Here is a 144179-nt window from a genome sequence, read left to right as displayed (position 1 = left end):
CGGGCAATGGCGCTGGCCGGCCCACCTTTTAGGCCATGGCGGGGACAAACATGGCGCCCGTCACGTGCACAGCGGGGGGCTTCCCTGACAACCATCACTTAGTCACGTGACCATCGCATCAAGCAGGGAAAGCGAGAGGGGGAGCACGACACACACATGCACACACATATATATACACAATCACACGCACACATGTACACACACACACACATGCACACACACACATATACACAATCACACGCACACATGTACAACACACACATGCACACCACATATATATATATACACAATCACACATACACATGTATACACACACACACACATGCACACACACATATACACAATCACACGCACACCATGTACACACACACACATGCACACACACATATATATATATACACAATCACACATACACATGTATACACACACATACACATGCACGCATATATATATATACACAATCACACACACACATGCACACACATATATATACACAATCACACGCACATATATATATACACAATCACACACATATATATACAATCACACGCACATATATATATACACAATCACACGCACATATATATATATATACACAATCACACGCACATATATATATATATACACAATCACACACATATATATATACACAATCACACGCACATATATATATATACACAATCACACGCACATATATATATATATACACAATCACACACATATATATATATACACAATCACACGCACATATATATATATATACACAATCACACACACATGCACACACATATATATACACAATCACACACACACATGCACACCATATATATATATACAATCACACGCACATATATATATATACACAATCACACACACACATGCACACACATATATATACACAATCACACGCACATATATATATACACAATCACACGCACATATATATATACACAATCACACACACATATATATATACACAATCACACACACATATATATATACACAATCACACGCACATATATATATATATACAATCACACGCACACATATATATATATATACACAATCACACACACACATGCACACACATATATATATACACAATCACACACACACATGCACACACATATATATATATACAATCACACACACATATATATATACACAATCACACACACACATGCACACACATATATATATACACAATCACACACACACACGTAACACAAATGTGACCCTCCACGACGAATTGAGTCTGAAGTCGGAAATTTAGAATTTCCAAAATTGCGTATTTTTAAAATGTAGAGGTTCCGAACTTTCTGTTGATACACAAGTTGTTCTAGTGCTGACATCGAGTGAGTTATCAACGTTTGAAGTGTGACAGTACGGTGGCGGCCATTTTGAGAGACGCGGGTTCAAAGGTTAGCGTCAAGATGGCCGACCGGGTTTGTTTACTCCTAAACTTTTGCAGACAAATCTTTTAATTGGTTAATATTTGAATCGTTGTTTAGAGAAGTTGAACATAGAGACTGCGGGCTGTGTGTCAAGGTACAACACGATGGGTTGTGACAGGAAACAGTAGACACAGCGTTTGAATGGCGTCTGAAGGCGGCGCGGATCGCAGTGGGGTACCTGGAGTAAAACGTGTTTTAAGTCCATTTCTAACTTTTATTCTAACATCGCAGTGTATTTTCCTGATAGTTTAATAACCAAGGAATCCATGTTTAAAGAAAAGTCAAGCTGTACAAAACTGACCCTATCACCTTTCGGGGCCTCGAGCTGACAACTGCTCCGCGCGACTTGAGACTCAGTTCGTCGTCGAGGACAAATATATACTCAAGAATGTACACACATATCACACACACACAAGAATGTATGTACACACACACACTCACACACACGTACATATATATACACACACACAAGAATGTATGTTATATATACACACACACAAGAATGTATGCACACACACACACACACTCACACACACCAAAAGACCTGCTTACAAACTCATCAGACCATTTTGTTTACGCCAACTTATGCTGCTGTGGCACAGTAAACAGCATATGTCACATGCGTGTGAGGCACAACAGTCAGCAGGATGTACACACGACAGTCAGCACGATATACACACAACAGTCAGCAGGATGTACACACGACAGTCAGCACGATATACACACAACAGTCAGCAGGATGTACACAGGACAGTCAGCACGATATACACAGGACAGTCAGCAGGATGTACACACGACAGTCAGGGACTCATCCTGTCAAGACGGTTGTCTCGGGTGGCGTTGCTGAAGTCGACTCGCAGGAGTGGGAGGGAAGGAGAGGGACTAGCGGGAGGTTGGGTGGGAGCGTGTGCGGGTGGTGTTGCTAGGGTGGGTGGGACCGCCTGCGGGTGGAGTCTGCCACCACACGTGCCAGGGGTGGGCGGGTGCCCGCTGATACGAGGGGAACGACTTGAATGAAAGGTAAGACAAGAGGTGGACGTGCTACCACAGACACGACTGCCTGACTATCAGCTCACCGCGGATCTGCCGGCGCTCACAGGGTTTGTGTAGGGTCATGTAGGGTCATGATCACCACCCTCTCCTCGTCGTCAAACACTAGGGGTGGCGGGTGCACTGATGGCGGCCATGGTGTGGAGTAAGAACGGGAGTCTGTGTCACGTGCAGTTTTTGGGCATGCGTACGTCACGCGAGTTGGCCACTGATGTGCACGTGTCGTCAAATAAACCTAGTGACCTCACTAACCGATCATGAGCGTTTTATACATTGCAGACAAGAGGTCCTGGCAGGAGGGTGTGGCCTGGAGGGGATTGCCGTACCACCATTCTCATCACACGAGGAGCATATATACACACATATATATACACACAGACAGGGCCGTGCTTAGGGGCAGGCGGACGAGGCATCTGCCTAGGGCCCCGCGCTTCAAGGGGCCCCGCGCTTTTAAATTAATCGTAGGCTTATGTTGTAATGTGTATCAGCGTGCTGTCAATGATAAAAGACAAGATATCCCTGAGGAAAAAAGTGACTTTAGATCCCAACTAAAACCGTGTGATCGTGGCGTGAGGGCCCCGCACATGCCCTTTGCCTCGGGCCCCGCGGGGGCTAAGAACGGGCCTGCACACAGACATGCGCACACACATACACACATATATACACATAATATTGTTGTGTCTGTGATGGCGGTCGGTTAAGCATAAAGCACGTCTAGTCAGTCTGTCTGTCTGTCTGTCTGTCTGTCTGTCTGTCTGTCTGTGAGACAACATAGTATAGGAGCAGGTAGACAGCATGCTATAGAAACTCAGCGCCAGCAAGAGATCTCTGTCTTCCTGAGAGACAAGCGCCACATGTAGACACGCCCAGCCTCGGCATAGACACAAGAAGCGCTGTGCTTAGACACGCCCACCATGGTGCTAGCCACGCCCACAGCCAGGTAAGGACTGCCAGTGTAGCAATATGAATCGTGGAAGAGAGGCATACGAAGAGAATGTACTGAACCTAACAAGAAATAAAATACTATAAAGTTAAATTTAACAGTTGAGAAACAAATGAAACTTTTAGGTTCAAATTATTATAGCTTGCAAGTGATGTGGACAGTGAACTATTTTTGTTTGATATCACTGCGCGAGTGGGTGTTTGATCGTCTGCTAAAGAGTAAATACACGTCAAATTTAAATAAAAACAACATGAAAAAGCTAAACACATACAACTCACGCTTTATTATTGGTTTTGATTTAGTAAAATACCACGAAAATGTCTGGTAGTCCATTCAACAACACTAGAAGATCCATAGTTTCCACGCATGAGCAGACCTCGCTTCAACGATTCATATTGCTACACCAGCAGACTCGTGTTGTGTTCCGACTTCATTCGGCGTTTGATTAGCGCTTGAAATTCAAACTTGTCAGGAAAAGCGGTTTTGCAGTAAGTGAAGGCGGCGGCTGGCCTGTCAGCAGATGACGAGACACAAAACATTTTGTAGAGAAAAAACATTTTGTAGAGACACCCGCGTGCTGCAGACCAGTCACCTGCAATCCGCACAATGGCGGAGTGAACACAAATCTGATGTAGAGTTTGTAGACAAATACCTAGAACATCACAGACTTTTGCAAGTGGTTTTACACGCTGCTGGTCAGAGCAGTTTTGTGTCTAGTCGCTGACCCTTGACCCTTTTCTGTTCCCAATTTCCACTGGTCAGCTGACAGCGGGCGTGCTGACGTCACCTAGCTATGTTTGCCTCCTATGCAAGCCCGCAGTTTGTTGGATCCGAACCCAGTGTTTGCAGTCCTCCTTGTACACCACAGTCGCAGACAGCTTGCTTTGTGACGTTTGCTGGCAAGCATCCTTATTGCATCTACGTTACCCATAATACTTAATACACGTCACTGACATCAACACAAGTGCACAGGGCAACCCAGAGAGAGAGAGAGAGAGACAGAGACAGATGGGATGAGGGTGGAGAGGAGCACCTGTATGTAAAGTATGTGGGTAAACATGCATCACCTGTACTTTGCTACCTGAGCAGTCCACTCGGTACTCCGTGTACGTCACCTTTATCTCATTATCCCACGCGACTCGTGCTAATCATGTTAATTTGTAATTTATATCACGTTAATTACTAATGTAAACCGTGTTATTCACTAATTTAAATCGTATTATTTACTAATTTAAATGGTTAATAATTACTTCTTTCAATCCTGTTAATTTCTAAATTATATCACGTTAATTACTCGTGTAAATCCTGTTAATTACTAATTAAAATCGTGTTATTTACTAATTTAAATCGTGTTGATTACTAATTTGAATGAGCTTGATGTAAAGCAGCAGACAAAAGGTGACAAGATGGCTGCTAGAGATGTCAACTCAAGGGACAGAGAGACACTAGGAGTAAACATCAGATGATGATTGACAGCCGTGTGTGTTTACTTGTGAGCGAAGTTTGTTGTGGTTTACAAACACGTTTACCTGTTTACAAGTGTAAAGACTTTGCCTGGTGTCTCTAGTCACACCTTTCATGTGGGGAAGGAAAGATGTCGGTTGTCCGATGGGATCTCATCGCGCGACAACAAACAACGGCCACAGCGGGCGCCATGACACTACAGTGACGTCAGTCCACGTCCCCGCACTCCCGCGGCATTATGGGCCACGCGCTGATTACAGGTGCAAAATCCTACTTTGCAAAGCTGTCTTCCACAAACAGCTACAGACGCTATATTTACACAATAGGTATACTCCGCTAGTACCCATGGATATCTGTTGATGTCGTCACATCTTGAAGCCTCGCCCCCCCCCCCCCCGCTGTACAGAGACACGCCCACCGCGGTAAGACACGCCCACCGCTGTGCCAAGATCCTCTCACCTGCAGGCATAAACACACTGGGTATCCTTCGCCCACACAGACACACATCGGGGTGCAGATGTACCCGTGTGGTCACTACTCCCATATTTACAGACCTCAGTCTTGCACGACGACGCAAAGTACGTCCACGTCGACACTACGGCCGCCATGACAGACACCTCGGTGCTGGTCAGCCAGGGCGGGGCTACAGGCATCTGTCAAGAGCGGAGGAGAGTGACAGGACGAGGGAGGTGTCAGTCTTTATCTACTGGCCAAAGGCAACCGTCCACCGCCACGTCAGCATATGTCACATTGTCACTGCCACTGCCACCGGGGACATGACCATAGCACACACCACAAATGTCATGACAAATCTGCTGCTTGATGTTTTCCCCACCGACACTGCCAGTGCCACAAGATTTGCGAGCTGTGGCGGGGGTCAGGGGTCGGCCCCAGGCCTAAAAGCAGCGACTGTCATGGCGGCAGGTCAAAGCAGGACAAACGGGCGGCTTGTGTTTTGACTTCGATTTGTGGTGTAATTGCCTGTCCCACATTCCGCACAGTCCGCCCGGAGATGCGCGTGCGGCGACAGCATTAGGGGCTGCTGCAGACGTCAGGGAACTAATTGGATAAAAGTGTTTGAAATGCGCAGGCGCGCGGCCCCGAGCTTTATTGAGAGCCGCTCACTTCCGAGGTGCCCCCCCGCGCGCTGATTGCCGCTATAGTGCCCGGGCACAGGCTCCAGATACATCATGGCCGCTGTCACGTGACGTTTTCTTCCCTAGCTCGGCGCGTGCGTAATGCGGTGTACTGTGTGGGCACTGGGGCAGCCGTTCCGTCCAAGTGTTACTCATTACTGTTACTGTTACCACCCCCCCCCCACTCCTCAAGTCTTCACTGACGTGGGCTGGTGACGAGACCCAAGTCCTTTACATAACACAAATACAGACAGCAACTAACAGTGCCTAGCAGCGAGTTGACATGTGACGTCACGTTTAGCGAACATCTACAAACACATTCCTGTGATGTTCCATGTCAACACCAGGCAACTGTGTATTTATTGTGTCAATGAAAGGCTGTTGTTTATGTTTGTGTGTACGTAGAAATGAGACAGTGGGGCCTGTTACATCTGTTCTCTCGTGTTGGTCCTTGTAATGACTGCTACGTCACGTGCCACGTGCACTAATGGCTCGTGTGCCAAACAGTTCTGCGGCAGGCATACCCAGAGATTACACACACCCCTCCCAGGCTTTGCCCACCCGCCCCATGCGAGTGTCTGTCCTTGTCCCTGCCATCAGACAGTGCCACCTGAGGCCCAGCTGCAGTCCGTTTGACAACCAACTAATCAATAATCAATTAATCAATCAAACAAAAAATCAATCAATCAACCAACCAACCAACTAATCAATCAATCCATGTGATATAATTCTGATTGTTCAATCTGCCCCTTCCTTACATGGCCGACTGAAGTAGTTCCACCTTGTCTATGTTTGTTTACCCCGGAGTCATCTCCATGTTTTTTTAATCCAATCCGACTCCAAACGACTCCGGAATGTAAGTTCATATCAGAATTTTGTATAATGAAAGTACTATCATTAGTGGATAATTATACAGATAATTTATAAACTGCAGGAATTGTTTCTTATCGAAGATTTAAATCCCGCCTTGATGTTTTGTAGAGAAGAGGTTTCCTGCTACAAGACACCGAAGCGCCCGTCAATAACAACAGCAATGGCTGCCTACAACAAACAATGTTTGTTTACAATGGCTGCTTACAACAAACAATGTTTGTTTACAATGGCTGCCTACAACAAACAATGTTTGCTTACAATGGCTGCCTACAACAAACAATGTTTGCTTACAATGGCTGCCTACAACAAATGTTTGCTTACAATGGCTGCTTACAACAAACAATGGCTGCTTACAACATACAATGTTTGTTTACAATGGCTGCCTACAACAAACAATGTTTGTTTACAATGGCTGCTTACAACAAAAGCTGTGGAAGTGTGAGGAAAGGAGGTAAATGAACGCGATCCGACCGCCCTCCCCAATGTGAATGTATTCCCAAGAAGTTTATTCCCACCACTGCATTTCTATGCACCCAGGGAGATTTGTAGAAGACAGGTGAGACTAGACCCGTAGGTCAGGTGTAGACAGACATAATAAGTCTGGTGACTAAAATTATGAAATGAAAATACAGGAAACCATAACAAACAGGTTGGCGATGAGAGAAGACTAATGGAGGACAGCAGCAAGCCGGCACTAATCTCGCCATTTTGTAACAAACAACAACAAAATAAACACAAAGCCTCCGCCATCAAGCTTCTCCGTGTGCGCGAGGTCCGGTGGTCTCCTCCAAACACCTACGGCCACACCACAAAAGAGAGATAAAGGAAAAGAATAAAGGGGAAGTAAGGAGAAGGGTGAGGACGAGCTGAAGATCAACAAATGATTGAACGACACGTCGCCCGCCGCGGAAGCTGCGCGCGCATCTGGCGTCACGTGGTGCGGCCCAGTGTTCCAGGCGCCATGACGATGTTTGCCTCACCATTGCCTCGGCCCGGCCAGAGAGGAAACCGTTGATTCAGTCAGCAAACTTTAATTCCTCCATTGGCGGATATGACGGGAGGGATAATGCGCTTCCAAATTGTTTAATACTGCCCGGCTTTGTCAGCCCGCGAGACTAATATGTGCGCGAGACACGAGCGATGGCGTCGCTTAATTGATTAAGTGGCCGCCTGCACACAACAGCCCGGCCACGAGTGATCTGCCCATAATTACCGCGAGGGGCAGCTACTCAGGCGAGCAGGGAACATTCTAGCATCGTGGTCCAGCCAGGGCCTCAGTGCAGCTCGCTTTTAATATTCTCTCCGGAGCTAACGGGTGGAAATAGACAGAAGGTAAGTGGGGCGGGGTGGGGGCCCTGACTGTTATTGCAAGGGGTGGGGGTGGACGATAGAGGGGTGAGTGGAGTGGGCGGGGCTTAACGAGCGAGGGAGGTGTCGGTGATGTCCCCGTGTGGCTGTGATTACATGTGGCGAGCACATCGATAATACTGCAGGCATCCTAGGCATCCTCCCTCTCTCTGTCTCTCTCCTCTGTCTCTCTGTCACATTCACTGCTCCTGGCGCCTGTGTGTGTGTGTGCTGTATTTACACGTGTTCACATTGACCGTGACTGTGACCAGCTTTATTAGAATAACTTTATTAATTGCAGTGGACAGTTTTATTCGGGAAGTATGCTCAGATACAAAAACAAAACATAAAAATAAAATAAATAATTACACTACGAGGATGACGTAGTGGATTAGAGACAACAAAACAAAAATGCAATCTTACCTCTAAACCATTCTTAAGACACGCCTTCATCATCATCATCATCATCATCATCATCATCGTCATTGTCACCACACACACCTCTGACATTTCATCTGTGGTTGACCACCAGGACCACTGAGGGAGCAAATGATGTTTGGTGACCACAAAGGGAGCTGTCCTGGCTTAAGCCTGTGTGACATCTGTTACTCACTGACAACACACAAGGACAGTGACCTCCTCTTCGTATCCTGCACAGACTGCGGAAGCAACACACAGAATAAAAGACTGAACGAATGACTGATAAAAGCGGCTCCACGTGACCTCAGTGTCTGGAAAAGTGTTGGGCGTCGTGTCCGTAATCACGTCATGCATGCAAACTAGACTAGCATAAACTCACTCTCACACACGCGCGCGCGCCATGAGAAAAGATGCTAGTGAAGCGCCAGAGAGAGAGAGAGGATGGAGTGAAAGATGACATGTGATGAAGGAAGCGATGACAAGCATGACGACAGTGTCGTGCCGTGCTGCACTGCTATCAGAAAGAACCCGCATGTCAGGAGGATCTGCCAAGCAGAAAGGCCGAGTGCGACAAACACGCATGACGTGGGCCGCTTGTCCCAGTGAGCCACTGCCGCCTCCTGTGTGCTGCAGGCCTTGTCGCCGTAAGCTCCTTGTTTGTAACCGGAAGTCGGCCAGTGTACACCCAACATCAACATCCCCCATCACTCTAGTCACGCGCACGTGCTCCATGGCGGGGGTCTGGGCGCAGCACGTGCAGGCTCCTTGCCGCAGCCTCGTCCGTCCCTCAAAGCTTTTTAACGACATCCGGGTCTCTTAGCGTGGTGCTGGTGTGGGACTGACGGACAGTCAGCCAGTCACCTGACTCAATGGTGTCCATGAAACAAGTCTGAGCGGAGGACAGCATGCAGACAGGTAGACAAGGGAGGACAACTCATAATGGAGGACAAGATTGTCGTTGATAAATTGAATGTTGTTGATGTGGCGAGCGAGTCGTTGACACCACGAACAGCTCACGACAGTGAGAGCAAGTTACTCTGTGCACGTGCATTCTTTGTGACATTGCTGTCACATAGTTGTTGATAGTGTGGAGGTACAATGTACTTGGTGAATCACATCAGTTTTATTATCACTTTATCAGTTGATAACTGGCACTGCTACTCACTGTCAAGAACTTGGGGTCACAGCTCACTCACTACAGTGGCGCCCTCTCTCTGCACACAACACCATTGCCTCTGCCTGATCGGTCACAACAACAGCACACGACAACAAAGACAACATCCAGGTGTGACTACGGTAGGTGCAAACATCTCGGGGTAGGTGGAGAAATACCAGGTGCTAACACCCTCAACCGGGTAACCCCAACAGCCAAAATCATTTACACTAGTCAATTAAATTAATCAGTTCAAAGTTGAAAAAAAGCGACAATCGTTAATTGTGTCACAATACAGTGTCGACAGTGTTTACGACAACAATCACACCTTGATGTTGTTTACCAAGCAAACAGTTGTGTCCGTGTGGCACCTGTGGCTCCCCCCACACTCAGTGTCGCAGGTAGGACACAGGAAGCACTGACACAGTGTCATCAAAGATGATGTGGCATGACGACCGTTCACTCACTCGATGTTCATTAAACAGTCAAGTGGCAGGGCTGTTATACTCCCTTAGCTACTGTAAACTCCATAGCTGCCCACACATAGTTCCCGTATGAGGATGACTGGTGTTGTTACATTACTACATGCTACATAGCTACATAGCTACATAGCCCACACTAGTCCCTACAGGAGTTTATGTTACTGTAAACATTGGTGTTGTTGTTTAGGTTACTACAGTTGTTGTTTGATGTAGTTTGACAGTTGCCTACACAACTGTTTTCCCTGGTTCACGTATTGAAATGACTTCAGACACACTTTAAAATTCTAGTTTTGTTCGGTTTTATTTTCTGTTTACATTTCTTCTTGTGAGCTTAAAATATTTTTTATATTTGTTCACTGCAAGACACAGAAAAGCAGATAAAGACGAGGAATTGAAAGGACCACACACACACAGGGGGAAATCAGAAAACAAACATGAATTTGCTGAGGTATGAATGTAGTAGGAAAATAGCAAGGAGAGAATGTCCAGCAATCTGTTTAAATTATACAAATATTTCACAAAAATCCCATGCAAAGGGTCCATGGACTTCATGCATCGAGTATAATACGGTGTACACACATAAATACTGACACAAAAAGAGAAAAAATAAATACAGAAAAAAACGTTCACAAGAGGCAAAGTAAATTTCAAGGGAAAATGAGAAAAACATTGTAAGTATTAATTTAGCAAGTATCAAAAGTAAGCAAACTTGGTGGTTAAATAAATCTGTAGCTGTATTTTGATAATTGCAATTCGTAGTTAGCTCCGGTGAGCTCCTGTCAGGCAGGTTAGAGACACTGGGTTGGTGATGGATGTCCTCACAGGTGTGCGATTTCTGTGAAGATTGACTCATCAGGTAACAGAACAAGACCTCATCAGCCTGATGTTTATTAAAATCTACATGTGAACAAAATTACGAGTTTTTACATTTTGTTTTGGCGCTTCTCTACAAATGACTGAGAACTTATTTTCGCGGAATTATGAATGTTTAGTTACAAACGAGTGATCTCACAAGAAGTTAGTTTTACACACCAGAGAGTTGTTTCCAACTGTCGGCACACAAGCAGACTAGTGGACTTCACACTTTGTCTACATTCACATTGTCTACATTCACATATTTTGTCTATATTCACATATTTCAAAATGTTCTGGCAAAATGCACATTCCATAATATGTCCATCCTGGAACAAATTTAATATCGTTGTAGACCTCTGTCTGCTCTTCGACACACAACCAATTGTTTTGAAATCATTTACACATTTTTTATTGCAGTAATCAGCTTACTGAAAAAAATTGCACGAAAGGTGAATCAAATAAATATTCAGACAACTGGGAGAATCTTTGATCAGTGGATTAGAAACACCAAAGAGGGCAGGAGCAGTATTCCACACTTTTCTTTCCTTGGGGCATTGAATTGTTTGCTACACAGATAATAACCCCCAACAGAAAACACCTTGACACTTTTATTATTAGTCAGAACCCAAAATTTTCATCTGAGATAATGATAATCATTGACTTAAACCAGCATGAAACCATCTCAACATGATTATCAACACAGCTTCTTCTATATCACAGACCTTAACATGCATGATTACAAACTGAATTTATTTTACTGCTGCTGTCCTGTAATATTCCTGAAGCAAAGAAGATATAAACAACAACAATAATAATAATAATAAATGCTAAATGTGTAAAGGCGCATACTCACACTCCTAATGAGCAAGCTTTTAGCGCTTAAGAACAAAAACGAAAGATGGACAGCATGCGATGGACAGGAAAACAAACAAATAACATGTGAGCTATACAAGAATAAACAACCGTACGAAACGAAAAATAAAACCAAACACAGAAAACACAAAGAGGAACCAAACAACAAGAACAAGAGCTGGGAGTTACATGTTACAAAAGGAAGGTGTGACAAAGGACTGGCATCATGGCAAAGAATCAGCAAAGCGTTTCCATGGTGTCGGTCTAAACTGTCACCACAGACAGCCCTTAAAAAGAAAAGAAAAAACAAAACAAAAAAGAAATACAAAAGGAAATATAAACATTATGTGTGCTGTCTTTACTCTCCTACCATAAAGTTCTGACATGTGTTTACTTATTTAGTTTATATCCTCGAGCACCAATGCACCTCCCGGACCGCTGATGTCAAGTGGCGAAGACATCCTCAGGTGCTAGTCTCAGCGAGGAGACAAAGATGAAAGCTCAGGTAGTTCCTATCAAGCTTGCGATGCTGAAATCATCTACCTGTCCACAGACACAAGCTGTACATTTGAACTGTGCTACTACTGCAGTAGCATCTTGACATTGCTCACCCCATCATCTCACCAATGTCTTATGCTCGCGTTTCCACACAACAATTAAACGGAAATATTGCATTGTTGAAATCTGTAAATAAAAGATTGTTTACCTTTCCTACTCATGTGGAAATGTGAAAAATGTAGTTCTGTGCAGGTTTCTTTCCTTCACCCGGGTGGTCTTACTGTACTTAGTGCTGCCTCTACCATGCCAAGGCCCGCTACTCGTCCCTGCAGAAAGAAGAAAACGACGGAAGGTGGGGGAGGTAACTGGGCCCCTCCCAACCCCACCTACTCGGTACACGGGTATCGCGAGGGTTAGAGGCACAGAGGCCATACGGGGAAGAAAACAACTTTCTCTTGACGATGAAGCCGCTGGACCACGTGACGACGGGGAAAGTAACTCTTCTGTAGTCTCACACGGGCAGATGACTCGTGGCTGGGGCCGCAGCAGGCGCGGGGTCAAAGGTGGTAAAGATACAAATACAAACAAAAACACCAATAGAATCGCACGACACAGCGGGACACGAAGAACCTCTGTCGTCAGCATTCAGGGGACGAGTGCAAACAATCTGTATTTCTTACCTGCTTGTGTACCTGTCACTTGTGTCCTACTCCACCACACCTGATGTCTGTGGTCATCACAATGCTCTCAATGTCATCTACCTCTTCAATCAACCAGGGTGGTCACAATAACTTGATTACATGGAGAAAAGTAGGTCAATACATCATCACAATTATCACAAATGTGTCAATCTGTAGACATGTCATCATAATTATCAAAAGATTTACATCGTATAAATACCTAGATACGTCATCAACATTGTAAACAGTTTGACATGTAAACATGTATACAATTGTTTTACTTCAAGTGGAGGCGAGACGTTTTGCAAAAAAACTATTTTGCCCTTTCTGTCTGTGCAATGAATAAACATAATCCCACGTGTTTCAAGCACCTGGGAAATCGTCTTTGTCGCCAGAAAAATGACATCATCATCGTCGTCGTCGTCATCGTCGTCGTCGTCGTCGTCGTCGTCATCATCATCATCAGTATCAGCCAGTCCCCAAAAGCAAGCAGGCCCACCCGTGGGGTTGGCCCTCTGGTGTTTGTCGTCAGGGTAACGAGATAAGATGTAACCAGGCAGGTGGGCTTATGTGGGCCAGGAGTGGGCAGCGGTGAGCAGTTCCTGTAATGAGCGCCGCTTCATTTCCTCCCGTTCGCCATCTTCTGTCCACTTCGGCGGTGTCCGCCCTCCACGGATGCCTGGAAGGCCGTTGTGGGGAGTGAGTCGTGGCGGTCGACATGACCGAGCCTGACCAATTCGCCCCGTTTCACTGTCAGTGACTGTGGTCTCCTCCAGCAGTTGGCTTCAAATGGCTGCATCCGTCTCTCCCTGTCGGTGAGCAAGAGTCCACATCTCACAGCCCCACAGCATGATGGGAAGGATGAGGGACAGCAGCCCATACCTAGTGTCCAGGTTGGTGCAGTGTGTGTCCATACTTTGTGCTGTATATATGTGTGTGTGTGTCCCATACTTTGTGCTGTATATATATATAGTGTGTGTGTGTGTCCCATACTTTGTGCTGTATATATGTGTGTGTCCCATACTTTGTGTCGTATGTCACACATTATGTCACACATTCTAGCCTTAGTCCTGTCGCATATTCTATTCACCCAATCCGTCTCAGCTATCGCGGTTGTAACCTGATACAAATGTCATCCGCGCAGCTGCCATCTTGAGAAGAGCAGTCGTCCTCCAGCTGCACTCCGCCCTTGTACATCTGTGAGCATGTACTTCTGCGCTCTGTCAATCCCGGAGATGTTGACCTTGACTTTCTTCTTGTCGGTGCTGGTCTCCATCCCATCTGTCTGTCTGTCTGTCGTCTATCTGTCTGTCTGTCTGTCTGTCTGTCTGTCTGTGAGGATCTACAGCTCACTGTTGCTGCCCACCATCAGGTCAGTGTCTTCTGCAAATCGTGGGTAGAACTGCTGCTAGAAGAGAACGACTCTAGCCGATATCTAGCCGATAGAGATGGAAGGGAAGTAATGTGACTGTGGAACTTGAGTTGTCTCTCGTGATGTTCTCTAGAAGGTGTAGCCCCCGTGAACGCTCACCATCCTGTTGAGAAGATCGTTCTTCGGATTGTTGCAGCACTGAGCTCCTCGAGCCTTTTACAGCGCTTCGATAGTTTGAACGAGACCTTCCTCCATATTGAATTCACACATCACGTGCAATGCCCCTCATGCCACACTCGGCCAGCCTCCATCTTGAATTCACACATCACGTGTCAATGCCCCTCATGCCACACTCTGTCAGGAGCCTTTTTGAAATCGATGAAGTCAAGGTGAAGCTCTCTGTCGTGCTGCACGTGCTTTATAACAAGAGGCAACTGTGGAGGACCTGTACAGCTGTCCGCTCGCTCCTCCACTAACAGCGCCTCAGCCATGGAGCGGTTGTGAATCCCCTTCAACAGGACCATGCTTGGGTGGCTGAGCAGGTCAACGGGCCTCTGGTTGTAGCAATGTTGCCTTTGGAGAGGCATGACAAGTGATTCGTCACCCTGAGGCCGCCATTTGCTTTCCCAGACACTCTGACACCCTTGCTGCCTCCTCCCCACCATGTGTCAGCAGCTCTGCTGGATGCTGTCGACCCCGGTTACCCCGGGCTACTTCTCTCCCTTCTGACAACATCGCAAGAATTACAATCATATTCAGGGCTTCCTTCGTGCTCGAGGTTGTTTTGGATTAGTCTTCAGGGAAGTTTGCACATCATTCAAAATCAGTCCATCCAGCTTCCTCCTTCTCATCTTCAAGCCTTATTCGGTGACACTGGTGGAGAACCTTTCTCTACCCGATATTTCCTTCTATCGACGTTCTAACACTTCTCTTGCCGTGCAGTAGCATCTCTTTGCTTGTTTCCACGAGGCATGTTACATCCCATCGACCATGTTGAGGGCGCGAATAATGTGCTACCTCCGTGGGTGTCCAGCTGTCAAGTAATGGCACTTCCCCTGAGGACCAGGAAGGCCTGGGTACTGCCTCGTTGCTGCTCTTTGATCGCTGTGGCTTGAAGTCTCGGCAGAGAGGAAGTCTCGAGGATTCACGCACAAAGCATCTGGAGAAGGCCAGGTAACCGTCCTTGATTATTGTTGTGATGTTGAGAGCTTGGCGGGGCATTTCAACACCTGATTGTCCTGTCCCCCGCTCCATGAGCTTGATCGCAAATAGAAAGGGTAGTACGGTCAGTTCAGAAACTATCTTGTATCAATAAGTACCTTGCAAGCTAATAAGCAGCTTGCTGTGAACTCATCCTCTTCACTACACGAGGTCGTGAAATATTTCCAATGTTTATTTTACATTTTTTTGGTCAGTCTGTCATTGTTTTGATGTTCACATGATTGTCGCTCAGAAAGAGTTGTTATTGTTGTCACTGTTACAATAATCATATGACTGGTTGATAAAATCTTGTCATTGCTGTGATGTTCATACTCGTGCTACTCGTGTCCGTCTGTCTCCCTCCTGTCTCCTCCCTTCTCTCTGTCTCCTTTGTGTGGTAAGGGCAGATAATGTAGTGAACAGGAAAGTTTCCAGATAATGATGTTGTTTGTGTTTTGCTGGCCGCGCTCATTACCTCAGGCGAGCGATCTCATTTCCAGTCTCATCCGATGTGGAATGAAGCTGGCTTCTGCCGTCACCTGGCGTCAAGCATGAGAAGAGATGAAACGAGATGAGATGCTAATTGCGGCTGAGCCTCCACCACCATCTCCACCCGATCTCCACCCACGTGTGCTCGGCAACAGTGGCCGGCAGTGACAATGGTGTGGCTGTCGCGGAGCTGTGCCGGAAGTGGCATTGTGCCTCCAAAGCTGCTCAGCACGGCGCCAGACCCCTGTCTACAGCCCCGGGGGTCGCCAGGCACTGCGCTTCCGTCCCTGTGTGTGCATGACTGCGCATGCGTGCTGGCGGACACACACACACACCCAGAAGTCACGTGATCTACGCAGGCAGTGTGTGTGGACAGTACATCTGTAACTAGACAGTGCAACTGTTTTATGTACAGGCAGAGTGCACTGTCTGTATCCATGTTGCGTGTACTTTCTGGGAGTAGCTGCTATCATCGGGACTTCCTCCGACCCCGGGAATAGTTTTACCTTCACTGTCATTTGCCGTCTAAATATGTGAGGTAGACCATATAGATATGTGCTATAGTATTCTCTCTATATGCATCTGATATTCACTGATTGATATCTTATGTACACCTATCTACGTATCTTATGTACACCCTTAACACCTGGAAGCCGCTGGACCTGACAAACCAATGACATAAGGTATGTTGTGTCCGTTTTGGACTAGTTTCTATCTACATTATCTACATGGTCTCTATATGGTTATCTGCATAATGTCTCTATATAGTTACCTGCATAATGTCTCTATATGGTTATGTGCATTTTATAACTTATCTGCATTGTCTTTACATACTTATCTACATAGTCTCAACAAACATTACCTACAATAACTCATACTTTTCCTGCAGTGATGGTATGAGACCTGCCCCAGGAGGTCGCGTTCCTTAGTCAGGAGAGGTGGCAGGTCACGTGTTTGTGTAAGGAGGGGGACTGACCCTGCATGTTGATGGCCGTTAGTCAAGGCAGAGCGCGGCGACTGTTGGCTCTTCAAGGTTGTGCTGGTCAGTGACTCACGTTCACGTCCCCTTGTTGTACTGTAGTTGTCTTCCCCTGTCGTTCACCTACTGTCTACACCACCTAGCCAGTCCTAGCCATGTCCTACCCATGGTGTCGTGCACTAGTCACAATCATCTCCACTTGAGTTTTTCACGGCAATGTGTTCTCTCGCTGAGCAACTCTAACCCCTGACCCAGCAAACTGTTGTTTACCACAACAAGGTGAAGTGTGTACACAACAAAGTGTAGTTCATTACAGTAATTACTTGCCTGACACTCTCGCCTGTGGCGCCCTCGCAAGGAGCAGACATGTAACCGATGAACCTCTCGCTAAAAGCAAAAGCAATGAAAACACTCCGTGGGTGATGTCCCTTCATGCAAGTGACACTGGACTTCCGCAAGGGCCATAATCAGGGTGGAAAGACAAAAAACGCTGCTGCAGGTGTGTGGTGGAGGTTGTCAATGATGATCGGTTGGCGCTGACGGGCTGCACGTGCAGGCTGCCTGTGACGCCGCCTGCCGGAGAGCAGGCGAGGTTAATTGAAGGCCGTGGGTTTGTTTCCTTGAGTCGGAGTGATATTGGTGGCCGGCACTCTTCCGGCGACCGACGCTCGTGCGGGGGGTGGGGGGGGAGGGGGATGAGTGAGGAGGCGAGTCGTCACAACCCACACCGAGGCTTGAGGCCGGAAATGGAGGAACCGGTCAGTCGTTTGACCGGGTTTCATGTCCGTCTGTTGGCCCCATTGGACGACGTTTATTGAAGTTTTTCACGCAAGCAGGGCGGCCACCTAGCGACTAAAACAGGAAGTTGTAGTCGCCTCGCTCGTTGCACGTGCAAGCCATTAGATGAGATGCCAGGTGTCACATGATCACACTATCTAGTGAGGCCTGCATTTGTGACCCAGCTGACCACATCAATGGCTATAGTGTGACCTAATAACGCACCTGTCACTAGGTATCATTTGACCGGATAATGCACCTATGATTACCTATAATTTGATAATATACCTATCAGCAGTTGTTAGTTGACCTGATAGCTCACCTTTGAATGTAATGTGACCTGATAACACACCTATCCCGAGTTATAATGTGACCTAGTAATTCACACCTGTTAATGACTGTATGTGTGACCTGATTTCTACATTGTCCACATATCCTTCCGCTACAGTGACCACGTGATGCACTTTCCGCTATCTTAATTGTCTTCTTCCGCAACAGTGATCCCTACATCCCCGTGATAGCGATGGTCACCCTGAAAATAAAGGTAATCAAGAGGTTGAAATGATGCTTGAAAGTGGAGTAGAGTGTAATTAATATATTTTACATTAAGAGACTACAATGTGAATACAAACACTGTAATAACATCTTGTACATCAAACAGACCGCCATGTGGCTCTACACACTGTAGTAATGTGTCACCATGTGAGTATATGCACTGACCAGCTGTCCACTGTAGTTAAACGTCTGTCACCATGTGAGTATATGCACTGACCAGCTGTCCACTGTAGTTAAACGTCTGTCACCATGCTAGCATGCGTGCACACAATTCGTAAGTCCGTGATTTTCACAAATCTGAATATTTATTGATAGTAAGGCACAGTACACAAGAAATATAGTAGACAGCCAACAGTAGGAGTTATTCAAACAGTAACAACACCCAGGTGGCGCACCTTACCAAGGCTGACACAGATCACAATATAAAGATGAATGATGATGACCCTCGCTCTAGTCAAACAGGACCGCCACTACTTTCTCCACAGAAAGCTGTAGATGCGGGCATTGTCAGTAAGATATTGCTATATATATATGTGTGTGCAGTGAACTGTTGGAAAATTAGGTCACACCACAAACAATGTCAGACTGAACTTTATTGCCTAAACACATTAAAACACAATGGAAACATGGTTTACAATGTATCTACCTTTTGTATTTCTCCCCAGCAATATGTTGGAGATCAAAGAGGTCAAAGTATACATTGCAAAGGGTCAAAACATATTCTCACAGAGATCAGTGTATTGCAGATATTGTCATACATTACAGACATCAAGTACATTACAGACATCAAATGTTACATTACAGACATCAAATGTTACATTACAGGTGTCAGCTTGTGCAGGGCACAGGTGTAATTATCACCTGTACACTCGCAGAAGGTGTCGGTAAGGTACACTGGGACCTGTGGTCTCGACGAGTGAAACTTCTTATCTTTGTTTATGATTTGCTTGGAGATCATTATAATTCACTGTCTTGTTACAAGATGAGGATAATTTTATTATGCTGTTACAAGGTAATGATAATTCGTTGTGCAGTTACCATGTAATGATAATGCATTGCGTTGTTACAAGGTAGTGATAGTTTACTATGTTGTTACAATGTAGTAATTTACTGTGTTCTTGAAGGTAATGATAATTTATTGTGTTACTACAAGGTAATGAGAATTTACTGTGTTGTTACGTTGCAATTATAATATTTACTTTGTTGTTACGAGATAAGTGGTAATTCATTGTGCTGCTACAAGGAAGTAATAGTTTACTGTATCGTTGCAAGGTACTGATAATGCACAGAGTTCTTACAAGGTAATGATACGGTAATGATTGGTACTGTGTAGCTAGTGACCCTTTTCTCATTCCCATCTTTATTTTCCTGCTTCTATTTTTAGCATAACAGCGCATCCATTACTTGGTACCTGATTCTGTGACAACCCACTATACATTATTTATTACCTGATGTACTCAAGAGGATTTGTGCATTACTTTACATCTGATTGACTCAAAACATGTTATTAAGCATTAATTATTACCTGATTTGTTCCAGAGACCATAAACATTGTATATTACTTATTACAACAGCGAATCAACACACTATATACATTAGATATTACGACGGATTGAACAAAGACACCATAAACATCGTCTATTACTACCAAGACAGCATAAACATTGTCTATTACTACCAAGACACCATAAACATTGTCTATTACTAACAAGACAGTATAAACATCGTCTATTACTACCAAGACACCATAAACATTGTCTATTACTACCAAGACAGCATAAACATCGTCTATTACTACCAAGACACCATAAACATTGTCTATTACTACCAAGACAGTATAAACATCGTCTATTACTTCCAAGCATATAACAGCATCAAACATCGTCTATTAAACTAACACCAAACAGGCAAGACACTCTAAACATTAACACAACAGTCTATTACTACCAAGACACACCTAAAACAGCTATCACCAAAAACCCAAACATCGTCTATTACACCAACAGCATAAACATGTCTATTACTACCCAGACCACTCTAAACATGTCTATTACTACCAAGACACTCTAAAACATTGTCTATTACTACCCAGACACTCTAAAATGTCTATTCTACCAAGACACTCTAAACATTGTCTATTACTACCAAGACACCTAACCATTGTCTTCGTCACCAAGAACAGCATAACATCGCTATTACTTACCCAGACAAACATTGTCTATCACTACAAGACATCATAAACACGTCTATTCATACAAGACCATATTACTCCTAAGACACGTATATCGTCTATTAGCTACCAAAGAACACCAAGAAGTATAAACATGTCTATTACTACCAAGACACCATAAACATCGTCCTCTTACTACCCAAAGACACTCGCTAAACATGCTATTACTACCAACACTCTATAACATTTCGCTACCAAGACACCTAAACATACTTACTACCAAACACTCAATTACTAACAAGACCCTCAAAACATTGTCTATTACGCCAAGAACAGCATAAAATAGTCTAAAAAAAGACAACAGTAAAACAATTACTACCAAGACACATTTGTCAAAAAAAACACCAAGAAATAAACATCGTCTAATTACTAACCATAAACAGACAAATAAACACTCTAACATTCCACAAGCAGACACTCTAAACATTCAAAACACCAGCAAACATCGTCTATTACTACCAAGTGACAGCATAAACATCGTCTAATTACTACCAAGACACTCTAAACATGTCTATTACTACACAAGAGCATAAACATCGTCTATTACTATCATTGCTACCCCATCGAAACATCTATATACTACCAACCACAAACACTAAACATTCGTCTATTACTAAACAGACTATAAACACATCGTCTATTATAAACAGTGTCTATTACTACAAGACCTCATAAACATCGTCTTTACTACCAAGAGGGCTATTACACCAAGACGCTTAACACATATTACACCAACAGCATAAACATGTCTATACACTCTAAACATTGTCTCATACTACGTCAAGACAGCATAAACATCGCATTACTACCCATGTCCAGGACACCTAAACATTGTCTATTACTACCGACAGCATACATTCTATTAATAAACGTCTATTACTACCAAGAATAAACCGTCACTAACCCCAGATTACTACCAAGACAGCATAAACATTGTTATTACTACCAAGACACTCTAAACATGTCTATTACTACCAAGACACATAAACATTGTCTATTACTACAAACAGCATAAACATTGTCGCTATTACTACAAGACAGCATAAACATTGTCTATTACTACCAAGACACCTAAACATTGTCTATTACTACCAGACAGCATAAACATCGTCTATTACTACCAAGACAGATAAACATTGTCTATTACTACCAAGACACACTCTAAACATTGTCTATTACTACAAGACAGCATAAACATTCGTCTATTACTACCAAGACACTCTAAACATTGTCTATTACTACCAAGACACACTAAACATTGTCTATTACTACCAAGACAGCATAAACATCGTCTATTACTACCAAACCTAAAATTGTTATTACTACACAGCCATAAAACATTGTCTATTACTACCAAGACACTCTAAACATTGTCTTACTACCCATCGTTCTATTACTACCAAGACGCATAAACATTGTCTATTACTACAAGACACTCTAAACATAACATGTCTATTACTACCAAACATACTATTACTACCAAGACAGCATAAACATCGTCTATTACTACCAAGACACTCTAAACATTGTCTATTACTCCAAGACACTCTAAACATTCGCTATTACTACCAAGACATAAACATTGTCTATTACTACCAGACACTCTAAACATGTCTATTCACTACCAAGAACTCATAACATTGTCTATTACTACCCATCATAAACATTCGTCTATTACTACCCAAGACACTCTAAACATTGTCTATTACTACCAAGACACCATAAACATTGTCTATTACTACCAAGACACTCTAAACATTGTCTATTACTACCAAGACAGCACTGTAACAATTTGTCTATTACTACAAGACAGCATAAATTTGTCTATTACTACCAAACACTCTAACATTGTCTATTACTACCAAGACAGCATAAACATCGTCTAATACTACCAAGACACTCTAAACATTGTCTATTACTACCAAGACAGCATAAACATTCGTCTATTACTACCAAAGACAGCAAACATTGTCCTACCCAACACCATAAACATTGTCTATTACTACCAAGACACATAAAACACTAAACATTGTCTATTATATACAAGACAGCATAATCTTATACCCACATTCTATTACTACCATAAACATTGTCTATTACTACCAAACACACATTGTCCTACCGAAGACATTGTCTATTACTACCAAGACACCATAAACATTGTCTTTACTACCAAGACACCTAAACATTGTCTTACTACCAAGACACATAAACATTGTCTATTTCATAACATTGTCTATTCTACCAAGACACTAAACATCGTCTATTACTACCAAGACACCATAAACATTGTCTATTACTACCAAACATAAACATTGTCTATTACTACCAAGACACCATAAACATTGTCTATTACTACCAAGACAGTTTTACTATCAAAACATCGTCTATACAACACCATACTACCAAACACTAAACATTGTCTATTACTACCAAGACACCATAACATGTCTATTACTACCCAAACAGTCTATTACTATCCATAAACATCGTCTATTACTACCAAGACACCATAAACATGTCTATTACTACCAAGACAGCTAAACATGTCTATTACTACCATAAACATTAACACATTCTATTACTACCAAAGACAGCATAAACATTGTCTATTACTACCAAGACACTCTAAACATTGTCTATTACTACCAATACACCATACTCCAACATAAACATTGTCTATTACTACCAAGACAGCATAAACATTGTCTATTACTACCAGCCACCAACGACATCTCTCTAAACATTGTCACTATACTACTACAAGACAAGCCTTAAAACTTATTAACTATTACCAGAAGACACTCACTACTACCAAAACATTTGTCTATTACTACCAAAACAGACATAAACATCGTCTATACTACCAAGACACTCTAAACACTTAACTGTCTATTACTACCAAGACACCATAAAACATTGTCTATTACTACACCAAGACCGCACTCTAAACATGTCTATTACTACTACCAAGACACACTCTAAACATTGTCTATTACTACCAAAAGACAGCATAAAACATTGTCTATTACTACCAAGACACTCTAAACATTGGTCTATTACATAAACATTGCACAAGACACTCTAACATTGTCACTACCATAAACATCGTCTATTACTACCAAGACAGCATCTAAACATTGTCTATTACTACCAGACACCATAAACATTGTCTATTACTACCAAGACACTCTAACATTGTCTATTACTACCAAGACAGCATAAACATGTCTATTACTACCAAGACACCATAAACACTATACTCGTCTATACTACCAAGACGCATAAACATTGTCTATTACTACCAAGACACCATAAACATCGTCTATTACTACCAAGACACCATAAACATTGTCTATTACTACCAAGACACTCTAAACATTGTCTATTACTACCAAGACACCATAAACATTGTCTATTACTACCAAGACACTCTAAACATTGTCTATTACTACCAAGACAGCATAAACATCGTCTATTACTACCAAGACACCATAAACATTGTCTATTACTACCAAGACACCATAAACATTGTCTATGCTTGTTGTCTACCAAGACACCATAAACATCGTGTTATCTCCGTCATACCAAGAAACAATAGGCATTACATGATGAAGTGGTTGAGTCCAGACATTACTTATAGCTTTATGATGACACCATAAACATTACATTATTATTTCATGGACTCTACACACCCTATACATTACACTATTGACGTCTCTCAGTGATATTACTTGCATTACTTGTATAAACGGATTGAGGTATCGCGCGTTTGTACAAGTGTTTAGTCACTTCTCCATGAAATAAAGTTTGCTTATATTCACAACATCATTTCTGACAAAAAAGAACTCTTGTGAATGTGAGAAGAGTGCGATGTACAGAAACTGTGGACGTTGAAGTATCGGTGAGACAGCGGGGTGACATTACGGGTGGGCTACCCGCGGACTACCAGGCCGTAGCTCAAGGCAGGGTGTCGCGCGCTGTGGCCACGTGCCAACCGATCGATGGAGGGAGGGTGGAAGGGACCACGAGCCCTTTTCCCTTCCCTGTGTCCGGTCTGCCAGCCGGCCACCCGCCCAGCACTGGCCCCAGCCCCCCCGACTCTCCACGGGCCGGCCCCTCCCGCCAACAACACGCCGCCATGACAATGCGCAGGACGGAAGTCGGGTTTTTGCTTTCTGTGGAGGCCGCTTCATTTCCGACAGTTGAAACCTTGCGCCGGGGCCGGGGCTTTGTATCGTCTGCCCCCCCTCCGAGCCTGATTGTCCCCCCTCCGAGCCTGATTGCCTGCAGAGGTGCTGCAGTGCTGCATTTCCTCCCCTGCCTCTGCCAATCCATCTCCATCGCCCACAATAGATGGCTGGTCGTCTGCGCCACTCTCTCCCGCCCCACCCCCTTAGTCCCACCCACACCCTCCACCCCAGTGTCACGTGTGTACAGACTCTCGGTCGACTAACATATAGTCTAACCCTGATTTTTATTTCTTTGTTGTTGTTTTTTTCTAGTATGGCTCTCTCACACACTCACACAATTTTCGTGTGTAGAAGCTGGGGAAATTTAAAATTTACTGTTATTACAAGAAAAAGTAAACTAACAAGTTTAAAAATAAAAACGCAACTTGCTGAGATGTCGCTCGAAGCTGTGCTGACTGTTTGTTACCTCCAAACAGCCGAGTGTGTACATTCTCTGGTGATTGTAACCGCGAGCGGATTGTGGTGATAAGTGTATAGTAGTATACTGATACGTCAGCACGTGTACAGTAGTATACTGATACGTCAGCACGTGTATAGTACAATACTAGTACGTCAGCACGTGTATAGTACAATACTAGTACGTCAGCACGTGTATAGTACAATACTAGTACGTCAGCACGTGTATAGTACAATACTAGTACGTCAGCACGTGTATAGTACAATACTAGTACGTCAGCACGTGTATAGTACAATACTAGTACGTCAGCACGTGTGTATAGTACAATACTAGTACGTCAGCACGTGTATAGTACAATACTAGTACGTCAGCACGTGTATAGTACAATACTAGTACGTCAGCACGTGTATAGTACAATACTAGTACGTCAGCACGTGTATAGTACAATACTAGTACGTCAGCACGTGTATAGTACAATACTAGTACGTCAGCACGTGTATAGTACAATACTAGTACGTCAGCACGTGTATAGTACAATACTAGTACGTCAGCACGTGTACAGTAGTATACTGATACGTCAGCACGTGTATAGTACAATACTAGTACGTCAGCACGTGTACAGTAGTATACTGATACGTCAGCACGTGTATAGTACAATACTAGTACGTCAGCACGTGTACAATAGTATACTGATACGTCAGCACGTGTATAGTACAATACTAGTACGTCAGCACGTGTATAGTACAATACTGATACGTCAGTAAGTGAGGCTAGCGGACAGCAAATGTTGAGAGAAGCGTGCGTCCACCTGTAGGCAGCAATAACAGTAACACCATGCACACAATTACACACTTGATATATCGGTACACAATCGACAAATATTATATAGTGTCACACAGTCGACAGACGACACACAGTCGATACATGTCACACAGTCGACAGACGACACACAGTCGATACATGTCACACAGTCGACAGACGACACACAGTCGATACATGTCACACAGTCAATAGATGACACACAGTCGACAGACGACACAATCGTACAAATAAACGGTGACACCGGTAGAAGCGATCGTCACAGACAGAGAAGGAAAATAATCATGGACGAAGTAAACGACGGAGGGAGATACAATAAATAGCGTGTGTCGATCAACAAGACAGAGAGAAGAGTTCTAGTCGTACAAATAAATAAATAGAGTATGCAGGTAGAGAAGAAGACAGAAAGGTTCTAGTCATACAACGAAAAGTAACTGAACGCCGAGCGATTCTTGAGCGGAGCCGAAGGAAATACTTCCGGTGGCGAGGGGTCGAATCCGAACAGCTGGAAGTCGAGGAAGAGGAGCTTCTGTACTTCCAGCTTGTCCTCGATGGGCACGGTGTAGAAAGCTTCCTGTAGAGCCTCCAGCTTCTGTCGCTGCCTCACCTTCCTGTCCGCAGATGTAGCTATGGCCGCTATGGCCGCACGTGCAAAGTCGTCCACGGACATGTTGGTCATCTGCGCCGCACTGAGGGGAAACAACTGCGATTTGCTGATGATGCCACGAATGTGCCACTTTTTCCACAGTCGCCTCCCTGCCTCCTCCAGCGACATGCACTTGAGCACGCCAGCACGCATGCCCCGCAGCACCATGTCGGAGTTATTGGTGATGGTGCCGTTGACAAAGTTCTTGGTGTAGTTGACGGGTGACTTCATCACCTTGAGGAGGTAGGGCAGGTCGTCGCTGATGGTCTCCAAGTGGCCCACGTACTTGTACGGGAACTTACACACGTGGCAATGGTCGTGGACCGGAGTGAAGTGGCCGTCACGGTGCTTGCCCGTCGTTTGCGCGTGGATGAAGTACTTGATGAACTCTGAGAACGTGACGTCATGTCCGCATGCGCGGCTCTTCTCTGAAGCGTTCTGGCGGAAGTTGGAGACGATGTACCTGCCTGTCGCCGCCCAGAACAAGGTATTGGGAGAAAACAGTTTGTCGACGTATGCTGACAGTAGTCGTGAGTACGGGTTGCGCACAAACACGAACATGAGAATCTCGTCCACACGCTGGCTCCACTCCACCTGCGACTGGGCAGCGGGCAGACGACTCCTCATCGTTGAGAAGAGCTCCTTCCAGGTGGTGGAGCTACACTTGGCGATGGGACAGAAAGACACGTTGAGTGACTCCACGTGCAAGAACTTGGCTTCGTGATCGGAGAACAGAGAGGAGTTGCCATACAGCGCGCATGCGCGCTGCAGAATCGCTCTTCGGAGTGCGAACCTGTCTTCCACCTGTTCATCCGTCAGGTGCTGATCACTCATATCACTGGTCGCATGAAGGTCGACTTTAAACGCTGACCTCTTTTCTGTGTCAGTCCAAATGAGGTTCTGAGGACACACAAGGGAGAGTAATCTAAAGGAAGAGAAATGAGCTCAGTTGCAAGGGGAGATAACCTTTTAGATAGGCAAAGTACAGAAGAGTTTCTATAGCAACCACCCATGTCTCGTGATTGCTTTTGACAGGAGGCACATGTATAACGGATAATAGAATTACCACAAGAAGCCATTATTAATCAAGAAGACGGGATAACTAATCAATAATGTTTATACAACTCAAACTTTAGGCTCACGTTTTATTGTTGTTGTTGTTGTTGTTTTTTGTTGTGCCGTGAGGCTGTCCACAAGACCGGGACATGACACTATATTATAAATTCACTGTATTATTAATACACAGCAATAAAATGAGTCACCTGCCATATCGCCTTATGCTTTAAGGGGCAGCTGTACAACTTTCATATTATTATTATACGAGGGACAGGAAAACAAACAAATAACATATGAGCTATAAAAGAATAAACAACCGTACTAAACGAAGAATAAAATTAAATACAGAAAACACAAAGAGGAACTAAGTAACAAGAACAATAGCTGAGAGTAACATGATATTATTTCTTATTTTCTCCTTGTCTTTCTCCTTTCTTCTTACTCTGCCATGGCGGTGCGTGTTTTCAGTACGACAGGTCGAGCGGTCGTCGGGTATTTGCCGTGGTGCACATCAGGACAAGCAGTCCGGGTGCCGGGGCTGCCCCGTTATAAGGCTTTTGTCACAAGACAGGTGTGACTTGTCGGCTACCGGGTGTATCCACGTGCTCATCCTTCTTTAAGGTACCAGCGGGTGGACGAACGAATGTTTAACATACGTTAATTCACTAGTTGTGCTCTCTTACAAAACAATAGCCTCTCCCCTCCATCCTGCACAGGGCGGGTATCGGCCAGCTTGTGTGTTGTAACTGATTATGGTAAACGTGTAATGGTGTGTGTGTGTGTAAGAACTATACTTGATTAGCACCCAGAGGCTTGATGACTGACACTGGTCTCACCCGGCACCATGCACAGTACCCAGACAGTACGCAAGGGTTGTGAAGCCAGGTGAGCAGCATCATGCACAGGTAGATGCATCCAAGGTGTATGCTGTTGAAGCGGAGTACACGGCTCAGGTTCGTGTTGACTCCACTAGTGAACACCTGTCACTGCAGCTGTCACCCACTCTTGCTGAACTTCGTGATTGCACCAAGGTAATAATCGTGTCTAAGCAAAAGCACAAACATGTTTATATTCCCCCATCCACAACGCTGGGGGCGGGTCCCTCTCCACGATGCGCCATTGTTGACTAAAGGCCCCACCCCCATGTTGTGTACAGTTTGCTCCACCTCTACCGTCGTCTCCACCTGACGAAGCATGACGGCCACCCGACCTTCAGCGTGCGGGCCACACCTGAGCTGCCAGCTACCCATACACAGCAGTGGACTAGGTACTCTCCCCTCGCTCGGTGGTGTAGGGGGAGCCACATAGACATGGGAGAGCACAGTCCGCGTGTAGGTATTTGTGAGGTCAGGTGTGACTCCTGCCTCCTGGTGAGGACAGGTTTGACTAGTGGTGTCACCTTTGTGCACTCGGCTAGCTCCTCGTTAGGCCTAGACAACACAAACTGTAAACATGTAGCGTAAATAGTGGAGCGTAAATAAGGTGACCAGACGTTTTGGGAGCGAAAGCGGGACACGTGCCGAAGATGGTATCGTCACCGACAAAAAACGCCGAAAAAAGTAGGGGGGGGGGCGTATCAGTGTACGGTATTCAAGATTTTTAAAGACAACCGGACATTTGATGGACTTCCAGAAAGCCAGAAAGCGGGACATTGGGCGTCCCGCCCGATATTCAGGCGGGACACGAGGTCAAAAGCGGGACTGTCCCGCCTAATGCGGGACGTCTGGTCACCTTAGCGTAAACAACAGGCAACGCCAGCAAGACTGTCAAGAGTAAACAGTGTTTACCTCCACGTCAGCCAGGACTGGCTTGTGCAGTATTTCTCTCAAGTCTGTAACAGAAGAACCGCCATATGCTATCTATAGCGAACTGTGACGTGGATACCACGTGAGCAGAACCTATAGTGTCACGTGGAAAGAACCTCCATCATCTCCACACACAAAAAATTATCAGGCTACGTCGCTAACATTAGATAAATCAGTAATCACGTGGTGTTACTAGCATTAGGTAGTTCAGTAATCACGTGGTGTCGCTAACATTAGGTAGTTCAATAATCACGTGGTGTGACTAACATTAGGTAGTTCAATAATCACGTGGTGTGACTAACATTAGGTAGTTCAGTAATCACGTGGTGTTACTAGCATTAGGTAGTTCAGTAATCACGTGGTGTCGCTAACATTAGGTAGTTCAATAATCACGTGGTGTGACTAACATTAGGTAGTTCAATAATCACGTGGTGTGACTAACATTAGGTAGTTCAGTAATCACGTGGTGTTACTAGCATTAGGTAGTTCAGTAATCACGTGGTGTTACTAACATTAGGTAGTTCAGTAATCACGTGGTGTCGCTAACATTAGGTAGTTCAATAATCACGTGGTGTGACTAACATTAGGTAGTTCAGTAATCACGTGGTGTGACTAACATTACAGAAAGACTCAGGCTGCTGTGTAAAATGAAGGAGGCTGAGCGTCTAGCACGACACAAGTATCCGGGTGCACATACCAACGTACCTGACTGGAAGGTGAACAGCAACACCAGCAAGCACAACACCAACAACACAAGCGGTGCGTGGCGCAGCCTGCATACAAGGAGTCGGGGCCTGTAACACGACAGAGACTTAGGGCTAAGAACTCCACATGCAAGGATGTGTGACACACGAGGACAAGAGACTTGACACACGAGGACAAAGACCTGTGTACACGGAGCTGTGTGGCTGATGTCATGCCACGTGGACCATACCCCAGTACCCGACTCTGTGTCTTATAATAGGGGCGCGCTTGGGGACAGGCAGGGATGGGCAAGCTACTTTTAATTTGTAGCCGGCTAGGCTACAGCTACTTTTTTTCAAAATGTAGCTGGCTACACTACAGCTACAATTTTCCCAAAAGTAGCCAGCTACTTTGGGCTACTTTTAAAATGTAGCCAGCTTCTTTTGGCTACTTTTAAAAGCCTGATGTTATAACAAGTTAGCTATAGCCAGCTGGCTGTAGCAACATACACAAACATCAAACATACACACTAAACACTATTACTTGCTTTACAAAGTTTTTATTATAATAATGAAACGGAGAACTGCGATATACCGACAATTTTATTTAGTGAATCCATAAATGCTTTCATTCATTCCTTGCCCCCTTCCTCCCCCGGCCTTTTTCACACAATAAGTACACGTATTTTACGATTATATTAAACATTTCTGGATCTTTTTCCTCATCCTGTTTTAGTGACAAAAGAAATTATATAACTTTTCCGATAAACATTTGTTTTCTATAACTATTTGTTCCCTATTACTTAGAAATGAAAACTAAACAGATGCTTAAGTATCAGGTACCTGGTGGAATTTTCAATAAGTTAGGTTATGTGGTGATGAAAAATGTCAACCTCTTATCAATACTGTGACAATGAACAACAGACCATTGAAATAAATGAGTTTGCATGGAATATAAGTAAAACACTGCTTAATCTAATTTAAGCAAGCAGATCATAAGGCATTTTTTTTTCTAACACTGACACTGAAAACAAAGAAAGGAACACAAACTAATTGTTTCCAAAAGCTGATATAGGGTGAAAAGTATAGTCCTGACATACTAGAATAGGCTTTAATTATATAGTAGGATGTCAAATGTAGCATATAAACACTGAAATATAGTTTTCAAAAATGATCTGATACAAGATATATTTATTTAAATCTTTAAGCTTGAATTTCTCTGTTTGTCGTTTTTTGACATCCAGTCCTAAACTATAAAAACATATTTCTCAAGATTGGCTTGTGCTACAGCAGTAAATTTTGCAATTTTGTTTAGAAATGCATAAGCTACAAAGTGATGCATTTGAGAATATGGTATAAACATTACTTTTGATAAAATTAACATTTTTCTAAATATTTATTGCCACAATTCACACTGAGTCGGGGGGGTACCATGTCTGATTTTTTATATTCCTAGAAATCTTGAGATATCAAAACGTCTTATGCATAAGTTTTCTTATCAGTTGCCTCTAGTTTACAAAAAACCCAAAACCTTTGGTATATGACCTATGGTATTGTGTAAATTTGTTTTTAAAATGCTTGTACGTTTTGAAACAAAAAACGTTGATTAAAGTCACAATTTTCACTTTAGGTACTCAAAAACAGTTTTAAAGTGCTATATTTATGTTATTTTGTTACTCTATATTTAAAAACCCTTAAAGATATTTAAATATGGATTTTAATTTTTGGAGTGTACCGTAACCTTAAAAACAAATCTACATTCTTTTAGTCCTTCATGAATTGAATTTGACCAGAACTTTGGCCTCGAAGTTGCTGTCTGTCACCCTAGTGCGCAGCTTTGTCATGATAAGTCCTGCCAGACTGAAACAATCTCTCAACAATTCTGCATTTGAAACTATACCCACATTTTGTGGCTTCGCAAAATGTAAAAAATTTCAAAGAAGGCTGGAAATTGATCGGTACGTCCATCTTCGTTTTTCAAATGAAACAAAATACCGCTCCCGCCACATGGACGACCCTGTACTTCCGGTTACTGAGCGTTCGAGACACGTGGTGTCTGGCTGTCAAGACACCGAGCAGTGAGAGCAGTGGCTGTCGTCGTCTTGCTGACGCGCTGTCGACGAATGGTCGTGAAAGTAGCCAACATGTAGCCAAGCTACAGCTACTTTCTAAAATGTAGCTACGGCTACAAGCTACTTTTTTAAAATTTGTAGCCGGCTAAGCTACAAGCTACAAAATTTGTAGCCAGCTACAGTAGCTGTAGCCTAGCTACAACTACTCCCCATCCCTGGGGACAGGACAAGAGACATGATATCGCACATGAGCTCTCAGATTCATGTTACAAACCAGCTGTTCTTGCCATCTACAAAATAAAAAGCTAACACCTAGCTCTATGCTTACAGCTCGTGCAAACATTTATTTATATAAATAGGTCTACCCGTTTAGTCCTGGGTATGGACACGTAGTTTGTACAGTGATGTTGGAGGGGGGGGGCAACATTGCAAAGCCTGACATGCATGGTATGTAGTGTGTCACTGAATGTACGTTCAGCGGTGTGTGACTGATAAAATACACGTAGGACAGGATAGTGTGACTGATAAAATACACGTAGGACATGATGGTGTGACTGATAAAATACACGTAGGACAGGATAGTGTGACTGATAAAATACACGTAGGACAGGATAGTGTGACTGATAAAATACACGTAGGACAGGATGGTGTTACTGATAAAATACACGTAGGACAGGATAGTGTGACATAAAATACACGTAGGACAGGATAATGTGACTGATAAAATACACGTAGGACAGGATAGTGTGACTGATAAAATACACGTAGGACAGGATAGTGTGACTGATAAAATACACGTAGGACAGGATAGTGTGACACTGACGTAGGACAGAAATATACGGACTTGTAAAATACACGTAGGACAGGATAGTATGACTGATAAAATACACGTAGGACAGGATAGTGTGACTGCTAAAATACATGTAGAACAGGATAGTGTCACTAATAAAGGACATGTAGGACAGGATAGTGTCACTGATAGAGGACATGTAGGACAGGATAGTGTCACTGATAGAGGACATGTAGGACAGGATAGTGTCACTGAATAAAGGACATGTAGGACAGGATAGTGTCACTGAGAGAGGACATGTAGGGATGGAGTGGAGATGAAGGATGTAAGAGCTTTACTTACATGGTGTCGCCTCTGCTGTTGACTCATACACAGTGTGGCGGCAGACAACTCTCACTTTCATTACATGACTAACCCTGTTTTTTTCCTAACGGTAAACCGATCCTCCGGAGGCACGTTGGCAGAAAGTGTCTGTTGAAATGTCCTGCCTATCTCCTATCAGCGAAGATCGAAGTACCCCAGGGTGGCGCACATAAATCACACGCAGCGCTGGTCAATACCCAGGTCACCTGGAAACATTTTAAAAACGTTTACAAGCGCTTACATGGCTGTCGTCAGCTTACAGTTGTAGATGAAACATTTTAAAAACGTTTACAAGCGCTTACATGGCTGTCGTCAGCTTACAGTTGTAGATGAAACATTTTAAAAACGTTTACAAGCGCTTACATGGCTGTCGTCAGCTTACAGTTGTAGATGAAACATTTTAAAAACGTTTACAAGCGCTTACATGGCTGTCCTCAGCTTACAGTTGTAGCTAAACATTTTACAAACAATTTACAAACAGTTACCAAACAACATTTAAAACTGAAACACGTTTAAAACATTTTGAAAGTGTTCGAAAATAAACCCTTTAAAACAAAAATATTAAATAAATGTTTTATAAACATGCAAGAGCTACCCTCTACCACTGAGCGTCACAGGCCGTTGGTGACGTATACATGTTTCAACACCTCAAAATGTTAGTCGCGCACCTTGGCGGCGTAGATACTGACAGTCCTCACAAACAAGCATGTTTAAAGACTTTGTTATTTTGTCTTATCTCCAGGTTTGATATTTTAAAATCCTGTGCAGTTGATAACACATCTATGCTACGTAACTATAAATATTTGCTGTTGCTGTGGTGCGTGTACTCAGGGCTCGGATGGTGCAACACAGTCACACCGGACAGTCGTTCATCCCTGACACCAGGAGACAGCGAGGGCCTGAGGCTGCCCCTGTCCTGTCAGTCGTTGTGCCGGGCCAAGAACTTCACATGACAAACTCCAACACTTGTCCTCCACCGACGATGACCAGTGGCCGTCCTCTGTCATCGCTGAGATTATTCAAGCTTGCAGCAATGGACAGGGCCCGGAGAGACGAAGCTCCACAGGTAGAATGTTTAAACCCACACAAAACCCAATACAACGGCGAGAAGACACTCTGCTAGTACCTGGATTGTGCAGCAGGTACGGTTACTTACTATCTCAGTACAGCGATGCTATTCCACACCCAAAGAGCATGATACTTCAACGGGGTGCATGGTCTGGGCGTTCATCAGCCACCCTGTGAATAGAAGTGTTGACGGTTATCAAATACCTGGCACGGTGTGCTGTGCTCACTGCTCTCATTTATCCCCGCCCAACAGTTTCTCCCAATCGGAAGGCGGGTCAGTGATGATATCCAGGAAGTACTACACAACCTACACGTGGGTGACATCATCATCGTCATCTATATCGTCCCCGCGAATACACAGCACAAACACTGATAACACCCCGACACTGAGCTTGTGGCGATGTCCCCAGACAGGGTCCAGCGGCCTCTGCAGTGGACGCCACGAAGGTCGTGGAAGTCACTGAATAGTTCCACACCACAGGAGTACACCCTGGTCAGACACCAACACCCTGGTCAGACACCAACACCGACCGTCCAGGCCAGCGCGTGCACAAGAGTGACGTTGCAAACATGCGATTTTGTTTACTTCCACACACTTCGCTGGGTGTGTTGGATAGTGCGTCCACACAGGTCATGTACGACCCATGAATTCACCTTTCATCGGTTGCGAAAGTTCACACGCACTTGAGTCACCCAGCAGGCTTTCTGTCTATTATAAAGCCACACCAACACATTATACACTCTATATACAAGTCTACCTGACTCTAGTCAGGCGGAACCGGTGTCCTATGCTTGAGACTTTGCAATGCACGTAGACCGGGGAATGTTTGTCACCGCACACCACACCGTCTGGGGTTTGGGCGCCGCCATATGGTAGCTTCTAATGTAAAAGTACAATTGTAATTTGGACTCCTATTTGTGATCGGTATGCCAGCAGTGGCTTGTCTGGCTTAAAAAGCTTAAGTGCAAGCTCAGGTGTGTAGTCTTGGGTATTCCAAAGAGTTTTAACTATTTGAACAATCCCTACTTTTGCTCTTGTTGTCAGGTCTCTGGGCAGACGAAAATAACAACCTGGCAATGAAAAATACTCCAAGGTTTTATAGGATTTGACCACCTCGGCCATTGATATCCTGAATGAACGGTTCTACAGTACCACCCTTCGTCAACTACCACCGCACACACACTTTTGTCCGTGAACACTGGTCTCTAGTCTTTCTTGAACATTCCTTAATGCTTTGACACCTAATAGACTCTCATATTTTCACTTTCACTCTCCCTATTGCACCAGCTAGTCAGCTACAGAGGGTTAATGAACACTACAAGCACTGAGGCAGCACTGGTGCGTGACAGCCATTTTGATATTGATGACACCATCCACGGCCATACAAAGTATGTAGGTAGAAATGAGTAAACTGCTGTCTGTGCTCACCATGTAGTCCCTACAATCCCACCCTGCGGTCGCACAAGCACCTTTTTCGTAATTAACTGCGCGAAAATCTGCTGTGGTGCTATACAGGGCATAGTGAGAGCACTGAGTGCAGTGTCAGGTAGATGATATTTAGAAAGTTCACACAGCAGACAGTGTCTACTGTACAGTAATACAACCTTCTGGTCTACACCTCAATTTCCTGTGTCAGTGTCAGGTAGATGATAATTAGAAAGCTCACACAGCAGACAGTGTCTACTGTACAGTAATACAACCTTCTGGTCTACACCTCAATTTCCTGTGTGTGGTTGTGTAGTGGAAGGACATTAATAATAATAGTAATCATGACTATTTAATACACACATACCTGCTGATGGAACAGTCCACGGCATTACAACTTGTGTACACACATGCTACACACCCAGACATGCTTGCATGAGTACAAATAAACTCATAAACACACTTATTTTACCACCCAAAGCCTTTACAGCTGCTGATACTTTGGAAATCCATAAAAAGACCATGTTGAACACTTCTGGTCCTGAACTGTACACTGAGGTACACAACAATGTCGACGATTTCTTTTATTTATTTATTTTTTGTATTAGCCGACGTGGTCAACAAATATCAACAGCCAATTTTAAACCGAAAATGGTTTACCATCGGCCTGGGGTAAAGGTCACATGCATGCATAATTTTCCAAAATCATCCACACAAGCCGCAGGCAGCCGACTAGAAGCACACGTGTATCCCGTCATGTGCCCGTTGATGTTGTTGTTGTTGTCATTCAGTCGCTTCCTACTCACAAGACTTTGTCGACAACAGGTGTCAGCATGTCGTCGTCCGCCTTTGGATCAGTCTGTCAACAGAGTTGTAAGCTCACTAGTGCAGGGTCTGGATGTCACTAACATTGTTCTTGGCACTAAGGGGCGAGCGACAGATCACCTAGGGGTGAGCAATATATCACAAAGAGGTGAGTGTTGTTGTTGTTGTTGTTGTTTAGAAAGCTCGGTCAATTTCAATCGATGGGTGAGCGACGTGCATGTGTTTTGAAGGTCAGGCTGCTGGCGACAGAAGTCTCATCGATGACTGCCAGACCCACCCATCCACGCTGATAAGACTTCAGAGAACAGCCACACATGCTGTCATCACCAGATTCACTAGCACAAACCTCAGAACGAAGATAGTTGGACAGCATTTCATGTGAACGAGCTTCACTAAATGAATGTAAACTAGTCTTTGGCTGCTCAACACTCGGTTATATAGATGTCATCATGACATCAACGGTATCGCATGACAAGTCCACAGATTACACCGCTGGGACATGGCGATGTCGGAGAGGCCACTCACTTTGATTCTGCACACCATAACTTAGTTTATGTTCCACAAATTCTGGTCTTCAAAGCACATAACTCACAAACAGTTACGGGTCTGCTGGAGTTTTGGCCTACTAACTGTAAACATGTGAAAGTCTGTTGTAAAGTGCGGCAGGACCAGACCTACGTGACCTACGTGACCTACGTGACCCTGACAATCCGTTACAACAGCCTCTCAACAGGCTTTACGAGCGCACACAAATCATGGAAAGTAAAGTGAGAAATGCCATTGTATTCGCAAGCAAAACCCTCCACCGTGGGCATCACTGTCATGTAGGCCGCGAGTAGTGTGAACAGAGGGCCAAGACAAACATGTTCCCACAAAGTCGTTTGAAGCCAGCGGCTACAGTGCCAGGCTCTGTAATGCCTCAAGACAGAGTTCATGACAGATCAGTGTCCACGGCTGGTGGTCAGCCACCCTGTCAGTCAGCCACTGCTGCAGCAGCCAGTAGCACTCAGCACCATCCTCGGTCCGCACGACGGGACACCCTGACCACCAGTTCATGAGACTAGCAGAGCCATCAGTAAGAATAGACAGAACGTCCACACATTCAGTCAGCACAACATCCGCAGCCACCTGCACCTGGTAATTGGTGCAGCTGAACACTATAAGAATGCAGACTTGTTTTTAGAAAGCAGGTTCTTGCCGCAACAACTTACCCTGGACACCCGTGAGTGGGTTGGAGAGTACACATGCAGAAATCGCTACAAGTTATTGCCGCAACACCTGTGGCGAGCCTCCTGCAGTTTTTGAGTTTTGGTGGTGGCCACAAATGTTGACAGTGGAGTGGAGTTCTCACCCACCCACCCTACACCCCGCCAGATGTTGCAACAAGAGTGTTCAGTAGTGCATGGGTCCCTCGGGGGTCTAGACATCAGATGTAAGGTCATGCTTTGATGAGCAGAAACCTAACAGCCTCACCTTTTTTGAACTTGTCAGTAAGTGATCATGATGCAAGTGATAACACGTCCATAAATGAACCTAGCTACCAGATGTTTGGTTGTCAAAAGTGACGACGGTGTTTCATCCAATAGAAAAGACTGTTCATTAGAAAGCCTCTTATTGCATATAACTAAGAAAAGAATAATGTCTATCTTCAAATAGCTGTATGTCAACCTTTAAATGTTCCTGTACTTTGCTGTCGCCATTGTGACAGCCTCAGTTGCTGACGTGGCACAAAACTGCGATAAACTAACTTCAACAATATGGTTGTCTCTCTAGCTGTCCAGGTCGAGATATATTAGTCCTGGACCAAGGACTTTGACCAGGACAACGTGAAACACACCTTGCTACTAATGTGAACCACGTGTCACACGGCGAAGTTCGGGACCCAGCCTTCCTGTGGACCCAGTATCTGGAAGACTTTGCCACATCGCTTGGCACACGTACAACCTATGATGGTTTCAAGTCCGTGGGAATACTTAAAGCAGCTGAAATTTTCTCAGCACGAACCAGCTTAATCCACACCTTTACAAAACATAAAATTTGTGGGAAAAAAGGAATAAATCTTATGAGCATGGTGACTGGAAAGAATTTAGGCAGCAATGCAAAATCTCTGCTTCACGTCTACCAAGCCCAAGTCCTGTTCAAACTACAAAATGCGGCTTCATTTCTAGTTCACCTGAAATCACACAAAAAAGCGCAGGTTTGAGAATTAAATGTAGTACTGGGAGTTCCTTCGTACTTCTGACAGAAGACAGAAACTTACAAAACTAATAAAGAAATGACAGCCAAGGAGCAGAGTAAAACCTTGTATTTGTAAAACCTACTCACGAACTCCACGACAGGCAGGTGGTAGCCTACAGGGGTCGTGGCATCAACAAGTCTGCTTCCATTCCACGAACCAGGACTTCCAACACCTATAAAGTTAAATTCCTTTATAATGTCGAAATAATTCTCTTATAAACTATATCATTAGACTTGTTGTCATGTTCTCTTTCTCTGGGTCTTGCTTACTGCTGTTGCTAGGCAGGACTGACGATGCAGAGGGAGCTGAGTCCAGTCGCTCGCTGTTCCCATGTAGACAAAGGCGCTGTCCTACCCGGCATTAACGGGATTTCTGCAAGAAGTCGCAATGAAACACAAACAGTCGGTCACAATATTTGTTTTTATAGACACGTGACTTCAGCAAAAGATCGTCGATGAAGCGCAATGGACTGATATTCACAGGTAACACAGATAGCAATATAAGGCCACTTCAACCAGACACTGTATCCGCCTCCTCCCCCATCCCACCCGTACCCGGCTATATCGACCTCCCTGCCTGTCGACCCCGCCATGACCATCTGTCCCCCATGTCTCAAACTGAAAATCGAATAGATTAGACCCAGGGTAGAATGTCTGAGGAGTAACGCCTTTTGATATCAGCCGAACGTTTGCGTGTACATGTCAACACAACCTCCAAACTAAAGAATAATGTCAAAGGCTGTAAAAGATGTGTCCGGGAAATCTTGAGCTTTTAAAAGGGAAGATCTTAATAAAGAGTGTTTACTGTACTATACAACTGCCTCCTACCACAACACAAACGCCACACACGTCCACCATGCCAACATCCACAGACTTCACCAAATGAAGCAAAGCACACGACAGTGAAGCGACTTCATCATAATCACAACTGAGAGTAAGCTCCATGTACCAGACTATTCACGGGTGGTATGGATGTTCACACCCACCCTTCTACTACCATTCACCTTCACAGTGGGAGCACTTCACTGGCACTAGCCAGAACATGTGGTCACGACTGTGCTTGCACTAAACATGTGACAGACAGGAATGCAGTGACCACCGGGCGTGTAGAGGTTAGCCTCTTGCGAAGTTTTCCGCTGTTAATCTCGGCGAGCCTTAACAATGAATGTGACTAAACCGGAAGCTTTGTACACATCAGCCTCGGTTTAGTAGTTAACTGGAATCGTCTGCCAGCAGTGCAGTCATGGGCGTAGACAGGTGGACCGATGTCCTATCTGCTGAGACTCACTCTTGGCCTCTTGCGAACTTCTCCGCTGTCAGTTTCGCCGAACCAGAAGACGACCTGACTTCCAGAAGAAGATGGAATTGAAGGAGCCTTTTGATGTCAACATTATAATTACCGTAAGTGTACTGCTTTGTTCCACTATAACCAACCTTTTGCCTGTTTAGAACACAACAGTATTTGCTTCACTAGTCTGAAATCTTATGAAATAATAAATAATATAAAACACACCTAAACACGGAGATGTACAATCACTGAAGTGTTCGTATATATGTTTCACCTTCTATTGTTGATTTACAAACTGTGATACTGGTTTACAGCAAAGAAACATCTTCCATCATCTCTCGTGTCGGTGAAGGTGTGTGTGAACTGAAAGCACTGATGTTGATCTTGGTCTATTTATGTACAACGAAGTTTTTTTTTTTCAAACAATAAGAATATTTAATCAATACACTTCTCAAGTAATTTAATGAATGATGTGTTAACAACTAAAGTTGTTGTTATAGACATATCGCCGGCCATGTGAACCCTGTGTAAGCCTTATAATCGCCAACTAAAACATGTAGAGGACAGAGGAGAGTAAGAGGTAAATGAGTGAGTCAACAGCACAAATTTTTATGCATTCTTCTTCAGTGCCGTGAACAACTCCTAGCTCTCAGTGGACTCAAACCTGTGTGAGCGGCCTGTAGCATGAGAGCCGCTCACCACTTGTCTCGCTGTCCATAGACCTGCCCGCGGATGCGAAAAAAACCCAAAACGACACCGAAAGATTTGATACTCGCAGTTGTATTCTACCAGCAGCAGTATCAACCACCTTTTGTGTGTTTGTTTGTTGTTGTTACTCTTGTAGACTTTGCTGACAGCATTGAAATCATTCGCTAACCCAAGGTAGACTTAACCGGAAGCGTTGTAGCAAGTAGCCTCGTTCTAGTAGTTGACTGAATAAGATCGTCTGCAAACAGTGCTGGGATGTTAGTTCGTGCTCCAGTAATACAAGCTGGTGGTCTTGCTGGCTACAGAGTGGCAGACCTCCATTTCTGTTTGTCCATCTGCGTTACTCTGTCTGTTGTGTCATGTGCTACGCCACTTGCTATCTTCTGAAATATTCTTCTCTACGCCCCGTCATTCTCTCTTGTGGACCCCTTCTGCTGGCTGACTAGCGATCTCAACTGTCATCTTGCCGCTTTTGGAACTATATCAGCAGCAGAGATAACTGTGGTAACTTTTCTGCACTTACACCACAAACATTTCCCGACTCTTGACACAACTGTTATGCCACTCATCCTTGTGAGGGTCGGGATGGACAGGAAGTGCGCACTGACTGACCCCTACTTTTTGATGGTTCCTTGTGCTACCTTAAATATGAAATCTGAACATATCTTTGGTCACATTCATGTTTCCCCACTGGCAGTCTAACCGTCCTTTGCTTTGCCAAACTCCTGTCCTGCTTCATGAGCAGACTTGTCCGTCTCCTATGTCTGTTGATGTGTACACCTCTAGCTCAGTTGTTTGTTTATAATGTTGTGGCCAGCATCAGTATGTGTTATATACATGTAGTATTGTTTGAATGCGTACTTTGTTTTGTATTTCAAATATATTTGTAAAGCCCATTGAGTCTGACGTGCAGAAATGCATTGTATAAACCTGCATTATTATTAATAGCTTTTAAAAAAAAGTGTTCCAAATAAAAGTACGCTGAAAAATGAATTAAAATTCAAGTTTCATACACTGCTAATTCTGTAAGATAAATCCTTATCCACAATAGGAATGGATTCAACAGATGAGAATACTGGTGATCAGGTGACAAGAAAATTAAAATACACAAAATATGAACTCGATGTAGTAACATATTTATCGTACAAAATCAGATTGCCAACATGTAATACAAGCATTAACTATAAATGAAAACATTCGCAATACATGTAATGACCAATTAGCACTGTAATTTTTAAAAAGTACACAAAACCATGTAACACATATTGTTACTAATTTACTGTGAATGAAAACAAAGTCATGCACCTCATTCTCACTTACAATATCTAAATGATACATGTATTACTGACAATGTATTCTACATCCTATGCATAGTGACACCCACCAAAATTGCTACAGTACTTGAATAAACTAGGATTGCAATGACACACACAGCAGATGAATTTATAACCACTTCAAAATGATCCAGTAGAACTACATCCAACTGGATCAGAATGCATATCAAGTTCTTTGCTTGCCTTTGTCAAATGCATAGAATAAAAGCCATTTTTTACCACAATCTGCTTAGCACAAAAATCTGCATGACTGATAATGTGAATATGATCAAAGGTGGTCACAACGATTGTTGTACACACTAAAGTACAGTCTCAGTTACTCACCACAATTCACCTAACATTTTGGGTGAGATGTAAGGGTGGCAACATAAAGTGAGCCATAACTAAGAACAACTTTGGGGGAAAAAATCCACTGTGCCACAAAGTGTGGCATGATGCATGGTTAGTAAGATAAAGTGTGGCAAGATGCAGGGCTGGTAAGATAATGGATGGCAAAAAAAATCTAAATGACAAATTTTTATCTGCTGAGACAGGTGTAAAAAACAAAAAGCATAAGAATACAGCACTACAGCATATGAAAAGACAGACTGCAACACACAATAATGTGCATGTCTTTGTTACAACAACAGGTAACAATATCAAATGAAAACTAAACATTACAAACTTATTTATGAACAAGACACAAATAACACTTTTAAAAGTCATGAAGCCGCTGGTATGAAAAACACGATTAACACAGCTGTCCCTTTGACAAGGTACAAGGTTTATTTGTAATTCCTCAAAACCAGTGGTCATTCTTGGATCTCTTCAGAATCCTGATACAGACAATGGAATGGACCAAGGATTATTTTACTTCATCTTTTATCATCATCTAAGAATCAACGTTATCAATGTTTATTTTTCTGCACAGCAGCAATATTTCACATCTCTTCACAATGATGGCATATGTTGTATATGTGTTCTTAAACAATAGTTGTTAGAATCTCCACCTCATGCCATACAGCAGCGGTTCTCAACCTGTGGGGGGCGACCCCCTGGGGGGTCGCGACGTGCCTACAAGGGGGTCGCGAAGGTGGTCCTTTTTAAAAAGTTTCTGATACCGGTATTAGTGAAATTAGCTTAGATTGTGTCACCGAGTGGCGAGGGCGATCAAACTCCAAATCGCTTCTCCCTAATCAAGTACACTGTCTCGGCATGCAGTGACTTCTCACTTCCAAAACTCAAAACACAATCCCCCTCTCAGCAATTAAGCCTCCAATCTCCCTCCTCTCACCTTTTGCCCTCTGTCTCCCCCAATCTCTCATCGCTGACTCCCCTCTCCCTCTCCAGTCACCTCTATTTTTTTTAACATCTAAAAGGCACGCATTCAGGAAGCGTCCATCATTCACACTCTTTCGCCCTCGCACGTGCTCAGTCCCAGTACTCTAGGTCCCTGACAGAAGGCCATGACCAGACAGTACGGGGTGGGGGCTGAAGAACAACCGATGACTGCTGCTATTGGCATATTTATCGGACATATCTGAGAAGCTGAACGTTGTGAATACTTCTCTGCAAGGGAAAGACACCACCATATTACAAACAACTGACAAGATGAATGCTTTCGTCCGAAAAATTTCGTTGTGGACGCAAAAGATACACCAAGAAAATATTTTTGATATGTTTCCGTGCTTGTGTAAGTGCAAGGCTGACAACTTGAATCTTGATCAGGTGAAGAATGTAATTATTGCCCATCTAAACGGACTGCAAGAAAGGTTTCAGCATTACTTCGCTGAAATTGATGTGACTAAATACGAGTGGATTCGTAATCCATTTCTGGCTGATCCTAGCACAAGCGGGTTGCCCACGGAAGAAGAAGAGCAGCTCATCGACCTTTCGAGTGACCAATCCCTGAAAATGGTCTTCCAAACAACACCAGTGCCAAAATTCTGGATTAGCATCAACGGTGCTTTCTGAGAAAGCAATGAAAGTTCTTCTGCCATTTTCAACTTCGTATATGTGTGGGGTTCGCTTCTCTATGCAACAGCAAGCAGGCTCAACCTTCTCATTAATCAAAGTGAGTGTCCCATAAAATAATATTTATTAGCACCGCAGAATTTGCTTTAGTAAAATTTCATTAACAGTTATACTTCTTGCAGATACGAACTTTGTTCTTCCGTTGTTGATTTCCTCACGCGGCGTTCGAGGTTAGCTAAGGCTCCCCCGCTCTTCCTACGACCTAGCTGGCTAAGGGGGTCGCGGACGTACCGTGTTCGTCAGGGGGGGCGTCACAAGTAAAAGGTTGAGAACCGCTGCCATACAGTGATAGCTGTTACAACCTTCACCTCATGCTATACACGTCATAATATTACAACTAAGTACCATACAATGCAGTCATTTATAACAGTCTCTCACTAATTATTTGCTACTCATTACTAGATTATCTACATAGTTAATATAGATTTGTACATGTTGTAGTAGTCCCCTCCAATTTGTTCTACATTTTAGGCTTAATGTTCTAAGTTTCAAATTAACAATCTGTTCAGGTTAAACACTTTTAGCTTTGAAATTCATCATAATCTTAAGTACACAAGTGGTTTTATGCTACATATTCTGAATGAAATGAATGAATTGAGAAACTAGCCTTGTTTCAATGTCATGAAACAGATCAATAATGTCAAAAAACAAACAAACAAACAAAAATCAAAATCATGTTATCACTGCTCAAAATACACCGACAGAACTTCCATACAGACACTGCTAATTTGCACTGACATTTCATACTGCTCAAGCACTGATTTTTCTACAGCAGCTTACAGTATGATTTTTCTCACAGCCTGTCTTAAGATTCACAAAGACATTTCATCCAGACTATCATTGCTAGACTAAACCATACTGTACTACACCCTGCAAAACCATTTCTTTGGTATCATCGTGCAGTAAATGCAGCACAATGCATTCTCTAAATATTTTATTCACAAACAAAGCACAAGGTAGCACCATTACCATATCATCAGCTTGCAGTCAAGTTCGGCAATAACATTTCCATTTTGTGTTGCATACACACCAATCTTGTGATGTTTATAGCATATAAGATGATGTGGTTGTATCACATACACAAATCATGTATGCTTCTACAAAATGCCACTATGTCACCAAAATTTGACAATTTTTTTTCAAGTGTGGCTAGTTAAAGAAAAGAATATAAGCATTACAAAATACAAACACAGCCATTTTTTGGGGGGTAAAAAAACATGGACAGCCAAAATTATTCTTAGTACAGTAATAAAATATTTAACAAATAATACATCAGTACAGCTGTATAGGAGATAGTAAGAGGTGAGACATGTCGAGTGTCATGAAGATTCAAGATCTCTTCCACCCTCTAACTGGACTTGGAAGGAAAGGGCACGAGAAGATCAAACCCTGGCAATCCAAAGTGGAAAGAGTTGGGGGTGGGTAGGAAAGGGCATGAGGTGGCAAACTCTAGCAATGCAATGTGGGAGGAGGGGGAAAGGACTGGTGTTTTACAGTGAGTCAGCAACTAAGGCTACATCATGATAAAGCAGCAGGTCTCTGTAAATAGGTAATACATGAAGAGAAAGAACAGCATGCCCAAGATCATTTATACTTAGTACAGCCAATCCTCACTATTGGTGACAAATGCAAACAGTTTCACCACTGGATTGCCTATCCAACACGAAGACTACCCTAAACATGAATCAGCAATGAATAAATAAGCACAGATGTCTGAAGACCAAAGCTGGCAGACTACTCCCTCTGACAAGAGTATCAATCTTGCCTCTCCAAGTTCATAGTCTAATCAACCATTAATGTCCAGGTAATGCTAGAGCACAAATGTTAAAAATACAGACATCTTCCATAAAGCTGCAAGAACTGAAACTGATGCCAGTGATTACTTAGGTGCCTACAAATAGTAAAACCTGAAAGGTTACTGGAGCTTCAATGGATTAAAATCCAACCTAGATATGTCACAGTTAGGGCTGTCATTAATAGTAAATATGTCATGCAGCTGTCATTACTGCAAACTAGATATGTCACTGTCAGGGCTGTCACATACCAGTATGCCAATAGCAGTTTTGGCAAAACAGTTTGTGCCACCATTACATCCACCCATCACTATCAATAGTGAATATACTGGCGTCAGTGCCACTCCATGTGTCAGCATTAGGCCATCACATCCATGTCTCATTGTCAGGACCCTCCCACCCATGTGTTACTGTCAGGACTCTCATATTTATGTATCATCATAAAAGCTAGTTATGAAGCGATGGGACAATCAAGGATAAGTATCTTGTCTCCACAGTAAAATGCGGTATCTAGACACCATGGGTGCTCCATTAAGTTGCTTTACTTATGAAGAGGTGGAAAAGATGGCCTGGGATAAAATAATATAAAGCGATATCCATGATGTCTGGACACTGCTGGTAAATACAGAGATAAGAAATAAGATAAAGCAATATCCATAGCATCTGGAGACTGCTTTCTACATACAACAGATAGAAAACATTTGCTTTTGAATGCCTTGTTGCTGTTTTTTTTCTGGCCTAAATTACAAAAAGCACTCTCTAAATTATCTATTTTCATTGGTAAGGGCTAGAGGAAGTAATAGTGAAACATTCCATAATCTTAATCTTATCAGGGCTTCTGGTTAAGCAAAAAATTGCGTACAGTATGCATTAAAAGTTCGGAGGACCCCTTCAAATTTGGGCAAAGAACAGGGACCCCATAAAAATCTGAAGGGGTCTCTGGGACCCCAAAGAATTTAGCCTTAGCAGAAGCCCTGCTTATGCATCTTATTCTTAGCAAAGCATATCAATTTTGGTGTGTACTTATTCTGGTTCTGGGCTGCATTGCACGACATGCTTCTAGATTAAAATACTTTTAGGGATTAAATACATTTAGTTAAAAACGTTTTATAAAATGGTTTTAAATAAGTTTAACACAAAATCCCCTGTGGGACCCCGGGGTATGCTTGCCTAGCAAGCATTGTAAGAATAGGGTCCCTGCCATCCAGCCAGGCATGTCGTAAGAGGCGACTAAGGTGGACACCTCACCTAGAGGTAAAATAGGTTGTGGTAGGGCTAACAACCCCACCATGTAAAAAAAATCATGTTACAGAAACTAAAACCAGAGAACTCGTCACAGATGGCGAAGGTAATGAAGCACACCAGGAGACTGGACTAATGACGGACGACAGCCAAACCCGAAAGGGAGCTGGCGCCCCGACAGCGGATTTACTGAAGCCGAGGCAAAAGTTGAAGGTGGGGTGCTGGAACGTCCAGACCTTGTACCAGACTGGCAGGATGCTCCAATTAGTCAAGGAGTTTGACAACTACAACTTGGACATCCTGGGAGTCAGTGAGGTCAGATGGACCGGCACGGGAAAGAGAAGACTAGCGTCAGGACATACCATCTTGTTCTCAGGAAGATCAGACGCTCAGCACTCTGAAGGAGTAGCTCTACTCCTCAACAAGAAAACGGAAAAGGCACTGCTGGAATGGAAGCCTTATGGATCCCAGGCTTTTGAGAGCAAGATTCCATTCAAAGTACACCAAGCTGACAGTGCTAGCTTGCCTATGCACAACAAATGACTCTGAGGCAGAAGACAAGGATGCTTTTTACGATCAGCTCCAGGCAGCCTCAGAAAGCGTTCCAGCCCACGACATGTTGCTCATCATCGGCGACCTCAATGCCAAGGTGGGAAGTGACAACACCTACAGGGAGCATGTCATGGGCAAACATGGAATCGGAACCATCAATGACAACGGAGAGAGACTGGCAGACTTTTTGTGAAGAAAACAACCTACTGATTGGAGGCACACTCTTCCCACACAAAGAACATCCACAAGGCAACATGGACATCACCAGATGGGATCACAAAGAACCAGATAGACCATGTCATCATCAACCGAAAATGGAGGAGCTCACTTCAAGATGTTTAGAGCCTACAGAGGAGCAGACATTGCCAGTGACCACACTCTTGTGATAGCACAGTTTCTCTGAAGCTGCGTCGATCACGAGGAAAACAGGCACGTCAGCAGAGAGTGGACTCCGCAAACTAAAAAAATCCAGCCACCGAAAGGCCTTTGCTATGGAAGTAAAGAACAGGTTCCAGGCACTAGGAGACCAACAAGAGATGACCTTAGACGACTTCAATCGAGTCTTACAGGAATCAGGAGAGAAAATACTGGGCTTCCAACGGAAAAGAAAGAACAGTGGATCAGAGAAGAGACATGAAGAAGATAGAAGAGAGAAAGTCAGCCAAACAAAGAATCAACAGCACCAGATCTGAACGCCTGAAGGAACAACTCAGACAAAGGTATACAAAACTAAACAAAGAGGTAAAGAGGATGGCAAGAACCGACAAAAGAGACCATATAGAGAAACTGGCAGATGAAGCAGAAAATGCAGCAAGTAAAAATGACCTGAAGACACTGTACAAGATAAACAAACAGCTAAACAACGGGTTTAAGAACAGTGATGTTCCAGTGAAAGACATGAGCGGTAATGTTATAGAGGGAGAGGCAGGAAAACTACAGCGCTGGAGGGAACATTTTGAGTCGGTTCTGAACAGACCAGATCCCCCTCAGCTTGCAGACATCCAGCCAGCAGCTATAGACCTTGACATCTGCACAGACCCACCAAGCCTGGAAGAAGTGACAGCAGCAGTCAGACAATGAAGAGCGGCAAAGCACCAGGGGCAGATGGAATAACAGCAGAGATGTTGAAAGCAGATATAAATGTGACAGCTCCCAAGCTGACTGAAATCTTCAGGCAAAATTTGGGAATCAGGGCAGGTCCCTGTTGCGTGGAAGACAGGGCTCATCTTCAAGTTACCCAAGAAAGGAGATCTTGGAGACTGCAATAATTGGAGGGGCATAACACTTCTTTCCCTCACCAGCAAGGTCTTCAGCAAGATTGTTTTGTCAAGACTGACGGCAACTCTTGAGAAAGACCTCCGACCACAGCAAGCAGGATTTCGCCCTGGGCGATCCTGCTCTGAACACATCTTCATTCTGCGACAGATTCTGGAGCAGAGCAACGAATGGAACACACGCTGTACATCAATTTCATCGACCTGGAGAAGGCTTTTGACAGCATCCACCGCGAGTCCTTATGGAAGATCCTGAGGCATTACGGAGTCCCTGCAAAACTTGTTCAGGTCATTGCAATGCTGTACAGCGATTTCAAATCCCAGGTTGTCTGTGACACGGAGCTCACAGACCCTTCAACGTCAGTACCGGGGTGAAGCAGGGCTGCATTCTGTCGCCGTTCCTCTTCATCCTGGCCATGGACTGGATCATGAAGACTTCCACCAACAGTGAGAGGAGAGGGATCAGATGGACCATGACTATGACAGCAAACAACAGCGCTAGAAGACTTAGACTTTGCTGATGACATTGCCCTGCTGTCACACCGCCACCAAGACATGCAGGAAAAAACAAAGGCCTTCTCAGAAACAGCTGGAAACCTTGGCTTGAAGGTCAGCACAAAGAAAACGAAAAGGATGAGAGTGAACGCCAGAGTCCAAGACAGCATCAAACTAAATGGAGAAGAGATTGAGGAAGTTGACAGTTTCACCTATCTTGGGTCCAAAATGTCAAACACCGGGGATGCGGAGGTGGAGATTCGAGCCCGACTGGCGAAAGCCAGCCAGGCCTTCGCCTCACTCAGGAGCACATGGAAGGCAAAAAACATCAGCCAGAAGATCAAGCTGAGAATCTTCAAGTCAAATGTGATCAGCACCCTCCTTTATGGATCAGAATCTTGGAAGATGACCAAAACCATCAGTAACAAGCTTGACGTCTTCCAAAACAGATGCCTCAGGCGCATACTTAACATCTTTTGGCCAAACACCATCACCAATGAAGAACTCCACCGAAGAACTGAAACCGAGTCCATCACCACGCAGGTTCAACGAAGGCGTTGGCGATGGATTGGACATGTGCTCCGCCAGCAGACAGCAGACCTTTCCAGAGTCGCCCTACGATGGACTCCAGACGGCCGAAGAAAACGAGGCCGCCCAAAGGAAACTTGGAGAAGAACAGTGGAAAGGGAGATGAAGGGAAAGGGCTGGACATGGGGTCACCTAGAGCGGGTTTCAGCCGATCGACATCGGTGGCGGACTCTGGTTGAGGCCTTATGTGCAACCTGATGCACGAAGAGGAATAGATAGATAGATAGATTAACACAAAATATTTGTGACTTATGTCACATCATCATCGTCTGAAACTTCCCACGAGTTATTTCAACAAAAAAATGAATGTCAAATAAAAGAAAGAGAGAATGTGCAACTTCTCAAAAGCCAAACGTGGCATTGCTGGAAGAATTTCTCTGAAACAAGCACTTACTGGCGATATTTAAAAGTGGACTAATCGGGATAAAAAGGAGGCATGGGATGACATTGCATGCATGGTGAATGGGGTGGGAAATGTCAATCACACTATTTCAGACTGGAAAGGAAAGGTAAGTGAAAGCACAGTAACTTGTGCAGATTGTACAGAAGTTGTTACCAATACATGAGGATTTACAGTTTTGGAACAAATACGAAATGCACTGAACAAGCTAGATGACCATGCTGCTTTATCTCCATGCTGCAAAATGTTTGTACAATAACCGCATTTGTTTCATTTCTTTGATTTGGATCATGAATATAACAGATTATCTGGAGATCATCTGCCTCCTTCCCGCTACCAATTATAGTGTACTTTTTCTCTTTATGCCAAAACTTCAGCCGAATTATATGTGCATACTCAAAAGCATTATGTGATAGTTATAGGCCCATGACTAAACACCCTATTATACCCCTTTTCACAATTTTCTCAACTCCACGTTCATCTGTTTAACATGGTCATACTCATAAACTCTGATAACTTTTCTTTGTGTTGTGCATGCCAGCCTGTAATGTATTTGTACTAAGATTCAAGATTATGTATTCGTTACCCTATAGGGCAGGGGTGGGCAACATACGGCCCGCGGGCCGGATCCGGCCCGCGACGGGATTTTGACTGGCCCGCAGACTGTTTCTGGTCTTACATGATAATGTGGCCCGCGGCCACATTCTGCCGCAATCTCCCACAACATGTACTAATCACTTGCTTACTGCGTCGAATAATAGTGACTGTTAGTTATTTTTTGGTTCTTTGTTTTTTGATTCTTTGTTTTCAGTTAGAATTAGGTTTAGAATTTTCAATAAAATTTGTACCATGGATTTTGCCAAGAAATGTAAAGTTGACAGCGAGTGTCGCGCATTTAACAAAGATTGGATGTCTAAGTACTTGTTCACAGAAGTCGGCAAGAAAGCAGTATGTTTGTTGTGCAGTGAAAGTGTTGCCATGTTGACAGAGTACAATGTTAGCCGCCATGATGCGACGACACATGCAGGTTATGGCAGGCTATGGAAGTACTTTAGCAGCAGCGGAACACAAGAGAAACAGAACTGGACAGAAAACTTGTAAAGCAGCAGAATGTATTCCTAAAAACCAAAGTAGCCAAGAAAGCTGCTACTCATGCCAGCTTTGTGGTGGCATAAAACATTGCAAAGCACAGCAAATCGTTCAGTGATGGTGAATTTGTCAAAAAGTTCATGCTCGATGTCGCTGATCAAGTCTGTCCACAACAAAGAAAAAAGTTTGAAGAAGTCAGTTTGTCGAGAAGAACTGTGGTTCGCCGCATTGAAGCAATTGGTGAAGACCTGACATCAAAACGGAAATTTTACTGTTTCTGGAGATCAAAGGGAAAGATACAGAATATCCTCAACTCAGAGAATATACCCTGAAAGAGAAATTCCAACCTGAAAGCATTGACAAATTTTATGCGTCACTGAATGAGTCCAAGTTTGCCAACCTGAGAAAGATGGCCATGAAACTACTTGTTCTGTTCTACATACATTTGCGAGCAAACATTTTCGACCATGAACATTAACAAGACAAATCTGCGTTCCAACCTAACTGATGTTCACGTGCTATGCAGTCTTTACTGAGGATTTCAACATGTGACATGCAGCCAGAGTTCAAGAAACTTGTTGACAACTGTGATCTACCGCAGCTGTCTCATTGACTTCAGCAACTATTGAAGTACATTACCTTAACATCATTAAATACTGTTTTCGGTCTCTATGCTTTAAAATTAAAGTTTACAAGTTTACATTCAACACGATTTATTCCTTGCATAGGTAGATAGATACACAATTAAGGTATTGATCCAGTAATCTGGCCCGCCAAGGACTTCATTCCCCATATCCGGCCCGCCGACCGGAGAAGTTGCCCACCCCTGCTATAGGGGAATGGGTTTATACTAGGCATTACAGTAACAGTAAAACTCCATAGCAAGTTTTCATAATCTTCCCATCCTTGATATATTTCTGCCAGTCTCAACCATCACCACTATAAATATCACCTGTTTCATATGGTCATTAGCTCTCAAACTCATTTCCTCAATCTCTTTTCCCTCATTTCGTCTCGTCTCATCACCCTTAGTTTACATGGGTGTGTTATAACTTTTCTTGCCGAGTCATTATACTCTAATATCTGGTCCCATCTTTGCCTGCACAACTGGTCATACCACCTTTGGCGTTGATTCAAATAAAACTCATGAATTACGATCGCCATTTTCAGTTTAGAACAGCTACAAGCTGATTTAAATTTAAAAAAGAAAATCGTTCCTAAAATGCATCTAAAGCATTTGCACAAAATGTTTAAGCGACTTAAAAGCATTTTGGTTAAATTGCTTCTATAAAAGTTTTTAAGTTTTTGAAACATGTCGTGCAACTCAGCCCTGAGCAATGAAACCATCTGTGACCTTTAAACTGGCATTAAAAACAGACCTGTTGAAAAAGAAATTCATCTTTCATAATGAACACTGGCCTGTGATCTCAGTTTGGACACATAGGGAAACATAGGAAACATAGAAGGGGAACCGCTGTTTAAATGGTATTTTAGATACATAGCAGGATGACACTGTTTAAACAGTATTTTTAGATGCATAGCAAAATACAGAAGGCCACCCCTGTTTAAATGGTATTTTTAAAAGGAACTTTTGACTGAATATCAATTTAGCAATCACTGTTTGTATACTCTGTGGAATTCATTATTCCACCAGGACATGCACACAATAATAACTGCAGAAAAACAATGGGAAATTTGTGCAAAAAAGCTGAAAAGCACACATGAGATATGATATGACATACAACTTGTGCATGAAACAATTCTGACCAAATGTAACAATAGCTTCCACACCATGTTGTAACTCAAACATATAAGGGCAACGTTTAGGGGGGAAAACCCACTTAAGTAGTACAAAGACACGCAAATTCATTGATCTTAGACTGGAATGCCTCTAGAATTTAAACTGGACCATTAACCCTGTGCCCATAATAACCCCTGTAGTGTTTGTGTGTTAGATGGCATGGTGGTGTTACATTGTTAAACAAGCCTGTACACATTTATCAGTTGAACAGTACATGTGAATAAAATGGCATCAAAAATGGACTTACAATTTCTTTCTATGTAATTCTTGATTAAAACTGATCTATGGTTAATAAAAAAAAAAATCAAAATTTATTAACAGTTTCCAAAAGTTAATAACTTTTTCCATACTAACATACACGTGTGTTAATCAGAATATTTGTTATTATGTTTATTATGTGTACAGAGCCAATTCCTTACATGAAGATCACCAAAAGTGATCACAAATGGACATGAAAGGTGCATGCATTCCTGTTGATGATCCAAGCTCCAACCAAGCTAATACAGCCCACAAGCAGTTATCTCAAAATAATTAGCATCAGAGCCTTACAGCTCACAAGAGGTGCCAACTGTGGGGGTTGCTGAACCCATGGTAACATTGGACGTTTAGCTGTAGTGTCTGTAGAAAGTTACACAATGAAGCAGTGGTGTCAAAGCCAGACTCATTTCATGGCAGGCCTGATGGGATGGTCACAGAGTCTGTGCTGCTGCTACTTTGTACACTCTGCTGTGATGTTTGCTCTATAGGAGCTGAGCAGCCTGCTGTAGTGTGGTGGTCAGCACGCACAGCTCCCCTATCTGTAACATGCCAGATCATGAATAGCATTTTGTATAACACTGGAGTTTTAAAGTAATTGGGAGTTCCAGCCATTACTAGTTTTCTCTACCATGAAATGATCATGAAAATGAATACAAAACTGTTTTTGTTCTCCTTGTTGTTGTCACTATCTAGGGGTGAGTTGTCAGTTTCAAACTGTGTTGTCCTTCGTTATTTGCCCCCATTGCCATACAGCTCACCATGCCTTAATGGCCGAAGGTCATCAGCTTTTGTTATCAAGCTACCAGAGACCTGACATCATCTCTTGCTATCAAGTTACCCAAGAGCAATGTCAAAGTACTATTAGCAGGGTAGAAAAGGAAACATTCACTACAGAAATAAATTAAGGCAATGCAAGCCTTTTTTGCCCTCCACCATGACGGGGAACGTCTAACACTTCAACACAAAATGGATGCATACATGCGACTGCAACACTTAGATTGCCTCATGACCTGTTAATAACCCCTTGTACAGCATGTATCACACATTAAGAAACTGGTAAATCAGTGGCACAAAAACTGTGTTGACATGATGCAAAATTGTTTCAAGACAACAGATTGGAATGTTTGTTGACACTTTCTATGCTATTATCTGACTACATGAACTATCTGACTGGGAAACTGACTATATTAATTTCTGTGAATATTCTGTTGTAACAGAAAATTGTAAATTTTTTTTCCAGCAAGCCTTGGGTGACAAAAGTATTAAGGGGGTTTTAAACAAAAAGCTTTCAGGACAGTGACAGGAAGGCTGTGCAGAAAGAACATACAAGAACAGTTAAAAATGGGGAGGAGAGATATAAACAGAAGGTTAACGAACATTTTCATGAGCTCAATATGAAGAAAATCTGGGAAGGAACAGAGGGAATAAACTGATGAGTGGGCACTGGGGCAAGCATGAAGGTAACCCTGATCAGAACTTGGAGAACAAGGAGCATGGCTCCGTTTGCTTGCCACCATTCCACCATTTTAAAGAAGAAAGCTGAGGGAGGATCTTAATAATGTTTTAGAAGAGGATAGGGGAGTGGAGATTACAAAGGAGGATGTGTGGTGACAGCTTCACTAGGAGCATAATCATCAGGCAGTCAAGCATAACAAAATACAACTACAAAACACCCTTATTAATCTTGGTGTTGTGTCTGCCAAATTTAACATTAGAACATTATATAAAATCCCAACAAAGGCTAGAAAAGAACCTAAAATGTCTGCATCCAATTCTAGTTCTCCATTTGCAATCACGAGACAGAACTGTTGAAAAGAGACATTGCAAATATTTAAAATATTGACAAGTTGTTTAGAACAATGTCTTAACATAGAGTACCCTTACTCTGGAAAATATCCTGCATTGTTAGTGCCAAAGTCCTACATTAGAATTAAACAATTTAACTTCTTACTTTTGAAATGTTAGTACTTAGGTGCTAAGTGTCCTAGTTCAGGATAAAAACAGGGGGGATGGTTGGGAGGGGACAGAATGACATAATAAAGCTGTATGACATTGAGGAAGTGTATGACAAGCTCCTGATCCACAAACTGACTAAAGATTTAGCCGATGACCTATGCCCTATTCAACAGGAATTTGACGTATATAAAGAAGTGGTCTAGAATTCTTAGAGCTATCCAACACATTTTCTGCATTCTTTTATCTTGGCTGCAATCCAAATATACAATTATCTCATGGATAAGATATACACATAAATGCACACGCTTCCATTGCCTTCTTTTGGTCGACTTTTTAAACTGATGTCTTACTCCTCTCTTTGCTTTTCTATTTTCAGCAACAGTATAAATGTGTACGGATTGTTAATACATGTAAGAGTGATTAAGTGCCAGTCTAAATGTTTACAAATGGAGAACTTGAATTGGTTGTAGGCATTAAGTTTCTGACGTTTTATATAATTTTCTAATGTTTCCATTAGCAGACAAGACTCCCTGAAAAGGAATAAGAAAGGCATTTGTAATATGCTTACAACAATTAGAACAGTCTACATATTAAAACTGGAGATCAAGACATTGTTGGAGATGTGAATGATAATGACACACTGCTGCTTTCTTAGGACAACTGATGATCAAAGAATCAAAACCAGTACAGAAAATGTGACAAAGCTGACGACTTCAACGAGCAGCAAAGAAAGGGGAAGCTAGTGCTTAAAAAGCCCAATAATCTCCCTTGTGGCTGATTTGCACCTGACAGCAGTTTCTTTTTTTATAGAAATGGAGTAAAGGAGCTAAAGAAGTGTCAATGCAAATATTAGAAAAAAACGAAAACTGAATAAAACTTATGTAAATGTAAATTATTACAAACATTTAACTCAGCAAGGGAACTGATTAAAACTATAACAATTAAACTGTACAAGAAAATGGATAGAAAACCCAGTCATTCTGCAGGCAACAATGAACATAACTCACTGGTCACTGATATTTACAGCATAATTCTGACTGCTACGGCACAAATAAACATTTTTGCACATAGAAATCAGCACATAAAAACTACTTACTGTAAGCTTAGGGAACAGTGTGTCTACTCACCGTGAGCATTCTGATCACATGCAGAAGTCTTGCTAACCCTCCTCTTTAAAGCCATCTGCCTGTTCCTCTCAATTCTCTCTAAAACCTCTGCTGACAGGTCCTGTAAATTGGGGGACAAAAACTTAATGCATCAGCATTACCTTCTTAAAATCTGTATGTAAAGAATTAGAAATCTGGGGCTAAATATACAACTCACTTCTAAACCCAAATCCATTTGCTGTGGATCTTGACCTTCCTAACGACACAAATTTCAAACTTTTTTTAATATACAAAATAAACTAAACAAGACAGGAGGACAAATTAAAGTTATAATTAAATTTTAAGTAGGCAGAAATAAACTGCTTCTATTTAAACAGAAATATTAAAGAAAATTATAGTCTCTGCAAAGTATTTGATTCTTTATGTAGTCAATTCTAATAGTCTCACACCATGTAGAAATGAATAAGCATATGATGATTATGAAACTAACTTAAGTGTAGGAAACAGGCTCCAAATATAAATATAATAAGTCATGATGATGATGATGAAAACTAACTTGTATAACTCACTCAATTTTGGGACTAGAAGAACAATGCTGGTATCAAAAGAAAGGTCAAAACCTGTAGATTTTAAAAACATAAAATTTGAGAGATCTCAAATTTTCAAATTAAGACTCCAATTTGTGTTGGCAGGTCACATTAGCACAAAGTGTTGAAATAAACCAAGTTCTTACAGTGTCAGAAACTCCGCTAGCTGAGTTCTGAAGCTGAGAGGTTGATGACCGTTGGGTGTTGTTTGTCCTGTCGTTCTCTTCAGCAGTCTTCATATTCGCCTCTCGCACCAGTTTATCAAATCGATCTTCCATTGGCTGCCAAAAGAAATAATTTAGGCATGCTACTTCCATGACATAAGATAATAAAATAATCTTAAAGCTAAGCTGATAATGGTTTTGCCAATGCCAACAACAAAGGATGCAAATGTATATCAATAAAAGGCTACAAAAAAATGGTTTTCTTGCTCTTCCTGCTGTGAAATGAAAAAAGAATGTTTATCTAAAATAAGATTATTTATTTTGAATCTTCCAGAATTCAGTCCTGCTGATGATTAATATTACATATACACAAATCATTTAATAAGAGAGATTGGAAAAAAAGCATCGAAACATGTACCAAAAAAAAAAAACCCAAACAAAAAAACTTGATGTGTGCATCCATCAAACATGTAAGTAAAAAGGACTGTGTCCCTTTCCATGGACAAGTATTTTTCACAGCAATGTGGACAGGGGAGGTAAAGTGGGGAAGAAGTGGGTTGGCTTCCATCTCCACATGCCATCCACTAGTGACATGATGAATCATATTCACAGCCTCCACCATGCCATCTAATAGTGACAGGGTGATCTTACTTTCACAGTCTTCACAATCACTAGACTATGGCACTCTTTACTTTAACATTCATATACTTATGCAGGCTATCTAATTTGGCTTCTCTGATATTGATTTGTGCAGATTGTCTATTATTATAATTGACTCTGACCTGGCCTGTTGTGTGCTGATTATCATCAGTTAAACTTCCGTCAAAGTCTTCATCAAGGTTATTCACCATGTCCTGATGAAGTACAGGCATGTCCAGTCTCATCTTTTTGATGCACGTCTGTGAATACAGAACAAAAGGACTAATGAAGAAAAAAAAATAAAACCACCCTTTCTGCTAATTTAACCTGCTTCCATTGTGGGGAAGAAATGCTTAAGATAAAAATGTTGTGAACATGAAAGTTTAAAAGTTGAACTTCTCAACATGGACGAAACATCGATAGGGGAAACAGTTGAGAGTTTCCCCTTCCATTCAAGCACTGACCTCTGATGGTGTCTGGCCCGTTATCTTGTGGTGCTGGATCTCATCTCTAATTAACATCTGGTATGTTATCTTTTGACTGGATATCACTTATAATCGATGTCTGGCATGTTAACTGGTGATGCTTCATATCATCTATAATCCATATTTGGTATGTTTTTTTGTAGGATATCAAGCATCTATAATCTATAACCAATACATAATCAATGTCTGTCTCCATACTTGAAGTGCTAGCTGCTGTAAAACTTTCATCCACAATTTTCTTCCTCTTGCTACCAAACTCCTGCCTCACAATCATGACCGCCTGAGTCAATTAAGTATGTGATCATATCACAATCTTTATATCTAACCTCTGCTGAAAGCATACAATACTTCTACAAAACACTAAACATCCATTACCACATGCCACAGTCTTTACTTTATCTGAAGGCAGTGCAATTAATAAATAAAATCATGTTTTTGTTTTTAAAAAAAAAGATTAAAATAGTGTTTTGTGTAATTTATTCATACATCAAAAATGTGCATGAAATCAACAGTGCAGAGCATGAAAATGTGTTTGGTATAGTAACAGTTCATTGTGTTTGGTACTGATCAACAAGGCTTGACAATGTTGGTTTGATATAGTTTTGTATAGTAATAGTTCATTGAATTTGCTACTGATCAACAGAGAGAAGAGGAAAAAAGACAACAACAAAGATGTCGAATTATGTTTACTTTTGTGATGTAGACTTGCTGTAATATAGGAAGTCTGTCATGTAGACTTGATGCAATATATGGTCTGTCATAAGGACTTGCTGTAACACGAAGCCTGTCCCACAAATTTCCAGCTACTGTAAATAAGTTCAGAACATGAACTTGATCTAATTTGTCAGCAAATAGAAGGGGACTTATTCAGACTCACTCAGATGGGGCTAATCAGTCAGTAGTGAGATGCTGCTGGGTGAATGAAGTTAGACACTGTGTGACCATCGCACTCATGACTGACCATTCAAATCTAACATACATCTGAAGAAGCTACCTGAACGACTGAGGTGGTTTGGAGTATGATTCAATGACTGAGCTCTAGATAAATTTAGCATCAATGTAATAAAACACCAATGGACAAGAAAGATAAGGTGACGCAAAGTACAGTGGTTCTCAAAGCGTGGTCCACACGCATAAGTCAGATGGTCCGCAGCTGATAGTCATCATATGTCAGCAAAGTGATGTTTAACTAATCAGATACGCTAATTAGTCAAGTATTGATTTCATACAAGTTTTGATTTTATCGATGCCCAACTGCTCATTCACATGAAACACTTGCTTACCAACTCTCTATGTCACAGTTTGAGCATTGTGTCATTTAACAAGGTCAGCCCTTATCCTTAGTAACACAGTGCACTTCCTTATTTTTACGTGTCCTTTGCGAAGTATGTAATTTTATCTAAACTTATTACTATATTACTGTCACAAAAGTACATTTAGTTTTGAATTCTAATGAAACTAATGCTGCAACTGAAATTTGAAATTCAAAGACAGGCATGATCTTTACCTGTACATCTTTCTTGGTGCCGAGGCGCTCAATCCTTTCAAGCACCTCATCAAAAGGCATCATAGGAAAAAGTCTGTGTGCCCAATGCTCTAAATAACGCATGACAACTTGCAGGTCGTCCACCTGGAACAAGAGAAAGCAGATTACTTGCTACCACACTAATTCCACTTGACTTTTCATATGAAAGAATAGCAGAGCTGTCACAATGATGGGAGCTCTTTACCATTTAATTACTTGGACACATGGTAATTTGCAAACAATGTAACCTACACAATTAACTATATTTTCCCCTGACATGTGAATTTGAATCCCTATTGCCACTGAACACTGTTTCTGCTAAACTATTTGAAGACAAAAAATATTGGTCATTAATCTAAATGATAAAATTGACAGGCATGCAACATATCAAAGGAGTTAATAAAAATGCTTACCTCATGACCTTTGCCCTTTAGTTTGACATCTCTAAATACTTGGGGGAGTATAGGAATGCCTCTCTCACCGGTCAACCTGAGCACATAATAAAAATGTCACATATAAACAGTATGTATAACATCTGTGTTTCTGTTCTTTAATTATTTTGATCAGGTCTGACGATCTGTGTAAACACAAATGAACAAATAAATTAAAATGACAGCAGACCAAACAATGTTATGAAACTTATGGTGGCTTTCACTTATCAGCCAAATGAGAGATGCCCTCATTTGTATATCTCTGCACATCTAGTTCTGTCTCACTCTGTGCTCTCCCTTCACTACTTACGGCACAAAGCTCATCAACATTGTTTTGGTTATAACTGCTCACTAAAGGCTGTCGATTTTGACATAATCCTGTCTCCCAACTGCTAACTTAGATACAACTACTCACTGCTGTCTTAGCTTGGGCAAGGTTGCTCACCTAATGCTGTCTAACTTGGGCATAGGCCGTTTCACTGTGTGTTTTGATGCTCCTTTTATTCCCTTCAGCTTGGCCAGGACCTCCCGATTTTCTGCAACAAGAGAATACTTAGTGTGACTGAGGCAGTATATGAAGAGGTCAAACCAGCCTCTATCCTTTCAGAGCGCTGGTCAGTCAAATAACATGGCCAAAGATTATAAGATTTTTAGAAATAAAAGTCTAAGCTGCAGTTTCTGTGGCAGTTAAACATATCATTACATATGACATATACATACTTTGTAACTGCTCTTTTTGCTTGCAACATGAATCCCATTACATCTGAGTCACTTTACACTCAATCAATACTCCCATGTCCCACATTTCCTATAATGCAACCAAGTCTTGTCTAGATAAAGATATTATTGTCAGGAGTTATCATCAATGGTGGCAACACGATTTCAGGGAATGAGAAAAATCCCAGAGAAAGTGAAGATAGTAGAGGTCATTTTAGTTTTATCTGCAGAAGGTACTGAAAGGACCTTAGTTTTGTCATCATTTATTTTCAATTTACCAATGGACATTCAGGCTTTCACACAGTCTACTCTGTGCTGATGGTGCAGACCTGCAGAAGCTGGGAAGTGACTGCAGGGCAAGTAAAGAACACCAAGTTGAAATTTGTTTTCAAACTTTTCATTCTAACAATGGTACTATTTTATAATTATAGAGTTCATTCTATAACTAGAAAGAGACAAAAATTTCGTAACACCAATTATTTTATTTATAATTTGCTGATAAGTTGCCACCCAGTTCATTTTAATAGCAGGACTAAATGTGCTGTCTTCTAAGTTAAATGCTTGTAAAAGTTGTAGTTTGCACAAAGATCCTATCTGTGTGTGTGTGTGATGTGTGCTTGGTAATCTTTTTGGATTGTAGTGCTTTGTAGCAGCTGTTTATCACTGAATGATTTAAAATAAAAAAATCTCTACACACAGCACAACCAGTGACAGAGGTCTCAGACTCCTAGAGGTCCCCACAAGAAACTGAGAACACCAACTTAGCTCTCGCCAGATTGATTGGAATGTAATCAAATTTACTTCATCCTTCTGCCTAGATACTTCAAATCCAAAATCAACAAGGCCACAATGAGAACATATCTAGACTGACACAGACAGTGACCATGACCTTGTCTCAAGTTGAAGCTGAAGAAGCACTGCTCAAACATCCTATATATTTGCTGTTATTTGGAATAGCTGCAAGACCCAAATCTTTAAGGTCAATTCTTGGCACTGGTCTTGGGTGGACTGCGATGTAGACACCCTTTCTGGAAACATCAAAGAGGTGCTACTGTCAACAGCCCAGAAAGTCTTAGTGCATAAAGGAAAAAAGAAACAACCCTTGGTCTCCAACATCCTTGATGTCTGGGATCAAAAGAAGGTCCTGAAAAGAGAAAGGAAAAGGAAGCCCAAAACAGCTTCCCCAAATCAACTTCCAAATAAAAAGAAGTGAGTTGTGCTATCAGGAAAGAGTGGTACCAGACATAACCAGTTCTTTGGGAAGAGGTCAAGAAAGCTCTAAGAGGTTTGAAGGAAGTTGTTATCTGTGTGTGTGTGTGAGCGAGAGAGAGACTAGGTAAATGGGCTATTCTGCCAATCCTCCAGCTATTGCTTGTTTGAGGAGTGGATAAATAATAAGTTTGTTATTATCATTTGTTTTGTTTTGAGTGCATAAGTGATGATTGTGTGCCTTTTATTACTGATGATGTCTGGCGGCATAAAATTCTGAATGATTGACAACTTACGAATTGCTGTCAATGTCAGTGTCGTTATTTTAAAATAAAAAAATTTTTAAAGCTATCTTCTAATTGAATACAATTAACAAAGAATGCATCTTTGTCTGAAAGGTTGCAAGAAATGAATCAGAGTTTAGAAAAGAGATTTTCCCATCTGTAAATTGCAAGTCTGAAATGTCCAAAAACATTTTGGAGATTTGTTGACTAGTCAAAAACTAAAATTAAAAAAATCAAGGAATATCTCTTAATATTATTGTGATATTGATCCTTAATTATTACCTTTTTATGAAAATGTCTAACATTTAATAACAAGCAATAACGAAATATCATCTTTTATAACAAGATAAAGCACTAATCTGAAAACTTATATCTTCAAACTCCCAATACCAAATATTTATATCTTCAGATTTTCTCGGCTAATTTTCTCTCTGCATTTTATATTTTTCTAATGTGATTTATGTATGTTTCTGTGTGATGGTAGTCTGAATCTGGTTTATGATGGTTAATATCACAGAATATAAGCATAAACAGTGGGCTGTGCTATGCTGTCAGGAATGATTGTGGATCACAAAGGATGTGTTGTAAACAAGTAAAAGATATCTATATTTTTTTCAAAATAATGTTCTTAACCAAATAAGTACATGTATGAATTAAGACATGTATATACTGATAAAGTATTATTAGGCGTTTTATACTACAAGTTTTTATTCATAAGAGACACCTTACCATCTGTGTGTCAGGCATTGTGGAAGGAGGCCAAAAGCAAAATGTAAAAACAAAGTCTTTTTTTTTTTGGAAACCAGACAGAAGCAAGCATAAAAGCCACTGGCAACTAGCTGTTGTCAGCCATATAACCCTATCTTTATTTTATTCAAACCATGTGTGGCAGCCCTGCCATATTCCCTTGACTTGCCAATTCTCAAGATTTATGTGCAAGAACCAAGAGTAAGCGTTTGTGCATGTGTATATTTTCAAGACAGCTACTACAATTAATGCTGAGATATAAAATACAAAGAAGGTATGGGATAAATTATAATAGTCACTGTACGGTATGCAGGACTGCTGCTACAACTAATGCTGAGATATAAAATACAGAGAAGGTAATAATAATAATGAGGATTTATATAGCAGAAGCTTAGTGTCAGAAGATGAGCGAAGAGGTCGAGCGGGCTTGAGTGTGAGTGACTTTGGAGAGGTACCGAGGACCGGTGCCAGAAACAGTGGAGAAAGTCAAAGTGGAAAGTTTGTAGGCTATATGGCCCACGACTGGCAGCCAGTGAAGAGAGTGAATGATAGGTAAAATATGTTCGTATCTAGATGATCTACAGATTATTCTGGATCTTATCAAGTCTTTCAAGAAGATACTTGAGAATTCCAGCCAAAAGAGAATTACAATAGTCCACCCTTGATAGCACAAAGGCACAGATTACAGTTTTACTTGCATCAGTGGTCAGATAATGACAAATGGTACTGATCCTATGAAGTTCAAGGTAGCCATTCCTGCAGACATGAGAAATATGCCAATGAAATATGCCAATCACTGATTGAGAATGACACTCAAGCTGCGGACAGAGGCGGAGAAAAGAATGGTTGAGCTTTTTACAGACAGACACCTAGGGAGAAATCGATGACAGAAATTTCTTTGGACAAGTAGCAAGTCAGTCGTATCATCATTCAGTTGCAGTCCTTTTTGGAGCATCCAAGACTTTACATCATCTATACATTCCCGTGTCCGTGTCAGTAGTCCAGAGAGTCCAGTAAGTGGAGGGGGGGGGGCATTGGTGTTTTACGCCGTGCCAGCAACTGAGGCTATATTACGGCAAGCAGCCAGCCCTGTAAACAGATGCCACGTGCAGAGAAAGAATAGTGTGCCCGAGACGAGAAATGAACTCAGGGCAGCCAACCTTCACTGTATTGGTGACAGGCGCTAACCGTTGCGCCACCGGGCCGCTCTCCCAGTAAGTGGACCAGACTGATAAAGCTGTGTATCATCAGCATAACTCACATGTGACAAGGCATGCCATGACATAAGGTCAGAGGGGAGGTATATAACACAAAAAGTAGTGGACCCAATACTGATCCCTACAGGACACCATTTCTCAGGACAGAAGTATCTGAGTTAACATAATTCATACACACAGTCTGGGTTTGGCTCATGAGATAGGATCGAAACCAGGAAAAAGCAACATCGTGAATACCAAAAGACTGCTGAAGTCTGTGCAGAAGTACAGAATGACCCACAGTATCAAATGCAGCTGACAAGTCTAACAAGGCCAGAAATGGCACTCTGTCATCGTTAGCACTGAGGAGTAGGTCATTTACAACTTTTAGAAGTGCAGATTCAGTACCATGGTCCTTTCTAAGAAGGTAGGGGATTAATTATAATAGTAACTGTATGGTATACAGGACTGCCACTCCAACTAACATTGAGATATAAAATACAGTGGTCTGTTATAAAGTTACTGTACAGTATACAGGTATGGAATAAATTATATAAGGTATGAAATAAATGGTACACAGGCACCACCAAACTCTAATGATTATTTAAATAAGCTTCAACATTTAGCATGACCTCACATTATACTAATACCTAATTTTGCATTCTAATTTAAGGCCCTATCTGTATCTTTATGATCTTTGACACTTTTGGGATTGGTGACACGGGAGTAGCTAGCAGCTGTTCAGTGCAACACACTAAGTGATAATTGGCTATGCTATCATCTACACAGAAATGATCGACTGGCTATGCTACACCCAAAAAGAAGTAATCAATTGGCTATGCTATCATTCACATAAAAATGATCAACTGGTTATGTTATCACTCATACATACATGATCAATTGGCTATGCTATCATTCACACATAAGTGATTAATTTGCTATGCTATAAATTTGCTGGCTCCTGCCCTATTTCTCTGAACTTCTCGCTAGATAACTACACTCTTCGTCTTACAACCTTCTTGTCACCAGAACAACATATGGCTACAAGATTTGTAATTACTGTGCAGTGAAACAATGGAACTCTTTCCCTTTTCACATCTGCCGCCTACACACCATTGAATCCTTTAAACGTTTAATGAAACGCACCTCTTAAGCATTATGCCTACCACCAGTTCCCATAATTCTAGTCCTTTTTCACACCCTTCCCTCCTTTTCTGCTTATTGGTACTCCCCTATTTGTCTTCCTTCTGCAAAATTATAATACTCAGTCCTTGTTTCTTGGTTCCTCTTTTTCTGCATTTGTTTTTGGTCATCATCGCTGCTGCCATTTATCTTTCCACAGTTTACATGTTGTTGTTTTTTTTCTATCCCTTGTATGTTGCCCATGTCTCGTTCTTAAGTGCTAAGAGCATATTCCTTAGGAGTGTAAGCATACTCTATGTGAATTTTGCATTTATTGTTATTATGCTATCACCTACACAGAAATGATCAATTGGCTATGATATCACCTACACAGAAAAACAAAAACAAATGAATAGCCAGCTTTGTAATAAAGCTGTATATTAATTCTATTATGCCACTAACCTATTTACCAAGTTTTTAAGTTTTACATCTGTACTTATTAACACTGTTGATTACGACAATAATATTGACAGCCACTCTAAATGACATCTCTAACAATAAAAATAAATTATTTTTATTTTTTCAGTAATTCGTCAGGCCAAGAACCATTCTGGGTAATTATTCTCTGTCTACTGGAGACATGTCAAATGTAACATTTGGTGTGGCTTTAATTAAAACACAAATATTTTCTACAGATTAGGTAGATGTTAAATTGTGATTAGGAGAAATCAGACAGTGCAAGCTTAGTGGTGATCATCACCTGCTACTAAAGCATGCTAAATAACGAATGCTTTTGTTTAAAAGTGTTACCAACAGATGTGCAAATACCTAGTAAACCTGATTTATAGAACCAAGCCTACTGTCAGCCACATGGCGCCTAGCAACAGCAGCTGCTAGCTGTTTGACCCAATCATGATCGCACTCTGCATCTTGCTCATCCTAATTAGAAAAACTAGAGCTGTGGGTCAGGTCAACATGACAGCTTCTGGGTCACACCGCCCTTACAAATTCACTTTCTTTTAATGGGGAGCTTCATTCAAAGTACTAAGTTCTGAATGACGTGCATGCATTATGAACTGACATACTGCAGATGGAAGTCACTGCTAGGCAAGGTTCACACTCCCCCTAGCTCCCTCAGCACAAAACCAGAAAAATATTCATTGCTAAAACATACAATAAACAGAAACCACAACCTACTGCCATGATAAACAGCAGTTAAACTTCTACTACATAGACTGCCATAATAGAAGAAATACAAGATGGAATTTTCTGTATTAAGTCTATAGAAACAACTGAAAGTTCAACTATTGTAACCTGTTAAATCAGAGAAGAAGGCTACATAATAAGTTGTTACTTGTAAAAATAAAAAAAAAAAAATCCAGGAATGCAGACAAATAAAAATTTATCACTATAATCACAGGAAAAATGCCATCATTATTACAGATCATAGGTATGTTAATTATTTATTGGCTGTATAATAACACTGGAACAATGCAGCATAGTATTATAACATGATATTCTGATAACAAGGTCAGCATTTTAATGACGTCCTGCAAATTTTACGATACTAAGATTGCTGGGTTCTTTGTGACATTTGGAACAGTCTGAATAAATAAGCCGTAAGTTTTTGAGGCCAGCATCCATTATCATTATGTCTGTGTGTTTTTCTTTTAAGAAAAATACTTTCAGCCCGCCTTTAACAGTTGGAAAAAAGCACTATACAAATCAACCTATTATTATTATTATAAGTTATAAAAGTTGTGCTTATTCTAGCCACTGATGAAGCAAAGGTATATTTTCCCTCAACAACAATTTTTACAAACTGTTGCAGAATCTGCAGAGAAAATCTAAATACAAATCATTTTTGTGTCTTACGAAACAAGCATGAAAGAAAAAACAAATCTTCAGATCTCACCAACGAATAAGCAATTTCTGAAAAATGACCTTGCAAACCAGCATAGCTATGACTCACTACAGAAATCAATAGGATACATAAGACAGAAGTTGCAAAATCAATCCTTGCATAACTGCAAGAATATGAATGTGAGACAGATAGAGACCAACATGCTCACCACAACAATACCAAATTCATTATGATTATAAAAGACACATAAAAAAGAAGACCAAACTTAGTTTTCAAAAAGAAAAATTGGAACAATAAGAAGAGTTACCAAAAAAAAAAAAAAATATCTGTTGAGTAAATTAATGTTGACCCTGAAATCTCCTTATACTGTCATCTCTTTTTATCTTTATCTCAGCAGCCTCTCTTTTCAACTCTCTCTGTGTCAGGCTTCACTTGCTGACTGTTAATGCTATAGTGCAAGAAACCCTGACCCAAATCACAGTGTACTATAACCAACACCTGTACTGTCTCCTTTCCTGAACCTTTGAAACACTCTGAGTCATGCGTAACCTCACTGCTTCACTGCTTCGCTTTTTATTTTCTTCACTATCAAGGCTGTATTTAGCATATCTTTTTAGTTCCTTCACAATTAAGGCTGTACTTTTAGCTTATTCCTTGTTACTCCTCGAGGAGCATAGGGCCACAAGGCATATCTTAACTACTGTACTCAGTGCCTCAGCTCTACTGATCATGACATTTGAGAGATCTTACAGCTGTGTTGTTTTGTGTAGTGGTACTTGTGGTATCTTGACTATACACCATCACAATTCACTTCTTGCTTTCTGTTTGCCCCACACATATGCATGTCCATGTTTAAGAGTTATGGACAACATTAATTCTATTAGTGTTAAAAAAAATTATAGATATTACATATTGACAAAAACCACATAAATGGCACTCTTTGAAAAGAAATCATTCCAGACCACTTTTTCACTTTTTTATTAGATTTTATAAAGTGATTGTTCTTCTGCAACATCTGAAATGGTGAGTAATTAAGCTACATCATGATGACAACAGTCTGAACCTGATAAACTTTGAAATGAACACAGCATCCCTTAAAATCAATAATTTCCTGGAGTAGTGCATCACACAAAAATGTAAACATAAAAGTGCCAGATTATAGAAAATATTCTGATCTATGCCTACTGTTATCACAGTAATTTATGGGTAAACCAGTTTAGCCTCTGTAAAGTGTTGAGAAACAGCCAAATGGTTAGAATACTGGTGTCCAAGCTGTAGGCAAGCCAGTTTGATACCAGTCTGGTGCTGCAAACCTTCCCTTGTTAAATATGTTGTTAAGTGGGTGAATGACCCTACAGACAGGAAGGTTAGCTAGTAAGAAAAAAAGCTAACCTAAAACACCTCACTCAGAAACAAACAAAAGGCTACGGAATTAATTTTTTTAAACTTACATTTTTCAAGTTCTGTGCGAATTCCCCCAAATGTGTCTGGAAAGTATGCTTATGTGCACACAAAGAGAGTGAAAATTTTAATAAGATTACGTCAGTATAATTGATTTTTCCTGTATATGAAGCACTGAACAGCATATCATTTGGAAAACATATATAAATATTCATAATTATTTGTAAAGCATAATCATTGAATAAGCTGGATCCCATATATTTTTTTCTCACTTTATTTTTGCACACAGTTCTACTCCATTAAAGCTAGTTGCATGCAGGGAGTGAGAACTTTTCTTTAAATATATATATAGCATATAAATAAAACAAAGTGTGACAATGTGCATATGTTCAAACACAGCGAAAATCTATGATGTTTGTCTCACCAAACATTCCAAACAATTTTTGCAGGATTACTTGTTTTGTCTACGAGATCACAGTTCATAATTTGTTTTTCTCAGGAACAAAGCTTTATTTAACCCATTCCGTTAACAGTGGTTCCATATTTTAAAGAAATCTATTACAAGGCAAATTCTGATGTTGGCATCATTGCAGAGGGTGCCCTTAAGAGTGAACAGTGAGCATGTGAGAGACAGCGATATATGTAACAACCAGTAGCACTGTAATCTTACCTTTACAGTAGCATCTGGTAATGTCTTTTTATATAGTCTGGGAGTGACCTAGGATTTGGGTGTGTGCCTGTATGCACAGGGGGTGGACATAATGTCACAGTTTCACATCAATGACATCATGATCATTTTCACAGAGCATCTTATGATTTAAAGATAAGAATGTTTTGACTTGTATCTTTCAATGCTTTTAAAACATTATTTTTTTCTTCCACAAGTGTTTTTCAGACCAAAAAGAAAAAAGACAAGATTAGCAATTGCTCCATTTCATTAAAAACTTTCAAAATATTTTATTACTTTCCACTAATTGAACATGTGCCACAGCATCCTTTAAATACACCATGATTTCTGCCACACTGTCATTAAACCTTTTATTGTGACCATTTAATTGGCATACTGTCATTTCTGTTTCATAATTACTCACTAATCATGCTTTAATTCCTTGGTGTCTTATCTTTCCTTAATTATCTGATAAGTTACATATAATAAGTTATCATGCTAAGATTGGAAGGTGTTCCATTTCTGTCACTCACCATGCTATGATTGTGTAGTATATAATTCCCTTTGTTCATCATTTTGTGGTTGCTTCTTGTCACATCTCTGTATTATTACTAAAATTAAGATCTGCTAATCTGTATTTCTTAAAATGGTAACCAGAAAAAGAAGCTAAACCCAAAACTCATTCCACTCCGTATGTCATACACTGAGATGAATAACTAGATCAAGGTCACAATAAAACTGGGTGCTACAAGATCATTGGGAATGACAGCGGTGACAGAAGTGGATGGATAGAAATAAAAGAGCATTAAGCCTTTATGAGGGAATGGCACTCACTCATTGAAATTCTTACCTGCTTCTTCATCTTGCTGAGATGCCTGTTCTTCCTCATTTATCAGTCCCTCAGGTAGATCAGGCAACCTGTTTGGAATGGCATCTTCTTCATCCACTCCATCATGGTCATCAAAAATATCATCCATTTCAAGTGCAGTAGACTCCATTTCTAAAGAAAAATCCATATAACTTTTGTCTGTAAAAGCACAATTTCTACAGAATGCATGAAACTAATAAAAATATAGCTATTTAACTGCTTTCAATTCAATACTACCATCACGCAAGCAAGGAATGAATTTTGGCTTTAGTGTAAGACAATGTTTAAGGCATTGTTTCATTTCTAAGCTTCTTTTAAAAAGGAGAAGAAGAGAGAGATGTCAGAATACAATCATCTAATATTCTTTTTATTTTATTCTTTGAGGACAAAGAGCTTTCACATGACTGATTTTGCAAAACTGGAAATGGGATGCTTGGAGTATCGGGGGAAAAAAAAGGTTCTCTGCCTTTATGCCATGAGCACATAAGTGGTCACCATTGCCTTGATCCTTGTTACTTTGCCTGATCGGATACTGATCTGAGTGGGGCAGGGAGGAAGGGGTGGAGGTATCACCAATCAGTCATATTAGTGCTGGATGTAGAAAACTGTTGGTAAATATGTCCTGGCTTCCTGTAATTGTTCTTTCTGATATCTGTACCTTTTTCATTTGCAACATTTCACCAAATTATTTACATTAATTGTACCTCCCTGTTCACATTTGGAGACTTTTCTACTTTTAATGATCTGGGAGTACAAGTATTTTCTTCTTATTATTTTGCCTTTTTTCTAAATTTTCCCTATCATTTAAATTCTTCTGTCGACTGAAAACGGTTTATTTATTCGTAACACTGTTTACGATACTGTGCAGTCATCTCTCAACGTTCGCCACAGAAAAAGAATTCTTACAAACTACATCTAGCTCCATAATAATAATCATTTACTTTTCGTTCATCCTGCTTTCAGGTTTAACGAAAGAAGATTGAATAGAACATCCTCCCATGGCTTATCACAGAAACATTTCACGTTGTTAGTACTACAAAGGACGAGGTTTACCTGATGTACTTCCTTCTCAGTGCTTTGTTTTCGCCGAGGCGGAGAACTGCTAGACACCGTGTGATTGTCGACAGCCGACACTCGCGCGGCAAATTCAGTTCGTCTGCCAGGCGCACGCTGAGACCAAGAGTGGCGTCCCTTACACGCAAAATGGCGACACGTCCCGAGGTGGAAACTTACCAACACTTTCATAAGGCAGTACAACTCGAAGTAGTTTGAAATACATAGTTTATTGTCACTGATGGAAAAAAACAGACAGGTCTGCATTCTGTTTGTGGGAGCGGGTGGACGACATGAGTGAGAGACGAGAATACAGATGCAGACTGCTGATGATTTTGTTTGTTGTCAGTGTTGGCATCAGTATGCCTGTGAAAAAAAAAACACATCACGAAGTAATATCCTCTATACGTCCAAGGACACATAAAACGCCGATAACTCTTATAATCTAAGAAACCACAAACACACTTAATAAGTTTCCTGTTAAGGGTCAGCTATAACTTTTCGTTCTTTCATATAAAAGTTTTGACAAAGGCTAGTCTTAGAAGAAGTTTTAATAATATGATATCCCTGTGTTTAAATTAAAATAAGTGCATAATGCTGGACACTAAAACATTTTACTTGCTTTCAGTACATAGTCTAAAGGCTAATTACCTCCGCAGTACAATAGGAAAGAATGGTTCGACCAAGGGGTCAGTACTTGTAGACGAAAGCAGTCAATTAAGCATGACCACTGCGTATGCCATTTTTTTCAGAATGCACACGTTTTCAAATAATACACAATACAAGACGATACAATTCATTTGTCATAGACCACCCTTTAACATAGCAAGCTTTTACTTGTCAGTACTATAGATTTTACCTTTTAATCTCATGTAAACATCTTGGGGGCTTTAAATAAAGTTCAAATTATGTGGAAGGCTGTGACTGAGTTCAGTGTATGCATATGTTGAAGTTTATTATTGCATTCCCAAATTATGATACTGTAACAAACAATGACAAGCACAAAATTGATAATAAGCCAATAAATAATGTGAGTATAATGTTTGTTTCCATAACTAAGAAACTTTTGAGCCATGTCTGATGCCTATATATGGACATTCCTTCAGTTTGTGTATGAGATATGGTGCTTTTCTCTTGCAAACATTTACGAAGTGACTGCATGGTTTCCTTGTGTCTATTAGGCATCTCAGAGTGAAAACCAGCATGAGCACACTCAAAATGTTAAAAGGAAAGAGGTGGTATTTGGGGGTTTCTCTACAACAGTAGGGGAAGATAGGAGGACCGTGGTGAAGATAGAAAAGCAGGTAGTGAATTGAGGTTTTATTGCCTCAGCGACCAGCATATGTTGCTTTTGTGATAAGTGTCTAAAATATCTTTATAGCACACAGATTGCATGATTTAGAATAAGCCAGACAGAAGGAGAGCAACATATAAATGGAGTCATGCAGCTCTCAGTGAGACAACCTGGAGCAAGAGCTTTGCCGGCTAGCCATAGGTGGTAGCACCATTTACTGCAAGTTTTCCACAGATGGCATCACTTTCTACAGTAAGCTAACTGTAGGTGGCAGCACCATACATTGCAGGCTATCCACTTAAAGAAACCCTCCATCTATGATGTGTTATCAATGACCAGCAGCACCACATAACTTTCTTATTGTGGACTTGTAATTTGACACCAGCTTCTGGATCTGACATTCTTGTTTTGAATGAAGAGTCGAAAAAAATGTGTGTGTGTATGTAAATATATTGGTGGTGCTGGATGTGGGTATCAGTGTTAATCACAGTGACGTTCATCTGCAACTCTATGCTTTACATTAGTGGAGGAACATGAAATGTTTATTAATGTGTATATTTGTGAAACGACACTTTCAAAATCAGCTTTGCCATGGTCCCTTGAACAAGAAATACAGAACAGTTTTGCCGTTGTACCTCATGCTGCCAGTGAGAAAGTCTCGGCCGTTAATCAGATACAGCTGTAGCTGCTGGCAAATGCCGTCATAAAAAGCTGACAAACGATGCAGCACGTGCAGCAATGACAGGGTGCAGAGAACTTTTACTACTCTTCCTTTCCTCACTCTGTCTCTCAGTAGCTAACTAAAACATGTAGTACCAGAAAACAACTCGTGTATTTTTTTTTTCAAGCCATCAGTACCTCAGTAAAATGGTAAATAAAATATTATATAAAATATTATGTTGCTCTCCCATTGGTTTACAACCTTAGTTAGCTCCAGATGAGTTTCTTCTTGTAATCCATCTGTGTCCTCGGCATGTGTTTGGATGACGAGCGCCAGACTAGCTAGCCATTCTGCTTCAACTAAACAGCCATTCATCCTCAGCCAAATAATAATAATGTAGATTTACACAGAGAATGTATCCATTGTACATTAGACTCAATGCACTTTACAAATATTTTCAGAATGCAAAACACTTGAAGCACACATTTAGACAGATACAAATGAATATAACACACTGACACAGACCAAAACATAGCAACCAGCTAGAGTAGGGATGCTAACCACATTAGGCCCGCGAAGGTGCCTCATCCAGAAACACCATAATTTCATTTTTATCGTGATTCTGGCAAACCTGCCATGTTCTGGCCCGCGAGACTTTATATCGGCCCTCGGGCTAGCAAAGGTTGGACACCACTGAGCTAGACACATCAACAGACAAAAGAGACGGGAAAATCTGCTCATGAAGCATGGCAGGAGTTATAGGCATAGGAAAGGATGATTAGACTACGAGTGGGAAAACATGAATGTGACAAAAGATATGTTCAGATTTCATTAGGTAGCGCAAGGATACCGGCGAGTGCTGGAAAGAAAGTAATTTTATCATTGAAGGCAGAGTGTTGACTCAGATACGGGTGATATAGTTGTTTACCGGGTACCAGAGCTCAGTTTAAAGCGTACAACTTGTTATGGACATTTGAAGATGCGTATTATGAAGTAAAAAGTATTCATAGAGTGGGCGGAAGTGGCTTAATCTTGGTCAACTTTCTTTTCTTTTTCGTCGAATTAAACTGATTGTAAGGAGGTACGATTTATTCAAACCCACTAATACGGAAAACTGTTTTGGTTGGGGTGGCTACATACAATAAGCTCAGCTTTTAGTGGCACCTGCTCTGTTCTCAGAATAACGCTGGATATTGCACAGACCTACATTGTATAAAGGTAGATTGTACTAAGATCCGTTGTGTTATCTGCACATTCGTCTTCATCGTACATGCTATATCTCGTAATATGTCGCGTGCAGCTACTTACCCGTATGTGATATATATATATACAGTATAAGATCTAGTGATGTCGTGTGTTGCTACATACCCGTATGTACAATATATACTACATCTCGTAATAACGCATATCTCGATTGACAGGTGTGTAGATACATCCCATGTCACACCGTGGCAGCAGGCGCTGTCAAGATCCCTGTCATGCTCAAGCACGTGGCACCCGCACATGCTGGGCACCCAGCGGAGTTAAAACTGGGTTATCGTTACCCGGGCATGTGTGGGGCGGTGCGAAAGGAAATGTTACCTGCCAGGAAGTTGCCAGAAGAGTACTGTTACATGTCTGAAGGTAGAGGAGAGTTCTGTTATACAAGAAGAGTACTGTCATGTGCTATAAGAACAGCTGTATGTTGAAACTATGGCAATAAGAACATTAATGTATGTGTTCAGGGTTTAGAAGTTAGAAGAGTAATGGTGCACTTTACATGAAGAGCAGGGTTATATGTTCGAGGTTTGCTCCGATAATGAGATAAAGGGTCTCATATCCTGAAGACCAGAGGGTCAATAAGAGTGGCTCACCATGTCTGGTACATAGAGTACAGAAGGTAGTTTTCTCGATCTTTCTGCGGTCTTTACTTTCCCTGATTGGCTAATACCTCACTCAGTTTTATCTCCTGGGTTTAGAGGCAAGAAGAGCAAAATATTATGATTACAAGGTTCGCTTTTTGAGAAGATCACCGAGTTGTATAATTAAGACGAACACGGAGTTATATAGTCAAGAAGTGGTGGCAAGAAGAACGCTTCTGAGAATCCGCTGTTATGAGTGTTATCCCCCCAGATGCATGCAGCAGTTGTCTCGCGTTCTCAAGATGTTTCTATTTTTGTGGGAGGAGGTGTATACATAGCGGGACTTTATTTCTAATATTCCTTTATTAACCTCAAGCAAAAAAGTAAAAAAAGAGTAGAAAGTGGAAAACATCTAAAAGCAAAACTATGCAGTATTACAGTATCCATAGGCTGGCAAAAGTAATTCAGTTGTCATTTTCAGACACACGAAGTAAGAAACAGTCAGGGAGTCCATCTGTCAGCCTGGATCACAGGTCTAGAATAAAATATTTCAGACAGTTTGTCTTGGAAGAAGAGAAAGCCAGACTTTATAGGGCTTATGAAATTTCCTAGAAAAATAATTGAAATAGTGAGCATTACATGCTAGAGTATCTGAAGTTTTTCAAAGAAAGGTGAATTGCCAACGCATGAAAGGATGTTTAATTGATGACAATCGCCCGACAGATGCCATGGTGGCGATGTTGTACACTTGGAGCTTGACTCAAATGTTTCTAGAATAACCAGATGTGCCAGTGACTTAATTGATGTCATAGTTGATGATAGTTCAACTGAAGGACTGCCCGTTATTTCATGGCCAAGAACCTCTCTACCCCCGTGTTGTGATGTCAGCAGTGTCCTGGGGGCCTGGGGCAAGTGCATCAGTGTTGGGAACTAGAAACCCTCGTCAAGTACAGACGGTCGGAAACGTAAGTGCATGGAATAGATCATATCTGAAAAAAATGCGTTCTCTCTCTCTCTCTCACACACACACACACACGATATACATAAAAACAACCATTAGCCATGCCATAGTAAGGCATGTACCATGTACAGTATCTATATTAGACAGGTAAACATAAGCACGCAGAATCAATTATAAAGACAGATGAAGATACAGCAAGTCACAACAACGAAAGAGCCACCGGAACAATTATTCTAATGATTAGGTTTGATTCATGACAAAATGCAGGGACGATACCCGTTTTCGTTTGGGGTAAAAACCTTTAACCTCCGAAAGACTTTACACTGACATGCACAGTGACTTTTACGATGTCATACACAGAACACCTGAACATCTGACATGTACAGAACACCTTATAACACTGCCATGTACAGAGCACCTTTACACTGACATGTACAGAACACCTTATAACACTGCCATGTACAGAACACCTTTACACTGACATGTACAGAGCACCTTATAACACTGACATGTACAGAGCACCTTTACACTGACATGTACAGAGCACCTTATAACACTGCCATGTACAGAACACCTTTACACTGACATGTACAGAGCACCTTATAACACTGCCATGTACAGAACACCTTTACACTGACATGTACAGAGCACCTTATAACACTGACATGTACAGAGCACCTTTACACTGACATGTACAGAGCACCTTATAACACTGCCATGTACAGAACACCTTTACACTGACATGTACAGAGCACCTTATAACACTGCCATGTACAGAACACCTTTACACTGACATGTACAGAACACCTTTACACTGCCATGTACAGAACACCTTTACACTGACATCCACAGAACACCTTTACACTGACATCCACAGAACACCTTTACACTGACATGTACAGAGCACCTTTACACTGACATGTACAGAACACCTTATAACACTGACATGTACAGAGCACCTTTACACTGACATGTACAGAACACCTTATAACACTGACATGTACAGAGCACCTTTACACTGACATCCACAGAACACCTTTACACTGACATGTACAGAACACCTTTACACTGACATGTACAGAACACCTTTACACTGACATGTACAGAACACCTTTACACTGACATGTATATTGTTGCACCCGCAATGCCGGCAACTAAAGGATTCTATCTCGCTCTGCTTCTCACCGAAAACAACAGAAGTTGCTATGGACACTGGATTTGTTGTCAGGTTCTGCGAGAAGACCTGAACTGGTGGCCGTGAATGTAAAGAGCAAGAAGATATACACAGGCGGTGTGGCAGTAAACTGAAAATTAGTGAATTCTTGAATTGTTAAAAAAATCACAAAAGTTAAGGTGAGAAAGAACCACTTTCTTGGAAGAGTACTTTTTAAGTGCCTTAAGACATTTATCTTACACATTGCAGCATGAACTCTGCTAAAACTGACTGTGGGCATGGTTGATTGTCTTTGCCGCTGAACTCTATTGACTTACATAGTGAGCTACACGTACACTCCTAGCTGACAGATGCTGTTTGGGTGTCATGGACTAGTCCGTGCCTCCGTGTTTTTCTGATTATTTTAACCCTTTTGCGACTTAATGACTGCAAGTGTAGAAAGAACGTATGGAAGAAGGAATGAGATTGTCAGAGGGGAAAGGGTTCACCGTGACACGAAGTATTTGGTGAACACGGCTCAGCAGTAGATTTTGGAGGGAACGAGGGAGGAAATGTACTCAGGCCTGGAATAGTGAAGGAAGAAGACGTGCCTGAGTCACCATATGTAAATGTCCCGAGCTGAGATTACAGAGTAGACCAGGGCAGTGGCCATCCACGCTGGATGCGGCACGGTGCTGACCCCTTGTGGATTAACCTGGCCTAGAGGCCTAGGCGAATGTTTTTATGACACGGGTGGTTCTACAACACATTGGCACGAAATAATTGCACATTCTTTCAATACACTACAATGTCAACAAAACGATTGTCTGAGGCTGCCCAAATCATGTTAATTTCGTTATCGAACTCTTTCCCCTCCGACTTTCTCATTCCTTCTCCCATACATTATTTCTACACTTGCAGTCATTAAGTCGCAAAGGGGTTAAAATAATAATAATTTTAAAAAAAAGCAACAACACGGAGGCACGGACTGGTCCGTGACATTGGGGAGAAATAATCTGAGCTGAAAGTGATAAACTATGAGCCTGATGCACACACTGTATTTTTCTCATGAGCATTGTTACAGGTTGTGTGGTTGTATGGGTGTACGACTTCTACTGTCACACCTGCTCTAAAAGTGGATGTTGAATAAAGTCTCATTTATTTATTATTTTCTGGGGAACTTTATTACCCCTTGAATAATGTAATTATTCCGTAAAAGATTATAAATAGTCTTAAGTATATCATTCTGGTACTGTTTCACGCACAAAAGACTTTGTACTATGATGGTGCTGATTGTACACTGAGACAGCAGGCAAGTAAAGATAAGTAAAGATACCAGCAGAAACTCCTCCCCTGAATAAGGATAAAATCCATTATTTTGGCAGTGTCGATAAAATTGTCTCCATTAAACTTAACTTTAATGGAAATGTGACCCGGATCGGTCCTGCTACATGACAGAAATCATGCTAGGTGTTTTCAAGCATCAAACTGACATTAGCTAATAAAATGCTCAGTCTGCCATCTGCAATAGCGGAATCAACGGGCTATTTGTTGTTGTGTTTGTATACACGTATAGCAAATTTAAGGTAAACCCACACTTCTTTATCGCTTCAGTGTTCAGCCACGAAGCCCAACAAAAGTAATCAGTAAATCATATAATTGTAGCGGTAGCACCGACGACCCTGTCAGTAACAGCCACTATAAGCAATGGGAGTCTACCTGTCAACGGATGTTTGATGAGGTCACGTGAAGCAGCTCAGCACCTGGTGCTTCTGTAACCAAAGTATGGTTGTCACTCGCGTTTTCCAAACACACAATGCAGTGAGCGAGACAATGGGTGGAGGGGACTAGTAACTAGAGCCTTCGGACAGACTGTCTCACCTGATGCCAGAGACACACATGGTCACGGGCAGTCTGTCTCACCTGATGCCGACAAAAGGGTCAAATCAAGGTGGGTGACTGGGGAATCAAGAGTGGTGAGTGGGGACAGCGGTTTGCCAACAGGCAGAGTGTATGTAACAGCTTCACACATTTGGTTCTGCTGGCTGAAAATTCTGCAAGTCAGCGTAGAGGTCTTCTGTGCACGTTTAGGTGAGAAAATTATCATTACTTGTTGAGATTTTGATATGTAGGGAAATATGACTGCGCACTTCACACAGAGATGTGTAGACAATTAGAAAAATGTAAAGAGCTACTAATAACGGTCTGCAAGAGTGGAATGCCTCGAAATACTAGCTTTAAAATACTAACATTCTCATTCCCAATACTAACATTCTCATAATTCTAGCTGCTAAAATACTAACATGCTTATCGCTCTAGCTCGAGGTGAACAAAGTTTTTTTCATTGCGGGTCGGTCTCAAAATTCTCAGCTGTGCGGGGGGCCGGTAAAAGACCCCAAACCCAGGCCACGTGACTACACAACATACCTAGTGATACTTGAATGGACAACAAATGAGTACATAATGGCCTTCACTTACCAAATTTATTGTCTAAAGTGAAACTGTTTGAATTTACAAACCAACCTTTCCTTTGAAGGCAGCCGCCCCCCATGCTGTCTAACGACTTCATCAGACATGTCAGCCTGTGACTTGTTACATTTGTACCTTGTCTGTGTGAGGATGTTCTGGACTGCTGATTTACAAATCCGTTGTACTTGATAAATTATATTTCAGCCAAATTAATCTAGGCTGAATAAAAATATGACAACAACTGCACTTCACATTTTGGCAGACGGGTAGGTCCAAAGACGTCTGTGGGCCGCACCCCTGCTCTAGCTGTTAAGATACTAACAATTAAGGACTTTACCCCAAAACGTGCCATAACTGCTTTCATTGTCAGTGTCTGATGTTAAATCATTGTGTACCTTGTATTACCGTGTCTGAGTAAGTTCTAACTAGTCTTGTCGTATGTCAGTAACATGTCAGTGTCTTCAAAGCCATGCTTTGAGTTATCTTTCTACACAAGGAGGAGATATTGTTGTTTGTTGGTTTTATTTACATATGCTGCTCTTTTCTTTATGTAAAATATCCGTTATTTAATATACTTTTATAAGTGTACTACTTTTGACTACGGTCATTTTAAAACGCTGTCTAATTTATAGTAAAATAGCGACTAGCCTGTCGTCACCATCATCTTCCTCATCATCATCCTCATCCTCATCATCATCATCATCATCATCATCATCCTCATCATCATCCAGTCACGCAATGATGTGCATGGTTGTCTGACGTTCCCAGCCTGCCCGGCGTCACGCAATGGTGTGTCACGAGGGAGATTTCTCTGGAGCATCACATCGCTGCCAGCTTCACAAGAGACTGATGTCACATTTGGGATGTCACAATAAAAGGTGGCTGATATTTCTAGTGCTATCCTTAGTACTGGGCACTTTCCTGATAACAATCAGCTTGCCATGGTGCTGCGCGGGCGATTTCGCGCACTTCTCTTCCCTTCCAGTCGTTTGGAACATCAGCACCTCCAGCCGGCATCCGGACGAAGTTTTAAATGTAATCTTTGTAAAGGTGGGTGAAATGACACATACTATTTTTTATCATTTGAAAGTGAATGAAGTGAAATACATATATTATTCTTGAGGGTGGGTAAACTGACAAACTGCAGTGCTCTCCATTGTAAAGGTGGGCGCAAGGGCACACCGAGTTCGTAGCTTACATCCCATTGTTGTTCTTGTGTCTCTTCGTGCATCAGGCTGCACACAAGGCCTCAACCAGAGTCCACCACCGATGTCGATCGGCTGAAACCCGCTGTAGGTGACCCCATGTCCAGCCCTTTCCTTTCATCTCCCTTTCCACTGTTCTTCTCCACGTTTCCTTTGTGCCTTTTGTCTGGAGTCCATCGCAGGGCAGGTAGACTCCCATTGCTTATAGTGGCTGTTACTGACAGGGTCGACGGTGCTACCGCTACAATTATATGATTTACTGATTACTTCCCACTGTAGCTGTTTAAATTATTCTAATCATTGTCAGGAAAGCACGACTAAGGCACTGAACTGTACTCTTTTTGTAAATAGACGGGAAACGTTATTCTTTTTTGCTTGCTCGGGGTAGATTTTCATACGTTTCTGTCACTCATCTTGCTTTGATCTTTTGCACCTGTGTTCCTCCAGAGACATCAGACATGCCGACACTGACTTGGGGAGATGTTTGCATTCTCTGAACCTTTAGTGTCACAAGTCACATTCTCCGAGTTCTGCCTCTTGTTGTTATTGTTATTGTTATTGTACGTGATGTGAGTTGCACTACATTGGTAAGGCTGACACGTGCCTCGTGTTTCTGCGTGCAGGTGCACAAAGCCGCCAGCTCCACCATGTTTAACATCTTCATTCGTCTCTCAATATCACGTGGTTTGTACGTCATGTTTCCCGCTGAAGGTAACATCCACAACGAGACAACTCAAGAGGTTCGCGGCATCGTTCCTCACCCTCAGTCGCCTCCCTTTGTCTTCAACGTCTTGTGTCATCACATCGTCTTTAACGCCAGCCAGGTACGTCACGCCTTTCCAAGTGACGTGCGATACGTCACTATGCTACGTCAGCCGTGGGGCCAGATCGTCTCGGCTTTCCAGTATTACAGGGACGTTTATCCCAAACCATATCTAAAACATGTCGACAGCTTTGAGGACTACGTCAGTGATGTGTTGAGGTTTGAACCTACTGATCCTCGTCAGTCTTTCACTAATAACCGCCAGAGCATCGATCTGGGTCTGCCCCCAGATCAGCTGTGGAACTCGTCGCACGTGCCTGTCTTTGTGCGACACGTGCAAGACACGTTTCATCTGGTGCTGCTGGTCGAGCACTTTTCGGAGTCACTGGTTCTTCTAAAGCGACGATTGAGATGGAGCATGAAGGACGTGGTGTTTATGGTCAGCAACCGCCAGACCAGCAAGATCAGCGTCAAGATACAGCGCCACCTGCAGGCCCGCCTGCTGCAGCTCAGCCACTATGACATGGCCCTGTATGGACACTTCCACGCCATTTTCTGGCAGCACGTGCAGGCGGAGGGACCGCTGTTTCAAGATGAGGTTAGGACTCTTGACCACATTCAAGCCAAGGTCAGGCGGTTCTGCTCGCGCAGCGCGCACTCACGTGACTGTCTGATGGTGGAGGCCACGTCCTGGAGTGAAACGTTTACCATCTCAGGCGCCGAGTGCCAGGTGCTGCGCATGACAGAACTGGAGCTGAACGAGAGAGCTCGGCATCAACAGGTGTCACGCATGACTAAAAGGAATACCATGCACACGTTGCCAGTTGCCAGCAGTCCCTGTTCTGTTGACATCAGAACCTTTGACTGATGAGACACTGGCCCTGACTACACATGATCCTTCACTTCTCACCTTCACAGAGCGGCGTCAGCACGTGTCAGCTGACCGTCACATCCTCTCAGTGTCATCTCACTGAGGGAAAGTGTCAGGCTGTATGCTGTCGACTAAGTTCTGGAAGAGAGGCAGCTTGCAAACTGGAAAAACGCGAAACAATTTACATTTTGTTTCCACATGGAAGTGGCACATTTCACATTTTGTTTTAAAGTGTAAGGTCGCACACAGTGAAAAAATCAGAACTGATGAGAATTAGAATTTGTCTTCATTGGCGAGTGGGCAGGGATGGTTGAGCTTATACTCGTTGTTATAATGTGGTGGCGTTGGTGGCGGCGTGTGTAGGGGGTGGGGGGAACTGGACATTGTGTTCGGGAAACCTCAATTGCTATTCCACGTTGACAGAGTCAACAACAGTGAAAACAGTGTCATTACTGCACACAATTCTTAACAACCATACACTACGAGCAGGGCCGTGCTTAGGGGCAGGCGGACGAGGCATCTGCCTAGGGCCCCGCGCTTCAAGGGGCCCCGCGCTTTTGATTGATATGGTAACTAGGTATATGGAAGTGTAGTCAGCCGTGGCGTGAGGGCCCCGCACATGCCCTTTGCCTCGGGCCCCGCGGGGGCTAAGAACGGGCCTGACTACGAGCCATTTCTTCAAGCGATTTCATCGTTTTTAATAAGATGTTTAGATGCAAATGTGTTCACATCCTGTGGTTGCTCGATCGGTCGTTCACGCGAGAGACCACCGGGCAAGCAGATGTGCCATGAATCAAAACACCCTTGTGGCTGATGTCTGGAGGTTTGTGCCTGGCTGACCTTTCACATCTCTAAAACGAAGGAAATTGTACAGCTAGAAAGTATTCAATAACTAAGACATTTGATTTTATGTATAAAATGAATTGGATAACAGCTTCTGAGAATAATATAAATGAGATACTTTGGTTTTACAGAAATCTTCTCTTTTTATAGAATGCGATCTATAATTATAAAATTAATTGTATTGCTATAGAGTGCATTCTGTAATCAAGAAATGAATTCTAACTAAATTAAAATCAGAACTACAGCCCTTAAACATAATCCTGATGTATGCGTGAATACTGTCTATGTGCCGATGAAGATTATGAAGGCCCAGCCAACGGCATCAAATCAATCAAATAAACTTTACTACGTCACACGCTATTTGTACCGGACAGCTTGGGTACTACGTCACACGCTATTTGTACCGGACAGCTTGGGTACTACGTCACACGCTATTTGTACCGGACAGCTTGGGCACTACGTCACCTGCTGTTGCTGTCCGTCTCGCGCTGCTCGCGCGACCACGCGTGGGAAGGGAGGGGATGCGGGGTGGAGGGAACAGCAACGTCAGCAGTACCATAGATGTTATATAGGGTATATCGTCTATGGCAGTACCCGCTGACCTAAACAAGCTCCCGCTATACACTATATGTGCCAAGTTAATGAGGTCGACCGACCTTCTGATGATCAGTTCTTCTTGTGTCAGCATCTTGCTTAATAACTCTACACTTCTCCCATGATCGGCATATGCTTTTGTAAAAATTATACATGAGGGTTGTAAGGTGACCAGACGTCCCGCATTTGGCGGGACAGTCCCGCTTTTGACCTCGTGTCCCGCCTGAATATCGGGCGGGACGCCCAATGTCCCGCTTTCTGGCTTTCTGGCAAGTCCATCAAATGTCCCAGTTGTCTTTAAAAATCACTTTTTTCGGCGTTTTTTGACGGTGACGACACCATCATCGGCACGTGTCCCGCTTTCGCCCCCGAAACGTCTGGTCACCTTAGGGTTGCGCTGGTGGTATACAGAATAATTAAACAATAAAGCGGGGATAAAACGTTCAGATCCAGTTTTGAATTGTTACAGCTATGTATATTTTAAGTTTATACCTGTTTAATTATTTATGTACTTTGTTTTCAGATGTTGTGCAGATGCCGTTTGGGCCTACTTTAAAGTTGGCGAATATGCTACAAAAATAGTATTATTCCTCTTTCGTCATTATAATTAGAAGTATTAATTGAAAGAAATATTTCCGCCACATAAATAATTACGTTTGTGGTTTCTCTCAGTTGGACACATGCAGTGACTGGTGGGTAACCTTTTTTTAGTTGTCTTAAATAGGGAATTATTCTCAATGATCGTAAGCCCATCAAAACACACATCACACACATCATCTGTTTGCCGTTGTGCCGATGACGTGACGAGGGAGACGAGGGAGTGTACGAAACTAAAAGTAGAGCTAGCACTCCTTACAGTAACATGGCGACGCGAGAAGTCGTCTGCAACAGACCTGCTTCAAATAAATCAGATTCGCCATCACCTGCACCTTCGCAGAATTGCAGGTCTGATTTATTTGTCATCAAGGATTAAACCATTCTGATCTTTTTCATTCAGATCGAACAATATGATATTAGTTTTTAATGTATTATGACCTCCTTTGTAATGGAGTGAATGAAACGAAAACTTAGTAACTAAGTCCGTACTTCAATATGAAATAACATTGAAACCATTTAGTAAATCACTGTTAATTAAGCATGTATACGTTTTGAAACACTTTTGTATACTCCTGATCCTATGCATTGTATCAGATGCTCTGCCTTTCATAATATTCCATTGCTTCAGTCAGCCTAGGCCTCGGCCTAATTCCACGAAGAGAAGGTTGAAGAAGTTGAATGATTATCATTACACTTGGTGTATCTCACAGTGGCAGGAACTCAGGACAGCTTTCCAGCAATAATATTCAGGCACACCTGACAATGTCTGCAAGCAGAGGACCTCGTCTCGATCAAGCAGCATGCATTGGCGAAGAGGTTAAAATTGGGGTCCATCTTGCAATCGAACGCTTTCGCTTAGATGAGAAAAGAAAAGGTACATTGATCTACATTCCAAGTATATTGGAAAAATGTTTAATGTAATAGTTTAAAATAAGTTTGGTGCCATCGAAATATTAATGACAAAGTTGTGTAAAAGGAAAAGGGCAGACATTGGACAAATAAATAAACTTTCCCTGCCAGAGTAAAAAGTTAAATTATTTCTTTAACTATGATGCCAATTTATTTGTAGCAGTGTATATTTAATACAAAATATACAACCTATTGATCACAGTTCACAATTTATCACTTCTTTAAAATGTAATGGAGAGATTGCAATGTGCAGTGTAATGTGCTATTTATGATATATGTTAATACAGAGCTGGAGTTTCCCTCCTCATTCACAGCCACAGAGCGTGCATATATACACCGTCTATGCCAGAGCTTGGGCCTGAAGTCCAAGAGCAGAGGGTAGTTGATAACAGTAGTGGAGTTGTACATTCTTGCATGTGTATATATGAGATCAAGATTTAGATTGGTTAAATTTGATTTCAGTTTTTAATAAAATCAGCAGTCAAAGGTGAAGGGACAGTGAGAGATGCTTTGATATATGCATTATTTCTTGCGATTTTTGTGTGTGCTGATTAGGGAGGCTGGGCATTTAGGTCAAGTTATTCTTTATTCTGTTTTAATTAAATCATTTAAATGTGAGATTGAATGATAATAAAATGAACACATGCAGAAAAGGCAACACATTTTAAAGTAACACTGAAGGCTAAATCTTTTTTTTTTTATCTATATATGAACTTTAGGAAAGGTGCTAACAGATTTCTGACCATCTACAAAAAGGATGGTGTGACGTTAGGCAGTTGGACAGCAAGTTTTCAGCTAGCACGAAACTCACGGCACCAAATCATGTCACTGCTGCAGCGTCTACCTTTGACATCAAGGGAACGAGCTGACCTTCAGCCACGTACACACAAGATGTCAGTCAGTGAAGGTAGCTGACAGAGGTGTTCCATGTTCTGCCTTCTCTTAAAATTCTTTCCCTTCTCCTTTCGTAATATTTTCTTTATTTATCATATTCTCAAAATTGTAGTTTTTGGCTATAGTGTGTTCACTTAAAGAACTCGATCTCAAGATAGCTTAACTCAAAAAGGTCTCCTCCATTAGTCACCACATTTTCAAAATATAATACAAAAATAACTATTTGTTACAAAACTATAAATTTGATTTAGTTTTAAATATCACATTTAGCAGAAATGAACTGTTTTACCTTCAGGAGGTGGATTTTAAAAAAAAGAGATTTCACATATGTTGCATACCCAAAACTGCCTTTCAGATTTGTATTTTGGAAGTTGAGCTGCAGTAAAAACTTAGTATGTACATTTAAAGTTCCAGTGATTAATATATACAAGTACTCTTTTTTCCTCCTAATGTCAACACATATTAAGTAGAATCAGTAAAATCCCAAGATACATAGTAATTCAGCTGATTTTTCCAATTAAACTGACAGAAAACAGGGGAAACATCGACCTGGGTAATCTATCACATTTTGCCGACTATACCTCAAAGAATTTAAATTTGAAAAAGACTGGATGTCCTGTTGTACAAATCAAAGGAACCAACTTCTAGATAAAGGGTTCAGCTTTAAAATGAGTTATTTCTTGTTCTTGTACTGTTCACAAATTAAAAAAAACTAATAGAAGCACCATACATGTGCATAGTGTGACCTCTTAAACAAGGCGAGCCCCTGGCTAGGCCTTGTTGGTTCGACTGTAATGAGTTAAATGTATGATAATAACATTTCGTAGTCTTACTCAGACATAAATAATCTACAATTACAAGCATTGATTTGTTGGTCAAAGCATTATTTTGGCTGTAATTGGCTTTTAAAAAAGAATTTTGTTGTGTCCACCTTTAAGTCTAAACTTAAGACACATCTTTACCATGACCCTGTCCTGACCATGAATGTGCATAGTGTGTGTCTGTAATTGACTTTGTGTATGACTGGGTGTCTCTTGTAGAAGTGTGTTATATGCAAATATGGGTGCATGTTTGTTGCATGGTTGTCTGCATATTATTTTTGTAAAACACTCTGAGCAAATCATTGGAAAAGCACTATATAAATCATCATTATTGTTATTGTCCGGCTCACTTTTGTGGGGGGTACTCACTTTGGCCACACATATCTCTAAGACTCCAAATATAACAAAATGGGCGTGTTTCTAAATTTAGATAATAGTTTGTACACTGCAAAGACAATAAAAATTAATGATTTGTGATTGAGGACACTGTCTAAAATGAATTTTGAAATAATAATAACTTATCTACATTAATGAACATATGATTCTCTCTATCCCCTGCAAAATTATGTTAAAAGAAAAACAAAGGATGCAATCCAGTCACAGGTGAAGCATATTTAAAAAGTTACATCCCTTAACACAGGAACAGGAAGACTGCAATTTGATGACTTAAATTTTTCTGGATTTACCCTCTTTTCAATATAACAAGAAGATGGCTAGCAATTTTTCATCATTTTCTAGCCTACTTCTGACACATTAGCTGTTCTTAATCATTATTAGTTATGTTTATTCATTTCTACATTAAAAAATTAAAGGTCAAGGCTTGGACTCTAAGTATTAATTATCTGCTGTAGTCACACGGGAATTCAACAAGACAACAACAGGCAGACTAAATAATGGTGTGCCTCAAGTACCTCCTCGTCGTGGAGAATCAGATTTAAATAGTTTCCGCCAGACATTACCTGTATTTCGCATGCGGGAGGAGATTCTGGCAGCAATCAACAATAATCAAGTTGTTTTGGTGTCTGGTGAAACAGGGTCTGGAAAAACTACACAGGTGAGTTTTAAGTAATTTTGGTGCCTCTTATTTATTCCTTACCAACCATAAATTCATCTTTCTCTCATTAATAATGCCTGTGACAAAGGAGACATTCTTATAATTGGTATGGTTATGTTTGTTAGTTCATGTTTATTTTCATGTAGAAGTTAATATGCTTGTGCTTATGAGGTAGGCAGAGAATAAGTGTAGTGTGTTTGATACAGATATTAATTCCATATTTACAGTCATTATGAATACCTGTAGGAAGATCTGCCCAACATACACACATACAATACTTGTAAACTTTTACCGTTCAGAGTCTATGTCAACACAGAACATTTGAGTTTGATTGAAAGAACGGAACACACAAAGCAGTTTCTTGTTAAAACTTACAGCCGTAGCGCAGATAATTCTAGATGATTGCAGTGCACGTAGCCAGCAGTGTCGTATCTTGTGCACACAGCCACGTCGCATTGCAGCTCTGTCCATTGCAGACAGAGTGGCGGCAGAGCGAGGGGAGAGAATTGGCCAGACAGTTGGCTATCAAAAACGGTCGCCCCACGCTGAAAAAGTACGGGTAGTGTGCGTGTGTGTGTTTTTTTGCATGTCATGGAGGGCAGAGAGTTGATATCTGTAATCTGTCTACAGATCTTTGCCTTTAGAACAGTTTAGATTGCTTAACATCATGATAATTATCAAAGGATATAAAGACATGGGTTACTTTTGATGATATTATTAGCTAAATAACAACTTCAGTGTAAATGGCTGTCTGTATGCAAATGTTTACAAACCAGAAAATAATATGGTAATAGGATTTGCAGAACTGATTTTTCTGATTTTCTTTGTTTATGCTATCAATGATATTAAAGTCTTCTGTTTATTCTACTATTTCTGAGATATAATGTGTGTGACATACTGGATACTTTTCCAGTTGGAGCATGGTGGCTATTTTTAATAAAATGTTTTCAGATGTATTCTTGTTAATATGCAGTGCACTTTATTTTATATATATAAAAGAAATGAAAGGCTGTTGATTTAGTATGTTAAATATTAATGTATGACAATAATGTCACATTATCTGAAAAGTAAAATACACTGTAATTAAGATAGGTAAAAAAACCTTTCAAGAAAATTAAAGAACACTTTAGCTGAGAATTTTCTTTACAGAGTGTCCCCAAAAACGTTGCTGACCTTTTGTACCAATGGTGTATTACTGCGCACCTTGATGGGCAGAGATGCTCCTCTTAACACTGTCACTCATGTCATTGTAGTAAGTGTTATCAATGATATAACATTTGCCTTGGGGGCATGTGCATTGTGTGCATGCGTGCGTGTGTGTATAATGTATAGATATTTGCGCATTAGTAGTTACCTACCCATGTCACTCAACACACAATACACAAGCATACATATACAATACTGAAGCATGCAATATATGTGTGTGTGTGCTATTACGTCTGCTTTCCTTAGAAAAGCAAGTAAGGAAAACAATAATATTTCCTGCAGTTTAACTTAGATAAATTTTTTTTCCTATGTAACCTCTTAATATATTTTCATCATTTAAGGATGAAGTTCATGAACGTGACCGGTTCAGTGATTTCCTGCTGGCATGTTTGAAAGAGGCCTTACCACGACATCCACGCCTAAAAATCATCCTTATGAGTGCTGCTCTCAATATTCAGCTGTTTACAGCTTACTTCAGTGGTTGCCCTGTTGTGTCGGGTAAGTACAGAATTTGCTATAAGCTGAGATCAAGTGATGTCTTTGCCATGTGTTCTCTGCCATGGTGCATGTGGGTCTGCGGGATATAATTTACACTGCTTCACCTCTAGAATGACTGATGAGGCTGTAAAGCGGTGTCTGCCTGGGTCTGAGATCATAGTCACAATGAAAGAGATTAGCCATTCTTTTAGAATTGTTATGATAAATTAATATTCATGCTTAAACTTCTGTTTTTTTTCTGTCAATGTATTGTGTGAGTAAGAGTTCCTTGATGTGCTAATTATCTGCTGAAGTTGAATAGTATTGTCTGGATATATGGTACCCAGTTTCTGTCTATCTTAGTACCTGGAAGCCTGTTTCATGTGGAGGAATTCTTTCTGGAAGACGTGCTGCACTGGTGAGTGATGATTTAAGCAAAAAGTCAAATTTATAGAGTACGTATTATAGGCTAGAGCACAGTTTGAGAATTGTTGTAGCTTTGAATTATATTTTACTGGGATCATGAAATAGTCACACAGTTGGACATTCTGAGAATGCTATATATGTCATAAATATACCAGACCATTTTTAGAAATTATTGAAAAATGTGATATTTATTCATATTTTAAACAATATATGCTTTATTCAAAAGATACCTATATATAGCATTAATGAAAAGAAAACTAAATAAATGATGACTTTATTTTAGTTTAAAGATGAATATTGAGACTCTCTTCCCCCCACCCCTACCCTTCCATCCTTTTCAACATTCTACTTTCTACAAATGTTCTGTGACAACAGTTATTGCAGAGAAGAAAAAGCCTCTAAAGCTAAAGTAATGGTGCAGGAGTAAGGAAATATAGTCTCTACTCATCACCAGTTATCTTGCCAACCCCACCTCTTCCCATAGTTTGTGGGAGAACAGACTTTCCCCATAGTTAACCTATGTTATGGATCATAAATTACATCTAAATCTACAAGGTATGATGTATCAATGTGTGACAGGACAAACTACAGCAACAAAATCATGGACAAGCTGAAAAAAGAACAGAGAAATGGTGTGTTTTGATGTCTTTTATTCCTCTTACATTGCTTGCTCTAATTTTTCTTTGCACTGTACTCTTCTGTAAACTTCAGGTTCTGATCACTAGTATTTAGAAGATTTTTGTGTGTGTCTTGTTTGTAGCAGAGAGGGACCAATCAAACTAGTTTTTGTATGATAGTCAGTTGTAAAAGTTAGATAACAGTCATTAATATTTAGAATAATTTTCTGTTGTCTTGTGCACAACCTAGTGAAAAATAAGTAACTTCATTGAATGCAGCCTCATTGGCTTAAATGTTTAAAGAGAAAAATTGAAATATTTTTTCCTAAGAGCTCTTGGTTTATGTTTTATTCTCGAGGGTTTATTACTAGATAAAACTCTGTTGTATTATGAAGTTGATGTAGCGTTTTCCTTCTTAGTGTCACAACAGCAGGAGCAATTAAATGAGTGGTGTGCAAGTCAGTTGAACTGCACTGACATGGTGACATCACAGATGCAGGATGGCTGTGTCAGCAGTAGAACTACAGACTTTAGCAGCATGGAGGTATGATCCTTGACTCTTACTATGAGGAGATTAGGGTAGGGTGCTTATCTACTTTGTATTGCAAAACCTTGCTGAGCAAATATGTAGCAAAAGTAAACTTCTGTATATCAAACTAACTAAAAGTGAATAAACATTTATTATAATAAAAAGACAAAGCCAAAGGAAGCGCTGAAATTGAAATATCTTGTAATAATTATATTCATCATGGTCTGCTAATAGATAAACATAAACACCATAATGAGGAGAAAAAGTTGTGTCTTTAGATATATGTTTATAGCACAAAAAGACTAAAGTACATTCAATTGTCTTTAGAATATGAAACTTTTCCTAAATTTTATTCACATTTACTATAGACATTGCTGTCCAAAGATGCAAACTGTTGTCTGTTAGTTTGATTCTGGTTTGGAACAATTAATTTCTTTACAATTGCAAAGTGAGAATATGATCTTGCTTATAGCAATTTGAAGAAAAATTATTAAACTCTTGAGGTGTGAAAAGTAAAAAGAAAAATGAAAGATAAAAAATAATATATATAGCATTGAAGTTTTATTAATATTAGGGTATAGCTGGTATTACTAACATAAATTATCAGTGTAGTAGCACAAAGGGAAAGTTTTCTTATGACCAAAGAATTTCTATTATTAAGATAATTATTTAATTTTTTGCATGATATAAATTTTGTTCCTTTGTTAAGTTTTTTTAATATTTACCTCCTGGGCAGAATGGTGATTTGCAAAGGATGCATCTGAACATTATGATGATTAAACATTATGACAAAATCATAGGCTAAATAAAAATTCTAAAGTTAATAAAAATTCAAGATTAAAATGCAACCACAATAAAAATGAGAATATATTGTAAAGATTTGTGAAACATATGCTGTTTGAGATATTATCTGTAATCAGTAGTGGTCATAAGAAGTAAATGTTGTATTTTTAGCAGATTTGCTTGTACAGTTAGTGAAAACATACTTTTTTTAAAAGCTAAAATAAAGTTTAGTTCATAAGCTTCTATGTATGAAGCATCTGACCTGAATGAGAACACTGTGAACCCTCTAGATAGATCAATAGTTTTTAAACAATAACAATACAAGAATACATAGAATAGATATAACGTATTTCATGAGCTCACACAAACTCATTCATTCATATAAAGTAGTGTCTTAGAAAAGACATTTCTTTTCAGATAGGTTGATGTCTAGAATATTTTCAAGATTTTGTTCAAATATTTTATATCACTACATTTTTATCATTAAACTCTTGTGGCTTATGTAATATGCAAAACAGTGGTAGGAGTGATAAGTGGGCAACACACAAGATATGTTTTATTTCTGGCTGAAAATGTCATAGATAAGAGACAAACTTAAAATTAATTACTTTATAGGTCAAATTTTCTACGAAATATTATTGAACAGTCCATCGACTGGCAGTCGCAACTACACATAACTTTTGTGGATTTTTAGAAGGCTTTTGACTCCATAGACAGGAAAACCATCTGGAAACTGATGCAGCACTATGGATTTCCACTAATTTCCACATTGCCATAATCCAACAGCTGTATGAGGACTCAACATTCCAGGTGACCGAAAGCTGACTGACCCCTTAGCAGTGAGGACTGGAGTGAGGCAAGGTTGTATGCTCTCACCGACAATCTTCCTGATCATCATAGACTAGATCATAAGAAGAAGAACCTCTAACAGCAGCACGGGCTTTCAGTGAACCTTAACCAGGCAACTTGAAGATCTCGACTTTGCAGTTGACATCAGCCTATTGTCTCACAAGCAACACACACAGACAAAGCTCACTTGGCTTGTGGAAGAAGCAGCGATGACTGGACTGACCATCAACATCAAGAAGATGGAGGTAATGCAGGTCAACAACAAGCAAGAAGCCCCACTCCAACTACATGGAGAATGTATTATAGAGTCTGACCGTTTCATCTCCTTGGCAACATAGTCAGCAAAGACGAGATACAGATGAAGATGTAAGAATCCGAATAAATAAAGCCAGCCTTGTATTCCACACCCTACAACCTATCTGGAACTCCAAGGCTTTATCTTTACATACCAAGATCCGCATCTTTAACACAAATGTAAAGTCAGTCCTTCTATATGCATCTGAGACATGGCATGTGACAAATGCCATCACCAACAAGATACAGACATTTGTTAACAGATATCTGTGCCACATCTTCAACATCAGATGGCCTGAGAAGATGTCAAATATAGACCTGTGGGAGAGGACCAGCCAAAAGCCTGCCAGCAAAGACATCAAGAAGCGGAAGTGGGGCTGGATCGGTCACACCTTGCAAAAGCCGGCCAACAATTTCTCAGACATGAAGGAGATTGGTCCACAGCGAGGTGGAGACAGCTGGCATGACATGATTTCAGCTGGAAAGGGATGCTCAGAACTGGGTCTGATGGCGGGGTGCGGTTGTGGCATTATGCTCCACTGGGAATGACTAGGATCAAGAAAGAAAGATCAAATTTTAAACATCACATTAATTAATATAATAGAAAAATGACAGCATCTGTATTTATACTACCATATGTTATGTACTTTGTCTCTAGTAGTATAGGATTTTTTACAAAGAGAATCGAAAAACATGACAGTGAATCATCAAATATTACAGCAAATCACAAAAAGTATGTATTATTTGTAAATGTGTAAATGCATTTAGTTACATCATCTTGATGTACAGAATATATGCTTTTTGCTTTTTTTCCTCCCTTTTCTTGAACTCTAGGCTCACATATTGTACTGCATGTTGCTATGTAACAGTTTCTTGAACTGTAAGCTTAGTATTGTGCTGAATATTGCTGTGTAACAGCTTCTTGTTGCTCTATTTGCTTCTAATACAAACTCACAGATGAATGCGAACTTTCAGGGTCATGAGGAACAGGAGGACCTAGAACCAGCTGTACGTGACAAGATGGATGAGTTACTTTCCTCTGCCTGGCTATCTGGTAGCGATGAAGCCTTCCACCAGATCTTCCATTTAATTCTCTGTGAAAATGTGTCTGGTGGGTTGTACTTCCCCTATTGTACCATGATCTTTTGTCATTGTTGTGTTTCCCCTATTGTATTATGTTCTTTTGTCAATGTGTTTCCATACTAATCACACCTGTATTATAGTTTGTTTTATAAGCTTCAACAGATCACACCATTTACTATTTCATGTTAGACTGACTACAAGTTAAATATAGGATAATACAAGTCAGCCAAAATAAAGTGGCCTCCCCTTAATATGAGCATTTGAGTTATGTTGAATATTCATAATTATTTTATTTGATTTGCATGTGTGTGCAGTGGACTATGCTCATTCATCTACCACAGCCACAGCTCTGATGGTGGCATCGGGTCGTGGCTTTGTAACTGTGGTGGAACAATTGCTGAGCCTGGGAGCCAACATGTCCATGCATGCCTCAAATGGATGGACTGCCTTGGACTGGGCTCAGCGTTTTCAGCAACAGCAAGTTGTGGAGCTACTGCGGGCTCATATGTAAGTGTAAAGCTAAACTTACTGCAGGTGTCACGCAGTTTTAAAATGGAGATGGCAAATGAGCAAGTTTATTTACTTCAATGGGCAATTATAACATGGGACGTGTGCTCAGTTATGAAAAACTGAGGGAAAATAAAACACATGGTAGATACAAGACAAGGATAAGGCAAGTGGTGCATCATAACAAAAGACAAAAACATACTAAAATCATTTGTCAAGCACCCTACAGCATCATACATCCACACGCAACCAACAATTTGAGGTTGAGTAGCTGTACTACTATTGTACTTTCCATTGCCCAGTCCTGCATGTCTAAAACTGCTCCTGACTATTTGCAAGAGATAGTTCCTCCTTATCAGCCGTCGCATACCCTGCGCTCAGGCTCCCAGTCACGCTTCTGTCTCCCTGCAGTGGAAGACACCAACAAGAAGCGCACTTTGGAGCCAGGGCTTCAAAAATGCGCACCTAAGCTGTGGAATGCTCTGCCATCGTCACTCTCCACCATCACCTCACCAACCACGTTCCGCAAAAAACTGAAAACCCATCTGTTTCTTTCAAACCAGTCTTAAACTACCAAGAAACACTTCTGTCTATATTTTTTACTTTTCCTGGTGTTTTATATATTTGTTCACTTTATTTGTTCTTCATTTGTTCTTTTTTCTGCGCAATGAGCATTCTTCGGAATGGATACCTGCGCATTACAAATCGACATCATCATTCATCATCATACTACAAGGGGTACGAATAATTTCAAGTGCCTGCTCTCAATACAGCCATAACATAACATTTGCCTAATCTCAATAGAACAAATTTTCCTGCTAGTGCATGTTCTGGTATTGACAAATTGCTGTTAGCTTTTTTGACAATTTGCTGATCACAAAAAAGCCAGGTGTATGGTGTATCTTGTTGAGGACAACAGCACCTTTATTTTCCTAAAGTCTGTTCCCATCTCTTTTGTCTTATCTATATTTAGTTCTAGAAAATTCTTGTCACACCACTTTCCAAAACTTGATTAAACATCGGCTTGATCTTGCTTAAATTTCTGCAGTAATATCAACAATACGGTATCATCGGCAAATTTAACAAGATAGCTATTATCATCAGTAACTGCTGTTTTATGATGTAAAGCTCTGCAGAGAGCTAGTACTAATAATAACAATATCAGAATAATGACCATTTATAAAAATTCTCAGCTGTCTGCTGGTTAAAAAATGAAGTCTCCATAAAAGAAGTTATGTGCAAGAGTGAAATCAGATATCATTCGTAGTTCTAAAAAGCAAGGCTGATTTTACTGAAAGCAGAACTAAATTCAACAAAAGGCAGTCTTGCATGTGCCTTTGGCTTTTCCAGATGTGTCTACGATGTATTTAAGATTAACAACTTGGCATCTTTAACGCTATACTCAACCCTATATATTAATTGCTGTGTGTCCAATTTGCACTCCCTACATTTGTTAGGATAAAGTAATAACAATTTTTTTCCCCAATTTTCATTAAGAGGGAGGCTAATTGAGATTTCATTAATTTCATTATGAGATTTGCCAAAAATCATTAGGTTGACTGGACTTAACTTTCTTGGGTAGTAGAATATTAAAATATTTGCAGAGGCTTTTGACCTGAATCAAGAGAAAGTTGACCTAACTGCACAGCAATGCCAGATGCCTGCAGATCCCATCTGGCTTGTGCCCCTTGTTGACTATATCCTGCTTCAACAATTCTGTCATGTTGACCAGAAATTATTGCATTATTGGAAAAATGTGTCTGAATTCCCTAATGTTGCCAGAAAAAAATGGTGTATAAAATTATACAAAGCAATTGGCATGTCCTGATCTTTCACACCATTAAGTTTGACTGATTTTCGAATAGTCCTTTTTCTGATTAACAGAAGCCATAGACTTAATTCTCTGCCAGGAATAATGAAGGCATACACAATTGAAAAATACCCAGTTAGAAAATACACAATACTGTAGCTTAATCTTGTCTTTCAGTTCTAGAGTTACCCAAGGTCTGTAATTTGGAAATATCAGTAGGTATTACGGTATCAACACAGAAATAATTGTTAGAAGAAACATCACTTACCTCATCTTGAATCATAAAACTCATCCCACAGAGTGCAATCAAAAACCCAACCAATCTTGCTCTTCATCATGATTTAATGAAGAATTTTCTGTTGTGAAATATGCAAGGTCCATGGATATACCTTTGCAACACACAGTTTTATCTTACAGTGGGGAAGCATAAATATTTATGTACATTTACAAAGAATTTATTACTATAGTAAGCATGCGAATCATTATGATTTACGGCTAGTAAGCATGCAAAACATTATGATTTACGGCTAGCATCTTGAGAAGACCTGATATATTTATATGTAGTAAACTACTGTCTACAGTGCTGTAAAATGGCATAAGTCAGCGGTTCTCAACCTTTTACTTGTGACGCCCCCCTGACGAACAAATGTACGTCCGCGCGCCCCCCTTAGCCAGCAATATAAGCTAATTTCACTAATACCGGTGTAAGAAACTTTTAAAAAATGACCACCATCACGCCCCCTTGTAAGCACGTTGCGCCCCCCCAGGGAGCGCGCCCCACAGGTTGAGAACCGCTGGCATAAGTCATCAATATAACTAGCACCTTCAGAAGACCTTTTATAGAAAACTACTATCAACAGTGCTGTCCAGGAGACAGGGAGTGATGCAGCCAATGGAGAAACATCAGATGATCTGCAGCTAGTGTCTCCAGAAGATCGAGAACTGCTTACCTTGTATCAGCACAGTTTTGATGATGACAAAGTGGATGTTAGCTTGGTTGTTGCTCTTGTTCAAAGAATACACACAGCGCAGCCAGATGGTGCTATTCTTGTCTTCCTGCCAGGATATGATGACATTGTTGCAGTGGGAAATGCCATTAATGAGTCATCCAGTTTTGAGAGGTAAATGCACAGTTTATGATGAGACTGATACTAAGAACATAGAACATAACATTTAGATCTGATTTTAATAGCTTATTTGTTAATCTTTTCCATCCAGCGATGAGTAGATTAACAGGAGCTGATTTTCTGTTGCAGTGTAAGTTTTCTGTATACGTGGTATATATATACTCCTTTGTTTGCCGTTTCCAGAAAATCTTTTCTTCTTCTTTTGCATCATCATCATCCATCATTGTAACAATTGCTTCATTGTAACAAGTAGGATCTTCTGGGCTTTATGAAATCGTAGAACTCACATTCTTTATAAGAGATGTGGAGCAGTCTTCTTAAGCATTTTGTTTCAAATGTATGGATCTGTCTCTCTATGTTGGTAAGCAAGATTCTCATCTCACAACCCTACACAATGATGGGTACAAGGAAGGACTTGTACAGCCTGTACTTGCTGCTAAAGCATAGTGCTGTTGCATGCATATTCTGCTTAGCTTGGCCATTGCAGCTGTCACCATTGTGATTTTGATACCAGTGTGCCATAAAGCTGCTGTCTTTCGATTTGCTCAGCTACCACCATCCTAAGCCCTTGAACAGATCATTGGATGAATTGTGGAACATTCATGTAACTGATCTTTGAAGGGATCATCAAATTGGAAGTTGATCATATTAGGTCTCCACTGCAAGATAATTGCTCACCCTAAATTGTAGGGCAGCTAATGGGCAGTAATATGAACATTGACTCCTGTCATGTCCCTAGCTTAGGGATACACTGTTTTCTAAGTGATATTCGCCTGTGCGCACACACACACTCACATGCTCAGTCTCATGATCTCGCAGTTATTTAAAGTCCAAAATATATTTGTTTTAAATGTGTATAAATATTTGTGTATCTACATGTCCACTTGTCTTTCCTTCTCTCATGCTTTAAATAACATGGCTAGTTATGCCAAAAAGGTGTAGTTAGAATCCTTTGGGCATTGTGGTCTATTGGTGAACATGTTCCTGATGTTTTCTTACAATTGTTTGATTGTCAGATTCTTCCTATGATGATGCATACAGCAGAACTATAGGGAGGTGTTGGAAATCTCATACCAATAGAAACAGTTCTTACTTTTGCTTTAAAAAAGATTTCTGGGAGTCCCACTACAGACCCCTAATGCCCTAGTTTATGGAGAAACATCAAGATACCCATTAAATGTGACTGTATTTGTAAAAAGTATTAAATATTGGCTACATATTTTGAACATGACTCCAAGCAGACTCCCACACAAAGCTTACAATATGTTGTTAAACATACATAACCAAAACAAGATAACATGGGTTTCTTCTGTATGCTTTTGTTTTATTGATGTATTTGTTTTACTGCTCATCTTTTAGGCCCATAAGAACCCTGTCTTCTGCATATTTCACAAGAAAGGGTATTGAAAGAGCTGAATTGTTGTTCAACCAGATGTCACCATTTTCACAGTGCAAGATACTCACGTCCATCATTTCATCTGTTAGAATAGATTAATCATTACACTTAATGTTCTTGACTTTTAGCATTATCTAAAGCTTATATTTTGTTGCTTCATATTTGTTTTTCACACCCCCACCATTTGTGTTTTATTTATAGTATATTTTTTATTTGTTTTGTTATGTATGCCAAATGTGTCAAGTAAGTGTCATACTGCAACATAGGGACATGTCATATTATTATAACTTTAGCCAGAGAATGTAAAAAAAAAATTGTTTGAATAGTAGACAAAAAAACGACAGGACTAGAGTGTCAGGGCTAGTGTGAAATTATGTGCAGACAGTAAATAGCTAACATATAAATACAGTAATACCTTGGTTAACGAACACAATCTGTTCCTGGAAGGTGGTTGTTAACTAAAGCAAATTTCCCCATAAGAAATAAAGGAAATAGAAATAATCGGTTCCCAGCCCCAATTTTACCCTATTAACATTACTAAAATCACCTATCATATGATTCAAAAGGCTAAGCATACAGTAAGTCTAAAAACTACCGCTCTTTACCTTTTTTGGAGCCATTATTAAGGGTTATATATATAAATTCTTAAGGAAAGTTACAAAAACACTTGAATGTAGCACAATAATTATCAGCAACTAACTAAAATGACGTCTGAACAGCGAGCGAGGCTGGTCAGTGGATGCTTCAGTCAGATCTGGTGACGCGGGGATGCTTGGCGCCACTGTTCACCAACCAAATGTTTGGTTGTTATCTAAGTTGTATGTTAACAAAAGTGTTCGTTAACCAAGGTTTCACTGTAGTAAAGAAGATTTGATACCAGGAACAGGCAGAAAGTAAAGGCATTGATGTGGAAACTAGACTGATTCTTCAAAGGATAGCTAAAAGGCATGATTGTGGAAACTAGCCTAATGCTTTGAAGGATTGCTAAAAGACATGATTGTGGAAACCAGACTGATACTTTGAAGGATGATAACTTTATTGTGGAAACTGATGCTTTGAAGAAGAGCAAATGTTCAAGACCAAGGCTATGTTATTTCCCTTTTACGCATGGTTCATAATTTAAAAAAAATAATTAGATCATTTGGATATATTTATACATAAAAAATGTTCAGTGCATGCCTCTGTGAATTTTAAATCTGTACCTGTTTTGTGGATGGAGAGGAACTTAATAAGGCTTTAAGTGACAAGCAATGTTTGTTAGACTGTATCATCTGCATATATATGAACACGTGATTTTCAGGTGCAAAGTATTGGTGTTACATTCAGCAATGCAGTCATCTGAACAGAAGAAGGTTTTCAACAACTTTCCTCGCCTGAGAAAAATTGTAAGTTAGAACAACTAACGTGAAGGTCAGAGTCCATACATGAGCTAGTGAACTATTGATTGCTGTTAGATCTCTGTTACTTGCATGTTAATATGTAATCACCTTCTATACATAAATACACTGGTCACCGGCAAGAATAGAATTATAAAATTTATAACAGTGACAGATTTAGTTTTATAAGTCAAATCTGTGACACATAGGGAGATGTACTTCAATTTAGATATCAATAGACTCACTAGAAATGCATTAGTGCGACTTTATTTTGGAATATCGGACCTTATGACACATGCTTTAAGATATTCTGTCAATAGTATAAGTAAGATGTGCCGTATGCATCAGGTCGATGAAGAGGATGAGTTCCATTTTATATTAAGCTGCCCATGTCTGGTAGATGTAAAAAAAAAAAGTTTCATTCCAAAAATGTATTACACTAGACCGAATCACTTTAAACTACAGAGGCTTATGTCTAAAAAAAAAATGGAATGATACTATCAAACAATGCAATAAAAAAAAAGACATGCTTCTTTATGCTAAAGATATTTTTTATCTATTGTGTATTGTATTTTTCCTGTGAAATATGTCGCATGCCAACCCTTTTGAATGGACCCAAAGTCCTAACAAATAAACCATTCATATTGGTATACATTATACAGTTTCAATCTTTATGCCCATATTTGGCAGCATAATACATTCCTTGATCATGCAGTTCCATCATTGTGTCAGTAAAGTGAAAGTGTATATATATAGGTGAACTACTCCAGTGAAGTGTGCCCATAAAAGTATAGCCAGGATAAAATTATATAAAAAGTCAGTGTATACCAATGAAAGCTCATATCTTCTATCTTTCAATATTTTACCATAACAGCTCAGAATGAATTAGAACCAGAGTGGAGGCCTACTTCTCAACCTGTTTCTTCATTGACTTTATCAAAGTACATGACCATAGGAGATACATAACTACTAATCATATGAGATTTTCTGCCCTGGCTGCAAGCCCCTAGAAACTTACTTGCACAAGAAATAAGCATAAGACCATTATTCCTTTCAGTCAAAACTTATTTTTGTGAACAGAGGTGTTTTTGGTGGACATTTGAATGAGCCAAAGATGGCAGAGCAGAGCATATTAAAAACAAAAAACTTAATGTGATCTTGTACAGGAAACCAGCAGAGAATACAAAGAAGAGGTTTTGCATTATCTTATTTGCATGCTTGAGGTCTTGATACTGAATTTTAGAGCTTTTGGAATTGATGAGGCAGAGAGGACAGGTAGATGAGAGAAAGTTATCAGGCTGAGGGCAGGCCTCTACATGCATCATGTGTACACATGTTCTACATTGGAGAGTCCTCAATGTGCCCCTGTGTTGCAGCTCCAGTGACAGTGGCGCTTTCTTTTCAGACTTTCCAGCTAACTAGTATCTAAGAGCAGAGACATGGCCTGCTGACACTGAAAGAGGAAACAATGTTTATATTGCTGCAACCTTTTCAGTATATGACAGTCTCTGCAGTACCCGTTTGACTTGTGACCTCTGTGCTACTGACAATGGTTTGGTTTTGGTGTTTATCCTCCTTGACTTGTCTGCTGCATTTGATACACTTGATGACAACATTCTGGTCAGTTGACTCTGTTCTGTTTTTGGCATTCAAGACACATGAACTTTCATGGTTCCACAGCCTACCTCATTCTATTGGATCCTGATAGAGAAGCATCTTTAATGTCAGCGGAATCTGTATTAAGATTCATAGACTTTTGACAGAATATGGCACAATAGGTTATGGCATGTGATGCAAAAATTCAACATCAAAGGTCTTGTTCAAGTCATTGAAGTACTGTATAAGAGCTCAATGAGCACAGTGCTCCTGAATAACCAATTGGAAGCTTTCGTTCACACAACAGTAGGCATCCATCAGCTTGCCTTGGTTGATTAGCATCCTACTTTTGAGAAAGCATGGGTCCATACATTTTCTATCCAATATACTTCCTTTGACCCAGCTTTTCATCACTGTATTTCAGTTCTGAGCTGTAGGCTGCAATCTGTAGATCCATGCTGCCATATTTTGATGATCCTTTATACATATGTTCACATACATCACAGCAAAACAATGCAGTCTTCAAGAACCATACCCAAGTCATGCTTTACACTTAGTTGTAAGTAATATTCTGTGCAACCCAATATTTTGAGTAAACATTATTCAAAGCACCAATTCTGTTCGTTAAGCCCAACTTGTATCTTGGCTTACCCTTAACAAAGTGTTTCATCATCGCTGTGTGGATGCATGCATGCGCTTATGTATGTGTATGTGTGTTTGCATGTTTTAGATTCTGTCTACAAATCTAGCAGAAACAAGCATCACGGTCAATGATGTGGTCTATGTGGTTGATACTGGGAAAGTGAAAGAGGTATGGAGTTGTGAATTGCTTTATGCATATTGTATAATATGATAGACCTTGAGCGTCATAAAATATAGAGCTCAAAGGGTATAAATTAAAACGTGTAAAGGGTATAAAAATGAAAATGCTTTGTCTTATGGTTAGTTCATCTGACTTTGGGGCAGATTACTTGTCCTAGGCTTTCTCAAGCTAGTGTGTTTATAAAAAAGTCATTCTGCTTGTTTACCTTTGAAGGGATTCTGATTTATTGGAGAAAGCAAAAGTGAGATTCATGTTCTCTTGGGATACACTTGTGATACATAGCATATTGTCTGATTTAATACATCTGATATGTATCTACTTAGAAAACCTATGATGGTCTGACATCAACATCCAGCCTAAGAAGCAACTGGATCTCTAAAGCCAGTGCCCTCCAACGAAAGGGCAGGTAATTCTTTGAGTCCTCTGTGCTTTGTTGTCTATTTGTGTGACGTTAAAATTGCTGTTACTGTATTACATGTATTAATAATAATATTAATAACACCCATATTTGAACGAATGTGTATGAATGGCATCAAAATAATGGTCTGTATGTATGAGGTCACCAGATTTTGACATCAGAGAGTTAGGGGGTGGGTAGGGAATTAGAAGAGCAGGACATGTCTGCGTGGAGATGACAACAAAAGACAACTGGTCAAAAATCATTTGCAAGTAACAAAAGAATAACATTCTGATTCTGCTGTCTGATGGATAAGAGCGTATAAAGGAAGTTGAGAAGAAGAGAATGTTTTTTTAAGTAAGCGAAAACCTGCTAGAGTTTCATAGCTGTATGACAGTGATCTTTCGAAGAAGAAAAGCTCACTCGGTGAAAGCTTCTTATGAAAGAGTGAGTGAAGAGATTTGTATTTGTGTGATGGTGCTCTTCATTGGATTTTGTTGAAGTGACCAGTAATCTTACTGTGTGTACTTGAGGGACAGCATATGGATAGAGTCTATCGTAGACAAACCTTTCTGTGGAACTGATAACCACAAGAGAACAAGAGAGGTACTGTGTACCAAGAGTGATATTCCAAGACTGGGTAAAAAAAATTCAATTTGTATGGAATCATTTTTTTGAGTGTGATCAGCATCCTTGGTAGCCCTGTCTGGGGTGGGTTGGTAAAATATTTTAATTATTCATTTATTAATTGTGATAATAATAATTTCTTGTTCTTTGAAAACCCTCTGGTAGATCGTTTGTTACGTGTTGAAAGAAAGAACATGTAGATGCCTCAAGCCTGAATGGTGAGTTTGTGACAATTACGCATGATGGTATCTACAATATTACTGAACATCTTAACATTTTTACATATGTTAGACAGTTTTATCCTCAGTTCTCATAGCAGCAGTTCATCATCTCATCATGAAAGTGACGTTATATCTGCTGAAATTATAATGACAGAAACATGAGAAAAATGGACCCGATGATCTCGCAAAAATGATCAATGCTGCCTTTCTGGGTTTGAAAGTTGCCAAGAACATTTGTTGCAAAAACAAAACAGCAGCAATAAGAAAATCCATTTCAGGGAATTCTGAAGGAAACAAAATCTCACCTGACATTATCAGCTTGTTTGGTCTTCTTCGTGTTCCTAACCACCCTCAGCGGAGCATAGGGCCCCAACTACACCACACCATCACACCTGGTTCTGGGCGTCCCTTTCCAGTTAGAACCATGTCATGCCAGCTGTCTCCGCCTCGCTGTGGACCAATCTCCTCCATGTCTGAGTCTCCCAGCCCTGCACTTGCCCTGTGGGCTCCAGCCCAGAGCTTTTCTTGTGAAATTGTCGGCTGGTTTTTGCAAGGTGTGACCGATCCAGCCCCACTTCTGCTTCTTGATGTCTTGGCTGGCAGGTTTTTGGTTCTCTCCCACAGGTCTGTATTGGAGATCTTCTCGGACCATCTGATGTTGAAGATGTGGCGCAGACATCTGTTGACGAATGTCTAAATCTTGTTAGTGATAGCATTTGTCACACGCCATGTCTCAGATCTATACAGAAAAAGTGACTTTACAATTGCGTTGAAGATGCAGATTTTGGTGTGTAGAGATAAGCCTTGAAGTTCTAAATAGGTAGCAGGGTGTGGAATGCAAGCCTGGCTTTATTTAATTGGCTTCTTACATCATCCTCTGTACCTCCATTTATGCTGACTATGCTGCCAGGTAGGTGAAATGTAATACACTCCCCATGTAGTTGGAGTGGGGCTTCTTGCTTGTTGTTGACCCGCATTACCTCCGTCTTCTTGATGTTGATGGTCAGGTCAGCCATCGCTGCTTCTTCTGAGAGCCGAGTGAGCTTTGTCTGTGCATGTTGCTGGTTGTGGGACAGCAGGCCGATGTCATCTGCAAAGTCAAGATCCTCAAGATGCCTGGCGAAGGTCGACTGAACTTGTTTGGTCTAGGACTGATTAAATGCCTTGACTTGAGTGGAAGAATTGGAGGCTGTCTTCTAATTAAAGAGGTCTGAAAAAGAGCTGAGTGCTGAGAGGGAAAGTATGTCTTAAGGTGAATGCCAAGAGGAAGATAACATGTATGAGCTGAATACTGAGAGGAAGATAACCTGATGAGCAGCAAGTGGAATCTGTTCCTTACAGCTCTGGATGAGACAGACATTTAGACAGATTAAGACCTGAACAGTTGTTCCTAACTGTCCTTATTTACATAGGGATTTAGTTGGATTAACAGCCTCAAATCAAAGCATAAAAGATGTTGATCAACTTTTGATGAGCCCTATGGTCACACGTAATATACAAGGAAATATTGTTACTGGTGGAATTGGGAAAGATTACTTTGCCTTAGCATATGTGTGTTATTTGCAGTCTTAATTGATTTTCAGGGCAGGAAGATGCCGGGCAGGTAAATGCTATCACCTGTTCAGCCGTGCAAGGTATGCCCATCTCATGGAATACCAGCAGCCAGAGATTCTGCGACTGCCATTACATGTGAGCATAAGCCCAAGTGACGGCTATTAGATAAATGTATTGAATCAGTTTTATACAAGTATGGTGTGGAAAGTCATGTGGACAGAAAGGTACTGCAAGTAACAGCTGTAAAATAAGTGTTGTGTAATTAGATAAGCGTATTGAATCAGCTCTATGCAAGTATGATTTGGGAAGAAATTTGGGCAAAAATGTACCAAAAGTAACAGCTGTCACAACACATTTTATTAAAAATGTGGAGCCAGAGCTAATTTTGGTAAAAGGTGGTTTAAATGTCTAAGGTATACATTTAGGTGCATACCTTTTTCTATTTAATGATAATGCACTTCCTGGTCATTTCCTTTTGACTGTAAACATGTAAGATTTGGAACCTGACAGCAGGCTTGCACAAAAATAATACAGCCAATGGAGATGAGATGCTTCAGGAGGATTCGTAATATCTTCTGCAAATACCACATTACTAATGAAAAAGTACAAAAACTATGCAAAGAATTGGGCCATTTAAAGACCTGTCCACATGGAAGTGAATCAGTATGGGCATATCTCAAAATCAATGGGACTTTCAAAGAAGGAAAGATGAAGCTGCAGAGAACAGTACAGGCAGGTAGAAGAAGAGACAGAAAAAAGAAAAAAAACTGGGAAGACAATTTCCAGCATTGGACTGGCTTTTAATTTGGCACATTCCAGAGAATGACAGAGAACTGAGAAAGATGGCAAGAATTGGTGTTAATGTTATCTGGTGCTTTTACAGCTGATTAGGGCTAAGGAACTGATGATGTTAATGCACTGGTTGTATATACGACAATGTGTTTGCAGGAGCTGTGCCTACACACCAAGCTACTATCACCAGCCACTGTCAGCGTTGCAGAGTTTCTGGGTCGCTGTCCTCAGGCTCCACCATTCCTTATCATTCGCAATGCAGTTACAATGCTGAAGGTCAGAGTAATATTTAAGCTTGCTTTGTACAAATTGTCTAATCATCATTATAAATGGGTACCTCAGTTTTGACTTGTATATCTTCATGCTGTATTTCTATTTTCTCTTCCTTTTTAGATTTTCATTATGTACATTTAGTTTCTTTTGATTGGAATGACACACAAGCTGTCTGGCAGCTTATTTTATGGCTTGTTGTTAGCTATTTAGTTGTGTGAAGATGCTTATTTTGACAAGGATATATGTGTCTCTGGGTGAGTGTGTTTATATATGTGTGTGTATACACTCTTTCAGCAAATGGATGCATTAGATGAATGGGAGGAACTGACAGAGTTAGGTCACCACCTAACTGATTTACCAGTGGAACCACGGCTAGGGAAGATGGTTTTACACGCAGTTGTGCTAAAGTGTCTTGACCCCATCTTGACTATTGTCTGCATACTGGCTCATAAAGACCCCTGTAAGTATCTTGCCGTAGAATACTTGTACATAATGATGTTGATAAGATCTTGAACATCTGCATGCTACTGATTGTTATTTATGATGTTCCTTGTCCAACAGTCATGCTTCCCACTGTGCCTCTCACAAAAGAGCAGCCAGCATGGCACGGCACAAGTTTGCCGCAGGGACCTTCAGCGACCACATGGCCTTGCTTAGGGCATTCCAGGTAATGGGCCATGATAACCATTCATATCTCATTAAGCTTGAATGGCTTTAGGCAGCTGTAAACTGCTCTGAAAAATAGTTTTGGCAAATAATACCCTTTCATCCCTGCTACCTCCTAAATGACCTATGACTTATGACCTATGCCATAAAAAGAATCTATTTCATTTTTGTTTTACATATTTTTAATTTGACTAATGGTGTGACAAAGCTGTAAAATTTATCATTTCAATATATATGATCTTAGTTGTATATAATTGGATGATTTTATATCAAGATATCCAGAAGGGTTTGGGGTTCTAAGAATTTGATTTGACTTGCTTTATTTCACATTTAGTAGTTTGGCTTGATGTATTACAGACATTTACACAGTTTGCCTTGATATATTTGACAGATGTGGCAGAAAGCCAGAACAGAAGGTTGGGAACGATCTTTTTGTGAGAAGAACTTCCTGTCTGCAGCCTGCATGGAGATGGTGGTTGGCATGAGGTGAGGCTGAGGCTGCCAGTCTCTTTGCTGAAGGTTAAGGTAGTTTACTTATTTGGGTCCTGTATGCTAAAATATATTTCATCTGCTGGGGTAGTTGAGTTCTTTGATGTGTGATAATTCATAGTTTCATTGAGATAGCTTATAGGTGTGATGTGTGACTGCTCTTATAGTTTCTTCGAGATAATTATGAGGTGTGGTGTGTGACTGTTCTTATAGCTTCACCAAGATAGCGGCTCATAGTGTCATTGAGATTAGTGTTTGATGTGGTGTGTAACAGTACTCAGTTTCCTTAAAATAGCTGTCTTACGCTCCATGAAAGGCAGCATATGTGTTCTTGTCTTTGTAGGAGTAAGCATTATTTATGGATCATCATAGTCCCTGACTTGCCATGTGAAGGTGTGTACCTCTCTGCTGTGTAAGCTGCAAGAGAGCTGTCATCATGCTATATAATGAAGGACAGAGGGTTTGCCTGTTGTTGTGTTTAGGGCACAGTTACTGGGACAGCTACGAGCCAGTGGGTTTGTGCGTGCACGAGGGGGAGGAGATATTAGAGATCTCAACACTAACTCTGAGAACTGGGCTGTGGTCAAGGCAGCACTGTGTGCTGGCATGTACCCTAATCTACTCTATGTTGACCGCAAGAAAAATTCCTTGATCACACAGTAAGTACTTTAACACAATGGTAAGATTTTCATGTGCTTTACCTATAGGAAAGGAAAGAGCCAACAGACTAGAGCACTGGCATTTCAGGTTAGAGATATGCATACTAGCCAGTTCAGTACCCATGTGACATAGCATGCTTCATTCAGTTGATCCAGTTGAATGGGTACCTTAGCCTGTGAGGGTGGGGAAGAAAAGGCAAGGTAGAGGAGATAGGCACCACCCTCATATAACTCTGCTCTTAAGTTCAACGCCTCATTTCCCAGCTGGCTCCTTTTACCTTAGTTAATGCTTAGTTAATGTAGTCCTGCCAAACAGTAGATGAAAAAGAAGTGTCAAGAAAAAAAACACTGTTTAGGTTAGACTTACTCTGTAATAATGGTGAATATAATCCTGGCAATCAGTACCTAAAAAGAAAATGTAAAGAATCAAAGCTGTTGAGATCAGTGTTACTCTCTAGTAAGGAGGAGATATATGCTGGGAAGAGAGCTCCACAAGGCTCTTTATTTTCAAATGATTCAAATTTGTGAATTTTCAGTACACAGTCTATAGTAAATTATAAAGGTCCTACTTATCTGTCAAGAATTTGTGAACTTTCAGTACATAATCCAAGCAGCACGGTGGCGCAACGGTTAGCGCTGTTAGCGCCTGTCACCAATACAGTGAAGGTTGGCTGCCCTGAGTTCATTTCTCGTCTCGGGCATGCTGTTCTTTCTCTGCACGTGGCATCTGTTTACAGGGCTGGCTGCCCTCCGCTAAGGACGGTCCCAAGCCCGGCTGAAAAAGGAGGAGGGTTGGGCGTGGGGCTAGCACCCCCACCCCGTAAAACAAATCCTTGCTACCGAAACATCGACAACAGTTAAGACTGTAGTCGATGGCCTATGCGCCAGGAGGGGCGAAGGGCCTTAAAAAAAAAAAAAAAAAAAAAAAAATACATAATCCAGAGTAAACTATAAAGGTCAAGGTCCTACTTATATGTCAAGAATGTGTTTGATTTCTAGAGATCAGGCCCATTTAGCGTGAAATTGGTATGTATGTCATAATCCTGCTGTTTCTATGCTTTTTTTTAAAACTTCAGACACGAGTCCAATGTACGTTTTCATCAGAGCTCAGTACTGAGCGTGATGCCCTCTGCCGCCAGTATTAGCAGCTCCTGTCACAAGCAGGCTCTCCACAGCCTTCCTTGTGACTGGCTGATCTATGAGGAAATCACACGTACAGAGCGCCTGGCACTGGTTAAGTGCTGCACTCTCCTCTCACCCATTACAGTGGTCATTTTTGCTGGCCCCTCCAAACTTCCACCTGATGCTATGAAGGAAGGAGAGAACATTCAAGATGGTCAGTTTGGGAATTTCACTAGTTTCCATTCTATGTGCATGTGTGTTTTCTGATTGGTTTAATGAGTTCTGTGTATAAATATGCTTTGTGTGAATTTTTCTTGTGATTTGTATTATTGCTTCTTTGTACTGAGACGTACTCTGACTCAAGTACAAATCTATGCTGGTGCAGGGGATGAATTGGTTGATGGCCGAGGTGAGGAGAGTGATAGTGAAGATGAAGACAAGACTGGACAACGAAAGTCTCAGTTGCAACTAGACAGCTGGCTGACCTTCAGTGTGGATGCTGAGGTAGGCAAAGCAGCAAATTTGCTGAAGAGCATGCATGCAGGTGGACACACACATATGCATGCATAGGTGTAGGTTACATGTTTGTACATGTGAGTGTGTAAGAGACAAAGAGAATGAAAGTGGGGAAAGATAAAGGAATTAAGTGGATAACTTTATCCGTGCATGTGTTTGTCCTTTATAAATTGGAAAATATGTTTGGTCAGTTTTCCTTTTGTGAGAAAGCTTAGATTTTATGTTGATGAGTAATTTTACTGCACAGAGCAAGTTTCTGCTGACTACATAGCTGTGTGCAAGTTTGCTAATATTGTTTGTATGAAATGTTGTATATGATGGTTTACTGTCTGAACTTGATGGAGAATATGTACAGGCAGCATATATGGGATTCAGCTACGTCAGAAGTGGCATGCTCTCTTCCTTCGTAGGATGCGGGCTCCATCCAAACCATCCTCACAAAGTGATGAGGTATGTAGATATAATGTGTACAAAAATGTTTGTGCATGTATGAAATAATTATTTTAAACAATAGTTGAGTTTGTTAACAAGGAAACACACATTTTTCTTTTTCTCTTTTTTTTTGCCTTTTTTCATGAAACAATGGATTATCAAATAACTAATCACTTAGCTTTGTCACTACTTTATAATAAAAAAACATTAATCTTTAATAATCTTTTATTAAGTTAAACGCTTCCAGTAACAGATGTGAAGGGGTGAATTAGGGTTACATTGATATCTTTACAAAAAGAACATTATAAAAGCATTTCTAATGTCACACAGTAATGTAGCATTTGATCACAGATTAATTTTTTCACAATAAATATAAAACAGTTTGAATTTACATGGATGAAAACTAGTACACATATAATGGTAGTTAAATATCTTTGAGACACAAATGTGAAAATAATTTTGGTAGGTACATAAATCACTGATTATGGGAACAGAAATAGATGGCCAGTAAATGCAGTTATGGGAGACAGAGGTTGTAAGATTGAGTAGGAGGGCAACTGATTATGTCCACTTGTGAGATTCAATCTTATGAATCATCATCATCAATTGCCACCAGGTCCTAGCAAGAAGCTACTCACCACACAGCAAACACACACTCGCACACATATGCATACAGATGTAGGGGAATCAGTCTATTAAGTATAGATGCAAAAGATGAGCTTTGAAGTACTTTTTGAAAGTTCCTTCTGTCTGGTTAAATAAGTCCATTGGTAGGGAATTGCAAACTGGATGCAGTAGTACAAAAGCTAGTTTGTAGGAGAGTTGGCATATCCATTAAAGTATAATCTTAAACCTATGCTTGAACAGGAGGTAGTGCGAGCAGTCGTCAATGTCCTGACCAATGAGGAGCAAACTGTAGGGCTGCAGCAACCAGCTGGTATTGGACAAAGACCACGACCCATGTGTAAGTCACTGATGGGTCTGTTATAGTGACATCAAGTTTTATGCAGATATATCTAATTAACATAAGTTTCTAGATATCCCACTGTCTGAGGCCTTCGCAAAATAATTGTACCCATGTTCCAAGCTCAAGTCTCTGTTGTTGACTTCTCCTTCTTCATAGCGATCTTGATTGGGAAGTTTGCGTGTTTCAGAGGAATCATACACCTTTGCTTCCCCCTTGCGCCCATCAATGTATGCAAATATGCATGCACACACACACTCACACGCTCATGCACAAGTGCATCTGTAGTCTTTAACTCACTCTCTCATAGGTCTTTGTGACTTCTGTGCATTTCTCTTGTGCATGTGCGTGTGTGTGCGTGCGCATGCATGTGCATGTGTGTGTTTGTATGTGAAGCAGCAGAATCAATCATGTCAGGGGCCAGCAGTGCTTATACAGATTACACAGAGGATAACACAGAGAGGACTTCATCTCGCTATGGTCCTCGTCGTATCCCAGCAACACCACCTCGGCGACCTTTTCAGATATGCAGTACGAAGATTATTATATCCTTTCCATCTTACTGTTTTCAGTTACCTGATTTGATAAAGTATGCATCATAGAATGATACTTCTGTGAAGAGTTTGCTGGCATGTTTTTATTGTTGTTATAATGCTGTTATGTCAGAGAATGCATGACTATCATTAGACTTTCAAGTGACTATCCATATCTATGCCTAATTACCATATGCATCTATTGGTGGTAGTCTTGATGACATAAGCATGCAGATATATGATCATGACATGATTATTTTAACTTCTTTCTGTGCCTGTTGATGCTTCTCATGAACAGATGGGGTTTATTTCCTTAGATTTGGGGAGGATAACTACTTGTACTGTACTTAGCTCCATTATTTTAAACAAGTCTCAATAAATATCTGCAGTAATCTCAGAAAAAGTTGATTTTTTTATAACAATAAATGATGAATATGATTCCAACAGTTTTATTTAACAGCCAGTCCACATACATTTTACGGTGCGATTCTTGATTCTGCATTCATACACAGGAAACACTCTACTAGATGATGCTGATGACATCACTCCACAAAGTCCTTCTTCCACACCTTGTCCATCCCCATCCCCGCAGTCTGCATCGCCAGCACGCAGTGGTGGTGGTAGCAGCAGCAGTGGCAGCATTGACAGCAGTATTGACCCTGGTGTTGTCAGCAGTGCCCCCTGTCGCTACTTTGTCATGAAATGCAATAATCAACGCAATTTAGATATTTCTCAGAGCAAGGGAATCTGGGCTACGTCCCCTGCAAACCAAGCCAAAATGAATCGTGCATTTCGGGTAGGCTTCATGATGCATAGGGCTGACTATCCATTTCTTTCTTTTTGCCTTTATGATTCTAACCTGTACACAGTATATTGTCAGTGAAGAAAGAAAGCTGCAGAAATGCCAAAACTAAAAGAAATACATAAAATTAAAATATAACAAGTTGCCTTATCTATAGTCACATGATTTATCCTACATAAGTCCATGTACATAGTAAAATCTTCTAATTTGTAAAAGTAGCATTTCAAAAAAAAAAAAAAAAAAAATCACTTATCTGGAGGTGAAGCTCAGAGGGAGTAAGTGAGTCGAGTGTTTATTGGCAGTATGGCAAAGCTGCATATTCTTTTGTTTGCTTGGCTAACTGTATATACTCTTCATCTTTAAGGAGGCATTTATTTAATTTCCAAAATGTCATATAATTTCCATGACCTTTTCCTAGCTGAAGATATCATAATAGGGAAATGATCAGATCTCTAAGATGGTTCTATCCTTGCTGAGGTGACCTCCCCTGCTAATGTTTCTGCTATTAGAAAAAAAGTTAGCCTAGTCTGTTGTAGTGGATATCTTTTCTGCCAGGTAAAACCTTTAGCCTTAGGATGCCTCTCTCTCTAAATATCAGCTAGATCAAGTTCTTCTATAATATTTGCCATTACTTTTCTTTAATTTGAATTGTTTATTCTTTTACAATTACAATAATCAAGAGATGGTTAACACCAGGTTCCAATCACCAATTATGATTATATAACCTTTCTCTCGATTATGCAGTTTTTCTTTTAGTTCTCTGTAAAATGCTGGACTGTCACTATCTGGACCATGAAGGTTAACTAGTAGGGAATCAGAGTGTTCAATACACACAAAATCAAAACCCTAACCCTAACACACTTTCAAAATCATAAAGTTCCCAGCTGGATCATTGTAAAGATCTCTGTATTTATATTCAAAATTGTTATTAAATAAAATTTCTGATCCCTTTGCATTTGAACTATAATAGTTAAAGTAGACATCGCATCCCCATTTGGCTTATTGTATTCTGTTTTTGGTAAAGTGAGTTTCTTGGATACAGTAGATGCTGTATTTTTTTTTTTTTTCTGAGGAAATGGAGAATATCATCTCTTTTTCTCAGGTCACCCAAGTTTCGACAGTTCGTAGAATATATAGTTAACTTGTCCATTAATCCTTAATAGGGTATACACCACCAGGGTCGTAATCTGATCTTAAGAATATAAATGTAAATCATTATAATGTTCAATAGTAGAAACAACAGTGTATCATGTTCAAGCTCATCTTGTCCCCCTCCTATGTCATTAGTGATATCAACCATCAAAGGGCTATCTGCAATGCCATTTGCATTTAAATGTTAACTTCATTCACTCATTTTTTGGCATAACACGTATTCCATGAAATGTTTTAAATAAGTTAAAGATGCGTTATTCCTAAAACTCGTAATACTGGCATACTGCATAACTTGCCGGTTGAATTTACTTGCATGTATACACAATCATGGGCTACAGGGGAGGAGTATGAATGAAGAAAGTGGGAACATACAGCCTGTTTATCTAGAATAGGCTGTCTATTAGACTGTTACTATAGACTAGGATCTCCGTAATAGTATGTCTTTTCAGTGACTTTATGTTTGTTCTAGTTGTCATTACCTCAGAATTTATACTTTAACTTAACCGGGGCTTTTTTTCAATACAGCAAAACTGAGTACCTAAACTTTAATGTACAGAATAAATTGTCTTTCAGGATGGGAAGACTGTATACCTTATCTTCTCCATTCAAGGCAGTGGCCACTTCCAGGGGTATGCCAAAATGTTGACAGAAATTGGACGTCACAAGTCTCCAGACTTTGCTTCCCCAGGTCTTACTGGTACATTTGCTGTTGAATGGATCAAGAGGTAGGCTTCATGGAGTCAGCTCATGCTTAATAGACTTCTATATTATTTACCTGTTTAAAGATGATAAGAATTTATCTACCTTTACAAAGAAAGGTGAAAAGCTTGGATTTTATAAGCAGCAGAAAGAGAGGTGAAATGTATGGATTTCTGGGTTATAAAAATGTATTGTGTTTTAACTGTAAATTGGATTTCTCTGGTTTTTATTGCGTTTTAGGTGTCATTGACTGTAGAAAGTGAGATAATTGCATTTTATTTGGTAGTAGACTACCACAAAGGTAATTCTATCCTGGTTAGCTTATAGACCACAATGAAAGGGTACCATGAATTTATTTATGTATGTACATTCTTACAAATAAAATATTCAAGATATAATTACTGATTATTCTGATTATTATATATAATTCTGTAAATCCCGTCAAATGCACTTTGAAAAGAGTACAATAGGTCTCCAGTTTCCGTTGATAAATGAGGTCTACATAAAGTTAGTCAAAAGGGTAAAATTAATCAAAAGAAATAGTCTTTAAGTTCTGTGTATGATTTATTTTTCCTTTAAGAGCTGCTTCCTGGATGTGTGGTCTGTGTAAACTCCATGACTTGTCACACTCTGTGGTCTGTGAGTTTGCACAGTGTTAAACTTGGGTGGGGTCTTAATTATAGGAGTCATTATGAAAGCACGCATGAGTGCTAAGATGACTGTGCAAGGCAGTCTTACTAAGGGTATTCTTTCTGTTTTTCTTGTCTGTAAGTAGACTAAATGATGTAACTGTGGACATAACTTAAGGAATCATTTTTCTGCAGCTGCCTTTCTTGACATTGCTTAGTTGGTTGTTTCCTGGTGGTAATTTATACTTTTCTAGACATAGTCACTGCCTTTTGAAAATGGCAAGTCAGAGATCAGAAGTTTCATGTCGATCCTCAGCACAAAAAGCACTCAAACCTTATGCATATGCAACACTTACCTGTATGTTTAGATTACTTATGGATGATCCATCGTTCATTTTTACATAATAAACTGGATTACTGGCAGGATTTGTTGTGATAGGACCCAGGTTGGTGTGGTAACCTATTCTTGACAACCCCCTTTTTTTTAAATCCCATTTACTTACATTCCTGGATATCTAGTTGCAAAGTAAACAAGCCTGAAGCAAACATAATTTTAATTTAACTTGAAGTTAACATAGTTTTAATTCCACTAATATTTATCTATGTAAGAAGAAAAACTATAGTTGTACCTTACATGGTTATTTATTTTTTTACGTTTGGGAAATGATAACAAATATGCATCCAGAAAGGCCTAAGCCAAAGGAACATGACCCTGGTGTGTTAAGCTGGATTGTTTTAATTGACAAGTAGGAGTTTGACCAGATTAGATGGTGTTACTGGACAAGCTCTAAGAGAGGTATCCATGAAGATTACACTGAAATTCGTCTTATCATACTTGTTCTAAGATATGAGCTACCAGAGAACATTTATTATCTTTTTTCAGAGCCAATATTCCCTTTATGTCAACACATCACCTGTACAACACCTGGAATGAGAACCGTAAAGTCCAGGTCAGCAGGGATGGGCAGGTGATTGTGATATGTTATCATAATATTATATAATTTATTGTAATAATAAAGATTTATATAGAACATTTCCCCACAAAGAGGTGAGCTCAATGCACTTTACAAGAGACGGGGCTGTAGGCTGTGTCATAGTGACAGACATCACAATCAGGAAGAACATACACTCACATGCACAGTTAACATTGCCCGGAACAGGAAGGAGTGCAGAAATAGAAGTTAGTGGAGAAAGAGTAGTCAGCATAGATTAAATTCATTAGATATTTCTCAAAGAGATGGGATTCAAGTCCAGACTGGAAAGCACGTTGTAAATTTTGGACTATTAGCCACTATTTTTTTTCCTAGCTTTAAACCATGAGGCTTAAAGGGATTGTAAAGGCAAAATAAAACATCTTAGAATTGCATAAAGAGCATGATCTACTTGAATCTCATCTATTTTCGCATCTGTTCATATGGAAAAAGTTGAAGGTTTTGTAGCATGTTGTGTTTAAGAAGAGAAATTACAGAGGACTCTTTCGTTTACCTAGACGAAGTCTCGTTCTTCATCACAGGACCTTATGACATATGACCAAGACTGCTTACCAAGTGAAACAGACTGTTTTCTATAATTTTTAAAACTGTGCTTTGAAAACATTCACTTTAAAACCTAAATAAACTCACGAGACACCACCGATGACAACGTCAAATCTTCGCAATGACCCCAGACACTTCCTGTACGTCACTGACTGACGTCACAACCAGACATCTGCTTGACCATCTCGGGAAGCTATCGTAGTTTCTCGGCGGAAGGACACAAGGGTCGATTTCACTGGATTTTTTCGATTTTTATAAACATTGGCAACCGAAATAGTGCTAATAAGTGGTAATTAAGTGAGGAACGAATCGTTTTTTTCTCCTGTGTTGCTCTCGTGCTCTGTCATTGTACTAAATATAGTTTGAAACGTTTGACCATTGCCACAGCCTTATCACAAGCCTTGAGTATCCTTTTAAACAGCGATGTGGCTTGTTTACGGATTTTTCAGATTCCGATTAATTTTTCGATGATCTCCATCTTAAAGTGTTAACTGTTCACGTTGTTACAGTGTTGACTGTTCAGATTTTTAAATCAAAGCCACAATTGCAGCATTGAGATCAGTTGCTGAAGTACACATCCTCATCATGCATTTAAAAATAGACTGCTTAGAGCTGTTTATATTATGATTTTCTGCAGAAATCATGTAACATAAATGACGTTCCTTTTAAAAAGGCTGCTTGTTCATTGGGTCTTTTGTCATTGTGACCCAGACCAGATTGCTCCAGTCCTTTCTACCACCGACCTGAATCTAATTAAACCTGGAATAATGATATGGTCCCAACACAAAAAGTCAATTTGATCCAGGCCCAAATACAAAGTGATCTTTGAAGACAGGAGTAGATGTTAACGTCAGATATTACCAACAGAGCCCTGCATTGTTTGAACAAGTTCAGCCACTATCTTACAGTTGTCAATGCACATTCAAAGAACAAATCACACAAGGATACATAACATGATTTTCTCTTAAATCACTGATTTCTTTTGAAACCTTTGTCATCCTTATTCTTTAGTTTGAATGTTGGTATTAAGTGCATATGCAGATGCTTGGGTACTGTCCTGTCTACACCTGTGTGGAAATACTGTTCAGACCATTTCTAGAGTTCTTCTCTTGGACTGAAGATCAGGGATATATGACTTGATTATTTCAGGAACTAGAACCAGGTGTGGGAGAAGCACTTGTCAAGCTGTGGGAGCGCTACCCTACCGTAACACCCAAAAATGCATCTCCATCAGCTGTTGTGACAAAGACAGTTGTGAAAAAATCTCATTCCTCAGCTAGACCCTCAGCAGCAACATCAAGAGTTGGAAATATCAGGTGACAGACAGCAAAGCAAGAGCTTGTCCATAGAGTTTGGCCAAAAGATGGCGCTTGATGACAAGGGGGAGGGCAAGGACAAGGACTCAGCACATTCCTCTGATGGTCAGTCTCTTACAGCAACATTTACCACTAACAGTTCTGTTGTGCCTGATCTTGGTGATGCTGGAAATCGAGAAGGCGGACTTGGTCATGGTTGGCTTGCCAATGAAAACTCATCCTTTGCACAAAACAAACAGTTTGGGCAGCAGTACTCCAGGAGTAGGGTTGGTAGTAACTCTAATGCAGGCAGCTTTTCTACACCTACATGTAGCTCATCCATGGTGGGCCCAGCTGGTGGTTTTGGGATGTATTCTACTGCTCAAGGACAGGGTGCAGGACTTCATCACCAGGTGGCACCAGGCTTCAATCCCATGTACACTGTTGGACCTATGGGTGCTGCCAGCAGCCTGGTATCTTCCACATCGCCTCATGCCACACATTCTTCTGTCATGATCCTACAGCGGGGCTCTTCTACCCCCCTCAGCCTCAGCCTCATGCAGGAATGTTGGCACAGGCCTTTGGTGGTCAGGCTGGACATTCAGGTCATGACCAGGTGGGTCACATGAACTGATGTTGCACTTAAGTGATGATGAGAAGAAGTTGGAGAGGTCATGTTTGATATGTACTGTATTTGTGACTGAATGACAGTTTAAGAAAGTTGTGTTACATAAATGTTATGGCTGCTCCGGCATGTCACATGCAGGCTCACGAAGACGTTTTTTAGACTTGAATAGTCAGAGATCATGTAAAACTTTGCCTCAGTCCCAGTTGACGTCAGAAAGGTAAAGGCATAGAGGATGTAGCTATCTCCATTTTGTTTGTGCTACATGAATAACATACTGTAACATCTCCAAGTTACTGAGAAGAAGATAGTGGCAGCAGGTTCAGATGTTATCAAGTCGTTGTTACCCTTAAAGTAAGTTAAGTATGTTATTGGTGTCTAATGCCAGTTTGTTGTTTGTAATTAAGCTTGTTAACTGTTGTAGTATTTGTTATGTACACATCTCATATGCATGCACAAGTTTAGTGCTGCATTGACATGAACTTGTTCCATTTTTGAGTTAATGCAATAAAGCTGTATGGAAACTTTAACCTTTCTTTTTGGGTTGAGAAGTTTTGAAAGCAAATGTATACTCTACCTAAAAGACTTTTCTGGCATCTTTTATTCGTGTCTTCACTTCTCATTTTTCAGTGAGGTACGTGTTAGTAGTTAATGTGGTAGTCAGGTACTAGTTTGCATGTTGTTCAGTAAATCAGCCAGTAAGGTGAAAATGAATTTGCCCATTTATGCCTCTCACATGTCCTCGATGTCAATGGTCTTCCTTGGATGTTCTCTCCTAAATTTGTCTTCGTCTGTGATTTGCTTCCATGTAGGTGCTGTTTTTTTTTCTTATTCAGAGTTAACGTTTGCATTAGATCTCTGTGTCTTGACTTTGCATCTTAAGTGATGTAAACGGCTGGGAGACCACTTTTTAAAGTTCAGGTTACAAAGTGGAAGGCACTTCATAATAATAATTGAATTTGTAGATTGCATCTCCCCTAGGGAGCTGACAGGGGACTGCAAGCAAACCGACACACAGGCGTCAGCTAACTGGTGACACCATGACAAACATGAGACTTCATGTCCCTAAGTGTGGAGCGGTGGAACATTATATATCCACATCCTTGTTACAGCGTCTTGTGCAGTGAGATCCATAGCCATGCAAAGACCTGCAGGCCGAAAGCCGACCTCCACAAGGTTCGACAGTCCAGTGAGTGAAGGAAGAGTGCTGAGGGAAAGTAATTTGTCGGATGGCAACAAAATGTACACCTGTACAAAAGTATTGACTGTTTTTATTTAGGTGATAGTTTTCCTGACACCCTCATCGTAGTGGTGGGGAAAAGAAAGAAAATGTGTGTGTGTGTGCACGCACGCGAACACATGGGGAGAGGAGCTGATCTTTTGCGTAAAATTTAGGCGAACATCTTGACTACTGACAGTCGGGATAGATTTTGACGATGACTGGTAGATGATAGGTTCAACCTGCTTGTCATGCATTTCAGTGCCAGTGCACGTCACACTGCAGGATGTCGGGCAGGCGTGTGCTGGTAGACTTGGCAATGTGGACAGTGGGAGGTCTGATGGGAGGACAGGCTTCAATGTTGCTGAGTCATTGACATACAGGTCTTCTGCCTTCCACGAAGTGATATGCTGCGTTATTCCAACCTCAACGACTTTTCCTCAGTCGAAGTGGTATGGGAGTATAAGTACCTAGGAACAGTGTGTAATTACATTAATAAATTAATAAAGCTATCAAATTACAATGTGGACTAGCAAACAAACAAACCTGTTTTCACTGATAAACACATGTAGAAAACGTCACTTGCCCCCAGACACTCAAATAATTTCTCTGATAGTTGTATAAAACCTATTTTGTTGTAGGGAAGTGAAATCTGGGTTTTTGAATCTCTTGATATGTGTGATAGGATGCAACGGAGATTTGTGACAACGATGTGAAATGTGAAAATAGCTCACTAACATGTATGGTGCTGGGTGAAGTGACCAGCATGTGTTCATCTTTATCTTTTGCCTTGTTGTCACCATTTGTTGTATACATGAGATTATTATTTTGTGATGTATGTCTTTATATACTATGTTACATAAGCCCAGGGGTGCTTATAGTTAATAACATGAATTAGTGGAAGGACCATTTTGTAAAAAATACAGCATTGAGGGACGAGAAGTGGCACTAAGCCATGGAGCTGTAGGAGGGCGCCCCAGCTGTACCAAGCGTGCGGCGAACATGAAGCTGCCCACTTATCTGGCAATTAGCTGGCCAGCGGGCTTTAATTACACACCACACAGCCGCCACCCCTTCCTGTGCTTACTTGTAGCTTGTGCCAGCCTCCCTGTCATGCTGCGGGGCGAGCTTATGCTGTTGTTGGCGGGTAAGGTAGGTGGGCAACACGCGGCCGACAAGCGAGTGATAACAGGGGAGATGTGGGGTCATCGAGGTCATTGATGTGATCAACATTCATGCGGTGTGATGACATGCGATGTTCGCCTCACGGATGTGTGCATCGCCATTGTGTGATTTCTTTTTCTTCACCTGCACTCTCGACCTCTGGCAGGTAAGCAGCTTTGTTAAGTTTGTTCTGATACTTACGGGTGAAATTGGTGAAGATCATACATTGTCTGGTGAAAGCAGTGATCACATTATCACGTTTACATGTAACGCATCAAAAGCATTTCTCTCTAGAGCGTTACGTTAGCCTACTTCCACTAATCAGCCTCAGGAATTCTCTGGAACAAAATCAAACGGTGCTGGTGACGAGGCGGAGAACTCATGAAAGTATTGGGTGAGGTCTTGACACTAGACAAGCGACGTCACGCAACGTCATCTGCATGCGCATGAGTAACGGATGACGTACTATTGATCGACGTTAGCTAGTGCTACGTCACGAGCATGGGCATGTCGTGTCACAGATGACGTACTGTTGATCGACGTTAGCTAGTGCTACGTCACGAGCAGACGAGGGGCAGCCAACATACTCGTGGTGAAGGGATGACGGCGCCCAGTCCGTTGTAATAGGATGACGAGGTTTCGCACGTGCCTGTCATTCGAGGCAGGTGTCACTAAGCTGGTGTTTCTCACCGGAAGCTAGAAACCATTTACCTTTACGTGTCAGGTGAGCAACTCCACCGATGTTCACACGACACTGAGTTGCTAGTGCAATCAGGGCAGTCAAAAGGTCAAGGCTAGAGTGTGGCTATAACAGTGCTTTACCTGCACACCACCTACATCACAGCCCTCTATCTGTACTCCGCCTACACTATACATCTTACCTGTATACCTGTCGCAACAATCTTACGTCTACCTGTTCATCCCGCACACAATGCAGGGTTGTACCTGCACTCAGTTGCAGTGCTGACTACTGCCCGTCTTTTACCCCATATTGTTACACTTTCAGTGTGGATGTAGAGATTGTTACACTCAATGTGTAGATGTAGAAAGTGTTACACTCTCAGTGTGGATGTAGAAAGTTACACACTCAGTGTAGATGTAGAAAGTGTTACACTCTCAGTGTAGATGTGGAAAGTGTTACACTCTCAGTGTAGATGTGGAAAGTGTTACACTCTCAGTGTGGATGTAGAAAGTGTTGCACTCAGTGTGGATGTAGAAAGTGTTACACTCACTGTAGATGTGGAAAGTGTTACACTCTCAGTGTGGATGTAGAAAGTGTTACACTCAGTGTAGATGGAGAGATCGTAGCTTGAGTGTTTAAGGTGATGTCATCACACCCTCAACCAAAGTCTCGGCTATTTTCCAGGGTGGAGCATCCATCATTCATAACGTGAACAGAAAAGCTGTTTAGTCACTTGGCGGTTGGCGACTGCTGGAAGTGACTGTGCACAGCTGCACATCGCCTACTTATTTACTTACATAGGTAACAATAAAATGTTGATTGACTACACGACCAGTCTTAAGCTAATTGGTCTGCAGGTGCCTCTTCAAATATTCGGCCATACTTCTCCACACAGAGGCGTGCACAGTATATAACAGGTTTTATATGTGTGGGGCCAAGCGTATTCCTCCGCAAGTGGACGGGTGACGTGGCTCTGGGCAAGAGATAGGATGTCAGCCTGACAAGAGGGAGGGAGACGTGTACCACTCTTGCAAGAAGGCTTTCTCGTGAGGATAAGTGTTGTCTGTAAGCAACAGCGTGCATGTACACAAGGTCGGGGGCAGGGAGACTTTTGCCTTTTGTGTAGCAGCAGTCACAGGACTGTACACCTACCCACTGACCTGCGTGACACAAGCATGTGTAAGGTACCTACTGCTTACATGCGGGTGGATTTTTGAGCACGTGACAATGCGTGGGTTGCCCATCACGTGGTGCCATGATACAGAGAAGGTTAGAGACTCGTGCATCACGTAGTGCTACAGTGTGAAGACAAGTGCCGTGACCTCGCCTCCGTGACTGTGTCAGCCTGTGGCACTGGAGGTCACTGAAGCCAGTGTGGCGCCATCTGCAGTGCCGTTGTGGCGCTACTACAGCAACGGAGTCCGCAAGGCTTTGGTGGCGAAGGTCGATAAACCACCAAACGGAGGATGGCAGGAGGGGGGCAGACGAGGATGCTGGTTGTCGTCTGAACCACTGCTGGCCGTTCTGCCCGCTGCCTCCTACAAGCGACAGGGCGGTAACAACACGACGATGTTGATGTGTTGTTGGTGGTGATGGTGGGTAAAAGGCAATGATGACGAGGGTTTAACCACGGCTTGCTTTCGTCTGCTGCTTTTGTGGCAGTGATCACAACCTATATTAGTTTTGGTACTAGTAATGCTCGCCAGTCTCATGTGATGTAAGTAGAGCTGTGATGTACCCAATAAAGGTGTGATTTACTCAGTACAGTTGTGATGTAGTCAGTAGAGCTGTGATGTACTCAATACAGCTGTGACGTACTCATAGCTGTGACGTGCTCTGTGCAGCTGTGCAGATACCTGCTTACAAGGTCCAAGACACTCACGGCCAAAGCAGCTGGTTTTCACGAGTCGGATGGGGGAGGGCTGTAGTTCAGGCGCCACGAAGCGCTTGAGCGAGATTTCCGCTAGACTGCAGGTCAAACGGAAGTAAGCTGCAGGCCAGCGGTAGGGGGCGCTGTAGTTGCACCATTGACGTCACTGAGCATTGTCATTTGGCGGAGAGCTGAGCTGAACAGCACTCAGTGACTTGGAGCCTGTTGAGTAAACCTGTTTGCTCACTTGACTCGCGAGGTTTGTGCTAGACACTCAGAGCATTTCCGCCTGCTGCTAGTTATCAACAAGGGGATGGATGCTTAGCTGCGACTCCAGTCACGGCCATTATATTGTGGAAGCTGCTGACAGTTCTCTATCCTATCCAGTGGGGCGGGGACTATACATTGCTTATTTACTTCTTTGTGTGACACGACACTGAACACGTGAGGGGGAGACGCTGGATGTGTCACATGAATGTGTCTAACGCCTGGTACTTAGGACCAGAGTTTATAGGAATTAATGTCTCACACCTACTACAGAAATTTTACAGCAAAAGCGGTTTTAGTGACGAGTGTATTCCCTACCATGAAAACTATCTTCTGTCGCCAAAGGTGGCGGGTTGGAACACTGCTCCTGCCAGTCACCGGTCAACTGTCCACCAGCAGGAGATGCCTGACAGCATGGCGACATCACAGCTTGGATACCCATTGAATTGATGGGTTAGCAGGGCTTTAGTAGGGCGACCACAGTCAAGAGAGAGCACAAAGGGCTGAACAAATTAGAAGCCAAACTGTGGGCCAAACTGTGGTCCAAACTGTGGGCCAAACTAATGACTATTGTAATTCAGCATGACAATGTTATGGTGAGAGTGGCCACAGGTTTGTGTGATACAACCTTGTAGTTCTGCAGTCCAAGCCGCAGTTAAAACAGCAGAAGGACTGAGAAATGACAGTCCATTGAATGCACATGCCCTGTATTACTTTTTAAATTAGGAATTTTAGTAAATAAATATGCACATTTTGTCGCAAAACAACCCTCAGACTTTCTGAACTGCAAACATGTAACAGGAGCCATTGTCTTACATCAAGTTTTCCTAGGCTTTGAGCATATTTCAGTCAGGTAAAATGAGGGTCTCCACCCCGGGTTAATTGTCTGTTAATTGTAATAGTTGGCAAGATAGAACTTATTTGCTAACATGAATGTTGTAGATTATAGATCCGAGAAAACTTGACATTCGGTATTTTACACGAGGTTTCTTACCTCACCGCTGAAAATAGCGTGGAACCTACTGACAGTGATAGCAGTTGGTGATAACAACCATCTTGCTAGTGATGACAGCCTGCCTGCTGCTGAACTCAGGCACTGGCAGTGAGGTTGGTGCTAATGAATGCTGGGGCAGGCAGGCCAAGTGGCAGGACAGCATCATGTCAGCAGCAGTTTCTTCAGCGACTTGTGTGACCTCTAATGTCATAACTTGACATCGTGGACAAAGGTGTTGTCAGCAGTGGTAACCATGACGATGACGAGTGTTGACTGGCAAAGTGACCATCACATGTCGATAAACTACTGAGAACAGCGGCAATAATAACAATGACGACTTGTACTGGCAGTGCCTTGGTGCTGTCAGAGACTTGCAGTAGGACTTGACCTCTGACCTTCTGCGCATAGAATTGTCCTTTGAAGAAAATCATTGATGTCTTGTTTTTCTGACAGATCACACGTGACCGGCGGTACAGCCAGCCCCTGTGACAAGTCACGCCAGTCAGACAACATGGTCCTGTGACACGAGACTGTGACAACTCTTGTAATACGTCATGCGACACGTCACAGTGACATGCTACATAAGATGTGATCTGTGGCACACTTTGACACATTAAACAGGTTGCTGTGTGAGACGTGTTGGAGGCATCACTACACTGTGTTGCGTTGTACACATTCCATGAGAACAAATATTGCAAGTTTCATTCTGTAACGGCTCACAGCTTCTTGAGGTCACGTGGTGTTGGCCTTGTGCCACTGGCACCAAGCACACAGGACAGACGGCAGCCACATCAGTGAAATGACCGGCACACGACAAGACCCACAGTCCACCCGAGCAACACAAGACCACCGTGTGACACACGCAACCACTGCCATCCAGCCAAGGAACAAGTGTTCCACATTGAAAGTGTGATGAGTTTTGTACTTCATGGAGCCCGCAATGATTGGTATGTAGTCTTACTCAGCACGTGCATGTGTAAGGTGACCAGACGTTTCGGGTGCGAAAGTGGGACACCGATGGTGTCGTCATCAAAAACCCGAAAAAGAGATTTTAAAGACAACCGTGATGGACTTGACATTGGGCGTCCGCCGATATTAGCGGGCGAGGTCAAAACGGGTGTCGTCTGGTCACTGCATGTGTGTGTGTGCGCGAGTGCCCGCGTGTTGTGTGTAGACGTTGAGTGCTGTGTAGCCCCTGTGACGTGTACACACGTACGTGGTTGGTAGCGCCACCACCACCATGAGTATCGGGTGTTGAGGGTTCGTATCTCGGCTCCGACATTCTTCTCACTGGATGTTTGCACCACTCGTTGGAAGTTTTCTCCAATTACCTCAGTGTCTCGGGCGTGTGTGTGTGTGTGTGTGTGTGTGTGTGTGTTTGTGTGTTTGTGTGTCTGTGTGTGTGTGTGTGTTCGGTGTGCATGTATGCAAAGCGCTTCGAGCCTGGTAATATTGAATATATAATATAAATATTCAAGTACTGTTACTGCTGTACACGTGACTGCTGTGTGTAGAGTGTGTGCTGTGTAGCCGCTATGTAGCTTCTGTAAAGTATACACATGACTATGTATTATCTCTCTTCTGTATTCCCTGTGTCTCTACGAAGTCTTTGTGCTGTGTAAGCATGTGTGATATGTACAGCTCGTGTGGTGTGTACAGTCAGTGTGTAGTGTATAGGCTCTGTATTGTGTGCTGTACTGTGTAAGCTCGTGTCAGCTCGTGTGGTGTGTACAGCTGTATAGCTCGTGTGGTGTGTACAGTGTGTAGTGTATAGGCTTGTATTGTGTATAGCTTGTGTGGTGTGTACAGTGTGTAGTGTATGAGTGTGTATAGCCAGTGTATGGTGTTTAGTTAGTGTCATAGCTCGTGTGGTGTGTACAGTGTGTAGTGTATAGCTCGTGTGGTGTGTACAGTGTGTAGTGTATAGCTTCGTGTGGTGTGTACAGTGTGTAGTGTATAGCTTGTGTGGTGTGTACAGTGTGTAGTCTATAGCTCGTGTAGTGTGTACAGTCAGTGTGTAGGGTATAGCCACTGTATTGTGTGCATAGCTCCAGTACTGAATGTGTAGCCAATGTGTCGTGTGTTAAACCACTTTATCCCGTATGTTGTTCATACTCATTGCTGTGTGTTGTGTCTAGCCTTCGTCTGTGTGTTTATTGCCTTTTTTATCTCCTATAGTGTGTGTAGCACATTGCTGTATGTGTAGCCTCTGTGCTGTATGTAGTGTGTATGGTGTGTAGTCCGTTGTGTAGATGCAGTCTCTGTAGTGTGTGTAGCATCTCTACTGTGTGTAGCCCCTGTGCTGTGCTCTCTTCTGCTGGCCGTGCAGTCGGCGCCACTGCACCATCGGACGGTGTTGCCGCCTGCACCAGACCTTCACCTGCCAATGTCGTCGTCCGGTGGTGAGACTCGGCTCCAGGCAACGAGGCGGGGTGGCGACCCAAACCGCCCGACGCAGCAGGAGGACAGGAGGAACAGGGAGGCTGGTGCTGTAGCGAAGATGGCGTGTGGCCATCATGGCACAGCTTGGACTTGAGGTTGGAAGAAGAGCGCTTACATTCTTCTTATGATGGTCATAAAGTACACGAGATTGACCACAGATCGCCTGAGACTGTCCTGGGATCATCTACCATTAACGCTCGTGGAGGACTTTCTTCTACTGACTCCAGTGAGGACAGGCGGTCCCAGGATGGAAATATTATTTCCGACGTTAAAAGGTCCGGTAAGCTCGCAGGGCCTGGGACACGGAGGTGCACGACCTGTCTTCCTCCATCAACCTGACGACGATCTGGTGGCTAGACGCCACGATAGCGAACCTCCCGACAGGCCCAGTATTAGCTCCATCCGGGACCTGCTGCCGACTTACCATCCTCGGGACCGGGCCACAGCGTCCTCTTCTCAGCCAGGTGTGTCCACCTCACGCCAGATACCCACTTCTGTGATTAGACACAGCTCCACTCACCTGTTTCCGCAGCAGATGTTCCAACTGAGCCCATGACCCCTGTTCCCAGCCATTTGATGTTTGCTAGAAGCCCTTGGTCTACTCACACTGCTCCACCGTTGGTGACCACGCCCTCCTGTCAGCTGCACAGCGTGTCTTCGGCCACGAGAACCTAGTGACAAGCCCGTCTCCCGGCCCCCATTCCGCTATTGTGCCTGTACCAGCCAGTCATGTCAAAACATTGTCCACACCATCCACACCATCCACACTACCGACTATTGCAGCATCAGCAACATCCAGCACTACGTCTGACACCACAGATCCTGTTCTCACCAGGGTCTCACAGCATCCTGCACTTCCTCGTGACATCACTACTACCACCACCACCACCACCACCAGCACGAACGCTCTCAATGACGTCAGTGGGATGGACCACTCCCCAGGGTGGGAGGGTGAGACACCGACACCACCCTACTTTGTCTCTAGTGAAAGTGAGGCGCTACATTCAGCCATCTTAGGTCCTCGTGACCATACAAACACTTTGTCTTCACCTGCTCTAACGCTTTGGGAGACAACAGCCTGGTGTCAAAAGCAAGGGTCACGCGTTCAGCAGAGTTATCTCCCGAGGAAAGCGTGATGTCACCAGCTTTGACAACAGTAACATCGATAACACCATCACCATCTGCCGCGGCGTCATCTGCTGGTGTTACCATGTCCTTTCCTTCTCCCAGCAGCTCGCGACAACCTCTGTCAGAGACCAGCGATGTCACGGTTGTCACGGACGCACCCGTGAAAGACGACATCAAGACTGCCGCAACATCAGCAAGCAGCCCTCCGCCGAGCGTTGAGGCTGAACATCACGACGTAGTGCCGGCGACAGAGACTGTCGTGCTGCTACCCACTGAGTCGCACAGCATCGTGCTGCAGGCCAACACCTCAGCCCCCCAGCCCCCCCACTCTGGCACAGGACTACCCTCTCACTACACGCTCCTTCATAGGATCGACCAAGAACAGCTCCGCCTTCGTTAACCTGTGTGACTATTAACAGGTTCCATTAAGCACCACCAAAGGGGACATGCCAAAGCAGTCAGCTGTTGGTCAGTCAGAAAGCCTCCCCACAGGCCGCTTGGAAACCGTTCAGGGTTCTACTTGGTGGCCATCTCCGACTTGGAGGGCTGTAGACGTATCCGGGAAGTACAACCCCGACTTTTCACATCTCTCGCCATCCGGTCCTGCACCAAGCACTACCTCCCCGCTTGTTTCGGTCCCCACAGAAATGGCGGGCAGCGGGTCTGGTAACGAGGCTTTGCTGGACACCAACCCTGATGACATCAGCATGGCAACGCCAAAAGAGGGGGACGCAGCCCTATCGGGGACTCAATCAGGGGACGGGACGGATGTCACGGTTCACTCCCATTCTGACATTCTTGATCCACACACCACAACACCAGCAGGCACCTCCGTCAGCACACCAGCAGCGACGACAATCGCATGCTCGACTGGGGAGTCGCTGACTCTAGCATGAGAGCCTCTCACAGCAGTCGGACCGCTGCTCCTGTCTTCACCATCACAAACTACAACGTTGACAACAGTTCTGGTACTGGCATTACTGGCAACAACCGACACGTGACTTCTGGAGGGACATCACATGCACCAGACACCAAAGACCAGTTGACCTCTAGGGAGAGGTCACCACCTGTCACCACTGAAGCACTTGACACAGCCTCCAGGACCACACCAGCAGTGGACGGCCAGACTATGTGGAGCCCCCCTCCTTCATCACCCACTCCCGGGCTACTGATGGTGGTTCAAGTCCAGCTGCAGATGACGTGGACGGAGTTCTGTCACAGTCGGCCAGCTTTCTACCTGGAACTGGTGGAAATTCTGCGGCAGGACGGACAGCAGTCGCATGTGTCCACGGATCAGGTGAGAGGCAAGGAGAAAAAAGTCCTCCTCTGTCTGGCAACAGTCGGGGACATGGCATTGTGATGTGTCTGTACTGCACGTTCAACTGTAGTCAACCACTTCCTGCAAGTTGCAGGCTTAGATTTCAAAAGAAAAAACATGTTGAACATATTCTAAGACGAATAATAATAATAATAATGATAACAACAACAACAAATTGAAAATTTGTCAAGCGCACACTCACACTCCTAAGCTCTTAACGCTGAAGAACAAGAAACATGGACGGCATACGAGGGACAGGAAGACAAACAAATAAGACATGAACTATAAAAGTATAAACAACCGACTAAACGAAGAATAAAATCAGTGAACAGCTTTGGGCAGGGAGACTTTCATATCACGACTGCCATGTCAAGGGTCAAGGCTTTATCATGACAACTATTTAAAGACCTTTATCACGAGTGTCATGTCACGGGCTTTATATATACTGTCACAGTCAGAGCTTGATGACGTCTGTTGCTGTCATGTCACGGGCTTTATAAAGACTGTCACAGTAAGAGCTTGATGACGACTGTTGCTGTCATGTCACGGGGGTTATAAAGACTGTCACAGTCAGAGCTTGATGACGTCTGTTGCTGTCATGTCACGGGCTTTATAAAGACTGTCACAGTCAGAGCTTGATGACGACTGCTGCTGTCATGTCACGGGGGTTATAAACACTGTCACAGTCAGAGCTTGATGACGTCTGTTGCTGTCATGTCAATGGCTCCATAATACTATCTAAGAGCTTTACCAAGTCTGATGCACAGCTCACGGCCTCAACATCACAACCCTGACCAATGAAATCACTGTCAGTAAGCGCTAGGAAATAAGTCGGATTATCCTCCCTTGAGTTATCAACATGGCGTCACGTGTTTCAGATCCGCCTGATGGACCAGGAGGGCGTTAAGTGCGCGCGGCAGCAGGGGGAGACAAGCAGCCAGCAGCAAGAGGAGATAAGCGGCCTGCAGCAGGAAGCAGCCGCCATTGTGGTGCGTCTGTACCTCGTCAACAAGAGTGAGCGCTATGACAGTTATCTCACTGTCGTCTGTGCGCAGGTCATGAAGCAGGGCTTCCAGGTCCGGGACACGTCCTTCTTCAAGAACAAGGTAAAGGTCATTTGACACTAGCTAACCTGGAAAGACGGGGTGTGTATATGGGGGGACATGGTATTGCTGACAAATGTTGTCCCCAGGCTCCGTCACCCACGTGTCTGTCGTCCCCAGGCTCCCTGTCACCCACGTGTCTGTCGTAATACACAGGAGACCTGTGACAGGCCACAGAGGTAGATGTCGACATCAGACATGGCCATAGAGTCAGATGTCAGGCCTCCTCCTCCAGTCCTCAGATCCTACCATGCACGTGACCTCCGTGTCTTCTTTCCTTTGCACTCAGCGTGGGTTAGTTTGGTAGCGTGTGTGTGTATGTGTGTGTGTATGTGAGTGTGTGTGTGTGAGTGTGTGTGTGTGAGTGTGTGAGTGTGTGTATGTGTGTGTGTGTCAGGGAGTGTATGTGTGTGAGTGTATGTGTGTGTGTGTGTGTGTCAGTGTGGTTAGTTGGATAGTCTGGGTGACAGTCGCAAGTTGTCATCGTCACTGTCCGTCAGGCCATGCAAATGCTGGAGGAGTGGCGAGGGTGGCGACATGGAGGGTATAGCTAGAGGAAGTGACTACAGGTACATGTAGTGTGTTTACTGTCACGTACTGAAATAAAATGTCAGATCTTACTCATGGGGAACTCCTCACGAACGTCACGCCATGTCACAGTTTCATGCCTGGTTTTGCCCAACAGCTGGTTGACGTGCAGCTGCAGCAACTGCCCGTCCCTGACCCCGCCCTGGCCACGCCCGCCACCTCCGCAGACAACACAGACCCGATGAAAGAGAAGAACGACGATAACGCGGACGAGCTGATCAACGAACCTGGCGTCACCATCGCTGTTGTCATCGCTGCTGTGGGCGGTGCTTGCTGCGTCACGCTGATCGTCATGCAGGTGACATCACGACCCTTGTAGTTCACTTTAGTCTGGGCTGTTGGCCGTAAGATGGCTGCACGCATTGTTGGTGTTGATGTTGTTGACTTAGAGCTGCAGGTCGTTGTGCTGACTGCGATGTTGTTGCAGGTTGTCCTCCGGCGGCGCTACAGGCGAGACCTGCGGCGGATGGTGGTCAGTCGCAGTTACTCCGTGTCCAGTGTCGACTCCATCGCCCTGGCCGCCGTCAGCAAGTCGCGACCCAGCAGCGGCCTCTTCAACCCCGCCCTGGATGTGACCCCAGACCAGGTCAGTGAGTCTGTCTGTCTGTCTGTTTGCCTGCCTGCCTGTCTGTCTGTCTGTCTGTCATCACCGTCTTCAGACCGGGTCAGTGAGTCTGTCTGTCTGTCTGTCTGTCTGTCTGTCTGTCATCACCGTCTTCAGACCGGTCGGCGTGGTGTGGGCCGAGGGCTGCCCTCAAGGGTTGTACACCATCGCATACAACATATTACACAGCGATAATCTATTGGACGTCACCACGCGTTACACGTCTGTTACATGACTGTTACATGACTGTTACACCTCTGTTACATGACTGTGTGTTACATGTTCTCCCCTATCCTGTGTGCAGGCTAAGCCTAGTCATGTCCTGGGTGCCACAGAACTTATCAACTTCAGTCTGGATCTTACCAAAATCTTTGAGGAGTTTGTGGTAAGTGATCGCCACTAGTGTTGCGAGTGCTTGTAGCTGAAGCAGGGTGTTACAGGCTAGCTTATACAGTAGTATGCACTCAGCTGTTACTCACAGTATGCAGTGCTGAGGACAGCAATAATAAAGTTGATTTCTACAACACTTCAGGCCATCACCAGAGGCCAGCAGCACGAAGCGTACACAGAGCTGGTGTAGCAAGCAGACAGTTGATGGTAGAGTGTGGTGTAGTGTAGTGTGGTGTAGTATAGTGTGGTGTAGTGTAGTATAGTGTGGTGTAGTATAGTATAGTATGGTGCAGTGTGGTGTTGTGTAGTGCAGTGTAGTGTGGTGTGGTGTGGTATAGTGTAGTGTAGTATAGTGTGGTGTGGTATAGTGTGGTGTAGTGTAGTATAGTGTGGTGTAGTGTAGTGTAGTATAGTGCAGTGTGGTGCAGTGTGGTGTGGTGTTGTGTAGTGCAGTGTAGTGTGGTGTGGTGTGGTGTGGTGTGGTATAGTGTAGTGTAGTATAGTGTGGTGTGGTATAGTGTGGTGTAGTGTAGTATAGTATAGTGCAGTGTGGTGCAGTGTGGTATGGTGTTGTGTAGTGCAGTGTAGTATAGTGTGGTGTGGTATAGTGTAGTGTAGTATAGTGTGGTGTAGTGTGGTGTAGTACAGTGTAGTATAGTGCAGTGTAGTGTAGTGTGGTGTGGTGTAGTGTACTGTAGTGTAGTGGAGCTACTCACCACCACTAGCTGTATGATGTAGTGTAGTATAGTGTAGTGTAGTGCAGTGTGGTGTACTGTAGTGCAGTGGAGCTACTCACCACCACAAGCTGTATGATGTGCTTATGTCTAACACCATGACATACAAACTGCTGACCACAATCAGTGGGAAGCTCATCACGTGACACACGGAGGTAACACCAAACGACAGTCAGCCTGTTTTAAACACTACGTTGCTGTCACGTGGACACGCATGCGGTTCGTCCTGCCGCCAGTAAACTAAATCAATCATAATTCCACCACCTAAATGAGAGAGAGAGAGAGGGTGGGAGAGCAGGAGGAAAACGGGCGCGAGAGTGTGGTCACGTGACGAGGGGAAGGGAAGCGAGACACTAACGTCACATAACGTGGGACGTCACGTGAGTGTAATGTGGTGCTGCGTGTAATGACATGTTACAGGTAATGCTATGTTACGTGTGTTTCAGCTGATACCCAACAAAACGCCCCGCTTGTCTGTGGTGCCACCTGGTGCTGAGGATAAAAATAGATTTGCTAATGTCCTTCCCAGTGAGTTCCTAGCGGCCATCTTGCTGTAGTCAGTAGCTGACCAGGGTTAGCCTGTCGGTCAGTTGGTCAAGACTGGCAGGACGTTTGAGGGTGTGGATGTGTGACAGAAGTGTGTCTGTGTGTCACGTGTGACTTTCTGTGTCACAAGTGGGACTGTAGAATACAGCGCTACAGTATGAATGTGACACCAGTGTAGCGGAAGTGTAACCTGTAATAAAGGTGTAACTGTGTAACTGCAGCATGACTATGTCACAGAAGTATCACTCACATATTTGAAGTTTATGTCTGATACCTCGTCCCTCTGACGCTCGAGCAGTAAACACGCATGTAAACAAGTTGTGTGTCATGCCTGTGTCACCAGTACCCGAGACACGAGTGGAGCTGAGCAAAAGACCAGGAGACGCTGTCAGTAGCTACATCAACGCCAACTTCGTGACTGTGAGTGGTTCACCAACACGCTTGTGGGTCTGGGTGACGTTTCTTTGCTTGGTTTATGTTGATAAGGTGGCTTACAGTGCAGCTGGTGATAGTGGTTTATGTTGATAAGGTGGCTTATAGTGCAGCTGGTGATGATGGTTTATGTTGATAAGGTGGCTTATAGTGCAGCTGGTGATAGTGGTTTATGTTGATAAGGTGGCTTATAGTGCAGCTGGTGATAGTGGTTTATGTTGATAAGGTGGCTTATAGTGCAGCTGGTGCAGCTGGTGATAGTGGTTTATGTTGACAAGGGGGCTTATAGTGCAGCTGGTCACTATGTGACATATGTTTGTGATAGAATTTGTCACGCCCTGTCAGTTGCCATTGAATTCTTGATGTTCATCATGGCGCATGAAATGATTCACCATCAAAAGTGAAAGTGAAATGCTCATGATGAGAATATGATATGTGTGTGTGTGCTCGCGTGTGTGTCCATATTCTCAGGTGTGTGCTGGTACATGTGTGTATGTGTATTGTAGTGGCTCATATGTGGATGTGTGATTACTTGTATTTTGTATGTGTGCACAATGTGTACCTGTCTGTGTATGTGGTGTTTGTCTGTGTGTGTTTGTCTATGTGTGTGTTTGTCTATGTGTGTGGTGTTTGTCTGTGTGTGTTTGTCTATGTGTGTTTGTCTATACGTGTGGTGTTTGTCTATGTGTGTGTGGTGTTTGTGTGTGGTGTGTGTGTGTGGTGTTTGTGTGTGGTGTTTGTCTCTGTGTGTGTGGTGTTTGTCTATACGTGTGGTGTTTGTCTCTGTGTGTGTGGTGTTTGTCTATACGTGTGGTGTTTGTCTCTGTGTGTGTGGTGTTTGTCTATGTGTGTGTTTGTCTATATGTGTGTTTGTGTGTCCAGGGCTATGGCCACCAGAAGAAGCGTTACATCGCCACACAGGCGCCGCTAGAGGGCACACTAGAGGACTTGTGGCGGATGGTGTGGGAGCAGCGATGTCCAGCTATCGCCATGCTCGTTAACATTGTGGAAGACGGTCACGTGAGTGTTTGAGACTCTGGGGAAAAGCCTGTCTTGGAGGATGTGACGTGCTGATGCTAAACTCTCCCCTTCCTTAGACCCACTGTCAACCCCTCACCCATGTCCACTGCAGGTCTTGCTGATCACCAAGTAGTCTTTTGCTATCCAGCAGTGACATCACGATGTAGATTTACGAAGTAACCGTGGGCTAGGATGGCAATCATCCACTAGGGTACTAACGTAGGCTAGGATGGCAATCATCCACTAGGATACTAACGTAGGTTAGGATGGCAATCACCACTAGGGTACTAACGTAGGTTAGGATGGCAATCACCACTAGGGTACTAACGTAGGTTAGGATGGCAATCACCACTAGGGTACTCAGCGTGGGCTAGGATGGCAATCACTACTAGGGTACTAACGTAGGCTAGGATGGCAATCATCCACTAGGATACTAACGTAGGTTAGGATGGCAATCATCTACTAGGGTACTCAGAGTGGGTTAGGATGTTTAGAAACAGTTGTGTCTTGCTGTCAATGGCGCTAGGATTTCTGTAAGTGCGTCACAGTTGCTATCGGCACTTGTTCCAAAGTCTGGTCTTGTGTCGGGGTGGCTGCCTGCCATCACAAGCTCTGTGTGTGTGTGCCCACCCTTATAAAGACTTATCCTGTCGCCAGGTGTGCAATGCGGGGGGTAAGGTGTTAATAATAGATCAAAGGACGGCAGGTGCTCACGGCTCCATGTCAGTCTCGTGTGGTGTGCAGGTGAAGTTCGCGCCATACGTCCCTGAATCCGTTGGTCCTGAATCGTCGGTGACATTCGGCGAGTTCTGCGTCACCATGACACGACGTGACGTGCACCAGGAGTACATTACATCATGGCTGGAGCTACAGTCAAAGAAAGTGAGTGACGTGTAGTTACGCCAAGGCGACGACGAGCACGATGATTATGATGAAGAAGTCTATGCTTATGATAAGAATACAAAGAACAACAAAAGTGTAAATACAAACAAAAGCAAAGCACGCACGAAAATAAAACCCGTAAGGAGATGCTTGAGGGGAGATAACCCACTAGTTCTATTGGCTGCTATGTACATGATGACGATGATGTGTGAAGCCGACTGTTCGCAGCAAAACATAGACACATAGACAGCCAGCCAACCACACAGATTCTGTTGCAGACTGGCGAAAGGCGGAGCTTGCATCACTTCTGGCTGACTTGCTGGCCGGCCTCAGGGCGAGTGGAGCCCATCTCGCTCGTGCGCTTCGTGCTGGACATCCGCCCAGCCTACCAGGACGTCACTGAGCCCCTCCTGGTCCACTGCAGGTAGTGTCTTGTTGACCCCATGGTGTGTGACATGCACTGTCTGGTCCACTGCAGGTAGTGTCTTGTTGACCCCACGGTGTGTGACATGCACTGTCTGGTCCACCCTGGATAGTGTCTTGCTGGTCAGTGGTTGGACTCTATACAGTAGTGACGTCACCATGCAGTGATGGCGGTGTTCGCCCTGTAGAGAGCCAGGTCTGAGACAGGGTCTGAAGCTTGCATTACTTTGCACTTATTACATCACGTGTGTCTGTGACAGCACTGACTGTATGACGTCACTGTGGACTGTCACGTAAGACTGTTCACCTCACAGACACATATGTACACCTGTATCTCATTCACACCTGAGACCCGCACTCAGGCGGGTGGTTGTCTGCTGCTTACAGTCGGGGTTATCTGTCCCTGACAGCACGGGCACTGGCCGCACGGGGACGCTGCTAGCGCTGGACGTCTGCATGCGACAGTTTGAGGAGCGGCGCTGTGTGGACGTCATGGGCTGCGTGCACGACCTGCGACAGGAGCGGGCGGGCTGCGTGCAGACAAATCAACAGTATGCGCTTCTGTACAGCGTGAGTATACCCATAATACCTCTGTACAGTGTGTGTACCCATAATGCCTCTGTACAGTGTGTGTACCCATCGGGTACGCGTGGTTGTGTGTGCGTGCCTGCGTGCGTGCACATAGACCGTGCACTGATATGAATTGCACGAAGCTAAATATAGAACACTATGTACAGGCGCTCACACACATGCACATAACTTGCACACACACACACGACTTTGTACACACACACACACACACACACGCACACAAACAAACGAATACACAACATTATGTACAAAGATACGCGTGCACACACACACACACAGAGGCACGCACACTTACTCATAGGAAGACAGTAGCATGAGACACGTGGAGACAGAAAGACAGAGACACTGACAAACACTCAGTAGGATAGTGAGACAGGAGCAATGCAGGTATCAACAAATAATGTTTATCTTCGCTATCTGCAGGTGTCAGGTAGCGTTACGTGTTACGTGTTACGTTTGTTGACTGTACACAGGCACTACAAGAGTACGTCACGATTGTCAGCAGTCCAGGCATTTCTGCAGCTTCATCTGCCACCACCTTGCATGCCATGTTGCCATAGCGACAGCTCGCCCTCTACAGCATTGCCCTGAGACCATCAGACCGACAGTTACACCATTCGTCATCATGTTGGTCATTCGACCAGCCTCGTCACACCTTCATCGTCATGTCACATACATGTTGGTGACAATATAAATACCTCGTCACACCTTCATCGTCATGTCACATACATGTTGGTGACAATATAAATACCTTGTCACACCTTCATCGTCATGTCACAATCATGTGGAGACCAATGTTCATAGATGCGATGGTACAATGTTTGTAGACAACGTTCATCGTGTTTACCACAACATTTGACGATCGTGAATCATGTTTGTTACATTATTGAGATACGACTGCATGATGTTTACATTGTTTACATGATGTTTACATTGCCAATGCTTATCTTGTTGGCTACAGTATTATGACAGAAATACGAATAACTTTATGGTCTACAGTATTATGAGAGAAATGCTAATAACTTTATGGACTACAGTATTATGACAGAAATACTAGTAACTCTATAGACTACAGTATTATGACAGAAATACTAGTAACTCTATAGACTACAGTATTATGACAGAAATACTAGTAACTCTATGGACTACAGTATTATGACAGAAATACTAGTCACTGTGTGGACTACTGTGGTAGCCTAGTAGAGGACCAGTTGTTGTGTGGCAATTGTTGGCCTCAGGAGGTCGACTGTCAGAAGTCGTCCTTTTGAAACTTTGGTTAGTCTGTGATGACAACCACATATGTGACATGACACTAACCGGAACTGTGACATGGTGGTACTCAGACTCAAGATAATTTCCTGAATCACCTGGTGCCTACCCCAGGGGTCACGTGCCTGAGGCTCTGTTTGCCTTCAACTGACCGACAGTGACGTGTCGAGGGCTCTGACCACTTGCCCGCCTTGTACTTGCTGACGGTCCACTCACTGGTCAGTGTTAGGTGATGGAGAATGTCAAATACTTTCTTTGGATCGGGATTTGAAGGGTTCAAGCGAGAAAACTAGTAGCTGTTGATAAAACTGCTGGTAGAGTGATGTCACACAAGCTGTGTGGTTGTTGTCACCGACACAAATTGTAGGAAGCTGCAGATGTTGTGTGACACGTTGTACAACACTGCCATGACTAGTGTGGTCAGTCACGTGCTGACAGTGTGTCATGTCAAGGCAATGAAGCTGACAATGGTGATGTGATTTGTTGAAGCTCTGATTGTGTCAGAAACATGACAGGCTGCTGATGTGAAAGTGTTTGGCCTGAGAGGCAAGTGGACGAGGCTGTGGTGTCAAAGTGCGAATATCAACACCGAGGTTGTGTGGCAGTGGTGGTGGAAGCTGCTGATGTCGATATCGTCGGACAAGTGGCGACACAAGTCGAGATGTACTTCTATAAACAGACATCAGCTCACACTTTGAACACATCTTAAAAATAAACAAATCTCATGTTACTGATGCTACTGACCAAGAATCAGTTTGTACCCACAGTTGTGACAGAAATATCTCTCTTCATGCAGCTTAGAGTGTGTCACTTACAGTTATTCAAATAGTTTCTACTGTTGATATCGTAGCGAAAACAGTAAAAAATAAAGGTAAAGAGACAAAAGCAGAGTGAAAGACGAGAAATATTGCAAGCTGCCACAGCCTGGGGAGACTTCACACAAAGTACTGATCACATGACCACAAACACTAATTAATCTCATTAACCAGGTTAGTAATCTGGCATCACCATCAGGGTAATTAAGTTAATTACCACCTTCGTACTGTGTCATGTCGTGGTCACAGTCACACCCTGGGTATGCTGTTGACTGGCTTGTGGCCTGTTGTTGTTTCTCATCTCAAGCTGGGCTGGGGACATCCTCGTGTAAACATCAACAGTCGTCAAGAGACGAGACAGGACCTGTCCCATTGTGTGTGTGTGAAATATCACATGATATATATGTGTGTGTGTGTGTGTGAAATATCAGGTAAAATATATATGTGTGTACATACATGAGTGCACATGAGCATGTATGTAATGGTGTGTGTGTGTGTGTTTATAGTTAGAATGCATGTGTGCGTAATGTATGAATATGCACATGCATGTCTGTGTGTATGGTTGTGTGCATGTATGTATGTAAGGGGAGGGAAGAGAAAGAGATACATGGAGGAAGTTCTGTCTACTCTGGAATCAGAGCTAAAAATATTTGATGTTTGCGAATTGTTTAAGCCAACCAAGGAAGAACTTCACTGATTAAACTGTCATCCACATCACAAGTGGTGAAAATGTACAATTTACACAGGCCTTCAATTATATACACACAGACGTACAGTATTACATGTTTACATCATTTATATGTTGTTATTACACAGCTGAAAAGCTTTAAAATAGTAATATTACTTTTGTGGTGGTGTTTCTTTATTTCAATAAAAGCTCTGTAGTTATTTATTATTTTTTTGTTAGGTATCTTAATTTGTTTACTGCTATTCTCCTTCCTTTGTAAAATCCGGTGACTATTGTACTTCTTTCATTTGTTTGCACATCTTATCAAACCATGGCTGACGTTTGCTATCAAACTGTGGCTGAAGATTTGTATTTTCCAATGTTGACCTTTGACATGCACTGAGCAGCTGCGAACAGGCGCTGATTGCATTTGCTGCCGGGTGCAGTCAAGCCATTAAAGGGGTATCATACCTTTTGTACAGCCTCATCCAAGTCAATAAGTGCAAGAAATTGATAATTTTATTTTTAAATTCCACACCCACTTTGAAATTCTGAAAGTGCTCACCGAATGCAGCAAAGCTGGGAGAGGATGTGACGTCACAGCTGTGAGTGATCGCCCCTGAATCAGGACAACAGAATTTGAGGAAAAGACAGGAAATTGCAGCTGGTTATCCCTGACATTCTTGTGCACACTGCCCTCACACACACACACACGTGCCAGCAAGCACAAGGGACACAGCATTCACAGACTCACAGACTGCTGCAGTCAAATAGCACTCACACGCGCATGCGCTGTACTGGCCTGATCTCTCCCTTTCTCTCTCTCACAAACACACATGCAGGAAGACAAGCAAAGGTACACACTGCCCTGCCAAGTCCCGCTGTTTGGTGACAGATGGCTCCTTCTCCATCTTGCTGATTAAAATAAAAGACTTGCAATCCTCGGCGGCCCAGCAGACGGAAATGAGAAACAAGCCTCCATCTCCCTCTGTCCATGTTCATCTGCGCTCTACATCTTCTCGCTGCTTTTTGTGGTGACAATTCAGTTTCGCGGAATGACGGCAACATCAGCCGGTGTGCCAAGTGACTAACGGTCTTTATAACGGTAAACAAACGTCAGCACAGACACGTCACTGTTGACTAACAACCTGACTGACTCACAAGTAAGCACCTCCTACTAGTGATCATACTGCAGTCAGCAGCACGTGGTTGTTGACACACTGTAGTCATGACAACTGTCTGAGACATGTCAACAGCCTGATAGACAGCGGTGATGACAAACAAAGTGGTCAAGATGGCGATCTTCTAGTTGGTCTGAGAACAGTTGTCTGCTACACTCAAGGGCCGATGGTTTCCTGACCAAAGTCATCAAACGGGGAAGAGGCTTCACAGGTAAACTCGTGTGTTGGTTATCACAGGTAAACTTATGTATTGGCTATCACAGGTAAACTTATGTGTTGGCTATCACAGGTAAACTTATGTATTGGCTATCACAGGTAAACTTATGTATTGGCTATCACAGGTAAACTTGTGTGTTGGCTATCACAGGTAAACTTATGTATTGGCTATCACAGGTAAACTCGTGTGTTGGCTATCACAGGTAAAGTTGTGTATTGGCTATCACAGGTAAACTCGTGTGTTGGTTGTTACTGACTAGGGTGCCTACACGAGGTTAAAGAAATCTACAAACTCTGTCTTCACACACTCAGCGGTCACTACTGCTCGTGACAACAGAGGACAGGAAGCAAAGGGAGGCAAAGAAGTCTCCAGATGCCAACATACGGCAACCAAGTATTTTTTAGCACAAAGACATTCACTTGTGTTTAGTCTGACTTTTTCACATTCAGTCTTTCCTTGGCAACGACTGACGCCTAGTGACGTCAGTAACTATCCTCTTGGCAACGGGACTCACGTGTGCACGCTCTGTCGGCTTCGTCGCCAAGAGAAAGCAGTGGAAACAAAAAACCAACATAGGAGGACTGTCTCCACATGGCTATGCCACAGTCCTGTAGTCGCCTGAGGAAGGGCTGGTATAGCTACTAGCTGACCTCATAGCTACTAGCTGACCTCATAGCCACGAGCTGACCTCATAGCTGGTATCTGTCATCATAGCCACTAGTGCTGGGCAGTCAAACCATCGCCATTAACATGCAAACAGGAAGCAGAGCTAAGGACATGAACACAATGTGGACAAGACAACAAACATGGCCACACAAGGAGGAGACAAACAGACAAACATGGCAACATCAGGAAACTACACCTGGTGAAGATAAAGTCCAGGAGGAGGAAGAAATCTTTGCCACGTGCAGGCAACTTTACTCACGCACGTGCGCAACACCCACTTCTTACGAGATCGTCACAACCTGTCACAACAATGACCAACATCCTATTTCACACAATCACAGCAGTGACCAACATACAACTTCACACAAACCAACATCAGTGACCAACATCCTATTTCACACAATCACAGCAGTCACCAACATCCTATTTCACACAATCACAACAGTGATCAAGATACTATTTCACACAATCACAGCAGTGACCAACATACTATTTCACACAATCACAGCAGTGACCAACATACTATTTCACACAATCACAGCAGTGACCAACATACTATTTCACACAATCACAGCAGTGATCAAGATACTATTTCACACAATCACAGCAGTGATCAACATCCTATTTCACACAATCACAGCAGTCACCAACATCCTATTTCACACAATCACAACAGTCACCAACATACCATTGTCGCCAGTCGCTGTGGCTACACCAATCAGAGGCCAGTGACTCGACTCTCACTACAGACAAGCGATGTGTACACAATGGAGATGTACAACTGCCAGCCACTACACCCGCCGTTTGTTTCGATGTATTGATCGATATCGATCGACACTCACCCAGAAATACTTTCTAATTTCCTGAAAGAAAATGCTACAGAATACCAGAAAATTTAATTCGCTTCCCCTTCACCGACTCTGTGGACTGTCGCCGAGGGTTGTTTCCTTCCCAGCCTCTCGTTAATAAAGCAACAGGCAAGTGGCGCCGGCTGGTGCTGAGGGTCAAGATCAAGTTACAACTGTCCTTGTCACCTCCCATCCTCAGCAC

At 41.9% G+C, this 144179-nt stretch overlaps 5 protein-coding genes and 1 long non-coding RNA gene across 14 annotated transcripts; 4 read left to right on the top strand and 2 right to left on the bottom strand.

Moving 5' to 3' along the window:
• Nucleotides 1–25779: 25779 nt before the first annotated feature.
• Nucleotides 25780–39760, bottom strand: LOC112554570 (carbohydrate sulfotransferase 13-like). Of its 8 annotated transcripts, XM_025222405.1 has the most exons (5): nucleotides 34850–36278; nucleotides 33673–33899; nucleotides 30491–30579; nucleotides 29768–29811; nucleotides 25780–27824 (listed from the first exon to the last, which is right to left on the bottom strand). In XM_025222405.1, coding segments are annotated over exons 2-5 (1269 nt in total). In that variant the 5' UTR covers nucleotides 33675–33899; nucleotides 34850–36278; the 3' UTR covers nucleotides 25780–26690. The 8 variants fall into 8 exon arrangements, with proteins under 8 accessions (XP_025078190.1, XP_025078188.1, XP_025078186.1 ...); XM_025222403.1 differs by lacking the exons at nucleotides 29768–29811; nucleotides 34850–36278 and adding an exon at nucleotides 39521–39760; XM_025222401.1 differs by lacking the exons at nucleotides 29768–29811; nucleotides 34850–36278 and adding an exon at nucleotides 39334–39512.
• Nucleotides 39761–51722: 11962 nt separating this feature from the next.
• On the bottom strand, nucleotides 51723–72262 carry LOC112554013 (TIMELESS-interacting protein-like). Of its 2 annotated transcripts, none has more exons than XM_025221568.1 (9): nucleotides 72107–72262; nucleotides 71036–71185; nucleotides 61424–61514; nucleotides 60961–61036; nucleotides 60530–60652; nucleotides 58681–58797; nucleotides 57881–58015; nucleotides 57169–57268; nucleotides 51723–54624 (listed from the first exon to the last, which is right to left on the bottom strand). In XM_025221568.1, exons 2-9 carry the CDS (start codon nucleotides 71181–71183, stop codon nucleotides 54494–54496), a joined length of 921 nt encoding a protein of 306 aa, XP_025077353.1. In that variant the 5' UTR covers nucleotides 71184–71185; nucleotides 72107–72262; the 3' UTR covers nucleotides 51723–54493. The 2 variants fall into 2 exon arrangements, with proteins under 2 accessions (XP_025077353.1, XP_025077354.1); XM_025221569.1 differs by having other exon boundaries at nucleotides 71995–72126.
• Nucleotides 72263–79836: 7574 nt separating this feature from the next.
• On the top strand, nucleotides 79837–85020 carry LOC112553987 (galactose-3-O-sulfotransferase 2-like). The gene is made up of 3 exons (XM_025221533.1): nucleotides 79837–80107; nucleotides 81254–81535; nucleotides 82314–85020. Exons 2-3 carry the CDS (start codon nucleotides 81272–81274, stop codon nucleotides 83319–83321), a joined length of 1272 nt encoding a protein of 423 aa, XP_025077318.1. The 5' UTR covers nucleotides 79837–80107; nucleotides 81254–81271; the 3' UTR covers nucleotides 83322–85020.
• Nucleotides 85021–85043: 23 nt separating this feature from the next.
• LOC112553988 (probable ATP-dependent RNA helicase YTHDC2) lies at nucleotides 85044–120447 on the top strand. The gene is given in 33 exon segments (XM_025221534.1): nucleotides 85044–85706; nucleotides 86069–86232; nucleotides 86555–86645; nucleotides 86987–87174; nucleotides 88834–89040; nucleotides 89420–89570; nucleotides 90186–90288; nucleotides 90584–90740; nucleotides 91083–91137; nucleotides 91725–91777; nucleotides 92182–92306; nucleotides 95193–95328; nucleotides 95615–95807; nucleotides 98478–98738; nucleotides 101441–101525; nucleotides 103843–103923; nucleotides 104259–104341; nucleotides 106764–106869; nucleotides 107683–107802; nucleotides 108094–108259; nucleotides 108361–108372; nucleotides 108375–108466; nucleotides 108857–108951; nucleotides 109437–109613; nucleotides 110690–110949; nucleotides 111121–111243; nucleotides 111607–111701; nucleotides 112551–112647; nucleotides 113044–113178; nucleotides 113693–113976; nucleotides 115708–115859; nucleotides 117346–117430; nucleotides 119147–120447. Coding segments are annotated over 33 exon segments (4386 nt in total). The 5' UTR covers nucleotides 85044–85623; the 3' UTR covers nucleotides 119318–120447.
• A 1336-nt stretch (nucleotides 120448–121783) lies between these two features.
• On the top strand, nucleotides 121784–130023 carry LOC112554657. The gene is made up of 3 exons (XR_003097281.1): nucleotides 121784–122466; nucleotides 126567–127060; nucleotides 128408–130023. It is a non-coding gene; the product is annotated as an uncharacterized LOC112554657 (long non-coding RNA).
• A 53-nt stretch (nucleotides 130024–130076) lies between these two features.
• LOC112554478 (receptor-type tyrosine-protein phosphatase alpha-like) lies at nucleotides 130077–141115 on the top strand. The gene is made up of 12 exons (XM_025222259.1): nucleotides 130077–130980; nucleotides 131880–132107; nucleotides 132790–132990; nucleotides 133120–133278; nucleotides 133601–133681; nucleotides 134867–134948; nucleotides 135310–135386; nucleotides 136281–136418; nucleotides 137163–137300; nucleotides 137579–137724; nucleotides 138134–138293; nucleotides 138788–141115. Exons 1-12 carry the CDS (start codon nucleotides 130546–130548, stop codon nucleotides 138872–138874), a joined length of 1932 nt encoding a protein of 643 aa, XP_025078044.1. The 5' UTR covers nucleotides 130077–130545; the 3' UTR covers nucleotides 138875–141115.
• The last annotated feature ends 3064 nt before the right edge of the window (nucleotides 141116–144179 follow it).

The sequence above is a fragment of the Pomacea canaliculata genome, linkage group LG13 (genome assembly GCF_003073045.1).
Source record: "Pomacea canaliculata isolate SZHN2017 linkage group LG13, ASM307304v1, whole genome shotgun sequence".
Classification (NCBI taxonomy): Eukaryota; Metazoa; Mollusca; class Gastropoda; order Architaenioglossa; family Ampullariidae; genus Pomacea; species Pomacea canaliculata.
The sequence above is the reverse complement of the archived record's forward strand: the minus strand, read 5'-3'. Positions and strand labels throughout refer to the sequence as shown.

Coding starts and splice junctions, on each gene's coding strand:
- LOC112554478 (XM_025222259.1), top strand. CDS start 130,546: ATGCTCGACTGGGGAGTCGCTGACTCTAGCATGAGAGCCTCTCACAGC. Junction 130,981..131,879: donor CGCATGTGTCCACGGATCAG/GTGAGAGGCAAG, acceptor CACGTGTTTCAG/ATCCGCCTGATGGACCAGGA. Junction 136,419..137,162: donor ACATTGTGGAAGACGGTCAC/GTGAGTGTTTGA, acceptor TGTGGTGTGCAG/GTGAAGTTCGCGCCATACGT.
- LOC112553987 (XM_025221533.1), top strand. CDS start 81,272: ATGGTGTGTCACGAGGGAGATTTCTCTGGAGCATCACATCGCTGCCAG. Junction 81,536..82,313: donor TAAATGTAATCTTTGTAAAG/GTGGGTGAAATG, acceptor TTCTGCGTGCAG/GTGCACAAAGCCGCCAGCTC.
- LOC112554013 (XM_025221568.1), bottom strand. CDS start 71,183: ATGGAGTCTACTGCACTTGAAATGGATGATATTTTTGATGACCATGAT. Junction 61,037..61,423: donor CCCAAGTTAGACAGCATTAG/GTGAGCAACCTT, acceptor TTATGTGCTCAG/GTTGACCGGTGAGAGAGGCA. Junction 54,625..57,168: donor ATGTGATCAGAATGCTCACG/GTGAGTAGACAC, acceptor GGCATGTTACAG/ATAGGGGAGCTGTGCGTGCT.
- LOC112554570 (XM_025222403.1), bottom strand. CDS start 33,733: ATGAAAGTGAGAGTTGTCTGCCGCCACACTGTGTATGAGTCAACAGCA. Junction 30,580..33,672: donor AACAGCAGAGGCGACACCAT/GTAAGTAAAGCT, acceptor GTCGTGTTACAG/GCCCCGACTCCTTGTATGCA. Junction 27,825..30,490: donor GCTGTTCACCTTCCAGTCAG/GTACGTTGGTAT, acceptor GTGTGTCCTCAG/AACCTCATTTGGACTGACAC.